Below are 144,179 nucleotides of genomic sequence, written 5' to 3' on the forward strand. Positions count from 1 at the left end.
AGATGACTACAACGAATCCAGAACGCCTCCGCACGAATGATCCTCGACGTCCCCCGACACAGCCACATCACACCCCACCTGAGAGGCCTGCACTGGCTCCCCGTCAACAAGAGGATCACCTTCAAACTCCTCATCCACACACACAAAGCCCTACACAACACCGGACCTACATACTTCAACAACCGACTCAGCTTCCACACCCCCACCCGAAGCCTCCGCTCAGCCAACCTCGCCCTCGCCACAGTGCCTCGTATCCGGAAAATCACCACCGGTGGCAGATCCTTCTCCTACCTTGCCGCCAAGACCTGGAACGTTCTACCCACCAGCCTATGACAGACTCAGGACCTGCTGGCCTTCAGGAGACTCCTCAAGACCTGGCTCTTCGATCAGTAGCGGACCCCCTCACCCCCCCAGCGTCTTGAGACCCTCACGGGTATGTAGCACGCTTTACAAATGCATTGATTGATTGATTGATTGATTGATTGATCTACTACTCACTCTCTACTACTCACTCTCTACTACTCTCTCTCTACTACTCACTCTCTACTACTCTCTACTATTCACTCTCTACTACTCAATCACTACTACTCTCTACTACTCACTCTACTACTCTCTACTACTCTCTACCACTCACTCTCTACTACTCACTCTCTACTACACTCTACTACTCTCTCTCTACTACTCACTCTATACTACTCATTCTCTACTGCTCACTCTCTACTGCTCACTCTCTACTACTCTACTACTCTCTACTACTCACTCTACTACTCACTCTCTACTACTCTCTCTGCTACTCACTCTCTACTACTCTCTACTACTCACCCTCTACTACTCACTCTCTACTACTCACTCTCTATGACTCTACTACTCACTCTCTACTACTCTCTAGTACTCTCTACTACTCAGTCTACTACTAACTCTCTACTACTCTCTACTACTCACTCTCTACTACTCACTCTCGACTACTCACTCTCGACTACTCACTCTCTAATACTCTCTACTACTCACTCTCTACTACTCACTATCTACTACTCACTCTCTACTACTCACTCTACTACTCTCTACTACTCACTCTCTGCTACTCTCTCCACTACTCTCTACTACTCTCTACTACTCACTCTCTACTCTCTATTACTAACTCTCTACTCTCTACCTCTCTCTACCTCTCTCTCTACTACTCTCTACCTCTCTACCTCTCTACCTCTACCTCTCTACCTCTACACCTCAACCTCTCTACCTCTCTCTACATGCACCCATATGCACATATATATATGCATATGCATTTATATATATGTATTGACTGAAAAAAACATAGATTTCAGGCCTGATATAGTTAGGAATTAGCATTTAAAAAACCTTAGAAATTCACTGAAAAAACAATAGGTTTTAGGGGTGTTATAGTTAGCTGGACATTTCACTCGAACAAAATCATTGGAATTCCTCCGATATAGTTAGTTGTACTAACTACATCTCGCGTGCCCGCAATCCTCTGCTGATGATGTCACATATTACATCATTCATGACATGGTCAGTTACATCACTGTTGACATCTCAAATGACATCACTGATGACATCACTGATGACATCATCCAGTGAATGTTGCTTGGTTCGTTATTTAAATATGTATTATATATATATCAATTTGCATTGAAGAATGAGTGGATATATAAATATAAATATCTGGATGGAGGATTTAGTAGCAGTGTGATTGACTGTTTACTTGAATAATTTATAGTGTTGATTGACTAGGTGTATAGGGTTAAGAGTGCATATGGAAACAGTTGTTTGGGTGACTGAGTGTATTTATTTGTGTGTTGGTGAGCGAATATATGTTTTAGTTGTACATCTTCAACAAAGTTAAAAAAATAAAAGGCATTGTATGTGAGAGTTGGTGTATAGAAATAAGTATGTGTAAGAGTCAGTGATTGTGAGAATAACTATATGAATGAGTGTATAATTGTAATGTTTTTTTTAACATATTAACTATGAGTTACTATGTGTTTGAATAAATGAGGTGTTGTTTGATAATTGTGTAAGTGAGTAAATGTAATTGTGATTACATTTTTTCATGAGTGAATAGGATGACTGCATAACCAACTAAGATGACTGCTGATGTGTCAATGTATATATATATGTGTATAAGTGCATTTGATAGTGTTCTATTAATTAGTGACTGCATGTATAAATGATTCTGTTGTGGAATGGGTAGTTGTGTGTGTAGACTTAGGAATCAGTGACTGGGTATGTAGTAACTGGTATTGGTGTGTCAATGGTTTCAAATATGGTACTCTGTATTTTACAGTGAGTGATGAAAGGTTATACTAGTGTATGATGAGGTATATCAGATTGTCACATGGATGATGTCATCAGTGACGTCATTTGAGATGTCATCAGTGATGTCACTGACCATGTCATGAATGATGCAATATGTGACATCATCAGCAGTGCATTGCGGGCACGCAAGTTATAGTTAGCAGAATTAACTATAACGGAGGAATTTCTATGGTTTTGTACGAGTGAAATGGCCAGCTTACTATAACACCCCTGAAACCTATAGTTTTTTTCTGTGAATTTCTAAGGTTTTTTAAATGCTAATTTCTAACTATAAGGTCTCTGAAACCTATGTTTTTTTAAGTGAATTTCAAAGGTTTTTAAATGCAAATTTTTAAGTGTGATAGTAGTTATACCTATATTTTGTACTGATTTAAATGTTTATTTATAAATATTTTATTCATTAAATAACGTTATATATTTTTCTGAAAATTGCAAAAAAAATTACCCCAAAAAATTCAAACTGAAATATTGATTTATTGTCTTGTTTTCAATTTTATTTTGATATATTTATATTATTTTCTTTAAAAAAAAATCCAATTTATTTACGGAGTCGCACACTCAAAGCGTACACATCGCGGTGGGTGCACGCATTCTAGCCGCCATTTTAGAAAAGTCGTGAACGATCCGCGTACGGTGTGCGACGGCTGCGTATTTTTCAATTACATCATATACATTTAATATTACGTGATATGCGCAATTGGTATGCGACCAGTCCGCGACTCCTGTTCCCGCGCATTTGTTACACATGCGCATTACGGTACGAGATGCTTGTGCAGTTGCAGGTCCCGCGTGACATCATATATGTGCTGGGGCGCACTGTGTGCGTGACTCCCGCAAAAAAATGTATGTTCCAAAATGATATGTATGTGTCTTTAATATACATATTAGGGCAAGAGATTATCTAAGATATTTATACAAATAATATATTTGTACTTATAATAAACTTATATTATTTTTAAATATATTTTCGTGAAGTCGGGTGCGTGCATCGTGAGTGCAGAGAACCAGGTCAGCAGAGCTGCTCTAGAGCCAGAGAAACCAGTTCAGCAGAGCCATTGTGGAGCCAGAGAACCAGGTCAGCAGAGCTGCTCTAAAGCCTACGAAACAGGTCAGCAGAGCTGCTCTAGAACCAGAGACCCAGGTCAGCAGAGCTGCTCTAGACCCAGAGACTCAGGTCAGCAGAGCTGCTCTAGAGGCCAAGAACCAGGTCAGCAGAGCTGCTGTAGAGCCAGAGAAACCAGGTCAGCTGAGCTGCTTTAGATGAAGAGAACCAGGTCAGCAGAACTGCTTTAGCGTCAGAGAACCAGGTCAGCAGAGCTGCTCTAGAGCCAGAGAACCAGGTCAGCAGAGCTGTTTTAGAGCCATAGAACCAGGTCAGCATAGCTGCTCTAGAGGCAGAGAACCAGGTCAGGAGAACTGCTTTAGAGCCAGAGAACCAGGTCAGCAGAGCTCTTTAGAGGGTCAGAACAGGGTCAGCAGAGCTGATTTAGAGCCAGAGAACCAGGTCAGCAGAGCTGCTCTAGAGCCAGAGAACCAGGTCAGCAGAGCTGCTTTAAAGCCAGAGAACCAGGTCAGCAGAGCTGTGTTAGAGCCATAGAACCAGGTCAGCAGAGCTGCTTTACAGCCAGACAACCAGGGGGCATATTATCAACAAATGGCGTTAAAGTTATTGCCGCTTTAGTGGCAGAAAACTGCCGCTAAAGCGGCTATAATGGGCTTGATAATATGCCCTTGGGGATTCCAATAGAAGCCCATGTTCTGGTGTCAACATGGGCTTCTATTGGAATTCTCTGCGGCATATTATCAAGCCCATTATCGCCACTTAGCGGCAGTTTTCTGCCGCTAAAGCGGCGTTAATTTTATCGCCATGCTTGATAATATGCCACCAGGTCAGCAGAGCTGCTCTAGAGCCATAGAACCGGGTCAGCAGAACTGCTTTAGAGCCATAGAATCAGGTCAGCAGAGCTGCTTTAGAGCCAGAGAACCAGGTCAGCAGAGCTGCTCTAGAGCCAGAGAACCAGGTCAGCAGAGCTTCTTTAGAGCCATAGAACCAGGTCAGCAGAGCTGCTCTAGATCCTAAGAACCGGGTCAGCAGAGCTGCTCTAGAGCCAGAGAACCAGGTCAGCAGAGCTGCTCTAGAGCCAGAGAAACCAGGTTAGTAGAGCTGCTTTAGAGCAAGAGAACCAGGGCAGCACAGCTGCTTTAGAGGGAGAGAACCAGGTCAGCAGAGCTGCTTTAGAGCCAAGGGACCAAGTCAGCAGAGCTGCTCTAGAGCCAGAGAACTAGGTCAGCAGAACTGCTTTAGAGCCATAGAACCGGGTCAGCAGAGCTGCTTTAGAGCCAGAGAACCAGGTCAGCAGAGCTGTTGCAGAGCCAGAGAACCAGGTCGGCAGAGCTGCTCTAGAGCCTAAGAACTAGGTCAGCAGAGCTGCTCTAGAGCCTAAGAACCAGGTCAGCAGAGCCGCTGTAGAGCCAGAGAAACCAGGTCAGCAGAGGTGCTTTAGAGGAAGAGAACCAGGTCAGCAGAGCTGCTTTAGAGCCAGAGAAACCAGGTCAGTAGAGCTGCTTTAGAGCCAGAGAACCAGGTCAGCAGAGCTGCTTTAGAGCCAGAGAACCAGGTCAGCTAACCTGCTCTAGAGCCAGAGGACCAAGTCAGCAGAGCTGCTTTAGAGCCATAGAACCAGGTCAGCAGAGCTGCTTTAGAGCCAGAGAACCAGGTCAGCAGAGCTGCTCTAGAGCCAGAGAACCAGGTCAGCAGAGCTACTGTAGAGGCAGAGAAACCAGGTCAGTAGAGCCGCTTTAGTGGGAGAGAACCAGGTCAGCGGAGCTGCCCTAGAGGGAGAGAACCAGGTCAGCAGAGCTGCTCCAGAGCCATAGAACTGGGTCAGCAGAGCTGCTTTAGAGCCAGAGAACCAGGTCAGCAGAGCTGTTGTAGAGCCAGAGAACCAGATCAGCAGAGCTGCTCTGTAGCATAAGAACTAGGTCAGCAGAGCTGCTTTAGTGGGAGAGAACCAGGTCAGCAGAGATGCTTTAGAGCCAGAGATCCAGGTCAGCAGAGCTGCTCTAGCTGACACTGACTGACTGACACTGACTGACTGACACTGACTGATTGACACTGACTGACCCTGATTGACTGACACTGATTGACACCGATTGACTGACACTGACTGACTGACACTGACTGACACTGATTGACTGACACTGACTGACACTGATTGACTGACACTGACACTGACAGACACTGACTGACACTGATTGACTGAAACTGACTGACAATGACTGACACTGATTGACTGACACTTACTGACTGACACTGACTGACTGACAGTGACTGACACTGATTGACTGACACTGACTGACTACTCTCTACTACTCTACTACTCACTCTCTACTACTCTCTCTCTACTTCTCACTCTCTACTACTCTCTACTACTCACTCTCTACTACTCACTCTCTACTACTCACTCTCTACTACTCTCTACAATACCCTCCGCATGCTCTGCAGGATCTTCAAATGGATCCCTCCCGACACGAGGAAAACCATCACCCAGGCCCTCATCACTAGCAGACTCGACTACGGGAATGCCCTTTACTCAGGAACAACCACCAAACTCCTGAGATGACTACAACGAATCCAGAACGCCTCCGCACGAATGATCCTCGACGTCCCCCGACACAGCCACATCACACCCCACCTGAGAGGCCTGCACTGGCTCCCCGTCAACAAGAGGATCACCTTCAAACTCCTCATCCACACACACAAAGCCCTACACAACACCGGACCTACATACTTCAACAACCGACTCAGCTTCCACACCCCCACCCGAAGCCTCCGCTCAGCCAACCTCGCCCTCGCCACAGTGCCTCGTATCCGGAAAATCACCACCGGTGGCAGATCCTTCTCCTACCTTGCCGCCAAGACCTGGAACGTTCTACCCACCAGCCTATGACAGACTCAGGACCTGCTGGCCTTCAGGAGACTCCTCAAGACCTGGCTCTTCGATCAGTAGCGGACCCCCTCACCCCCCCAGCGTCTTGAGACCCTCACGGGTATGTAGCACGCTTTACAAATGCATTGATTGATTGATTGATTGATTGATTGATCTACTACTCACTCTCTACTACTCACTCTCTACTACTCTCTCTCTACTACTCACTCTCTACTACTCTCTACTATTCACTCTCTACTACTCAATCACTACTACTCTCTACTACTCACTCTACTACTCTCTACTACTCTCTACCACTCACTCTCTACTACTCACTCTCTACTACACTCTACTACTCTCTCTCTACTACTCACTCTATACTACTCATTCTCTACTGCTCACTCTCTACTGCTCACTCTCTACTACTCTACTACTCTCTACTACTCACTCTACTACTCACTCTCTACTACTCTCTCTGCTACTCACTCTCTACTACTCTCTACTACTCACCCTCTACTACTCACTCTCTACTACTCACTCTCTATGACTCTACTACTCACTCTCTACTACTCTCTAGTACTCTCTACTACTCAGTCTACTACTAACTCTCTACTACTCTCTACTACTCACTCTCTACTACTCACTCTCGACTACTCACTCTCGACTACTCACTCTCTAATACTCTCTACTACTCACTCTCTACTACTCACTATCTACTACTCACTCTCTACTACTCACTCTACTACTCTCTACTACTCACTCTCTGCTACTCTCTCTACTACTCTCTACTACTCTCTACTACTCACTCTCTACTCTCTATTACTAACTCTCTACTCTCTACCTCTCTCTACCTCTCTCTCTACTACTCTCTACCTCTCTACCTCTCTACCTCTACCTCTCTACCTCTACACCTCAACCTCTCTACCTCTCTCTACATGCACCCATATGCACATATATATATGCATATGCATTTATATATATGTATTGACTGAAAAAAACATAGATTTCAGGCCTGATATAGTTAGGAATTAGCATTTAAAAAACCTTAGAAATTCACTGAAAAAACAATAGGTTTTAGGGGTGTTATAGTTAGCTGGACATTTCACTCGAACAAAATCATTGGAATTCCTCCGATATAGTTAGTTGTACTAACTACATCTCGCGTGCCCGCAATCCTCTGCTGATGATGTCACATATTACATCATTCATGACATGGTCAGTTACATCACTGTTGACATCTCAAATGACATCACTGATGACATCACTGATGACATCATCCAGTGAATGTTGCTTGGTTCGTTATTTAAATATGTATTATATATATATCAATTTGCATTGAAGAATGAGTGGATATATAAATATAAATATCTGGATGGAGGATTTAGTAGCAGTGTGATTGACTGTTTACTTGAATAATTTATAGTGTCTCACTAAATATATTGGATAGTGACTAAACTGTGTGAATATCTGTATCACTTTTTCAGTTGTTGTGTAAACTGCTGCACTAGTTGGTTACTAGCTACGTGAAAGTCTATATTATTTATTGATTAGTTAACTGAGTATTTGTATGGGACAGTGAATGTGTGTGTGGTTCGGTGGAGGGTGTGTGACTGCCCACAGATGTGTGGTTAGTTGATTCAGTAGGTATAGGAAGTTAAAACTTTATGTTATAACAGTTGTTTGGGTGAGTGAATATCTTTATGGGTGTGGTGATAAGCAAATATATGTCTCAATAGTACATGTCCAACAAACTAGAAAAATAAAAGCCAGTGTATGTGTCAGTTGCTGTATATAAATAAGTATACATAAGACTCAGCGATTGTATGAGTGACTGTATGGATAACTGTATAGTTGTAATAGTGATTTTATAACACACTAAGTATGAGCTATTATCTATATGAATAGATGAAGTATTGTTTTTATAAGTGTTTAGCTAAGTAAAAGTAAGTATGATCCATTGTTTGCATAAGTGAGTAGGATGACTTCATAAGTGATTAGGATGTGTGCTGGTGTGTAATGTCGATATAGGTGTATAGTTATATTTACTAGTGTTCTATTGATCATTGACAGCATATGTGAGTGAATTTATAGATAAGTGATTAGATGTGTGTATAGGTCTAGGAATCACTGAGTGGGTGTTTAGAAACTTGTATTGGTGTATCAATGGTTTTAAATCTGGCACTCTGTATTTTACAGTGAGTGATGAAAGGTTATACTAGTGTATGATGAGGTGTATCTGATTGTCACGTGGATGATCTCATCAGTGATTTTTCCATAGGGACCTTTAGTCCAAGGTACAGCCCGAACGGCTGAACAGAATTATTTGAAATTTGGCAAAGAGAATGTCCTCAGGTCAGGGATGTGCCTTTTGAATATCTGGAGTCAATCTGTTCAGTAGTTCCTGAGAAAATTTCAGTTAAAAGTAAATATATATATCTATAGGCACGCACCGTGCGCGTACGGTAAGCATACCGGACCCCCAAGGTTGAAAAAAACTTTTTTTTTTCGAAAAAGCGTGGGGTGCGCGCACTGTGCGCGCACGGCACGCACAACACATCGTGGGTGCTCGGTGCGCTTCGCGCACCGAGTGCCCACAGCGAGCGCACGGTGCGCACACGGTGCGTGCGCGGTGAAGAACCTGTAAAAAAATATATTAATAAATACATAACTTAGCATTTAAAAAAAAGTACAAATTCACTTAAAAACCATAGGTTTCACACACGTTATAGTTAGGAATTAGCATTTAAAAAACCTTGCAAATTCAATTAAAAAACCATAGGTTTCACACATCTTATAGTTAGCTGGACATTTCCCTCGTAAAAAAACAATGAAATTCCCCCGTTATAGTTAGTGCAGGCAACTATAACTCACGCGACCGCAATCCTCTGCTGATGACGTCAGATATTACTTCACTGTATGTAGACACCTATTTACCCATGTCTTCTTCCATTAATCTTTAGCTATACATATATTACAAATATTTATTTTTCAGAAAGACACATATTTAATCAGTGATGCAATATCTGATGTCATCAGCAGAGGATTGCGGTCGCGTGAGTTATAGTTGCCTGCACTAACTATAACGGGGGAATTTCATTGGTTTTTTACGAGGGAAATGTCCAGCTAACTATAACGTGTGTGAAACCTATGGTTTTTTAAGTGAATATACATATATTCACTGTTAAAACCATAGGTTTCATGCACGTTATAGTTAGGAAATGGCATTTAAAAAACCTTTGAAATTCACTGAAAAAACATAGGTTTCAGGCAAGTTATAGTTAGGAATTGGCATTTAAAAAACCTTAGAAATTCACTTAAAAAACCATAGGTTTCAGGGGTGTTATAGTTAGCTGGACATTTCCCTCGTACAAAACCCTAGAAATTCCTCTGTTATAGTTAGTTCAGCTAACTATAACTCGCGCCCCCGCAATGCACTGCTGATGACGTCACATATTACATCAATCATGACATGGTCAGGGACATCACTCATGACATCACTGATGACATCTCAAATGACATCAGTGATGACATCACTGATGACGTCATCCAGTGACTGTGTGTTTCTGTAAAGTATAAATATATTTTATATATTTATAGTGAAAGGCCTGTGGAAGAATGAGTGGGTGTACATGTGTGTGAATGGATGATTTTCTAGGTGCGTAACTGACTCTATAAGTGAGTCATTAAATGTATCTTACTGTGGACTAGTGACTAAACTGTGTGAATGTCTGTATGTGTCTGTGTGTTGGTGTATAAGTAGCTGCATGGTTTTGTGAATAGCTATATGAGTGTCTATATGGGTTATTGATTGGTTGTCTGAGTATCTGTATGGGTGCCTGAGTGTTTGTGTGGGTAGGGTGTGTCTGACTCTATGCATAGATGTGTGAGTGGGTGATTCTATGGGTGCATGGTTTAGGAGTGCATCTGTGATCAACTGTATGGTTGGGTGAGTGTACGTATGGGTGTGTTAGGGATTGAATGTATATCTCAGTGGTACATGTGTGACTAAGTACATATGTGAAGGGCAGTATATATGCATGTAAGAGTATATAAATGGGTATATGTGAGAGTGGGTGATTGTGAGAGTGGCTGTATGGATGAGTGTGTGCTTGTATCAATGATTGTATAAGAGCGTAAGAATGTGGTACTATTTTTATGAGTAAGTGAACTTGAGTGTGTTTAACTGTATAGGTGAGTATATTGGACTGTGTTTAATTACTTGCACGATGGACTAGGTGTGTCAGTACCTCAATGGATGATTGGCGGTCTGTGAGTGTCTATATAGGTGTATAAATGCATATGATAGTCTTGTACGGAGTGACTGTAAGTATGAGTGACTGTACAGGTGAGTGAGTGGAGGTGTATGTAGACCTAAGAGTTAATGAGTGGGTATGTAGCTATTGGTATTGTAGTATCTATGGTTTTGAGAATGGACGTCTGAAATTTTGAGTGTGTGTATCAAAGGTTAAATTAGGGAGTGAGAAGATGCAGTAATTTATCACATGGATGATTTCATCAGTGATATCATCAGTTATGTCATTTGAGATGTCATGAGTGATGTCATGAGTGATGTCACTGACCATGTCATGAGTGATGTCATATGTGACGTCATCAGCAGTGCATTGCGGGGGACCGAGTTATAGTTAGCTGAACTAACTATAACAGGGGAATTTCTAGGGTTTTGTATGAGGGAAATGTCCAGCTAACTATAACACCCCTGAAACCTATGGTTTTGAAAGTGAATTTCTAAGGTTTTTTAAATGCCACTTCCTATCTATAACTTATCTCTGAAGATATCATGTTTAATGATTTTGATTGGATTTCTATATTTTTCAAATTCAGTGTGTCAATTTCATTAATTACATTTTTTTTAAAATACTTTTTTATCACCATTTTTTAAACGTATATTTTCAATTAATTCTTTTAAAAATTAAAAAATATTATTTGAACTTAATGGGTTTTTCAAACATATTTTTTATATTTTTAAATTTTTTTTCTAACTATATGTTCAAAACTTTATTTTATATATTTTTTCCATGTTTTTGGATCCGCACACCCTGCGCGCACCGTTCTCGATCCCTACGCGATAGCATCCGCGCATGGTATGCGTTGGGTACGTGTTTAGTGCGCGATTGCAATGCGACCGGTACGTGACTCCCAGCCTATACGCGACACGTTCGATGTAAGTAACGCGACATTTACGCGCTTCCGCAATACGTCATCTGCGTCTATGATGCGGTAGGTACGCGGATCCCGCGAAATATTTAACATTTAAAAAAACTTATATATGTATTTCATGTGAATATTAATTGAAGACAAACTCTAAACTAGTCTTAAAACTAATATATCTTTACATCTAATCCTATAATTTTTTTTAATTAAATTTCGCGGATGCGTGCTGGGTGCGTGCTGCCTATGCGCAGGGTGCACGGTTCCCATGTGACCTGCAAAAAAAGAGATTTGATTGGTTCATTACACTTCCTGTTCTAACTACTGAAAGACCCCACCCATTTCCATCATTCTTCTTTGAGCTTCTTTGGAGAACCATCTCTTTGGAGAGAAGAAGATTTTTTAGACTAAGTTTACACTTAGCTCTAACTTTTTTCAACCAAAAATGGCTTCAGGGCAGCAGGCATCACCTGCATCACCTCATAGTTCTGAGGATGAATTTTTGCCGGAGGCACCACTCAAAAAATGTTTTTCTTCAGTGGTGTGGACATTTTTTACTTTTCCCGAGGGGCAGAATAAGACCAATGCCACCTTGGTCACGTGCAAGATTTGTAAAAGAGTCCTATCGAGAGGGGATCCTAACAAGAAATACTCTTGCGGCACGGCAAGTATGATGAAGCACATGAGGACCCTTCATCCAACAATCTTGCAAAAGAAGAGTGCCGACGGATGAGATACACTCCTGCTTCTGCGCCATCCACCTCATCGCAGCCGAGCACATCAAGAGTGCAGCAATCAGCTCAAACCTTGGACATCCATCCTCAATTTCAATTTTTAAAAGTGCTCTGCACTAAGTGCAATGCGACTTTGTGCTATGGTGAGCAGTCGATCGATGTGATCTGCCGCCGCCAAGAAAGTCACATTTGCTAGTTTTTTTTTGTTTTATTATTGTTCCCTGAAGTTCATTGTTTGGTTTCTCCTGTTTTGTTTTTTGCAAAAACCAAAAAATGTTTTACATTGTTTAGAAAACCCAAAAAAAATTATAAAAGAAGAAAGAAGAAAAAAAAAGTTCTTGTAAGAACTAACTTTCCTGGTTTAAAAAAAGAGCTACATTTCTTTGTTAGTGTGTGAAAGTTTAGATGAATGTATGTGTAGTACGTAATTGACTGAATGAATGCATTAGTAGCGTATGGTGAATGTATAAGTGCAGAACGATAAGGACGTGCTGCAGCATCACACAGTAAACTCTTTAACTGCAGTGTGCTGTAGTACCTCCGAAGCACAGGGACGCAACATATGTACATAAATATGTTGCAAATCTATGCTTCTCTCTGCACGGCTGCTTAAACTGCAGCGATGTGGTGACACAGGCGGATGTATGACGTTACAACGCACACTTTTACAACGCATGCACTTACAACGCATAATCCATTACAACGCATGACATTACAACGCATGACACTACAACGCATTTTTAAAAAATACCTTTACAACGCATTTCCATTACAACGCATACTACCTTTACAACGCATACCATTACAACGCACAATATTAAATTACATTTAAGGTAAGTATTAGATATTATATGGGTAAAAGTTACTTTTCTAACTCCAGGGGGTGCAACAGTAGGGTAAGTGTTGGATAGTATAGGGGTAAAAATTACTATTCTAACTCCAGGGGGTGCAACAGTGGGGTAAGTGTTGGATAGTATAGGGGTAAAAATTACTATTCTAACTCCAGGGGGTGCAACAGTAGGGTAAGTGTTGGATAGTATAGGGGTAAAAATTACTATTCTAACTCCAGGGGGTGCAACAGTAGGGTAAGTGTTGGATAGAATAGGGGTAAAAATTACTATTCTAACTCCAGGGGGTGCAACAGTAGGGTAAGTGTTGGATAGTATAGGGGTAAAAATTACTATTCTAACTCCAGGGGGTGCAACAGTAGGGTAAGTGTTGGATAGTATAGGGGTAAAAATTACTATTCTAACTCCAGGGGGTGCAACAGTAGGGTAAGTGTTGGATAGTATAGGGGTAAAAATTACTATTCTAACTCCAGGGGGTGCAACAGTAGGGTAAGTGTTGGATAGTGTAGTGTAATATTATGCGTTGTAATGGTATGCGTTGTAATGGTAGTATGCGTTGTAATGGAATGCGTTGTAAAGGTAGTTTTTAAAAATGCGTTGTAGTGTCATGCGTTGTAATGTCATGCGTTGTAATGGATTATGCGTTGTAAAAAATGCGTTGTAAAGGTAGTGCGTTGTAAAAGTTGCGTTGTAAAGGTTGTTCCCCGACACAGGCACCCTTGCACCATAGTGCAAGGATATCTGTGCCATGTGCTGTTTGTTTTTCTGCAGGAAGACACACCTTCCTGCACAAAAACAATGAGAAAATGCATTTTTCTCCTTCAATGTATGCTGAACATTTTAGCATGCATTGAAGGTATAAAAATGTGGAGAAATGAATACAATTCTCCTTGTTGTGCTTTCCTACACCAATTTTAGAATAGTACAGAATTCACACACATATCGAGATTTATGATTTATGATAAATCTAGACATGTGTCTTGTTCTATGAGTATTCAGTGCAATCATGCACAACAACACTTATAGAACACCCTATCAACGCAAAGTGGTCTGCATGATGAGGTTGTATTTACATGGAGTATAAAAGGTGCACAGAGTGCCTTTTCCTCTCTTTCTAAATATGAAACAGTATCTTACACAATAACTATGTTACAAAAAGTGACATATTTCCATTTTTAAAATTCCTTGCGAATGATAAAAGTAAGCACAGAGTTTTGTCTGCAAACATGTTCAAAGAAGAATGATTGAAATGATTGCAGTCCTTCAACAGCTAAAAAGGTGAAATATTATGAACCCCTCAAATCTCTTTTTTTGCAGGTCACAGGATATCTGATTATAGTCAGATTTTAAAACTACATAAACAGAGTGTTTTTAGAAACGTGTTTCAACTTTGTAGCTTCTTGCAGGCCTCTACATTCTGCATATTGAGACTTAGTTAAACTTACCTTCACAGTAATAGGAATACAAAAGGGTATACATTTTTTTCTGTTTTTCATTCAAATATAAATTCTTAAAAATTGCTTATTTTATAATTTGGATCTGTGAAAGAAAATATATTTTTTTTTATAACATATAGGTGCCGATTCCGATCCTGTAAAACCCGGGTACAAATGGTCGTACGGAGCGTTTTCTCCGTATGACTCGTACCCGGGAAAAACACCTTACAAACTCGCAAGTACGATTCGCACAGAAATACCATTTCCGTACGAGTCGTACAAAACACCGACCGGCAAAAAAATACATACAAATCTGATTCTGGACGGCGCATACGCGTCGTCCGGACGGATTCAGGCAGCGTTTTACGGACCAGCAAGTATGATTCGTGCCTACGTCACTCCGCACGTAGCATTTTTTACGGGAGCCAAAAACTGCCGGGAAATTGAGGATGACGCGAACAAGGAGCACCGGTACGCGACAGACAGCGATGGACCCCAACCTACACGTCATCCCGGCCCTCATAGCCTACGACCTCGTGTTCAGACACCGACGCAGACACCGCAGAAGTTCAGAACAACCCCCAGGGGCAAAGGGGGGGGTGCAAGGGGCATGAAACATAACCCACACCCCACAAAAAACAAATATATCCTGCACATTAATTACCTCCATGGTCTGGTCACTTCGGGGGGCGTGTCCACCAATCCCACGTCCCGCCACAACGGAAGTGGACGTGGACGCGTACCCGTCACCACCACAATGTTGGTAGGGGACGTACCCACGCCCCTCAGAGCGTGGGTACGGTCCATGCCACCATTGCAGTGGTGATGTAGGGGTACACGTGTACGGACCGTGTGGGTACGGTCCGTACACGCGTACCCCTACATCACCACTACAATGGTGGTACGGACCGTACCCATGCCCCCAGAGCGTGGGTACGGGCCGTACCACGCGTACCCCTACGTCACCGCCACAATGGTGGTACGGCCCGTACCCATGCTCCCCAGAGCGTGGGTATGGGCCGTACCATGCGTACCCCTATGTCACCGCCACAATGGTGGTTCGGCCCGTACCCACGCTCTGGGGGGCGTGGGTACGGGCCGTACCACACGTACCCCTACATCACCGCCACAATGGTGGTACGGCCCGTACCCACACCCCCAGAGCATGGGTACGGGCCATACCACGCGTACCCCTACTGCCCCATTACATGATGGATACAAGGCGTACACACGCCACGGATGTAGGTGTACGGCTTGGTGCAGCACATCAGCTGTAAATTGGGGGTGGTGTATGCCCAGGACAGCAGTGTACCACAGCAAGGGCACAAGTGGGTGTGTGGGTGGGTGCAGAGGAATACCAGCAGTGGACAGAGACATGTGAAGGGTGGGTGCCCATCACTCCCAGCAGTGGACAGAGACATGGGGGTGGGTGCAGAGGACTCCCAGCAGTGGACAGAGACATGGGTGTGGGTGCAGAGGAATACCAGCAGTGGATAGGGACATGTGAGGGGTGGGTGCCCATCACTCCCAGCAGTGGACAGAGACATGGGGGTGGGTGCAGAGGACTCCCAGCAGTGGACAGAGACATGGGGGTGGGTGCAGAGGTATACCAGCAGTGGACAGGGACATGTGAGGGGTGGGTGCCCATCACTCCCAGCAGTGGACAGAGACATGGGCTGGGTGCAGAGGACTCCCAGCAGTGGACAGAGACATGGGGGTGGGTGCAGAGGACTCCCAGCAGTGGACAGAGACATGGGGTGGGTGCAGAGGAATACCAGCAGTGGACAGGGACATGTGAGGGGTGGGTGCCCATCACTCCCAGCAGTGGACAGAGACATGGGTGTGGGTGCAGAGGACTCCCAGCAGTGGACAGAGACATGGGGTGGGTGCAGTGGAATACCAGCAGTGGACAGGGACATGTGAGGGGTGGGTGCCCATTACTCCCAGCAGTGGACAGAGACATGGGGGTGGGTGCAGAGGACTCTCAGCAGTGGACAGAGACATGGGGGTGGGTGCAGAGGACTCCCAGCACTGGACAGGGACATGTGAGGGGTGGGTGCCCATCACTCCCAGCAGTGGACAGAGACATGGGGGTGGGTGCAGAGGACTCCCAGCAGTGGACAGAGACATGGGTGTTGGTGCAGAGGACTCCCAGCAGCGGACAGAGACATGGGGGTGGGTGCAGAGGACTCCCAGCAGTGGACAGGGACATGTGAGGGGTGGGTGCCCATTACTCCCAGCAGTGGACAAAGACATGGGGGTGGGTGCAGAGGAATATCAGCAGTGGACAGGGACATGTGAGGGGTGGGTGCCCATCACTCCCAGTAGTGGGCAGAGACATGGGGGTGGGTGCAGAGGACTCCCAGCAGTGGACAGAGACATGGGGGTGGGTGCAGAGGACTCCCAGCAGTGGACAGAGACATGGGGGGTGTACATCATTATCAGATGACCACAACTCCATGGGTGTATGTACGTATCCCTAACTTTGGACAATGATGATAGTGCCATAACAACACATCACTGACAGCAGTGTCCCACTCCCAGGAGGATGGATGCCTTTCCCCCACTGCATGACACACCACATGTGGGTGTGATGACAAATAACACATGCATACCCACCCCTGGCAGATGCAGCACAATACACACACTGAGATCATGCCACAAGACTGTATAGTCATGTCACTGCCTAATAAACTAAGAGAGCCAAAGAGAACACACACTGCCACGCACAACCCAGGACTGATAAGAATGTTCAGGTGCTGGGCCAGCCACCAAGATGTTGTCTGTCATGGAAGGAATAGGGTCGAGTTCCCACAGATACAATGCCCACAATTGTGAGTCAGGTGTTCAAATACCCAGCAGAACAAGTACCATATGTGTACTAGGCTGGGATTACACACATGCATTGTGCGAAAAAGGGACAATTTATCCATGAAGGCATGGCAAAATACTCTATACACAAGTACAGTGAGTACCAAGGATGGCAAAGACGATGCAGCCGGAGACATTGCTGAGCAGGCATGGCCAGAGTTGAAGGGATCCATCACCAACAAAGGAAATGTAGACACAGGGCAACACAACAATTGTGCAACCCTCTGCAGGGGAGATGTCAGGTGCCACAGAGGAAGGAACACTCCTAGGGACAATGTTTACAAACACAAAGAGCAGACACAACCAAAGATTCTTTGCAGAGACCTTGTGAGGGCACGCAGATACCAGGTTCCACCCCATGAGATGCAGACTACAACATGTCCATGAAACATAACACATTCCCACAACCCCAACTCCTGGAGCCTCAGCATCAACATCAATACATGAAATGCAATACTTTCAAAACGGAAAACAAAATGCTTTATTCAGCATGAAAAAATAAGATGTAGTAAAGAACACTATGTACAAAGGCCAATGGCCAGTCCAGATATGAAGTCCTTGGGGGCGACACATGGCCACGCATCTCCCCTAGCTTGCCTGCACATACTAAACCTCTGGTTCAGCGACTGGGGGGGCATCATGTGGGGAAGGACCAGGCACCGCAGGGAGAGGAGGCGGAAGGGTAGGTGTGGTAGGTGCAGGGACGGACGACTCCACCACAGGGGGTGGGGCAGCGCCAAAGGTGGAGGTGAGCTTGGCGCTGCACACTTCTGCCAGTTCTTCAAGCGTCTCCCCTGCACCCGGAGAAATAACAGGCCCCAAGGAGGGGGGGGGGTCGGAGGGATGGGTTGCAGCGCTACTGGGGGAGGTGATGGACAGGCTGGGGGACTTAACTCCCCTACCCGTGGAGTGCCTTGACCGTTTCCAGCCAGGTGAACTAGTGGGGCTGAGGCCCAGTCCAGCAAAGTAGGCCTCCTTCTCCGAATCTGGGGCAGGGGAGCCAAGGGGAGTGACATCGGAGGGACTGGGGAGTGAGTCATGTGGACGAGGACTGTGGCTGTGTGCCTGCCTGTGTGCCCCAGACCCAGTGGGTGTGCCTGCTTCCCCCTGAGTGTGTGTGTCAGGAGGTGTGCGCTTGCCCTTACGTGGTGGTGTGCTGCTTCTGTCCGGTGGGGTGCGTGTGTGTGGATGTCTTGGTGTGCTTGGGACAGGCAGGGGTTTGGGACTTGAGGATGGGGCAGGGGTAGGGGGGGAGGCAGCAATGCAGGTGACTCACTACTGCCGTCAGTGACGAGTCCAGGGACCTCAGCAACATCCATTGGTCAGACATCGCTGATGACATGCCCTCCATGTACGACACCATCTGGGTCAGCAGTCTGGTGTGGCCATGGAGGACAGTCAGGATCGATGTCTGCCCAACTTGCAACTGCCGCTGAATGTTCACAGACTCGGCAGTGAGGGCAGCAGGGGGGACAGGGGCAGGGGGTGCGGTGCCTGGCACGAAGGAGACACGGTGTGGCCTAGCACGGACAGAAGGGACCCGAGCAAGTGGGAGGGCAGTGATGGGAATGGAGGGGGCGGCGAGAGATATACTGCTGCTTTCAGCTGTGGGAGCAGCCTCCGCCCCCTCTGGGAGCTCAGCCTCGGACCCGTCTGCCTCGTAGTCAGTGTTGGTACTGGGCAGGTCCTCCGCCTCACTCCCCTCGCCCTCCATGCCACTAGATTCCACCGACTCCTCAGCAGTGGTGGCACCACTGCTCGATTCCTCCTCCACGTCCGTGCCGGTGTCTCCCTCGGTGTCCTCCGATGATGCTGTGGGCAAGGTGAAGAGACAGGAAAAAATCAGTCACCAGTATACATCTGACACATGAGTCCAAACAAAATAGGCAACAGTGCATATCAGGAAAGGCATCATGAGTAACATCTAGGATACTCCCCACATATGTAAGCCCTGCACTCCCCAGTTGGTTGACCCACCATGCCACTTGGAAACAATGAAAATTAGGACACAACAGCAATTAACTTGAAATCACAAGATCATGAGAAGCTAGTGTCTGGGATCAGTTGAGCACAGCAAGACTATGAAGGCATGCCACCTCTTGTTCACTGTGACCCAAACAGTATTGTCGCACCCAAGGCCAAATACCACATGCCAATGCAGAAGGTGTCCCCACACTCAGAGACCTGTGAGTACTTTTGACACCCCAAAGAAATACATTGTGACTCCTGGAGAATCACAACCCTTTACACAATGGACATGTCTAGCATGTGTGAATGTGGCACTCTATAAACACAACACACATGTGTCTGTATAGCAGAAGTCACACAAGGAGGTGCACACCAAACTTCATGTACACAGTCATTGTCTGAGCTGCCAGACTCATTCAAATCAGCCACTGTTAGGCAGAAATGGCGTATCAGTAAGTACATATACATGGCACCACGGTGGTCTGGATGACTTGACACTCGTAAGTTGGTATCAGCAACAACCAAGGACTAACCCAAATGCTACCACACTGTGGGAACATGTATATGTATGAACTCCAAACAAGTTTTGTTCAAACTGTGCCTTACTTTAAAATGTGCCAGCGTGTCCCTGGAAAGTGTAAAGGTGGTGTCTTGTGCACTTCCTTGGAAGACATCTGTCATGCAGGCACATCATTGTCCTTCACAACAAAACAACAAGGTCAAGCCTATGAAACATTGAGACATGTTGACAGGTGTAGTGAGTGCCAATGGACATTTTCTCTGAGTAACAACTTGAATAATGTAATTTGTCACATGGCTATCCGTCACCTCATCACACAGTTGGCTACACATATGACCTACTGACTGTCATCTGGAGTGGCACACATGTCCACACCCAGGACAATGCATAAGCTAATGGGCCTGCAATTGTTTAGCACAAAAGCCAAGCTGTACTGTGGGTTCCCCCTCATGGCAAGCCAGAATGTACCCACAGATGTCAGCACACAAAGTCACAACTGTGTAGCAACTGAACCACACACATGTGCCAAAAATGTACAAGCAGGATACATGATTGTCAAAAACTGACACAGGCAATGAAGCACGAACATTAAGCACTGGCCAACATCACGGGGGCACTGCACGATTACTTTCTGTACTGCGAATCATCACACACAAGTCAAAACTGCCAATGAAACATCAGGGTTGAACATGTACCTCCCTCCCGCACACACCCACCCACCCATACCTGAGTCAATGTGACTGATACCGATCAAGAAGTGACACCTCTTATTCAGGGTTACAATAACTGTGCTTGAAAACTAGCTTCATTAACACGACATAACCTTTTAGGGCTGCCAAAACATATTGGTCACAAACAAACATCAACAGATTGTTGTGAATAGCCACACAGGCACTGCCCAGTGTGAGTATGCACAAGCAAACTGGTGTATCCCTGTCCAGTGGGCAAATGTATCACACATGTGAAAACTACTACCTAGGCCAGGGAACAATGCCACAGAGGCAGAGCCATGCTGAACCCACAGTGAATGTGCACAGTGTTGCATGACACACATGAGTAGGAGGGCAGGCTGTGTCAGGGGACTGTAGTGGGCACACTGCTCCATGGTCCTGGAATGAGCTGACTGTTACAGGAGCAACCGTCCCGGCACTATGCATATATCCCACTCATGCACATCATGTCTGAGGCCACAACATTGGTAATGCATGCTGCAAGTCTGTTAATTTGAACCCTCACACTCCTATGTTGAGACTCAGAATCAGTGCCAACAATTATGCACCCCCAATTGACTGAACAGGACAGGGCACAGGCAGACCACCCCCACACATGATGCTGAAAGCAGTGTGCACCTTGATAAACTGGCATCCTAGATGACCATGTGCAATAGTGATAACACACAGACCAGGTAACACATGTCAAGGAGGGGAAGGGAGGAAGAACAGCACAGGTTGACTTGGGGGAACAGGATATGCACTGCACATATATAGCCTGGCAGTGTATCCAGGCGACTGAGCAGCTACAAAAGCTGGTGACACACAACAAACACACATGTACCTACCCCCTTCCTTCTGCTGTAACTCCTGTATCCGCCTATCCAGGTCAGGGAAGACCACCGCCAGGACACGCTTCATCAGGTGGATCAGGCGCCGGCGCCCGCCATGCTTGCGAGGAGCCTCCTCCTTCAGCATGACCCGGGCGATCCTCCGGGTCCAGCACCGGATGTCCTGCCATCTCTTCCTCATTTGTGGCAGGCACCGACTGCGACCCTCCACCGATTGCACGGCCTTGACGGCATCCTTCCAGATCTTCCCCTTCTGGTAGGCGGTTACCTGTGTGGATGACAAAGTGGGACAACATCACTACACCTGCACCATGTCACAGAGACACGCATTTGAACATCTTATATGTGTTGAGCAGGGCATAATATACCTTAGTCATAGGGACTTTTTCCACTGAGGACGCACCAATGCACTACATGGCATAGTAAGTACACAGGTGGCTTGAGGGGTACAAAACAATCCCTGATCATGGCACACACTGTGCATCCCAAGCAACACAAGGCTGATGGACAGCACCGCAAAGCAGTCACATGCCCCAGGCCACTGACGAAACCTCAGCAGAGTACACAGACACACACAGGCACACATCAATCACCTGCTATTGGCAACAGCGGATGCAAACCTCACTCTGCACATGTGCCACTTGCCAGGGGGGGTCACAGGTGTGGGGCTAGCTCAGCAAGTCAGACACACAGCACGGCTTACTTCACACATCAGATGGATTGAGCAGTTGCCTCCTCCATGCAGCTGTGGTGCAACACTCCACATAGACACTCACCCACATGACAAGAAACATTCACACACATCAATGTCCAGGGGGCGTACACATCATTTGGACACTCTCACCACTCTCACCACAGCTCCACTCAACTCTCACACACATCTGTGGGTGCAGTCACCTGTCACACCAGGGTGACCACTGACTCACCGCAGGACAATAGAACAAGAATGCCCAAGAGGATTAGGCTGGCTGAATGTGCTATGCACTATGCAGTGAATGTCACAGTAAGCACAATGCAAGTGAGGAGTGCACACATGAACTACATCAAGCCCTGCATGAGAGACATAAGCCATCCCCCCCCCCCTGGGACCCACTCCACCCAACATTGCATGTCTGTCACACCTGGCCACAATGCCAGAAGTGACAGACACAATAAAGGTGCACAGGCAAAGGTAGTGGAGTCAGCACTCACCTGCTCCCCTGGTCGACCATACAGCATGGGGTACCGTGGGAGGATCACATCCAGCAGGGCCTCGTTCTCCTCCTGGGTGAAAGGCTGGGTCCTCTCCACAGTCCTTGACATGGTGCCAGAGGGAGAAAATACAGCAGCAGTGGTATTGACTGACATGTTGTGCAGGCAAGTGCCCTCTCATGGGTTCTGCCTGCCTTATATCTGCCTTGCTGGCCTATTTCATTTACAGGAGTACAGAGTGATTGGTCAGACTCATTTGCATCCTACGTTTCCTCCAATCCCTTTAAACATACACCAGTGACAGCCTTCGCATCTTTCGATTTTGCAGCATCATGTCAAGTCAACAATCACTTTGCAACAATGTATAATGTGGCCAACTGCTTTTTCCAGACCACATGATGTTAAATTTTGAACTTGAAACTCGGTGTTCATGACAACCAGCATGCATTTAGGCCCTAATACTTGTCCCTCATGTGTCCCCATTGTAATTCTTAAATCCCCACACAGGTATGGCACGTTTCACACGTACCCCTAGGGCACCATCACTACAGTGATACGGTCCGTACTCACGCGTGTACGACACGTACATGCGTGAGTACGTGCCTATGACTATAGTTGTGTTACCGTAGGCCCTAGTGATACGGCACGTACTCACGCGTGTACAGGCCGTACATGCGTGAGTACGTGCCGATCACTATAGTTGGGGGTACCGTAGGGCCTTGTGATACGGCACGTACTCACGCGTGTACGGGCCGTACATGCGTGAGTACGTGCTGTATCACTCGGACCTACAGTAACACAACTATAGTGATAGGCACGTACTCACGCGTGTACGGCAGGTACTCATGCGTGAGTACGGGCCATACACATGCCCTCAGAGCGTGTGTACTGCGTTTCACAGCTTACACTGGTGATAGGAGGCGCACACGAAAGGAATGGAGGTGTCAGACTCGCACAAGGCTGGACATCAAGTCATTGTCAGTGCAGTCCTTCATGTGTAGGGCCTAGGTGTGTCAGGCAGTGATGTGGCACATGTCTCCTCATGTTGTGGCACAATGATGAGCTGTTTACACATGTCATTTGTGATGGAGCACTACGTGGCACACTTCCCCTTCACACTTTGCACATGTGTGCATGTACGACACACGTGTCAAGCACTGCATCACTGGTATGGCACAGTCAGCAACAACCGCAACTGTCCCCTGATGCCAGGTACATGGATAATTACACCTGACATGTGACTACCAGCGTGACTATGTCATGTGTGTGTCATGTGTTCCCATGAGCTTTCCGTTGCTGTTCCGTCAACTCCATCTGCTGTTGCAGCATCCATCATGTGTCTGTGTGCATATGTGCATGACACACATATACGCACACCATGCCACATGTGGACTCACACGTTACATGTGTCATGATGGTCCGATGATGACTTCCTGACATGAGGCAACATCTGCGTTCTCTCAATGTCTGTGTTATCAGTTTTTGACATGTACCCCTTCATGGAAATGTATGTTATCTGTCCTTTTTCTGATGACATGTGACCTGTGCGTCTAGATTCCCACCAGCTGTCTGTATGAGATGACATCCTTCAAATGCTGATATGTGGATGTCTGTCACTCATGTAATGTCTCTGGCTTGTCACTTACACTGGCCCACAGCTATATTAATGGCATGTCACGTCAACATTGCCATGCAACTATTGTGGCTGGCTCTTCGTAGGAGTATCACCTGGCTGGCCTACGTGTCCTGGATGTATTGCACAGCACAGACTCTGTATTAAGCAGATGTGTATTAGCTGTTGAACATGTGCTCACCTCAGTGACATTGGTGTGGTAATGTACTCACTCTTTGTTATTCCTTCCAAATCTCTGCAGGGCACCACCTCTCCCCAGACGAATGCCAGACCTGGATGCCATGCGTGAACATGACTGCATATTCAGATACTGCTTCTCGCAAGAGTTGATAGAGGACCCACCGGCTTGCACCACACCTTCAACCACAACACAGGTATCCTACAGCTCTGACCCCCAAGATGAAGGTGATGGCAGCCCTATATTTGTTTGCCACCGGCATGTTTCAATTGACCATAGCTGATGTCGGTGGCATGTCCCAGACAATGTTCAGCCGTGTCCTGCATGATGTTTTAGAAGCCAAGTTGGTGCACCTGGATGAATTCATCCATTTTCCCACTCATGAGCAGTTGACAGGTGTCAAGGGTGAGTTCTATGCCCTGGGAGGGATGCCTCATGTAATTGGGGCCATTGATGGGACACATGTGGCTTTGGTACCACCACAGGCACAGGAGGTAGCCTATAGAAACAGAAAACATTACCACTCCATTAATGCCCTTGTGGTGTGTCTTGCTAACATGCTCATTTCCCATGTCTGTTCCCGTTTTCCAGGGTCCGCACACGATGCATACATCATGAGACGTAGCAGGGTGCCAGAAATGATGCTGCAGCTGCACGCGGAACAAGCATGTCTTGTTGGTGGGTATACTCTGTTAGTCCAGTGTTTAGCGCTATCTTTGTATCTTACGGCATCTCCTGACCCACTTCTTCAAATTATGTTTCCATGTAGGGGACTCTGGCTATCCCAACATGCCATGGCTGATGACGCCTCTCCGCAACACCAGAACTGCCGCAGAACACCGGTACAACGACACCCATGGGCAGACGAGGCGCGTGATTGAGAGGACGTTTGGACTCCTGAAGAGCAGATTCCGGTGCCTCCACAAGACCGGCGGCGCCCTCCGATATGCCCCGGTGAAAGTCTGCAAAATCTTCATTGTGTACTGCATGCTGCACAACATGGCAGTGGGGAAGGCCGTGCCACTCATCCTTGATCTGGATGAGCAGGATCATCCACCCGTGGAGGATGAAGGGCTCGGGCACGGGACAAGTGAGGATGAGGACATCCAGAGTCAGCTTATCTGCAACTTCTTCTCATGATGGTGAGTCCCTGTGTCTGAGTGTGCACGCTTTGAGCCTTGTGTGGCATGTGTTGCAAGGTGTGTGTAGAGCTGACTGTGTGCTAAGTGACTTGGAGGTGTGTTCTAATGTGTCATTCAAGTGATGATGTCATTCCACAAATTTTAGCTGGGACACAAAATTTATTAAGGGCATGGTGACAACATCATTCCTGTAGAGTACATGTACATGTCTGCGGATTACTAGCTCTTAGCTGACTTGTTGTGTGTCTGTCCTCCCCAGGTTCTAGCGGCTGTCATCTGCTCATGTCATTATTGCACTCCTGCTATTCCTCATGAGTATTGCAACGTGTGCTGGATCAGAGTTACATGCACAGACATGGTAAAAAGTCATTTGGGGTAAGGAATACCGCAAGGCATTTTGTGGGTGGTACGTGTTTGTGATATGTGGGGACTGCTCCTGTGCATGTTGAGTTACCATGCATACATGTCGACTCACCATGGGCCACATGACGTGTTGCATGGCTTGCATGAATTGATCGTCACCCTTCCTGACAGTCATCTGTAATGGTTTGTGGATTCTGATGAAGGCATCAATGTGTGTATAACGTCCCTCAGGAACATACGGGATGCTAATGGTGGACATAGTGTGGGACATCCCCATATGAGGCTCAATGGGGAATTGTAGACTCTCCGTGTGCAGCAAGGGGTGTTAGGCTCAACCCCTTCACTTGTGTGTCAGCTCAGTAGGATTTACCACATCTGTGTGTTGAAGGGGGTGTCCAGTGTAGGTCACACATGGTCAGCCAAATGACCTGTGAGTCTGTTCCAATTGATGCATTTCCCTTAGTGTGAGGCTGAGTAATAAAGGTGTTCATCACACTCCAAGGTGCCTCATCTCTGTCAATGCAGGTCTCTTGCCACTTTGCATGCGGCATATCTGGCATAGTTGTGGAAGATTATGCATAAGAGTCCATGTGTCGTTTAGCAACATGCATGCAGTTGCTCATGGATTAGGCTCCCTATTGGGCAGGAAGTACATGGTCGTGTATATTTTTGGGCATGTTGGTCCACACAATGGGCCATCAGCAGCTGCTGAGGGTGTGTCTCCTGTGCGCAGGTCGGCCTTCAGTTTCCTGATCCGGTGTCATGCTTCTTTGGTGACTGTGCATGCATTGTCTCTGTGTGTGTGATGTGACACTGGACACTCCTTACTTTACACACGCCCCTGTTGCAGTTGTCCTTCTGACATCCTAGTCTTTGTGTGCCAATTCTGGCATTTTGCAAGGAGATGCCGCCTGCTGCTGCGGCCCCTGCAGCAAGGGCCCACAGAGTATCCAGATTTGGCTACACACACGCCTCCAAGATGCTCCTCACTTCCTCCCTCCACCCTTTCATTTGGCTGTCCTCAGCTTGTCTATGCCACTGTTGCCGCCACGCGGTGCCAAAGGCTGGACCATCAGCACATGCAAGGTGCACATTGCACCACCATCCTGTCCTTGCATAACCCACATCACACTACAGTCTGATGTAGCAGCCACACTCCGAGCAATGTCCATCCACACATCTAACACCTGCTGTCAGACATACCCTGGGCACACACACGACACCTTTGCATGCTGAGTGTGCAACTCCAACTGCCTGCACTGCGCTTCCCTGCCTTCCAGGCCCTGTCACACCAACCAGGTCATGTCCCTAATACTCCCCACCGGCTCTGTAGCCCAGCAAGGGCATGGGAGTGGGACTCAAGGCTTCAGCATGTAGTATGGTGTCATCGTCTGGGACATGGCACAGGTATCATCTCTCAGCATGTCAATCTACAGAGTGTCCAGGACTCCCCTCTCCACCATCACATGCGCACAGCACCTCATCATCAGCTCGTATGCCATTGACAGCCAGGTGCTCCTCACCCTCAACAAAGACACAGACATTGGCAGTTCCATCATTCAAGTATGCATGAGATCCATTGATGAATGGCTGAACACGAGCCACCTGAGGCTGGACTTGTACAGGACTGAGGTGATCATCTGAGGATTGTCCCCTTCCAGCTGGGTCAAGTGCTTGTGTCCCACCCGCAAGAGCCCTGCACAAGCACCCAGTGGTCACACACACAAGATGGTGTGCATCATGTTTGGCTCACTCACATTTGCCATGCTAGTCCACAGCATCTGTACCTCATGCTGCAACGCCCTCTGCATTATGCACATGATCCACAGATAGATCCACTCCAAGAAAAGACAGACCATCTCCCAGGTCCATGACAACATCCGTGTCAAATACTGCCCTGCCCTCTACGGAGCAAGTACATCCAAACTTCCAGGAAACTTGTCCACATCCAGGGTGCATCTGCACACCTCAGCTTCAACACCCTGCGCCCCAGCCACCTCACCGTCTACCATAGATAGCTGCAATGGATCACTGTCTGCTGCAGGATGACCTCCACACTCCCCACCCACACTCAGGAGGCAGTCCACAACCCCGACCCCAAACCAACCTTGTACGTCTGTCATCCTAGATCCCGTTGGGCCATCTCCGTGCATCCAACCTTGCCCTGGCCACCGTTCTTCACACCCACCGTACTCCAGCATACAGGACATTGTTCTCCCACCTGGCCACACATACCTGGGACTCGCTCCCCGGGAACCTCCACATGAGCCATGTCCTCTACGCCTTGATGATAATCTCCCAAATAGGTCTGTCCGCACAGTTTAGCAAGCCTCCCCTCAGCAGCCGGAGGCCATCACAGGTGAGTGTTGTGCTCCATGCCTACATTGAATGATACCTTGTGACCCATGTGTGTCCTGTACCAGACTCTGATCCCAGGGTATGGATGGCTGGAGTTAGTTCAACACTCAGGCATAGTTTGACATTTCCTTACACATATGTCGTTGAATAATGCAAAATGACAGGAACGTCTCATGACCAAAGTAATATATTTATTTGCGGTGGGTAACGTGTATTGGTAGATGAAATTAGGTGCTCTACCGGGGGAATAGAATCCAAAGTTCACAGGGGGAGATGGTATCCTTGGAAGTCCTCAGAGTCCAGGACACAGTGTTGGTCATCATTGGTCAGACTGTGACCAGCAAGTCCATGTGGCAGAGAATGTCATTGGATGAGGTGCTGCTGTTGCGCCAGAGGGCCAGGTGCCAGGCCAGGTGACCTGGGAGATGTGGATGGTCCACTGACTCTCACGGTCTTTTCCGTGGACGACCCACCTTCCTCCGGGGACCCTTAGATGCAGGCCTTGACGATGTTTGGGACGCTCCGTCAGACAAATCCTCCTCCTCCTCCCTCCCTGTGTCTGGTGCTGGTCTATGCCTGGTGGCACAGGGAGGGTTTGCCTGGCTTTGGGCAATCTGATGGAGTGATTAGCTCATGTCCCTGTGCACCGCCAGGAGCTCCGCCAGTCTTGCCTCCATCCGTCCTTGGTGTTGTTGATGACTGGCATGATGCTCGACCTGCAGGTTCTTTATCTCATCGAGGGTCCCCTGCATCTCTGAGAGTCTCGACACGACCTGGTTGATGCCTCTGGTGTCACGCCGGTATGAGTCCAAGATGTTGCGTATGTGTGACATACCGGTGTCCTGAGCTGGCTGGTCAGGTTCGTGCCTCCGCCTGCCTCCACTCCCACCACCCCTGCCCACTTGAGCCTGGCCTGCCCTTGTGGGCACATCGGGTCTACGGGACCCCTGAGGGATGGCATTTGCAGGCTTGCCTGCCTCCTCCTGGGTGCCCGGATATCCTTGTCCCTCCTGGTCAGACTGGCTCTGTTGTTCAGTGTGACCAGGGCTCCTGAGTGTTTCTTGGGATGTGGCAGGAATGGGGGGGGTGGTTGGCACAGATGTACCTGACGCAGGTGCTGCAGGGGCTTGGGCACCAGTGGGTCCAGGTTGGTCGGGGTCATCCACAGAGTGGTGAGAGTCGTCGCTGCCGGTGGGATCATCTTCACGTGGAGCCTGGGACTGTGATTCTTTCCCCCCCAGTGTTGGGGGGAGATCGTCGCTGTTGCCCTGTGTGTGAGAGAGAGACAATGTTAATGGTGTTTCATGCGACATCTATGTTTCATACATATTCAAGTTGACACAGTTCCTCCAGGTAGTTGGATGTGCCTAGCATTCCTCTCAATGTCCACTTGGGGATGGGTATGTTGCGGGGGACAGATTGGGATGTTCTCCTGAGTGTTTGACCTGTAGATTGTTGGCTCTGAAGCTTATTTGGCTATGGATTAGTCTTGTTGTGTCACATGTCCATTGTGGGAGTGTGTATATCCGTTGCCTGCCCCAGGGGTGTGTGCTTGTGTTAGGGGGGGTTGTGACCGGGCCTGCTGCTGTGTGTAGTATGAGTTGTCATTGGGTCTCCCAGGTGATGTGTCTGTCCCCTCATGGTGCATGCTGGCATGACAGTGAGTGTGAGTTCCTGTGCTAGATACCTGTGCTTGTGGAGTTGGTGTTTGAGTGTACAGTGGTCCCAGGAGGGCCTTGTGCTGCATACAGCAGGGCCAAGTGTCAGCTACCTTGTCAGTACTTTGCCAGTCCCTGTGCATTGTGCATTGGTATGTACCTATGAAATATGGGCTGAGGGCATTGGTGTCTGCTTCTCATTTTCACAATGTGTTGTGTGGGGCCCACCCTCCCAGCCTCCCGGACATCCAGTCTTGTGTTTGTGGTTATTGTAGCTTTGGACATGGCCTTGCCTTGATTAGTGAAGGGTGCATGGAGACGTTAGTGGCATGAGCGTGGTTTTTGAGTGTGGTTGTGTGCGGTGAGTGCTTGGGGGAAGTTGCGTGCATTTGGTGTATATGTGGTGTGGACCCAATTGCCCCCATGTTATGTAAGTTATTTGTGTACTCACCAGGCTCTGTGACTCCTTCGACTCCGTGTACTCCCACCGGCGGTAGCAGGGCCATCACCTTCTCCTCCCAGGGATGGTAGTGTACGGGTCTGCTGGCGGCCCACCTCCAGTGATGTTACTCTGGGCATATTCTTAGTTCATTTTCCTCTTGACCGCCCTGCGCAGATCGTACCACCTGGCTTGGCATTCTTGCCTGGTCCTTCGGATGGGCGCAACAGCATTCACCTTATCGACAATCCTCTGCCACATGGCAGATTTTTCAGCTATGCTGGTCTGTCTGACCAATGTTCCAAACAGCTGTGGTTGTGTGAAGGTGTGTGAGTGAAGGTGTAGTGAAGGTATGAGTACTGTGGAGTTGTTTCTCTTTGGGGTCTGGCAGCAGTGGGTCTGTTGCAAAGGCTCATGGTTTGTGTGTGTGGGCCCTTTTTATTGGTCCATTTTTGGGTGTGGCTGTGTTTGAATTTTGGTGGGTGTGTTATAAGAGGTGGTTGTGATTTGGGGCCTCTGTTTGCCTGTTTTGATGTGCCAGGTCAGTCATTGAGAGGTATTTTGTCATGTTGACATGTTTTGTGGTGTTGTGCGAGTCGAATTGACCCTCCTTGTGCTGTTTTACAGTGTCCAGGTTCTGTAAAAGTCTTTTTCGCGTAGGTACGATCCGTACATACGCGATGCTGGGTGAGGGTGCTGGGGTACGGTGTTGGAGTGCGGCGCGTACATGCGGTGGGGGTACGGTGCGTACACGCGGAGGTACGGCGCGTACATGGGGGGGTAAGGTGCGTACATGCGGTGGGGGTACGGTGCGTATACGTGCGGGCCTGGGGAACGGCGCATACATGTGGAGGTACGGCGCGTACATGGGGGGGTAAGGCGCGTTCATGGGGGAGGGGAGAACGCGTACATACAGTGGGGGTACGGTGCGTACACCTGCGGCCCTGGGGTACGGTGCATACATGCGGAGGTACGTCGCGTACATGCGGGGGTATGGCGCGTACATGGGGGAATGCGCGTACATGGGGGGGGTACGGCGCGTTCCGGTTGCGGGGATCGGGTACAGTGTGGACAGAGGGGGTAAGCCGCGTACATGGGGGGGTACACCACGTAGATGGGGAGGTACGGCGCATACAGTTGCGGGGCTGGGGTACAGTGCGGACAGGGTGGTGTACGGTGCTGACATATTTGGGGGTGGGGGGGCTGTCCGGCTCGTACACGGGCATGAGTTTACCCATGTACATGTGTGCTACTGCATTGGCTCCGTACGGGCCATTTTACGTGCGATTGCGTATTCGGACGGACGGTCGGGATCGTACTTGCGCGCTCGGACTTGTGTTTTACGATTTGTACATAAAAATGTCCGGCTCACTCTTGACACTTTTCCCGACGATATTCGGACGTAAAAACTTTCCGACGCACTCTCGTAGGGCCCTATTCACAGAACTAACTTAAGACAAAATCCTAAACTTACTACTTTTGGTATTCACAGAAGTTGGGATTTTGTCTTAAGTTTGTCTTAAGACAAACTTAAGACAGACTTAAGACAAACTTAAGACAGACTTAAGACAAACTTAAGACAGACTTAAGACAGACTTAAGACAGACTTAAGACAAACTTAAGACAGACTTAAGTTAGGATTTTGTCTTAAGTTTGTCTTAAGTCTGTCTTAAGTCTGTCTTAAATTTGTCTTAAGTTTGTCTTAAGTCTGTCTTAAGTCTATCTTAAGTTTGTCTTAAGTCTGTCTTAAGTCTGTCTTAAGTTTGTTTTAAGACAAACTTAAGACAAAATCCTAACTTCTGTGAATACCAAAAGTAGTAAGTTTAGGATTTTGTCTTAAGTTAGTTCTGTGAATCGGCCCCGTAGACTTTTCCCGACGCTATTCGTAGTTATTTTTCACGTACGATTCGTACTTGGCCGTTTGTACGGTACTTGTACGACTCGTACATAAAAAAATACGGATACGGGTCGTACGCAAATTATTTTTAACGGATCGGAATCGGCACCATAATACTACATTTTTTAGAACACAACATAATTTCCACAAAGTAATTTGTTTGCCTTTTTTGCCGTTCTCAGAATATATTGAATTTCACTAGAAATAGTGTTTTTAATGGTACTCATCACTTAACAGCGGGCAAAAAAAAAACAATCAGAAGGATTGTTAAAAAAAAAAAACATACTATTCTCAGTAAAATACCAGAAAATACAAATCATACATATATGAAATGCTTACAGATTACAACATTTTATAACTTTAACTTCTAAAAACTATAAATGTTGCCGCATTAAAATAATCAGCGAATAAATGACCACCAAAAAGTCCATAATTGAAAAATATACCTTTCCTTGAGGCCAAACGATATTTTTGCACTTCTTCTTTATGTAAATTGTCCAATGGTAGTCCTATTAAATTATAATAATAAATTCCTCAGAGAGTGAATTATCATCCTAAAACTTCGGCTTTAAAAATATTAGGTAGGAATTTGGTAATTCACTAGGCAAACGTTGTTTGAAAACCAACTGGGCATCATTACAAAGTGTCCAGCCTTTGTCACATTTTAGATAGGCAGTGTAATGTCCAGATGTGGTTGAAGGACCATCATGGAAAATTATTGCAATTGCTACAAAAGTCCTTCCTGATATTGATAGTTGTGCTGCTACAAATTGTTTTATTAAAGTATCCAATTTTCTTCCATCAGCTGTACAACGTTGCATCATTAAAATTATGTGTTTTCCATGTTTTGTTAAGAATAATGTGGATAACATTTCTGATTTACCTTGGCTACACTCCATGTTTTGATTTGCACATTTCACTAATTTATTGAAAGACACTGATTTACAGTCTGGTAATGTTAAATACAGAAATCTCTCAGTGTCTACATTGGTGCTACATGTATACATGCAATTTTCACAATAATGTTCCCATTTGTAAGAAAGGCCAAAAATATTTTCTATTTCTACACCTTCATTTTCAAAAATGGTAAGCATATACATTAAAAATTCCTGAGCATCTTGTTGGATATTTTGTGTAAATTGTGTAGAACCAGAACACACATCCAAAAGACTACGAACATCTGAAACAGATTGTATATTACTGCCGTCAATTTTTCATAATTCTCGATTCTGCATAATTTGTGCTTGCAAACCTTCCAGATGAAAAACAACATTTACCACTACATTAGCATAGCAGTTGACACCAGAACTATTTTCAAACTGATAATCAACAATCTCTTCAACAGTGTCCAATTTCTTTTTACCTGCAATCACAACATTATCTTGTTCTTTTCTTTTCTTGATACCTTCAGAACAGATATTCTCTAACCTTCTTTTTCAACCAACCATACGCTTTTCAAATACAGGATATTGACCTAAATTTGGAGCATACACCCTTCTTAACCTATTATACTCTTTTACACAGTTTGCATCTGCAGTAACCTTTGTCTCATCAAAATCAATCAAAAACAAACCAGATAATGTTCTGACTCGCGACAAAGCAACATATGCCATACCCTCTTTAAATACAGTAGATCCAATGTTCAGTTCACCAATGCACTGTCTACACTTAATCCTTGAGATTTATGAATAGTCACTGCATATGCCAGAGAAAAGGGAAATTGTTTACTACGGACATATAAATCTTTAACAAGCAAAAAACGAACTGAATAACAACCAATTTCTTTAACTTCATCAATATGATCAAAAATAATTTTTTAAAGTTCAATTCCTTCTTTTTTCTGATAATTCACAAAATCCACCACTTTGCCCATTGCACCATTAACTAAACCTTTCTCTACATCCAAATTACGCCTTAAAATTACCCAACAGTTTATACACGCATACAGTGCCTTTTCCAAACCAGCAGTTTTAGATATTTTTTTTTCTAAACAATCTAGTTTTGATCTCAACTTACCCGTCAAAATAATAGTGATTTCTTCATGTAGTATTTTATCGATGGCTTCCATTTTTACAATTTCTTAATTTTCCAATTTTAATAATTCTTCGTTGAATACTGAACTCTCATGCAGTGTTGGCATTAAGCAAATAACTGACTTATTTTTAGCAATTTCCACGTACACTTTTGCAGGAACTTCATTTTCATTTGGAAAGACATTGCAAAGTAATCGGCTCTCCAAAGCTTCTTTCCCTTTTTCTGAAAGAATTCCAATTCTTATATCTTGAAGAATACTTCCATATTCAGCATCATTTGCCTGTCGCATATTTGTTTTCAGTTCTTTGTATTCAAAATTACTCCAAATGTTCACATTACCAACACTGCCAAGAGACTTTTTGGCATCTTCATGGGCAAGTGTTTTAAATACCGGTTGTCCTTTTACCGGTGTCAGTTGCAGTAGATCTCCAAAAACTATGACGTGTTTTCCTCCAAATAACACTTCATACTCTGTTTTAAGAATTTGCTGCATTCTTAAATGCACAAAGGCAAGCATCAAGTTTGAAACCATGCTCACCTCATCAATAATGAGAAGTTTCATTTTCTTCAGCACTCTTGAAACTTCACAACAAGCTTCTCCAGATAGCTTGTGGTATTCCAATTTGTTCTCATGCTCTACTGGCAGCATTAGTAAACGATGTAAAGTAATTCCTTTAATGTTATGTGCTGCCAACCCAGTTGGAGCAGTGAAGAACACAAGACAAATGCGACTCAGTTGTTTTTTGCAGATAACTTGTAATTACTTTAATTAGGAAACTCTTTCCTGTTCCAGCTTGACCAGTCACATACATTCGGATAGGTTGAAATGATGTACATGAGCACACTCTCTTTTCATGAAGTAATCGATGGTCAATCTGCTCTTTCACTTGCTGATATATTTGTTTCTGTTCAACATTTAGTTGCTCTTCCAAGTTTCCTAACTGTTTTGCATCTTCTTGTGCTTGATACATTGCTGTTTCCACCTCATTCATTGTAATCACTGCTTCATTTTCAACAAGTGGTTGTCCTAATGGATCTTGACTCAGCAGCAGAACTTTGACTGTCTTGAGAACTGTCTCTAGCAATCTCAGCTGCAATTGTAGCTTCTTGATCAATTTCATCATTCAACATTTTGACATAATTTGCGAAAGCACTGCATTGTATGCTATCTTTACAAGCATTAACCCCTTCCCCGCTCATGACGGAACCACTCCGTCATGAGCCACGGTTGCGCTGTGCTCATGACGGAGTGGTTCCGTCATGCTGCAGCCATTGGCGGCCGCTCCTCCCATGCGGCGCTAATTCCCCGCCTGTGCGGGCGATTAGCGCAGTGGGTGGAGTCATGACGGAACCAGGCCGTCATGAGCACAGCTCGCCCGTGACTCATGACGGCGTGGCTCCGTCATGAGCACAGCGGCGCCATCAACCCCCCCAAACCCCCCCAGCGCTGCGGCGGAATTCGCGCCGCAGTGAAGGGGTTAAATGAATCTTCATAGCTGGAAAAATCTCCAAGTAATTCCAGTTCAGAACACCATGGTGAGGAAATATGAATTTTGTGATCAGTTATGTCCCCTATCGTAGACCCCAACGGCTCCATGTGCATGCTATAAGTACATGTATGTTCCCTCCAGTTCCAGTTATGAAGACGCAAATACATGTGCGTCCACCGTCAACATGTCCTCTTTCAGATCCATCATGAATGGGTCAGATATTCCATTCCTAAGTATGAAAGGCCACCGACTTTATGTGGTTCGCTTTCCACATTTTACAGATTCAGGCGAGTAGGCCCTGAATTCTGCCATCAAGCCTTTTCCTGCCTTCTGCCTCTGAAAGCTCCAGTCCGAGCCCGCATCTGTATCCATGAACTTTGTCCTACTCCCTGCGCGGCTAACGGTGCCTGATCCAGCCTGTTGCCTGCCAAAAACTGTATTTCACCTTCAAGATTATCTGCTCCGCTCCTCATCCGATGCATTCCTGTCTAGTAGTTTAGGTAAACATTCTTCCAGCTACCGAGCAAAGGGCCAGGCCTCACTGTCCTCATGCAAGTAATTCATAGCCCCTGTTACCATGGAAGATTCCTGCCCCCTCGCATCTCATGTAGACGCTTAGACGCTTGTACACGCACTAACAGTCAGTATAGAATAGATTCCGTCCGAGAGACCTTTCCTTTTGGATAATACAGTTCTTTAAACATAAGATATTAGATATGATTTGGGATTAGGTTGACATGACCCCTCAGACTTCTGTCTCCACATGTAGAGCTAAATGTCAAGTCCCCTTCACCCTCTAGTTGCACGTCAATCACACGTCATGCGGCTGCGCGCGCATCTCTGCCAAATATTTCTGCTGACATTGCAGGATTCTCTTATGGATCCACCCACTTGTGACATCATGTTTAATGACGTTTCTAGTTACGCCTATATGTACGCCTTTTTCTATTACGTATGTGTATCATTATCTGTATTATCAGCTGTTACGCCTCCTGCATCTGTCTTAATGTAATACTTTTCATATAAATATCTTTACTTGTCAATAATGTATTGCCTTCCCTTCCTGAACCTTCGTGGTGATGGAATTTGAAGCCTACGGTTCGAACCGTAATTCCTTCGTAGAGGAATAAAGCCTTTCAGAACCTCTAATACCACGGATTCTGCCTCTTATTTTTACTGAGTTATTCTTACTAGACTTTACCGCATAAAAAATAGTACCGGTAATGAAATATTTACCACATAAATTGGCGGCCGAATAGGGACACTTTCTCATCTCACGCGCCGGAGGTGCGTTGCAGGCCCGGTCTCCTGCCACAGCTGAACGGACAAAAACGCGTACCTGCAGGATGTCCTGTATCTCCCTCCGGCCAAGCGGGGGTGACTGAGGCTGCGATCAACACCCAGACGAGGCGGTGAGAAGTGCGAAGTATCCCGACCAGAGCCTAGCTGAGAGAGCAAGATCCGAGGTATACAGAGGCCCACCAGGTTCCGAAGTTCCGAGTCCAGTCGAGTCGAGTCCAGTCCGGTCCAGTCCAGTTCAGTTCCGAGGCCTTCCGTTCCGTGCTACCCGGTGAGTACCATTGCCGGGGAGGCATTTAAACGTGCACATAGGTTGTGCCGGTCAAGACGGGTTTGGGTACACAAATCCGGTCTGCACTGTTTCAGCAGTGTATCTGTACTGTTTAGCAGTATATCTAGTATGTCTTGCATATAATTCAGTATTATCTAGTGTTAGTATTATGTCAGTAACTAGTTTTCTATTAGTTATCATCGTTCGTTAAACTGTTAAATGTTAAATGTTTTAATACGTTCTACATATTGTGGTGTGAATGATTGTTCATTATTGTGCTTATTGTATTAAGTGTGTTCAAGTAATAAGGTCTAAAAATGCCGCTCTTTTCAAAATTAAGACAGATCAAAACCAGAAAAGGGGTACTCGAAGAAGCTGTTCCCATTCCACCTAGGGACACTCCAGGATACTTTATGTATCATAAGCATGGCCTAGATGCCGTATTATTTCTTGATTTATGGGTGGACTACACCAAGGATTTGCCAGAAAGTCAGAGGTGGCCCGCAGCTGGGACCTGGGATGCAGATTGCATCATGAGAGTAGAAGAAGTATTATGGAAAAAGAAAGCCAGACAGTCACAGAAAGATGCCATTGAATTATGGCGTAAAGAATCATAAAGACGTACAGAAAAAGCGCTCAGACAGGAAGAGAAAGGTAGGGAGAATTCGAATAAAACCCGAGAAAATTTATTAATTGAGGAAGGTACCCGAGTAAAAGCAGAACAAGTAGACAGACAACGAAACACTCTTATGAATGGTATGTATCCTCTTCTGGCCGAAGGGTTACCTCTGGCCACCCCGGAAATACCGAAAAACTTGACACCTCCATTACTCCCGATAAAAGCACATCCCAAAACAGCAAAGGATATTTTCCTTTCTTCCTATTTAGATGATGTAGCTCCTGAATATGCTAATGCTCCGCCACACACGCAGCCCACCGATGGTGCTCAACGCCAAGACCATCCATCTGTATCCCCGCAACAACAAACTCCTACGCACATTCCCACAGGTCCATCTGTTTCTACCGCTTTTCCTACATCTACAGTTTCTATCTTACATCCAACAAATCCTTTTGTGCCTAGCACCTCAGACGGTGCGACAGGAGGTACGACAGAAATTTTTGCCACGCCACCCCGCGGAAATAAATTATCCCTTAGAGATTTAGCATACGAACGTACACCCCAACTAGCAACTTCCGACTTGTTTAAAGAGCATCTAGTGGATTGTAGATATGATCCTGTGCCCGGGAGACGGGACGGTATGCTGCTGTCATCACTACGTATACGACGAGCTTCAAGGTATTTAGCGACGCTACCAGGAATGGTGACACATTTAGACAATATATATCACTTTGTCCAATCAGGGCGAGGCCCTGAAAGTATTGACGAAGCCATGGAATACCAGAAAGTGGATGTACAGAGACAACTGTTACGCTTCTTCATAAACTGTGTGATCAGAAACAGAGATAGGCCTGGGGTAGATCAGGAGGAAATGCAAGTACTTACCAGATGGGGTCAAAATATATCAGAAGGGAAACATGATAAACAGACATGTATAGTAGTTATGTGCCGTAAGATCTGCAAAGAAGTAGAACGAATACATACAGAAAGATTAGAGTCAGATCAACATGAATCAGAGGGAGAGGAGGACGAAATGCCTACAGGTCAATTAGAAACGATGGCTTATGTAGGTAAAGGAAGATCTTTTAATAATACCAGATGCTTTAATGATCCGATACGTCCGATACGTCCAGAATGTAATAGACATTTTCAAGCCCCTATGTTAAATACAAGGTCTCCTGAACACCTATTCCAAGCCGCTGATAAATTACTCCGAGATCGAAGGGGGTACCATATGCTCGATTCCATGGACGAGCAAGAATTAGCCAGGTCAGCAGTACAATGGGCTGACAGTCCCAGCAAATACAGTGATGATGCACTAGCACACACGTTTCTGAACCTTGCCCCATACGAACAGCGTTTAGCTAGTATATACCTGATTCAACACCTCCTTATATTATATAAAAGCCAACACTCCGATCCTGGACCCCTACCTGACATATTGACAGAATTACTCACGAATAAATGGAGAGGGTCAGGTACTGATTTAATTAAAGAAATTCTAGAATTTCGAAACAAGTATATAGTTTTCGTATGCCCAGAACACGTTCCAGTTCCCACTATGGGAAGAAAAATGTACCACATAGATAGACAGAATCCCTTACGCGAAGTACACCCAATCAGAGGTGAAGATAATAATTTTACACGCGTGTTTGTGTACACGCCTATAACTAAAATTGAATTATTAGAAATGAAGAAAGTAGTACCCAGCCATGACAAGGATCCAGCAGGTTTCCACTGTGAGATAAAAGACATGTTACTCATGGGAGAGTATACCTACCCCGATATTATGAAAATCTTAAAAGTGTTAATGCCTGCCGGTGTTTACGAGAAACTCAAAGAAAAGGAATGGGAGGTGGGAGACCAAAAGATAGATTGGACAGCATTAGAAAACGAAGAAAAGGCTCGAGCTGCAGGATCAGGGCTTGGGGAAAAAACTACAGCACTACCAGGATTACTAGTGCAGGTACTGCCACGTTTATTAACTACGAAAAAGGAGGACTGGGGTGCAATCTCAGCCTGTAAACAAAAGCAAGATGAAGACACTAGTGATTTCTATTCCCGATTTGAAAAATGTTTTGGTATTAATAGTGGCATAAAAGCAAGTAGCGAGTCATATCCACATCTGTTTGTGACAAAATTAGTTGAAAATTCCCTGCCGCAAGTTAAGAATAGAGTATTGAAATTTGAGAGTACCTGGCAAGGTAACACCCCGTCACAGATGTTACAGATGTTACAATATCACCACAATAGAATTAGAGAAGAACAAGAACATGAACAAAGACGTATGAAAGATACGAAAATGAAAATGCTTGTTGCCCAGTCAGTTCCAGCTGATGGTCATAAAAAGGGTGATTCCGCAGGTCCGGCGAAAGGGACATGCAACTATTGTAAACAACAAGGTCATTATATACACGATTGTCCAGTTCTGAAACATAATATCGCCACGGGTAGAACACAGGAAAGACCACGTCCACCCAGACAGGATCAGAATCAACAACAAATCCCTCAGCATGCACAATCTAGGCCAGCTCCGCAACAGACAGCTCCACAACAGACCGTAGCACCACCACAAGCGCAGCCTATTGCTGCAACACAAGCAACGACACAACAGATGTACCAGTATGCACAAAATGACTATCCCGATTATCAGCGATACACATGAAATAGCCTAGAGAGGGAAGTTGGCTTACCCCTTATCGAGGTTCCTGTAGATCAAGAGGGACCTTATGTGCATAGTAAACTATTAGGGGAAGACAGGAAGTTTTTACTTGATACAGGGGCAAGCAGAACAACTATACGACGCAGTGAAGTTCCAGGGGCACCCCTCTCAGGCTCACAGAATATTTCCCTTGGATTCTCAGGAAAGCCTATCATTAATGAAGTTACGCAACCCCTTCCACTTACGGTTGGTCCATTGACACGAACTACAGATTTATTGCTTACTAAATCATGTCCAGAAAACTTGTTAGGTATAAAAACATTGAAAGCTCTAGGAGCTATAATATGTTGTTCTCCGGAAGGAGTACGATTATTTTTACGTGACTTCAAAGGTCACTACGTGTCCAGAGACATGGATCACCGGCTGCAGAATTTACCTACACATTTATGGGCACAAGGCCCCACTGATGTTGGTTGCATGAACATTACACCATATCGAGTCACACTAAAAACAGGAGTGGTACTACCACGAATGCGACAATACAAGTTACCACCAGATGCTGTTATGGCTTTGCTGCAAATCATTGACGAGCTCATTGCACAAGGAGTGGTTGTAGAAACCGACTCCAATGTATGCAATTCCCCGATAATTTCGATTCTTAAAAGAACGGATCCAAACGCACCACCAGTATATCGATTAGTTATTGATCTGCGCGAATTAAATAAATGTATTGTACCACAATACCCTGTGGTCCCAGATATCTCTTCATTACTAACAGCTATTGACTCAGAAGCAACGTTCTTTACTGTAATTGATCTCAAGAATGCTTTCTTTAGCGTCCCAATAGATCCGGAAAGTCAATATTTGTTCGGATTCAGTTTAAATGGACGAAGTTTTAAATTCACACGCGCTCCTCAAGGATTCACAGACAGCCCCAGCATCTATAGCCAAGCACTGAAACGAGAACTTGACAGTATCCACATGCCAGTTAACACTGCCTTGCTTCAATATGTCGATGATCTGCTGATCACCGCCCGAAGCGAACCTGAATGTGAAACAGCGTCACTGACGGTTTTAAAATTTCTGGCCGACAAGGGGCATAAGGTGTCCCCTTCTAAGCTGCAATTCTGTGTCCAGCAAGTTATTTACCTTGGGCACTCGCTGTCCAAGGAGGGAAGACAGCTTACACCTGATCGCATCCAGTTAATTGCTAACATGCTACCACCCAAGACACAAAAGGAGGTGCGGGCTTTTATAGGTCTCACTTCATACTGTAGGCAGTGGATCCCTCAATATGCATTTCTAGCAAAACCACTCATTCAGTTGACAACACAGGAGGCAGCTACATCGACTGTCCTCCCTTGGACTCAAGAACATACACATGCCTTTGAAAGCTTAAAGAAAGCTTTATGCCAAGCACCTGTTTTAGCAACACCATGTTACAGTAAGCCTTTTACACTCTTTGTTACAGAACGCGAAGGTACTGCCTTGTCAGTACTCACTCAGGAACAAGCAGGATCACACAAACCATGTGCTTATTTCTCTAGTACATTAGATCCAGTAGCTCAGGCTCTTCCTGCGTGCCTGAAATCGGTGGCAGCAACAGCTTTAGCAATCAGACAAAGCGATGCCATAGTGTTAGGACATCAATTGACAGTACAAGTACCACACGCAGTAGAGGTTCTCTTGAACCGCACACAAACACAACACTTGACTATAGCAAGACTCACAGGTTATGAATTAACATTGTTTCAGCCACATATAGAAATCAGACGTTGTAATACGTTAAATCCTGCCACACTTTTGCCAGTAAATGGAACAGATCCATTAGCACATGATTGTATTGAAGTCATTACTATCACGACGAAACCCAGACAAGACTTGACAGATATCCCTTTATCAGATTCGGACCTGACATTGTATGTAGATGGTTCATGTATGAGAACAAGTACAGGAGAGTTAGTGGCCGCTTACGCAGTCACAACAGACACTGAAGTCATTGAAACAAATTGTATTAACACTTTGTCAGCTCAAGCAGCAGAGCTCATCTCTCTGACACAAGCCTGTATTCAAGCCAAAAATAAGAAAGTCAACATATACACAGATTCACGTTATGCATTCGGAGTCGTCCATGACTTCGGCGTACTGTGGCGAGAGAGAGGTTATTTAACTTCTCACGGTGCCCACATCCAACACGGACCCCTCATTCAAGCCCTATTAGACGCGATTCATCTACCTACTGCAATATCGATTATGAAATGCAAAGCCCATACAAAGGTTACCGATATCATTTCTCAGGGTAATGACCTAGCTGACAGAACAGCTAAACAGACTGCTCAGAATCAGACTCATACAACTGACACGACAAAGACAATAGTTCCGACACCAACACATTGCATGACAGTTAAGGATCCCGCCCTTGATGTAATTGACATACAGACACATGCTACACCAGAAGAAATAAAGAAATGGACTGAATTAGGAGGGATCCAAACGGATCAAGGATGGATGACGAAGGAAAAATCTATATGGTTTCTTCCCGACTCCATGGTTCAAGTCATCATTAACACAATACATAGTCCAGCGCACCTAGGAGAAAAAGCTATGCTAGACAGCATTCAACACATTTGGTCCAACAAACACTTGCGAGCAGCAGCCAAACAGAAAGTACGTACCTGTATGATATGTTGTCAGTTTAATCCAGGTAAAAGCATCCCCGTAGAGCAGGGTGGATTTCAACCTCCCGATCATGCTTTTGAAGTCCTCCAGATGGATTATATCCAGATGGAACGATGTCGAGGATTCAAATATGTTCTCGTAGTTGTCTGTGCTCTTTCCCGTTGGACAGAAGCCTACCCGGTTTCAGATTACACTGCCCCGACTACTGCCAAACAGCTAGTTCGAGAATTCTTCCCACGGTACGGTTTACCACGTGTTGTATACTCAGATAACGGCCAACCATTCTCATCCGAACTAATGAAACACGTTTCACTTCTGTTAGGTTACCAATGGAAATTCCACTGTGTCCGACATCCCGAGGCAGCAGGTCTCGTGGAACGCCATAATCAAACTCTGAAAATTAGATTGTCCAAAATATGTAGAGAAAAAGGTGTCGACTGGATAGTAGCCTTACCAGTTGCGCTCTTTTACATGAGAATGGTAGCACATTCTCGAACAGGGCTATCCCCGTACGAGGTGATCTTCGGTAGACCACCAAATATGTGGGGGACGCCTATACCTCGCAAAATCACTGATGTTGACTGTAATATGCTGACAGATTACCTGGCTTCCTTGATGTCTGCACTACAATCTTGTCGTTCACAGGTAGCTGCAGCTTTTCCCGATAACACTGATGTGAAGCCCCATGACGTGGTTCCAGGGGATCTGGTTCTTGTGAGGAATTTCGACCGGAAGACCCAGTTGGAGCCCAGGTGGAAGTCACCCAAACTCGTCTTGCTGACAACAAGGACAGCCGTGAAGGTTGAGGGACGTAAAGGGTGGTTGCACTCGAGTCATATCAAGAAATTCTACGGACTACCGTCCGATGTGAACACTCAGCCCTGCATCCCCTCACAGACAGACTCAAAGCTCCCCTTGGTTGAACAGACAAAACACGAACTCTATAAACTGAAACTAAGTTCTAGCAAGTCAGACAATTTGATTGTTTAAGTCCTCTCCAAGGTGAATCGGTTGAATTTGTCTCTGACATGTATCCCCTAGACCGAAATAGAGAGAAAAATAGACAGATACAGCTTAGAAAACATGCGTACTGTAAATCGCTTCGTAGTCATTGCATAGTGACATTATTAATTTTGTTTTTTCTAAGTCTTCCGATCATCATTTCTAGTGTATTGCTACATATGTATTACCCTATTTCTAAGCATGCTTACAATGTTACTGCTGAACATTCTTTTAGCGAATTACCTCCGCATGAGTTGTCTTATAGATTTGCGCTGCGCAACAACACTTTTATTAGTATGTTACATCATTCCCATCAGACCAGCAATGCTACAAATTGTTGGATATGTGGCCGACTCCCTCCCTATCAGAACTATGAGGGAGTTTTGCCCCTCTTTCCGTATCCGTTCACACACAATGGCTCCTGTGGAGCATGGTTTAGTTTGATTAATTCCCTAGAATCAAATTCAGTAGTTTATCAAGACAACTGGGTATGGGGAAACCTGAACCTAGTTTTGCTTAAAGTCTGCTACCCTAACAAGGAGGGACTTCCCAAAAGAACAGGAACTGATCTAGAAAATGAAGTATATGGATTAGGTAATTTTACACTTAACCTCATGATTCTGAATGTTGAATCCGAAGCTACGCCAATCTTGCCCGCTATGTCAGTATCCCCAGTTAAAGGGGAATTATGTGTAAGAAAGAATGGTTCCATACACATGGGCCATAGTAAATGCACCACTGTAATAAAATTCAGTGATCAAGGCAAGTCTACATTTAGAGCTTCCCGTCATTCCTACTTCATATGTGGCCAGACCGCATATATACGTCTACCTCTAGATTGGGATGTTACCTGTTACATAGCATTCCTTCTGCCACCTGTTTTCCTAGCCCCTCCTGACTATCACAGAAATACTCATTTAGTACACAATAGACAGCAGAGAGATCTCCCGATTGTCGATTACACTGAAACGGCATGGGAGCAATACACAGATTTCAATAAAGGTTTCTTTCCATATATAGGTACAGTCACTAATAGTAAGCTGATACGTAGATTAACTAGAACCCTTGAAGCAGTAGTGAACGAGACTACTTCCGCCCTAGGCAACTTAACAGAGGAGCAGTCTGCGATGCGGATTGTTGTGCTTCAAAATCGTCTTGTCCTTGACGTCATCCTGGCCGATAGGGGCGGAGCTTGTAGGGTCATCGGATCAAGTTGCTGTGTTTTCATACCAGAAAATTCGCCGTCAGTATATAAAGCCATAACTCGCCTTCATAAGATTATAAGCCAGATACACCAGAGTCCAGGCACCTGGACTTGGTCCGGTTGGTTCTGGAGCGTGTTGTCAGCCTGGGGATGGAGGATCCTATCCTACCTAGGTATTGGCTTTCTCATACTATTCAGTTGCTGCTTATGTCTACAATGTGGGCCAGCGATTTGTGGTCTGTGTGCCACATCGTGTATCCCGCATCCAAGTTTTCGTTCAAGATCCCGGAAGAAGAAAGAAGAACAAATGATGCTATATGAACCGATCGATGGATTGATGAAGATCGATATCTCCTGAGGGTCCGTAGGGGACAAGGAGGGAATGAGGAAATATGAATTTTGTGATCAGTTATGTCCCCTATCGTAGACCCCAACGGCTCCATGTGCATGCTATAAGTACATGTATGTTCCCTCCAGTTCCAGTTATGAAGACGCAAATACATGTGCGTCCACCGTCAACATGTCCTCTTTCAGATCCGTCATGAATGGGTCAGATATTCCATTCCTAAGTATGAAAGGCCACCGACTTTATGTGGTTCGCTTTCCACATTTTACAGATTCAGGCGAGTAGGCCCTGAATTCTGCCATCAAGCCTTTTCCTGCCTTCTGCCTCTGAAAGCTCCAGTCCGAGCCCGCATCTGTATCCATGAACTTTGTCCTACTCCCTGCGCGGCTAACGGTGCCTGATCCAGCCTGTTGCCTGCCAAAAACTGTATTTCACCTTCAAGATTATCTGCTCCGCTCCTCATCCGATGCATTCCTGTCTAGTAGTTTAGGTAAACATTCTTCCAGCTACCGAGCAAAGGGCCAGGCCTCACTGTCCTCATGCAAGTAATTCATAGCCCCTGTTACCATGGAAGATTCCTGCCCCCTCGCATCTCATGTAGACGCTTAGACGCTTGTACATGCACTAACAGTCAGTATAGAATAGATTCTGTCCGAGAGACCTTTCCTTTTGGATAATACAGTTCTTTAAACATAAGATATTAGATATGATTTGGGATTAGGTTGACATGACCCCTCAGACTTCTGTCTCCACATGTAGAGCTAAATGTCAAGTCCCCTTCACCCTCTAGTTGCACGTCAATCACACGTCATGCGGCTGCGCGCGCATCTCTGCCAAATATTTCTGCTGACATTGCAGGATTCTCTTATGGATCCACCCACTTGTGACATCATGTTTAATGACGTTTCTAGTTACGCCTATATGTACGCCTTTTTCTATTACGTATGTGTATCATTATCTGTATTATCAGCTGTTACGCCTCCTGCATCTGTCTTAATGTAATACTTTTCATATAAATATCTTTACTTGTCAATAATGTATTGCCTTCCCTTCCTGAACCTTCGTGGTGATGGAATTTGAAGCCTACGGTTCGAACCGTAATTCCTTCGTAGAGGAATAAAGCCTTTCAGAACCTCTAATACCACGGATTCTGCCTCTTATTTTTACTGAGTTATTCTTACTAGACTTTACCACATAAAAAATAGTACCGGTAATGAAATATTTACCACATTGCAAAATATTTACCACATTTGCAAAAGGGCTAAATAGTAAAATTCCCTTTTGTCACCAGTGTCGCAACTCTCCAAGAGGAGGATTCTTTTTATTGCAGATGAAAGACATCATAGCTTCAAATCTATGATTGAAATATCTGCATACATTGACAGGATCCAAAGAGCACAATTCTCCAGATGTCTTGTATTCAATATTTTTTAAATTGGAATTTGCCTCTCGAAGAAATTCAAGGAAATCATCCCAAGCATACTCAGCACAGCTTAGTGTAACAAACCATGTAGGAGTTCCCAAGTTCCGTAGCATACATTTCAGTTCTCAATGTCGACGGTACCAATATTCATTAGTCCCACGCTGACATGCCATCAGATTAATCAACTGAGATTCTAAATGATCATCTCTCTGATGCACTTTATCCATAAAATCCTTTGCAGTTACATTTTGCAGATGCATTCCAGTTTTTAAAATGTGATTTACTGCATATGAAAGTCCAGACAAGTCACTTTCAAACAGAAGATGAAACATATAAGGGATACATTGTCGAAATCTTGGATCTTCTGCATATAATCTTGTTGTCCGATATTCAGATGCAGGAATCTGCACAGGACATTCATCATATCGTCCACCTTTTCCTGTTGGAAACAACTGTGGGAAACAACGAGCTTCCAAGCTCTCTTCCCATACACTCATGGGACTTCCTGTTGCTTTTTTCATTTGAAACAACTCAATTGTATTCCCCATCACCTCTTTGGAGTGAAGTGGATGTACACTGTAATGTTCATAGATCTCTTCACATCTGGATATGTCCACTTTTTCAATTGGTCCACTTAATGTTTCACTATCTTCTGCTAAATCAATTTCTTCTTCTCCAACAAACACATTTCTATAGTACTCATTATTTTTTAACAGATACAATGATACCTTTTGCACTTTTCTAACATCCACTAACTCTTGCCAGATTTTCTTATTCTTAGGAGGAACACCATTAACTAGAATAACTAGTGGCTCATTTTCTGCATGATCGACACCAATAGTTTCAACATTTTTCCTTAAATCTAATGGTAAATACACAACTCTTTCTTTCAATCCTCTTTGCAACTCTAATGGAGGTAATTTACTTGTTTTGGGCTCCATACGAACAATAGCCTGAAACGGGTGAACACATTGTATCAGAATAGACTCATACGTATTTAAATCTATCAGCTCTGGAGGAATAGCAACCAACTCTAGATTATTATGAACAGCTCTAGCAGGCATTTTATTCTCATCTAATTTATTATAGCAATATTTGCAAATACGCTGCTCACATCCCAAATCAAAACAATCCTCTACCAACAAATAGGTTGCACATTCCATCCACTTATCATTATCTTCTATTTTACTTTTTAAATACAGATTGACACCCCTAGTCTGATTTTTATAGTGACTTCGCCGACAAGAAATACAAGAAACATTTGGTCTTTCACCTGAAATTCACTTAAACTTTGTGATTTCATCCTCAAATTTTTCTGTAATTACAGGTTCTACATTGTCTTCAACATTTTGTCCTACTAATGTGTCAGTTTCTTCACTCTCTTGCTGAGGCCCAAAGTAACAAAACACAATATCCTCACATACCTGCTTCACATCTGAAACTGACCCACGTAAAAGAGCACTGTTCAACTCACTTAACTTTAGTGCTGGACTTTTTGAATAATACAACCTTCTCACTAACTTCCGCATTAGAGTATGATGTACTGCCAGCATTCTGAAATGGTGAAAAACACTTTCACAAACTTTCCTAGAAAGACAAGCCAGAGAATGACCTTGCAAACCAGTATGTTTTCTCACTCTGCAAGGGTGTAGTCCTTGCAACAGCTTAATATTTTTTTTTACACTTTTTTTCAGTATAGACTCGTAAAAAACTACATAATTTTTCAATACATTCCTGTCGTACACTACAAACACTACTGCAATCCCAAGTGTACACAGGGTTTTTAGCACGTCTCCCTAAAACTTCATCAGCTATCACTTCTTCTGCATTTCTTTCAACCATTTTCTCTTTCTCCATTGGACAACCATCACTAACCTCATAACCTCTACCACTGGTGTCAACTGCATACAATAATTTTTCACTTAGTGAATAACTCTCTTCATTAAAAAAAGGCTCTGAACTAGAACTGCGTTTCCATTCTCCCAAAAAACATCACAATTTTGTTTTTATTAATAACTCTTTTCCTCCTACTTTTGGCCTTCATTACATATATTGGTTTATCTAGTGATCGAATTCTTTTTAACACTAAAATAAACAGTTTCCTTTTTACTTCAAAAGCCTTTTCCACAATGCTTTCAATATGCTTCTTCTTTTTATAAAATAAAGCTCTCTTTTTATATTTCTTCACATCTTTCAGGAAATTATGCACTACTCTCTTATAAAATATTTTTTTGCGTAATTCCTTATATTGATTTTGTCTTCTTTTACCATACTTTATCTCCTTTGACTGAACATTTGCTTTTATACTTTTCCTCTTATTTAGATGTTTTTTCTTACTTGAAAAATTCTCTGAAGTTGCAGCATTATCTACATTCTGTTTGCTCCTACAAACATTTTTAATAAATTGCTTCGTGATTTTACCAGAAGATTTTTTGCTTTTAGCCTCATTATCTTGTTCATTCAATACTTGTGGTTGATATTTCTTCAAATAATCCTCCTGTCTCTGTTCTTTTCTTTTTCTTTTTTTTTCTTGCATAATTTCTCTATTTTAATGTTGAAAAACAGTATCTGCAAAAAAGAATCAGAAATAAATGTATATTAATAACTTTCAAAATTTACAGTATTCCATTACTGTACAAACACATTTTATATAAAAACTGACTAAGAAACTATAGCCCTGAACCACAAGTGTGACGATGATTAAAACACTACATACATGGTGCATACTACTTTGAAGCAGTTCATGCCCTAAAGCCTACCTCACTAAAAGACTACATGCTAACTGACTGAATGATTACAGTACTAAAAGGAGACACACTGGGTGAGTAACAGGGTGTTTGCTAGAAGTGTATGAATACTAACTGGGGAATTGAAGTTGTGAAAGACAACTGTGTAGCTGATTAGAGGACTGAATGCATACTGGATAGGCATTTAAAGCAGTCCATGTGCTAAGGCCTGGCTCACTGCATGAGTACTTGGGTACTGACTGAATAATTAGACTACAGCAAGGAGACTGCCTGGATGAATTTATAGGTGGTAGGGATTTCGCACAGGGAATGGATTAGTACTTGGTACTGAATGGGTCACTAGAAGAGTGCAAAGGGAGTGACAGGATGTTTGCTGGACTATAAGAATACTGACTAGGAAATTGAAAGTGTAAAAGACAAGTGTCTAGGTGGTTAGAAGACTGCATGCATAGTGCATAGAGGTTTGAGGCAGTCCATGTGCTAAGGTCTGGCTCAGTGCATGAATACTTAGGCAGTGACTGAATCATTAGAGTACCGGAAAGACAGTGTCTTGGTGAATTTATAAGTGTTTGGGTATTGGCACAGTGAATGGATTACTACATGCTGCTGAATGTGTCACTAGAAGACTGCAAAGAGAGTGACAGGGTGTTTCCTGGAAGTGTATAGATACTGACTAGGGAGTTGAAGGTATGAAAAACAACTGTGTAGATGGTTAGAGAACTATATGCAAACTGCATAGACATTTGAAGCAGTCTATTTGGTAATGAATGGTTCACAACATAAGTACTTAGAAACTGACTAAATCATCAGACTACTTCTAGGGCAGTGCCTGGGTAACATTTTTAAATTTACAGTTCTGGTGCAGTGAAGACAATACTACATGGTACTGCACTTTAGTGTCAAAGCAAACACATGACAGGTTTTAAAACACTTATCTGCCACCAAATACACAATGTTACCAAATGCTTCTCTAACAGTGGTTCCCAAATGCACACAAACTCACAGTGTGATTCTAGAAAAGCACCATTATCCCTAGGAATTTACCAAAACTCATTCCCTACAGTGGAAGTGGTAAGGGAACTGCACACAATCTACATATTTCACAACTGCACTTTACTGTCAATGCCTGACTCATTTAATGAAAGCATAAGCCATAATTGTCTTCTAATGCTACTAAAACTTGACAACATGACATGTTTTCAAAACAGTTATCTGTCAGCAAATACACGATGTTACCAAACGCTTCTCTCACAGTGGTTCCCAAATGTACACAGACTCACAGTGTGATTCTAGACAAGCACCACTATCCCTAGGAGTTTACCAAAACTCATTCACTACAGTAGAAGAGGTAAGGGAACTGCACACAATCTACATATTTCACGACTACACTTTACTGTCAATACCGGACTCATTTAATGAAAGCATAAGCCATAACTGTCTTCTAATGCTACTAAAACTTGAGCACATGACATGTTTTAAAACAGTTATCTGTCAGCAATTACACGATGTTACCAAACGCTTCTCTCACAGTGGTTCCCAAATGCACACTGACTCACAGTGTGATTCTAGACAAGCACCACTATCCCTAGGAGTTTATCAAAACTCATTCACTACAGTGGAAGTGGTAAGGGAACTGCATACAATCTACATATTTCACAACTGCACTTTACTGTCAATGCCTGACTCATTTAATGAAAGCATAAGCCATAACTGTCTTCTAATGCTACTAAAACTTGACAACATGACATGTTTTAAAACAGTTATCTGTCAGCAAATACACGATGTTACCAAATGCTTCTCTCACAGTGGTTCCCAAATGCACCCAGAGTCACAGTGTGATTCTAGACAAGCACCACTATCCCTAGGAGTTTACCAAAACTCATTCACTACAGTGGAAGTGGTAAGGAAACTGCACACAATCTACATATTTCACGACTACACTTTACTGTCAATACCTAACTCATTTAATGAAAGCATACGCCATAACTGTCTTCTAATGCTAATAAAACTGCACAACATGACATGTTTTAAAACAGTTATCTGTCAGCAAATACACGATGTTACGAAACGCTTCTCTCACAGTGGTTCCCAAATATACACAGACTCACAGTGTGATTCAAGACAAACACCACTATCCCTAGGAGTTTACCAAAACTCATTCACTACAGTGGAAGAGGTAAGAGAATTGCACACAATCTACATATTTCACGACTGCACTTTAGTGTCAATGCCTGACTCATTTAATCAACGCATAAGCAAAGACTGGCTTCTAATGCTACTAAAACTTGACAACATGACAGGTTTTAAAACAGTTATCTGTCAGCAAATACACAATGTTACCAAACGCTTCTCTCACAGTGGTTCCCAAATGCACACAGACTCACAGTGTGATTCTAGACAAGCACCACTATCCCTAGGAGTTTACTAAAACTTGACAACATGACATGTTTTAAAAGAGTTATCTGTAAGCGAATAGAAGATGTTACTAAATGCTTCTCTCACAGTGGTTCCCAAATGCACACAGGCTCTCTGTGTGATTCTAGACAAACAACACTATCCTTTGCATTATACCAAAACACATTTCTTTATCTACAAGGAGTACTACATTTTACTGGAGAAACATAACTCATTTCACAAATTCATAAACAATGACTGGTTTCTAATTCTACCAAAATATAAAAACTGCATATTTATCTGTCAACAAACACATGAAAAAAACAAATCCTTATCACAAAATGGTTTCTACATGCACACACACTGTCAATAAGGTTGTAGAGAAAAAAAACTTTAGCAGAAGAAATACATTAGTCTGATAATAAAAAAAAGTCTACATACATCCCCCCACAATTAAATATCTCACCTTTCAAGATGTTTTGTAGATTAAGAAGTATATCAGTCACACACCAGATATCAGTCACACACCAGATTTTTTTATACAGAATCTCTGCACTGTGCACCTGTCAGCAGAACCAAAGAATGGCAAAGTTTCCCTCTCATTTTCCACACATATACATGTAAACATCAAATCACATTCCTTCCCACATAAATTCAAAAGCAAACACACATTTCTATTGGTTAAACATTTCAACCCTTTCCAAATGACATAAACTTCAACCCTTCCCCCAATCTGCCTTCTGCCCGTTACCATAGAAACAGGTCATGGAACACTGTACTGAGCACACAGGTCACAAGTTCAGCACACACAATGTTGCTAATCAAAACAGCAAGTGTGCTTGACTTCTCAACATATCAGCTTATCATATATAATGTTCCTTACAATCAGTTTTTGTTAACCAATAAGAATCATGCGTTTAAAAAACAGAAATATGCACCCTACCTTTCAGTGTAGAAGGTTGCAAAACAACCAATGATTTCTTGTCTTTTTTCAAAATTGCATCTTAGCCACCATTTTAGAAACATCTTACTTTCCAAACTGGCATTTCATTTACAGAGACCATCTGAGTGCATCCAGACCTCCTTACAAGATGCTTACAGTGTGGATTGTGGGACACAGCTACATTTTCTGGAGCCAAAGGTATGCAGAAAACAAAGGCATTCACAAAGACCTAGGTTTGCCAAATGTAGACATTAAATGGATTGGACAGAGAGGGTTAAAGTGGCACCAATTGATGCCATTGGTGAAATCCTTCATGCAAATCCAACACCCTGACCTCATAATTTTGCACTGTGGTGGCAATGACCTAGGCACGTTGACTGGGGTAGGTCTGGAAATGCTTATGAAGGACACCTTTGCAGAACTGATTTAACTTTTCCCTAAAACTGCCTTTGTGAATTCTAACATATGCCAAAGGCAGAAATGGAACTGGTCTGATCATTTTTGTCCACAGATTGAGAAAGCTAGGAAACATGTCAAGTGTCTCTCTACATTCGAAACCAGGAACTGTTGGCGGCCATTTTCTGCTTCGGTAGAAGCGAGGCTGAAGATGCAAGGGGAATAAGTGTGTAAAACATATAAAGGGGGCCGATTGGAAATACACTGACCCTCTAGAGGTGCTTAGGGGGTCCCAGAAGGACCCCCTGGGGCCCCCTTTTAAAAAAAATTGAAAAACCGCGAAATGCACGCACGGTGCGCGCATCCTATTGCGTTGGATTCTCACGTGTTGGGTGCGCGGATCCACGGCAATGTTTTTTGAAAGAAGACAAGAAATCATTGGTTGTATGACTACTTTCTACACTGAAAGGTAGGATGTATATTTCTGTTTTTTAAAGGTATGATTCTTATTGGTTAACAAAAACAGATTGTAAGGAACATTATATATGATATGCTCATATGTTGAAAAGTCAAGCACACTTCCTGTCTTGTTTAGTAACATTGTGTGCTGAACTTGTGACCTGTGAGCTCAGTACAGTGTTCCATGAGCTGTTTCTATGGTAACAGGCAGAAGGCAGATTGGGGGAAGGGTTGAAATGTATTTCAGTTGGAAAGGGTTGAAATGTTTAACCAATAGAAATGTGTGTTTGCTTTTGAGTTTATGTGTGAAGGATTGTGATTTGATGTTTACATGTATATGTGTGGAAAATGAAAGGGAAACGTTTCCATTCTTTGTTTTTCCTGAGAGGTGCACAGTGCAGAGATTCTGTAAAAGAAAATATGGTGAGTGACTGATATACTTCTTAATCTACAAAAGAACTTGAAAGATAAGTTATTTAATTGTGAGGGGATGTATGTAGACTATTTTGATTTTAATCAGACTAATGTCTTTCTCCTGCTAAAGTGTAGGGAGTACTTTTTTTCTCTACAATCTTATTGACAGTGTGTGTGCATGTAGAAACCATTTTGTGATAAGCATTTGTGTTTTTCATATGTTTGCAGACAGATAACTGTGTTGTTTTTATATTTTGGTAGAATTAGAAACCAGTCATTGTTTATGTATTTGTGAAATGAGTTATGTTATGTTTCTATACTAAAATGTAGTACTACTTCTAGATGAAGAAATGTGTTTTGGTATAGTGCATGGGATAGTGTTGTTTGTCTAGACTCACACTGTGAGTCTGTGTGCATTTGAGAACCACTGTGAGAGAAGCGTTTGGTAACATCGTGTGTTTGCTGACAGATAACTGTTTTAAAACATGTCATGTTGTCAAGTTTTAGTAGCATTAGAAGACAGTTATGGCTTATGATTTGATTAAATGAGTCAGGCTTTAACAGAAAAGTGTAGTCCTGAAATATGTAGATTGTGTGCAGTTCCGTTACCAGTTGCACTGTAGTGAATGAGTTTTGGTAAACTCCTAGGGATAGTGGTGCTTGTCTAGAATCACAGTGTGAGTTAGTGTGTATTTGGGATCAGTGTGAGAGAAGCATTTGGTGACATCATGTATTTGCTGACAGATAACTTTTTAAAAACCTGTCATGTTGTGAAGTTTTAGTAGCATTAGAATTCAGTCTTTGATTATGCGTTGATTAAATGAGTCATGCTTTGACACTGATGTACCCAAATATGTAGATTGTGTTCAGTACCATTAACTCTTCTAGACTAGTGAATGAGTTTTGGTAAACTCCCAGGATAGTGTTGATTGTCTAAAATCACACTGTGAGTCTGTGTGCATTTGGGTAAGGATTGTGAGAGAAGCATTTGATCACATTGGTGCCGATCACGATCCGGTAAAAAATTCCCCCGTGCGACTCGTATCCGGTCTTTTTACCGTACGAATCGTACAAGTGCCGTACGAACTGGCAATCACGATTCGCATGGTAAAAAGTCCATACGAACCGCATTGGGAATATTTCCCCACACGTCCTCGGGTCGGAAAATGTGTCCGACACGTCCTCGGACGATTTACCGTACAAACGTGAAAAGTCAAGTCCGACCGAGGAATCACGATCCATCCCGTGCGTCCGAGGTTACAACCGTATGGAAAAAACACCATCCGCACCGAACTCCTACGGCAACCATGGAGACATGTGCCCGCATACGCGCCCAACACTCCCCCCAGCCCCCGTACGTCCGACACGTACCCCCCGTGTATGTACACCCCCACCCGTCTAGGTACACCCCAGTACGTCCGAGTCCTACCCCCACACCTGTACGTGTCATACCCCCGTGTACCCACACCCCAGTACGTGTCGTACCACCGTCTATGTACACCCCAGTACGTTCCAGTCGTACCCCCACCCCAGTACGTGTCGTACCACCGTCTATGTACACCCCAGTACGTTCCAGTCCTACCCCCACCCCAGTACGTGTCGTACCACCGTCTATGTACACCCCAGTACGTTCCAGTCCTACCCCCACCCCAGTACGTGTCGTACCACCGTCTATGTACACCCCAGTACGGTCCAGTCCTACCCCCACCCCAGTACGTGTCGTACCCCCGTGTACCCACACCCCAGTACGTGTCGTGCCACCGTCTATGTACACCCCAGTACGTTCCAGTCCTACCCCCACCCCAGTACGTGTCGTACCACCGTCTATGTACACCCCAGTACGTTCCAGTCGTACCCCCACCCCAGTACGTGTCGTGCCACCGTCTATGTACACCCCAGTACGTTCCAGTCCTACCCCCACCCCAGTACGTGTCGTACCACCGTCTATGTACACCCCAGTACGTTCCAGTCCTACCCCCACCCCAGTACGTGTCGTACCACCGTCTATGTACACCCCAGTACGTTCCAGTCGTACCCCCACCCCAGTACGTGTCGTACCCCCGCGTACCCACACCCCAGTACGTGTCGTACCACCGTCTATGTACCCCCCAGTACGTTCCAGTCCTACCCCCACCCCAGTACGTGTCGTACCACCGTCTATGTACACCCCAGTATGTTCCAGTCCTACCCCCACCCCAGTACATGTCATACCACCGTCTATGTACACCCCAGTACGTTCCAGTCCTACCCCCACCCCAGTACGTGTCGTACCACCGTCTATGTACACCCCAGTACGTGTCGTACCACCGTCTATGTACACCCCAGTACGTTCCAGTCGTACCCCCACCCCAGTACGTGTCGTACCACCGTCTATGTACACCCCAGTACGTTCCAGTCGTACCCCCACCCCAGTACGTGTCGTGCCACCGTCTATGTACACCCCAGTACGTTCCAGTCCTAACCCACCCCAGTACGTGTCGTACCACCGTCTATGTACACCCCAGTACGTTCCAGTCCTACCCCCACCCCAGTACGTGTCGTACCACCGTCTATGTACACCCCAGTACGTTCCAGTCCTACCCCCACCCCAGTACGTGTCGTACCACCGTCTATGTACACCCCAGTACGTTCCAGTCGTACCCCCACCCCAGTACGTGTCGTACCCCCGTGTACCCACACCCCAGTACGTGTCGTACCACCGTCTATGTACACCCCAGTACGTTCCGGTCCTACCCCCAACACAACCTCCTAAGTACGGAGCGCACCCCAGGCCCCAACATCACCACCGCATGTACGAGTCGTACCAACCCACACACAAGGACAGCACCGTACAACCAAATGGCCCATGTACACACCGTACACACGCTCAAAACGCACGTACACAACCAGGACAAAACAAAACAACACAAGAATACACCATTCGAATGGCACAAAGCCACTAAACATGTCCAACAACCACTAAAACAACACATTCACTGACCTGCAACTGCCAAAAACAAACAGAGGCCAAATACACCACCACTCCTTATAACCAACCCACCCAAGATTCAAACACAGCCACACCCACCAATGGACCAATAAAAAGGGCCCACACACACAAACCATGAGCCTTTGCAACAGACTCACTGCTGCCAGACACCACAGAACCACACTACAAGCTACACCACACCTTACACTTGCACACCTTCACACAACCACCCTCACAAACACCCCCTCATCACATTCACACACACACACACACAACCATCCACACACCCCCCAACATCCACACACCCCCCCCCACCATCCCCACCCACACCCCTCACCATGCCCACCACCAAGAATCCAAAGTTCAGTAACCGAGAATTGGAGGTCCTTGTTGATCAAATCCTCAGAGTCGAGCCACAGATCTTTGGAACATTGGTCAGAAGCACCAGCCTGGCAGCAAAAACTGCCATGTGGCAGACCATCGTCGATGCTGTGAATGCTGTTGCGGACACCAGACGGACCAAGCAGGAATGCCAGAACAGGTGGTACGATCTGCGGAGGAGGGTCCGAGCCAAGAGGCAGGATGAACACGACCAGGCCAACGCCACCGGAGGAGGGCCCTCCCGCAGACCCGTACAGTACCATCCCTGGGAGGAGAGGGTGATGGCCATACTGCCGGTGAAGGCAGTCGAAGGATTAGAAGGACTCCGAGACCCGGGTGAGTACACAAACAACGCACCTCACAAGGGGGGAACGGCATCCACAACCAAAATCACCAACAGGCACGCAACCACCACAAGCCATCGCATGACTCAACCACACTCCATGAGCACGCACATGCCACTGCTGCCACCATGCCCCATGCACCCAGCTGGACAATGTCAAGTCACAGGCCACAGAAGACAACAACACATGACACGGTAACCCGGATGGCGGGAGGCTGGGCCCAAAAAAGCACATAGTGCAACTCAGAAGCAGACAACAATTCACTCTACCCATATGGCCTAGGTCACAGCCAGACAAACAGTGTGTCCCAACACAGGAATGACTTGCCAGCAAAAGGCGGACGCCTTGCATCAACACATGGGGGTGAAGGCACTGTTTTGCACATGACAGCAGCTAATGAACAGCCAACATTGTGAAAGAGTGGCAGCACACACCACCACAGCAGCAGCGCACAGACACAGACACTACACCCAATGGGTGCCTGGAGATCAGAAACAAACTCACATCAACAATCCAAGAGCCACTCAAAGATCTGCTAACAGTGTGTGCCCAGGAAGCTGGGCCGAGGTGACAGAGGGTGACACACGGAGGGAGGGAGAGGGGGACAGAGAGGGAGGGAGACGGACAGAGGGAGGAGGCTGACACACGGAGGGAGGGAGAGGGGGACTGAGAGGGAGGGAGAGGGGGACAGAGATGGAGGGAGAGGGGGACAGAGATGGAGGGAGAGGGGGACAGAGATGGAGGGAGAGGGGGACAGAGAGGGAGGGAGAGGGGGACAGAGATGGAGGGAGAGGGGGACAGAGATGGAGGGAGAGGGGGACAGAGAGGGAGGGAGACGGACAGAGGGAGGAGGCTGACACACGGAGGGAGGGAGAGGGGGACTGAGAGGGAGGGAGAGGGGGACAGAGATGGAGGGAGAGGGGGACAGAGATGGAGGGAGAGGGGGACAGAGAGGGAGGGTGACGGACAGAGGGAGGAGGCTGACACACGGAGGGAGGGAGAGGGGGACACAGAGGGAGGGAGAGGGGACACAGAGGGAGCGAGACACAGGGAGAGGCAATCAGCCGTGTTGCGTGTGTGAATGTCTGCTCGTCAGCAGGTAGACTGCGTGCATGTAGACAAGGGTGGCCAGTGCCAGAAGCCCCCCTCTTCACCATGGCAAAACACATGGCCATGTCACAACCTGTTCACGAGCACAAGGACAGCTACCTGGATCATATAAGTGTGTGGATCCACTCCATGTGCACATGTACAGTGCATGGCTCGCCACACCTGCCCACTCCACTGCTGACTGCAGTCACACTTGACGCAGCAAGTAAGACTGTGCCACACATAGTTAAAGGGGCCAAAGTGGTGCCCAAGGGACACACCCATGCACAAGTGCACTGTGAGTGGAATGCAAGACCAATCCTAATTCCAAGAGGAAATGTGCCAACTTTGAAAATGATGAAACATGGATGTTGCATGGACAAAAATTAACATTGTCTCTCTCACACACAGGTCAACGTCGTGGTGCACCCCCCAACACTGGGGGGGAACACTCACAGGACCTGGATCTGCAGGAGCCCGATCCCACCGGCAGCGACCACTCTCACCACTCTGCGGACGACCCCGACCAACCTGGCCCCTCTGGTGTCCAACCACCTGCAGCACCTGCGTCAGGTACAACTGTGCCAACCACCACCCCCACTCCTGCCACATCCCAGGAGACACCCAGGATCCCTGCCCCAACACCACAATGCAGCCAGGCTGGCCAGGAGGGACACGGTGTCCCGGGCACCCAGGAGGAGGCAGGCGACAACGCCAATGCCACCCCTCAGGGGTCCCGGAGACCCCATGTGCCCAGAAGGGCAGGCCAGGCACAAGTGGGCAGGGGTGGTGGGAGTGGAGGACGGCGGAGGCGCGAGCCTGACCAGTTTGCTGGGGATCCCGCATTTTCCCATGTCCGTAACATCCTGGACACATACCGGGAGGACACCACGGGCATGGCCCAGGTTGTGTCCACCCTCAATGAGATCAAGGGGAGCCTCGATGAGATAAAGACCCAGCAGGCCCAGCAACATGCCTGTCAACTGCAACACCAACGGAGGATGGAGGACAGACAGGCTGAGCAAGTGACGGCATTCCAGGGGATTCACGCTACACTCCGTCGGATGGCCGACACCATGGCCGACCCTCCCTGTGCCAGAAGGCGGAGAACATCACCACCCACAGGGAGGGATCAGGAGGAGGAGGAGGAAACATCCGACGGAGCATCCCAGACGTCGTCACAGCCTGCTGCTGAGGTTCCCCGCAGGAGGCCGGGTCGTCCACGGAAAGGACCGTGAGGGTGGCTGCTACATCACCATCTCCCAGGACACCTGGCCTGGCACCTGGCCCACTGGAGCAACAGCATCACAGCATCAAGAGACATTCTCTGCCACATGGCCCTGCTGGTCACTGGCTGACCAATGTTGACAAAGACTGTGGCATGGACTCTGAGGATTTCCAATGGCAAGGACCCCAACTCCCCTACTGAACTTTGGATTCAAACATCCCGGAAAGACCCTTACTTTGCCCCCCCCCCACTAATAAATCACACTATGATGAGTAGATGCCTGCTGGTAGCATTATTAACTAACATGTGTCTTGTAAAGTCTAAACATGCCTGAGTCATCTTTTGTCTTCAACCATCCACACCCTGGGGCCTGAGTCTGGCACAGGACACATGGGTCACAGTGTATTAGGCAAGACAGACATGGAGCACCATACACACCCGTGATGGGCCCAACCAGCTGAGGGGGTTGCCGAACAACCGTGCTGACACACACATTGAGTACAGCAACTATCATGCGCAGTGGTCAGGGATCCAGTCCAGTGTCCTGGGGGGCACCCAGGCATGTGTAGACAGGTGGCAGAACCATGTCCTGCAAGCCGGAGTCCGGTGGATGCCGAGAATGGGGGCCTGGCCAACGTTGGATGCATGGGGACGGCATATGTCACAATACCAACACAGTCATGGACATCATGCCCAATACACAGTCTCAGCCCACACACACAGCTTGCATCTTGCAACTCGACACATTGACACATAGCCACAATCAGGGAATACCATTCCAGACATGCAGGATGCACCGTGGCAACACACCAGCATTGACTGAGAAGAGGCACCTTGGAGGCATAGGGACACCTTTATTAGACATGTATTCGGGATTGCAGAGGCCACTCGAAGTACACATGAACACATCATGTGGAGTAACATGTGGGTCCAACACTGGCACCCCCCTTCTGCAGCACACATGCGTGTTTGCCATGGAAGTGGCACACAAGCGTCGGCTAACAGCTAAATACCCACAGCTGCACACGGAGAGCCTGCCATACACCATAGATCCGCTGATGTCGAAGTCCCACACCATGTCCAGCCAATGCTAACCGTATGTGGCCGAGGGCAGTGTCACACACATTGATGCCATCATCACAATCCCCTATCCCATCACTGATGCCTGTCAACCAGGCAGACCATCTATTCAGGTGTACACAGCTGCATGTCGTGTCCCATGGGGATGCGACATGGCTGCAGAGGAACAACACATCGACAGGGGCAGTGTGCATACATCGTGAACAACTGCCACACCCAATACACCCCAGATGCATCCCTTACCCCATGGAGACTTCCAAACGTGTCCGTGCCTGTAACGCTGAGTCAGCCCACGATGTCATGTCCATGATGAATAGCAGTGCCACAACAATGCAACCAGCAGACGGCATGTGCAGGTACCTTTTGAAGAGAGACACACAAGAAGTCAGCCACAAAAAGCACAGCCACTTGCATGTGCATTTACTCGACACATGTATGGATGACAACATGCTAGGTCACTATAATGACTGGGGAAATACTACCATCACTGGCACCATCACTCCAGTGACACACCCACACACACCTCTGAGTCACGTGCCATACATGCAGGTGGAGACACACATCACAACGCATGCCACACGGGGACCAATGCGTGCACACTCAGACACTGGTACTCACCACTAAGCAAAGAAGTCGCGTATGAGCCGAGTCCGGATGTCCTCTTGCGGCTCCACATCCTCCACATCACTAGCCCCATTGCCAAGCCCTTCGTCCTCCACGGGTGGATGGTCCTCGTCATGTTGATTCAGGATGAGTGGCACAGCTCTTTCAACTGCCATGTTGTGCAGCATGCAGCAGACCATGAAGATCTTGCAGACCTTTGCCGGGGCATAAGGGAGTGCACCGCCGGTCTTGTGGAGGCACCGGAATCGGCTCTTCAGCATGCCAAACGTCCTCTCTATCACTCGCCTTGTCCGGCCATGGGCGGTGTTGTAGCGGAGCTGTGCCGGCGTGATGGGGTTGCGGAGAGGTGTGATCAGCCATGGCATGTTGGGATAGCCAGCGTCCCCTACATGGGAAGCACATGGTCATCGTTAGAAGTGGTGAAGCGGTCGTGCTGGTAGGCGATACAGAATAGAAGACAGACAGACTGTACCCACCTACAACACATGCCCCTTCGTTGCGCAGCTGCATCATCATATCAGGCATCCCGCTACGCCTCATGATGTAGGCATCGTGTGCTGATCCTGGAAAACGAGCACAGACATGTGAAATCACCATGTTGGAGAGACACACCACAAGGGCATTGATGGAGTGGTAGTGCTTCCGATTGCGGTACGCCACCTCCCGTGCGTGTGGTGGTACCAAAGCTACATGTGTCCCATCTATGGACCCAATGACATGGGGCATCCCTCCCAGGGCATAGAATCCACGCTTGACCTCAGTCATCTGTTCAGGGGTTGGGAACTTGATGAAGTCATCCAGGTGAATCAACATGGCCTCCAAGAAATCATGCAGCACACCGCTGAACATGCTCTGGGACATGCCACCAACATGAGCTATGGTATTTTGAAAGGTACCCGTGGCAAGAAAATGTAGGGCAGCCATTACCTTCAGCTGGGGTGTCAGTGCCGTAGGATACCTGTGCAGCGGTTGCAGGTGTGGTGCCAGTCTCGCCGTCAACTCCAGAATCAACGGTTGGGTGAAGCGGTAGAGCCGGATGCTGTCATTCTCCTGCATGGCAGCCAAGTCTGGAATTATTCGGGCAAGAGGCGGCGCTCTGCAGTAATTTGGAAGTGACAAGGAAGAGTGAGTGCACCACGACAACAACTCATGTCTACTGAGCACATGTTAATCTGGCAATACACACATGCTACATAGGGAGTCAGGTATGTGCTACATGGCCAGCACACGTATGGATGCAAGGTGGCACTCCTTCCAAGACCCAGCTACACACGGAGATTGAGAACCTCCCCATGCCACGCCATGGGAATAGCTGTGTCCCAGTGCAAGTGAACAGCCAGACGCAAGACAGGAGTGACATACACCCACACATCAGCAGAAGTAGGATGCTGATTGCAGAGACTGGTAGCGGAACACTGGAGCCACAGGTCACATGACATTACACTAGGACAGCCCACACACCTTGCCATGAAGGTGCACATGTCATGACTCACCACACATTCCTTGTGAGGATGCAGACATGGCCTTGTCACGCTACTCCGTGTCCCATGCATACATGTGCACCTCACATCCGATACCACATGTGGCATGGTGTGCGGAACAGTGTGCAATGACAATCTACACACAGACACATGTTGGTTGCTGCTACGGCTGCAGCTTATGAGGGTGCTACAACATCAGCCTGATGTAAATCCCCCACACATAAATGACATAGTCACATTGTGCACTGTGGGTAGTGACAAGTCAGGTGTCATAACCCCTGTACCGGGCATCATGGGACACTTCCGTGTGTTGGTGTCCGTGCCATGCCAGTGACACTTACCCCAAGTGTGCAGTACGACATGCACACATGTCAAAGGAGTCAAGGGCATGGCTGGCACACATTGCACCGTCACACAGTACACCTATACACATCTCATCATACATCTGGTGCCTTTTCCACTCAGGAGTCATGTTCCACATCACAGCCTGTCACACCTGTGCCCCACACATGTAGTAATGCACAGACGATGCCTTGATGTCCATTCCTGGACAAGTATGTCCATCCATGGACAAGTATGTCCATCCATGGACAAGTATGTCCGCCCTATTCCTACCTGTGTGTCGCCTATCACCACTGTGATGTGTAAAAACTGCCGTACTGCTGCTAAGAGGGCCTGTGTACGTTCCCAAATCACTGTGGGAGTGCTGCCGTATGTGTACCCATCGTGATGGCGTGCGTACAGGCATTTGTACGGTCCGTACCACTACAAGTACGCATACGCGTGCAGACCCATAGTGATAGTGAGCGTAGATGCGTGTGTACGGTCCGTACCACTACGAGTACGCATACGCGTGCAGACCCATAGTGATAGTGAGCATAGATGCGTGTGTACGGTCCGTACCACTACGAGTACGCATACGCGTGCAGACCCATAGTGATAGTGAGCGTAGATGCGTGTGTACGGCCCTATCACAATGTGTGTCCTCGCGTATGCGTACTCGTAGTGGTACGGGCCGTACACACGCATCTACGCTCACTATCACTATGGGTCTGCACGCGTATGCGTACTCGTAGTGATAGTGAGCGTACATGCGTGTGTACGGGCCGTACCACTACGAATACGCATACGCGAGGACACCCATACTGATAGTGAACGTAGGCATGCGTGTACGGGCCGTTGCAACACATTTGGGGTGCCCTAGGGCCCCGAAACGCACCGTACCTGTGTGTGATGCTCCAAATTACATAGGGGACAAGTATTAAGGCCTATATGCATGCTGGTTGTCATGGAGACCAAGTTCAAATTTCGAAATTGTTCTGGAAGGTGCACAGCAGAAGTCAGTTGGAATTCTTCTACATTGTTGCAATGTGTTTGTGGGTCTGACATCATGCAGGAGAATGAAACCGATAGAGAACCCACAGACTGCTAGGTTTGAAGGGATTGGTGGAAACATAGGATGCAAATGTGAGTGACCAATCACTCTGTACTCCTGTGCATGAGACAGGGCAGAAAGGCAGATATAAGGCAGCCAGGTCCCATGAGGGAGTACTTGCCTGCACATCTTTGCATTCGTCGACCCAGCTGCTGCTACTGATTCCCTGGAACCATGGCAAGGGCTGTGGAGAGGACACAGCCATTCACCCTGGAGGAGAACATGGCTCTGCTGGATGTGATCCTCCCACAGTACTCCATGCTGTATGGGCGACCAGGGTATCAGGTGAGTGCATAGGCCACTGGCACAGACTGTCCCTATGTTGTGACTGTGACTTCTGGCATTGTGTCCTGGTGTGACACACATGCCATGTACTGTAGGGGGAGTCCCAGGGGGGGGATGCCTGATGTCTCCCAGCAGTGCCCTGAGACAGGAGGGGTGGGTGTGGAGTCCTCCCAGCAGTGCCCTGAGACAGGAGGGGTGGGTGTGGAGTCCTCCCAGCAGTGCCCTGAGATAGGAGGGGTGGGTGCCTATCACTCCCAGCAGTGCCCTGAGACAGGAGGGGTGGGTGTGGAGTCCTCCCAGCAGTGCCCTGAGACAGGAGGGGTGTGGGCCTATCACTCCCAGCAGTGCCCTGAGACAGGAGGGGTGGGTGCCTATCACTCCCAGCAGTGCCCTGAGACAGGAGGGGTGGGTGCCTATCACTCCCAGCAGTGCCCTGAGACAGGAGGGGTGGGTGTGGAGTCCTCCCAGCAGTGCCATGAGACAGGAGGGGTGGGTGTGGAGTCCTCCCAGCAGTGCCCTGAGACAGGAGGGGTGTGTGCCTATCACTCCCAGCAGTGCCCTGAGCCAGGAGGGGTGGGTGTGGAGTCCTCCCAGCAGTGCCCTGAGACAGGAGGGGTGTGTGCCTATCACTCCCAGCAGTGCCCTCCCAGCAGTGCCCTGAGACAGGAGGGGTGTGTGCCTATCACTCCCAGCAGTGCCCTGAGACAGGAGGGGTGGGTGCCTATCACTCCCAGCAGTGCCCTGAGACAGGAGGGGTGGGTGCCTATCACTCCCAGCAGTGCCCTGAGACAGGAGGGGTGGGTGTGGAGTCCTCCCAGCAGTGCCCTGAGACAGGAGGGGTGGGTGTGGAGTCCTCCCAGCAGTGCCCTGAGACAGGAGGGGTGTGTGCCTATCACTCCCAGCAGTGCCCTGAGCCAGGAGGGGTGGGTGTGGAGTCCTCCCAGCAGTGCCCTGAGACAGGAGGGGTGGGTGCCTATCACTCCCAGCAGTGCCCTGAGACAGGAGGGGTGGGTGCCTATCACTCCCAGCAGTGCCCTGAGACAAGAGGGGTGGGTGTGGAGTCCTCCCAGCAGTGCCCTGAGACAGGAGGGGTGGGTGTGGAGTCCTCCCAGCAGTGCCCTGAGACAGGAGGGGTGTGTGCCTATCACTCCCAGCAGTGCCCTGAGACAGGAGGGGTGGGTGCCTATCACTCCCAGCAGTGCCCTGAGACAGGAGGGGTGGGTGCCTATCACTCCCAGCAGTGCCCTGAGACAGGAGGGGTGGGTGTGGAGTCCTCCCAGCAGTGCCCTGAGACAGGAGGGGTGGGTGTGGAGTCCTCCCAGCAGTGCCCTGAGACAGGAGGGGTGGGTGTGGAGTCCTCCCAGCAGTGCCCTGAGACAGGAGGGGTGGGTGTGGAGTCCTCCCAGCAGTGCCCTGAGACAGGAGGGGTGGGTGTGGATTCCTCCCAGCAGTGCCCTGAGACAGGAGGGGTGTGTGCCTATTACTCCCAGCAGTGTCCTGAGCCAGGAGGGGTGGGTGTGGAGTCCTCCCAGCAGTGCCCTGAGACAGGAGGGGTGGGTGCCTATCACTCCCAGCAGTGCCCTGAGACAGGAGGGGTGGGTGCCTATCACTCCCAGCAGTGCCCTGAGACAGGAGGGGTGGGTGTGGAGTCCTCCCAGCAGTGCCCTGAGACAGGAGGGGTGGGTGTGGAGTCCTCCCAGCAGTGCCCTGAGACAGGAGGGGTGGGTGTGGAGTCCTCCCAGCAGTGCCCTGAGACAGGAGGGGTGGGTGTGATGCACAGTGTGAGCCTTGATCACTGATTGTGACATTGCCATCATTCCACCTGTGTACCCACTATGGCACGTACAGCTTTTTCCCTCACCAGGGGATGATGTCCCTATGACAAAGGTGCAATGCGTTGGCTGCATGACATGCCTTGTTGTAACCAGCTAATTTGTTCTCATATGTCTCTCTGTGACATGTGGCTGGTATATTGATGTGGTGTCACTTGTTCTTCCTCACAGGTAGGCGCCACTGCCAAGGAGCAGATCTGGCTGACCGCCGTCAGTGCCGTGAGGGGTGTGGATGGTCGGAGGCGGAGCCTGCCCCAGGTGAGGAAACGCTGGCAGGATATCCGGTGCTGGACGCGGAGGATTGCACGGCTCCTGCTGGGGGACTCACCTGAGAGCCACAAGAACCGCGGCCGCCGCCGTCTGAGCCACCTCCACAGGCGTGTGCTGCCGGTGGTCTTTCCAGACCTGGAGAGGCGCTTACAGGCGATGCAGCAGCCGGAAGGGGGTAGGTACATGTGCGTTTGTTGTGTGTCACCGGCATTTGTAAGGGCACGGTAGCATTAATTCACTGGCAGGGTTTAAAGGGGCTGTGCAGATCCTGTTTGCCCCAGTATAGCGCTGCGCCCCTGCCACCCTTCCCCTCCTTGCAATGTGTTCCCTGGTCTGTGTGTGGTCACTCCTTCACAAGGTAATGTAGGCTGGTGCTTTGTCCACGAGAACAATGCCTGTAGCATCATGTGTGGGGGTGGTGTGTAACAGCTTTTTGGACCTTGGCTGTGCCCTGTCAAGTTCACTGCATGTGGGTTCCATGTCAGTTGGCACTGATGCTGACTCCAGACATGGGAGTTGGTCTCTCATGTGTCATGCCTTACAGCGCGCATGTCCTATGTAGTGGCCTGTGACATGATGTGCATGAGTGTGCGATACGCATAGTGCAGGGATGGTGGCGTGTGTTGCAGTCATTACCATTCAGTAGCATGTAGTTGCGTGCCCACTACTGTCCCCTGGAGCACCTTTTCCTCAGTGGTGTGTGTCATCATAAACGTGGACACTCTCAGTGTCTACAGCGTAGGTTGTGCTCTGTGCCATTGTCCCCTGGCACCATGTATATAGACGTGCTATTTTGTACAGGTGTCCACTGTGCAGCCTGACCTGATTGTCCTTCTTCATACTCACAGTTGCCAGTGCCTGTGTGTCTTTTTATACTCATCTGAGGATGGGCACTGGTACCTCATTATTTGTACAGGTGCACCTTGGCTGTTTGGCGTCCAATCTTGCATTTTGCCTGCCCCTGTGTTTATCACCCAGACTATGAGATGTTGGTGCCACCTGTGTCTCAACAATTTGCCTCGTGTAGGGGTTGGTTGGGGCGGGCAATGCCTATATGTAAAATCCTGATTTCTACTTGCTGGGTCTGGGCAGTGTGTGATGTTTGTCTGGACACACACGCAAGGTGCAGTGACCGAGTCATGTTGGGCATGTTTCCAGCATTACCTATGCAGCATGTGTCTCAAGTTCGTGGATATGGTCCCTGGTCATCGGTATTTTCACCGACGCTGTGTGGTGCAGATGCAGTGCTGGATTGTCCCCAGGGCCTGGGTGCTATGTCAGACTACGTTTCCTGTCTTGAGCTATTGTCTCATGCTCTCCATGGTGTTTCAGTGGCATGGTGGCTCAACCAACTGTGTGTTTCATGCCCTACATCGGTACCTTGTTTAGTAGATGTTAGGGATCTTCCTTTTCAGGCTATGCAATGTTACCTATGTAGATTGGACTCATGTGACTGATGTGTACAGCTGTCTGATTAATTTCTGTCTCTCCACCCTGCCCACAGCATCGTCGGGGGACACAGAGGGAGACATGGACACAGGCAAGGCGGAGGGACCGAGCACCAGTGCCAGCCGTGACATCGGGGCTGGCACATCGAGTGGGACAGAGGTGGAGGATAGTGCGGCCGAGGACCTGTCGACTGGCACGTCAGAATACGAAGCTGACAGGTCCGAGGAGGAGGTCTCCGAGTGGGCGGTGGCTGCACCAGCAGCTGACAGCGGAACAACACCTCGCACCGCCCCCTCAGTTCCCATCAGCCGCCTCCCACTTGCTCATGTCCCTTCCCAGCGTGCCCGGTCACAGCATGTCTCCTTCCTGCCAGGCACCGCACCCCCTGCCCCTGTCTCCACTGCCGCCGCCAATGCAGAGTCTGTGGACATCCAGCGGCAACTGCAGGTTGGTCAGGCTGCGATCCTTAATGTCCTCCATGCCCACGGCAAAACCCTCACCAACATCAAGGCATTCTTGGAGGGCATTCATTCATCGCAGGCTGACCAACGCAACTTGCTGAGGTCCATAGACTCCACACTGACTGCAGCAGTGGGTCTCCTGCAGCGCGACCTCCCCCCACCTACCCCTGCCCCATCCACACTTCCCACTCCCATGCCTGTCCCACGTACACCCAGACGTCGGCATGCACCCCCATCAACAGACACAGGCACCACACCAGCAGGGAAGGTCCACCGCACTCCTCCTGACACGCACACACAGGGTGAGGTAGGCACACCCACTGGGTCGGGGGGCAAACGTGTGACACGCAGCCATAGTGGGAGTCCGCATTCCACCCAGTCCACTCCCTCCAAATCCCCTCCCCTCAGCTCTCCTGGCCACATCTCCCCCAAGGACTCCTTCATGGCCGCTCTGTCCCTGAGCCCCACAGTGACACCACCACGCAAGCGGTCAAGGAAGTCCTCGGTCAGGGTGGTTGAGTCTCCCCCCCTGTCTCCACCCTCCCCCGGTGGCGCTGCGACCCATCCCTCTGACCCCCCCCCTCCTTGGGGCCTGAGGTCCCTTCGGGTGCAGGGGACTCCCTGGAGGACCTTGCAAAGGTGTGTAGTGCCATCCTGGCCTCCGCCTTTGGCACTGACCCACCCCCTGTGGTGGAGTCCTCCATCCCTGCACCCACAATGCCGCCCCTTTGCCCTGATGTCCCTGCGGTGCCTGGTGCTTCCCCCCACCCCTGATGCCCTCACCAGTGTGGAAGACGATGCCATTTGACTGTGCAGGCAAGGTAGGGGACACGCATCCCACTGTGTCCCCCATCCAGCTGGGAATCATTGACTTCCCTATGGGCTTTGTGAATATTGAACTGCCTGCGATCCACGGACATTGTGCTCATGCTGAATAAAGCTTAATTTTGTTTTCATTATCACACTACTGCTATGCTGGTATTGGTGTTGGTGGGGCTGCTACATGGTTCTGGGTGGTGTTTAAGGGTTTGGGTTTGTGGGATATGTAGTAGTGTGCTGCTCATTGGGGGGACCCTGGGATCTGTGTGCCATCACAAGGTGTTGGCTAACTTTCTTTGTTCATGTAAGCAGTTACTGCATGGTGCACTTGTCCCAGGGTTTATTCCTTCCTCTGTGTACCCAGCTTTCTTCCCTGCAGGGTGTTCCCAATGTTTAGCGCAGAGCTGTGTCTACATGAGCTGTGTGTGTGACGGAGCCATTCTACTTTGGCCATGCATGCAGGGCCATGTCTCCACCTGCAACAATCGTGGCATCCTTGGTGATCACTGTACTTGTGTGTGGAGTCTGTTGACATGAGTTCATGGGGACATGTTCCCTTGTAGGCAGTATGCATGTGGATAATTCTGGCCTCACACACATGTGTTACACCCCTCCTGTCTCAGGGCACTGCTGGGAGGACTCCACACCCACCCCTCCTGTCTCAGGGCACTGCTGTTAGTGATAGGCACCCACCCCTCCTGTCTCAGGGCACTGCTGGGAGGACTCCACACCCACCCCTCCTGGCTCAGGGCACTGCTGGGAGTGATAGGCACCCACCCCTCCTGTCTCAGGGCACGGCTGGGAGTGATAGGCACACACACCTCCTGTCTCAGGGCACTGCTGGGAGTGATAGGCACACACCCCTCCTGTCTCAGGGCACTGCTGGGAGGACTCCACACCCACCCCTCCTGGCTCAGGGCACTGCTGTTAGTGATAGGCACCCACCCCTCCTGTCTCAGAGCACTGCTGGGAGGACTCCACACCCACCCCTCCTGTCTCAGGGCACTGCTGGGTGGACTCTGCACACACACCTCCTATTTCAGGATATGTACGCTTGGAACATACACGGTGGGGGTACGCTCCATGCATTGGAGGTGAGGGTTCGAGTCGTACTTACACTGTTGGGGTGTGGGGTACGCTCCTTGCATACGCGGGTGAGGGTACGGGTCGTACTTACACTGTTGGGGTGGGGGGTACGCTCCTTGCATACGCGGGTGAGGGTACGGGTCGTACTTACACTGTTGGGGTGGGGGGTACGCTCCTTGCATATGCGGGTGAGGGTACGGGTCGTACTTACACTGTTGGGGTGGGGGGTAGGCTCCTTGCATACGCGGGTGAGGGTACGGGTCGTACTTACACTGTTGGGGTGGGGGGTACGCTCCTTGCATACGCGGGTGAGGGTACGGGTCGTACTTACACTGTTGGGGTGGGGGTACGGTCCGTGAGTCTGCGGGTGGGGGTAGGAGTCGTACTTACACTGGTGGGGGTGGGGGTACGGTCCGTACGTCTGCGTGTGAGGGTTCGAGTCGTACTTACACTGTTGGCATGGGGGGTACGCTCCATGCATATGCGGGTGGGGGTACGGGTCATACTTACACTGTTGGCATGGGGGGTACGCTCCATGCATACGTGGGTGGGGGTACGGGTCGTACTTACACTGTTGGGGTGGGGGGTACGCTCCTTGCATACGCGGGTGAGGGTACGGGTTGTTCTTACACTGTTGGGGTGGGGGGTACGCTCCTTGCATACGTGGGTGGGGGTACGGGTCGTACTTACACTGTTGGGGTGTGGGGTACGCTCCTTGCATACGTGGGTGAGGGTACGGGTCATACTTACACTGTTGGGGTGTGGGGTACGCTCCTTGCATACGCGGGTGAGGGTACGGATCGTACTTACACTGTTGGGGTGGGGGGTACGCTCCTTGCATACGCGGGTGAGGGTACGGGTCGTACTTACACTGTTGGGGTGTGGGGTACGCTCCTTGCATACGCGAGTGAGGGTACGGATCGTACTTACACTGTTGGGGTGGGGGTACGCTCCATGCATACGCGGGTGGGGGTACGGGTCGTACTTACACTGTTGGCATGGGGGGTATGCTCCATGCATACGCGGGTGGGGGTACGGGTCGTACTTACACTGTTGGGGTGGGGGGTACGCTCCTTGCATACGCGGGTGAGGGTACGGGTCGTACTTACACTGTTGGGGTGGGGGGTACGCTCCTTGCATACGCGGGCGGGGGTACGGGTCGTACTTACACTGTTGGGGTGGGTGGTACGCTCCTTGCATACGCGGGTGAGGGTACGGGTCGTACTTACACTGTTGGGGTGGGGGTACGCTCCATGCATACGCGGGTGGGGGTACGGGTCGTACTTTCACTGTTGGGGTGGGGGGTACGCTCCTTGCATACGGGGTGGGGGTAGGGTCCGTACATATCCGTCCCCACGCTATGTGATGCTTGTGCGGCCCGTACCCAGGCCTTTGCCACGTGGGTACGATCCGTCCCGCCATTGTTGGGGTGACGTGTGTGTGGGCGTAGTACGACTCGTACCCACGCTCTTCAGGCGTGGGTACGGGACGTACCTGTCTGGTTGTGTTGCCGGTTCGCGTGGTGACGGACTTCCGTTGTGGCGGTCGCTGGCTTATCAGGACACGCCCCCACCCCCTCGTGGTGACCAGGGCATGGGAGTCAGGTATGTCCAGGCCATGTGTGGTGTGTGACTTATGTGGTTGTTTTGTGGCCTGCCCTGGTCCTGCCACCCCCACCCCACCCCACTTTCCCCCCTCCCTTAGTTATTCTGACCTTCTGCGGCGTCTGCGTCGTAACCTGTAGAGGAGGTGGACTGCTATGAGGGCAGGGATGACTCGTAGGTTCGGGTCCATGTCTGTCCGTCGCGTACTGGTACTCCTTGATCGCGTCGTCCTGTCGCGTACGGGTCCTCCTTGATCGCGTCGTCCTGTCGCGTACGGGTCCTCCTTGGTCGCGTCGTCCTGTGTGTCCGTCGCATACTGGTCCTCCTTGTTCGCGTCATCCTGTCTGTCCGACGCGTACTGGTGGTCCTTGTTCGCGTCGTCCTGATTTCCCGGCAGTTTTTGGGTGCCGGAAAATATTCACCGTGCGGGATGACGTCGGTGCGAATCGTAATTCCTGGGTCGTGAATGGCTGGCTGCGAGCATCCCGACGTCAGGTCGGCGCTTTCCCGGATGGCATTGGTAGGGTTTTTTTGTTCGGTCGGGCTTTTTTACGAATCGTACGGTGATGGTGTACCCGTGCGAATCGTAATTCCTTGTTTGTATAAATTGACGACCGGGTACGCGTCGGACGGAGATTATGCTCCGTGCGACGGTTCGTACCCGGTTTTTACCGGATCGTGATCGGCACCTCAGTGTATTTGCTGAGAGATAACTGTTTTAAAACTGGTCATGTTGTCAAGTTTTAGTAGCATTAGAAGCCAGTCTTTGCTTATGCTTTGATTAAATGAGTCAGGCTTTGACACAAAAGTGCAGTCCTGAAATATGAAGATTGTGTGCAGTTCCCTTATCACTTTCACAGTAGTGAATGATTTTTGGTAAACTCCTAGGTATAGTGGTTGTTGTCTAGAATCACACTGTGAGTCTGTGTGCATTTGGGAACCACTGTGAGAGAAGCATTTGGTAACATCGTGTATTTGCTGACAGATAACTATTTTAAAACCTGTCATGTTGTCAAGTTTTAGTAGCATTAGAAGCCAGTCATTGCTTATGCATTGATTAAATGAGTCAGGCATTAACACAAAAGTGCAGTCCTAAAATATGAAGATTGTGTGCAGTTCCCTTACCACTTTCACAGTAGTGAATGATTTTTGGTGAACTCCTAGGGATAATGGTGCTTGTCTATAATCACACTGTGAGTCTGTGTGCATTTGGGAACCACTGTGAGAGAAGTGTTTGGTAACATCGTGTATTTGCTGACAGATAACTGTTTTAAAACATGTCATGTTGTCAAGTTTTAGTAGCATTAGAAGACAGTTATGGCTTATGCTTTCATTAAATGAGTCAGGCAATGACAGTAAATTGCAGTCGTGAAATATGTAGATTGTGTGCAGTTCCGTTACCAGTTGCACTGTAGTGAATGAGTTTTGCTAAACTCCTAGGGATAGTGGTGCTTGTCTAGAATCACAGTGTGAGTTAGTGTGTATTTGGGATCAGTGTGAGAGAAGCATTTGGTGACATCATGTATTTGCTGACAGATAACTTTTTTAAAACCTGTCATGTTGTGAAGTTTTAGTAGTATTAGAATCCAGTCTTTGCTTATGCGTTGATTAAATGAGTCATGCTTTGACACTGATGTACTTAAGTATGTAGATTGTGTTCAGTACCATTAACTCTTCTAGACTTGTGAATGAGTTTTGGTAAACTCCTAGGATAGTGTTGATTGTCTAAAATCACACTGTGAGTCTGTGTGCATTTGGGTAAGGATTGTGAGAGAAGCATTTGATAACATCGTGACTGTTTTAAAACCGGTCATGTTGTCAAGTTTTAGTAGCATTAGAAGCCAGTCTTTGCTTATGCTTTGATTAAATTAGTGAGGCTTTGACACAAAAGTGCAGTCCTGAAATATGAAGATTGTGTGCAGTTCCCTTACCGCTTCTACAGTAGTGAATGATTTTTGGTAAACTCCTAGGTATAGTAGTTGTTGTCTAGAATCACACTGTGAGTCTGTGTGCATTTGGGAACCACTGTGAGAGAAGCATTTGGTACCATTGTGTATTTGCTGACAGATAACTATTTTAAAACCTGTCATGTTGTCAAGTTTTAGTAGCATTAGAAGCCAGTCATTGCTTATGCGTTGATTAAATGAGTCAGGCATTGACACTAAAGTGCAGTCGTGAAATATGTAGATTGTGTGCAGTTCCCTTATCACTTCCACTGTAGTGAATGAGTTTTGGTAAGCTGCCAGGGATAGTGTTGTTTGTCTAGAATCACACTGTGAGTCTGTGTGCATTTGGGAACCACTGTGAGAGAAGTGTTTGGAAAATCTTGTATTTGCTGACAGATAACTGTTTTAGAACATGTCATGTTGTCAAGTTTTAGTAGCATTAGAAGACAGTTATGGCTGATGCTTTCATTAAATGAGCCAGGCATTGACAGTAAATTGAAGTTGTGAAATATGTAGATTGTGTGCAGTTCTCTTACCACTTGCACTGTAGTGAATGAGTTTTGGTAAACTCCTAGGGATAGTGGTGATTGTCTAGAATCACACTGTGAGTTAGTGTGTATTTGGGATAACTGTGAGAGAAGCATTTGGTAACATTATGTATTTGCAGACAGATAACTGTTTTAAAACCTGTCATATTGTGAAGTTTTAGTAGCATTAGAATCCAGTCTTTGCTTATGCGTTGATTAAATGAGTCATGCTTTGACACTGATGTGCTGTACTTAAATATGTAGATTGTGTGCAGTACCATTAACTCTTCTAGACTAGTGAATGAGTTTTGGTAAACTCCTAGGATAGTGTTGCTTGTCTAAAATCTCACTGTGAGTCTGTGTGCATTTGGGTAAGGATTGTGAGAGAAGCTTTGGTAACATCGTGTATTTGCTGACAGATAACTGTTTTAAAACTGGTCATTTTGTCAAGTTTTAGTAGTATTAGAAGCCAGTCTTTGCTTATGCTTTGATTAAATGAGTCAGGCTTTGACATAAAAGTGCAGTCCTGAAATATGAAGATTGTGTGCAGTTTCCTTACCACTTCCACGGTAGTGAATGATTTTTGGTAAACTCCTAGGTATAGTGGTTGTTGTCTAGAATCACACTGTGAGTCTGTGTGCATTTGGGAAGCACTGTGAGAGAAGCATTTGGTAACATTGTGTATTTTTTAGCAGATAACTCTTTTAAAGCCTGTCATGTTGTCAAGTTTTAGTAGCATTAGAAGGTAGTCTTTGCTTATGCATTGATAAAATGAGTCAGGGTTTGACACTAAGGTGCAGTGCCATGTACTATTCTGTTCACTGCGCCAGAACTGAACATTTAAATGTTTTACCTAAGCACTGTCCTAGAAGTAGTCTGATTATTTAGTCAGTTTCTAAGTACCAAATACATTGCTTCAAATAAAAGTGTCCTGACATACTATACACTTGTCTTTTACACCTTCAATTCCCTAGTCAGTATCCATACACTTCCAGGAAACACCCTGTCACTTCCTTTGCAGTCCTCTGGAGACCCATTCAACAGCATGTACTAATCCATTCACTGTGCCAAAACCCAAACACTTATAAATTCACAAATACACTCTCTTTCCAGTACTCTAATGATGCCGTCACTGCCTAAGTATTCATGCACTGAGCCAGGTCTTAGCACATGGACTTCTTCAAACCCCTATCCACTATGCATGCAGTCCTCTAACCACCTACACACTTGTCTTTCACACCTTCAATTCCCCAGTCAGTATCCATTCACTTCCAGCAAACACCCTGTCACTCCCGTTGCACTCCTCTAGTGACCCATTCAACATCATGTACTAATTCATTCACTGCGCCAAAACCCAACCACTTATAAAGTCATCCAGGCACACTCCTTGTAGTACTCTAATCATTCAGTCAGTCAGTTAGTCAGTCAGTCAGAAAACAGTTTATTCAATTAATTACAATCCTAAAAGTACAGATTTCATACAATCAATAGAAACAGTCAAGGACATAAAATAAACAAGCAATACTAAAAAAATATCCACAGAATTAAAAATATCATGCCTAAAAACCTTAAGTCGAAAATCGCTCAAGAATTGCACAAATTAGAGGAGAATTTTGATTTACAACGCACAGCTGCTGCCAGAAAATTTGCCACACTAAATATAATGTGAATCCTGCTCAACTGCTGTAGAAATAATAGGGCAGGTCTAACTTGTACAAAACCAGCTTCCTTCAGAATTGGCAGCAGATATTTTTTCCGGCTTGCAGAATAGAGGTCGCAAAACATAATAAAGTGCAATGTGTCTTGAATAGAAAAATGATCACAATGGCATGGCCTACTACATTCAGTTTTGCCCCAGGATGGATAAAAGCCAAGTGAGTGCTGAATCAAATTAAAACGAAATCTCAACAAAAGAAATCTATGATGTTGATTAGATACAATACTTAGATAGGGTTCCAGCGAAGGAGATAAAAGAAGCAAAAAATGCATTCTAACACATGGTTTTAAAAGTTCCCTCTCTTCGCGATCCAGTTTGACCCTATCTATAAAGGACTGCTTAATCCAAGCTAAATCAGCCTTAACAATGTTTGATGGGGATGAAAAGAGCTCTGGACGCCCAGACAGGAGAACGCCACTCTGACGTACTCCAGCCATGGTATTCTTTTAGCATGGTCCAGAGCTAAAATGTCATCAAGAATCAAGTGATTGAGAGTGATTTCCTGATTTAGCCAGGTTTTCACCCAGCACAACAGTGGGGCCATCTTCAGCTTATCCGAAACGTAGCCCAGGCCCACCTCCGCATGAATGGAAAAGACAGGGGTCGATTGCGGGACTGAGAGCAAGTGTCTCAAGAATCTATTTTCGACAGCTTGGATTGTGTCCTGTGAAACATAGCCCCACAGTGCCGCGCCATAGGTGGCGATAGCCAGACATTTTGCAGTATAAACTTTTAGTAGGGCCTCCATTGGTCTTGCCCCCAATCTTTTAGCAAAGTTCAAAAGCGCAGAGGTAGATCTGGCTACGGAGTTGCATTTGAGCTTCATTTGCGGGCCCCAGGTACCACTCTCGTCAAAAAGGACCCCCAAATAGCAGAAAACCTTAACTCTCGTAATCTCCTCCCCATTACAATAAAAGGATCGATATTTAGGTTTTCTGCCCTGTTTTCCCACCACTATAAAATGAGATTTCTTAATATTCACCTTGAGGTCTAAAGCAGCCATAAAGGCGCCAAAGGAATCCAGCAGTCTCTGAAGCCCCACCCCAGTGCGGGCCAGTAAGACCGCATCATCAGCGTATAGGAGAACCGGTATAACTAGGTCCCTTACACGCGGCGCATCTGCCCTCGGGGTCCCCAGAGACCTTTCCAGGCCATTGATATAGATAGTAAAGAGGAGTGGGGCAAGGATACACCCCTGTCTCACCCCTCTCTCTGACCTAAAGTGCTTAGTGCATTTCCCATCCTGGGTGACCCTCACTGAAGCAGAGAGATCCTGGTGGAGTGCTTCTAAAAAAACAACCAGGGGAGGGTCAATACCCTGATCCAACATAATAGACCATAGCTTTGACCGATTTACTAAACGAAAGCGGAGGACAGGTCCATAAAGGCCATAAAAAGGACCCATCCTTAGCCACTGTGTATTTACTGATTAAAAGCTGAAAATTTAGACATTGATCAAGGGTCCCCCTATTCGCTCTAAACCCATATTGTAAAATAGACAGAATACCCCGGCTATCCAGAGCATCCCTAAGTTTAAGAAGTAATACCCTGCCCAAAATCTTCACTGCAGAGTCAAGCAGGGAGATGGATCTATAGCAGGAGGTGTCTCCCCGTATACCGTTTTTGAAGATTGGAATGATTACCGCCGTAGCCCATGAATCCGGGAACCTATGACCAGACACAGCATTAAAAACGTTTGTTAAGACCCTTGCCCAAAGGATAGTGGAGGAGCCATATAGGTCTGCCTGCACACCATCAGGACCTGGCGCCTTGCTACTTGCAGAATCCTTTATGGCTTTCTCCACATCCACACAATCAAAGGACAAACAGGGCAGCGAAAGGGGTTCTAAACTAATGCTGCTACTGGGAGGACTTGAGTCGCCCGCTCCATACATATTACTAAAATAGTCAAACCATTGCTCATCCGGAATTACACAATCCAAATCAGAGCCCGCGGTGCCCGAAAAAAAAGGATGGTTAATTGTTGCCCAGAACTTACCGCTGTCCCGAAGGACATCGATAGATAAAAGCTTATTCCAGGCCTCTGATTCAATTTCCTTTTTCCGTTTGGCAATAGCCAATTTATAGGCCCCTCTCGCTGCTACAATTGCCCCCCTATCCCTAGGGCAACTATTTAGTGCCTTATGTAAATTACTATGGGCCTTAGAACAACTTCCGTCAAACCATCTTGAAGGATTGCTGCTACTGCGGGTTTTAGTGGAAGTCAAGTCCCTGGAGATCTGGGCGCAGATAGCCTCAAAGGCACTAACCACCTCCGCCGCCATCATTAAGGCAAGTGGCCCAGTGCCGATTAACTTTAATGCACAGCTCCTCCATAAAAGTTTCGGGTACCACCTTGGCCCATTTGACTCTACGACCCTGATCCTTCGTACTCAGGGGAAGATCGCCCCGGCCAACATGAGGCGACTCGCCCGAGCTTTCGGGCATGACCAACTCCAAAAAAAACGGATTGTGATCACTAAGGGCAGACGGGATAACCTTATAAGCTCTTACCCATGCTAAAGCACCAGAGGACATAAAAATATAGTCTATCACTGACCCCGAGGTCGTACCTTTGTACGTAATAGCCCTACCTCCAACCTCTATAATATTAGACTCAAAGATATTGGAGGTGGCCAAGAATTCCTCTAGGGCCTCCCCCTGCTTAGAGTGCTCAAAGTGAGAGGCTACAGCACCTAATGGACCCTCCTGGACTTCATGAGCCCTCACGTGGCATACGCCCTCGCAGGGATGAACATTAAAATCACCCATAAGGACGATCTCGAAACCAGTGTTTTGTTTCTGACTGTACTCTAGAATAAAACATTGTAAGGCGGCTATGTGTTGATTAAAAACTACACAGTCCCTAGAATTATAAAAATAAATCAGTAAAATTTTCAGGGAATGGGAGACGAGCCATTCGACACAGAGAAAATTATTCGAACCAGAGGCCAGGCAGGTAAATATGCCCTTCAAATGAAGTGCACAAAGAAATATTAGGCCCCCTTTCGCTCGTCCCACCCCACCCACAACTGCCGGTACCACATAGCTGGAGTAGCCATCCAGATGGAAATTAATTGAGGAGTCCCAAGATTCCTGTATGGCAATAATATATGGTTCTCAAATAAAGTGCAGCCAAGATACATCCGCTCTCTTGGATCTAATCCCAGCAACATTCCAGCTAATTAATTTACAGCTATCCCTGATACCCGGGGTTACCTGACTGGGTACAGGGGGGTAAGCCGAGGTTATCAGTCAATCATTTTTCCGCCAGATTTGACAGTGGGGTATAATGATTATTCAGGGTCAAATTGGTAGAATGGGACACAAAAACATTATTAGGTACCTGACAAACTCTGGGCCTGGATATCCCCCCCGAACTGTAACACCCCACCCTGGGGGACTGTCTATCAGAGGGTAGTTGTCTATAAGAGGGTAGTTGCCTGGGAGGTGTAGGGAGGGAGTATTTAGCGACACGGGGTTTGCCTGAGTGACTGTATATGCCACCTGATAGTTTTGCTGTGGGTGGGTAGAAAATCCCTAGGGGCACTGGTCTAATGCCCCTTTGCCCAACCTCAGACCCATCCCAAAACAATCTATCTGCAATGTCCGGGCTATTAAAATTAACTATGACACAGTCACCCAAGACCCGCTTCGGCCGCCGCCCAACTCACCCCACCCTTCTTGCCATGATGATATTGGGGGCAATGTCCAGACCCCCACAACTGGAGGCTATACACCAAGATCTGGATGCCTTCAGTAAATCAGAAGTGGATTCCTGCACTCCATCACGGAGCGGTAGTTCCCCAACAAAAACAGCCACAAAGGGGGCCGCTTCCGGGGGAAGGTCAAGGGTAACCAGACTACCCCTTGTCTGCCACGCACATCGGTCCGGGGACTGGGGTGCCATATGGCTCGCCACATGAGGCATATTTACAGGAGTGTGCTTCACTAATAGCGGCTGAGCAATAGAAGAGGATGGGCCCACGTTCAATGCCATACCTGAGGTACTACTGCTTCCCTGTGGACAAAATGGAATCATAGACTCAGAGGATACTACTGTTCCCCCCTCAGGGCTATGTGGGCTGCGCGTGACCTGACCAGGCCCCCCTTGTTGTAAACTAAACTCTTTAATGGAGGCTACAAATTTAGAACATTTCTTAAGCAGGTCAGCAACACAGGCATGTAAAGTCTCAACAATGTCTTTTGCGATGCCCACTAGTAGAGGTTCTAAGCGTGAGGTGATTATGTCTTCTAGTAGGTCCGCCGTGAGATACCCCAATGCCCCTTCAGTAGATTGCGGGGCTTTGGGGGTTTTAGGGCGTTTCACGGTCTTCTTCTTACTAGGCCTTATAGTTCCTACATTACCATGGCCCAAATGCCCCTGTTGAACAGCCACAGCCTGGGTAAAATCACCAGGGTAACTCACTGAAGCAGGATTAGACACCACCACCACTGGTTCCAAGGGTATACTAGAAACTACCACACAATCCATAGTTACGCTGGACAATGTAGGGGGTAGCAAGCCAAGTTCCTGTTCGGCATTTGCAATTTCTTTCGTTAAAACCCCGACAGCAGATGACAAATAGGAAATAATACAATCCGATTTTCTAGCAACCTTGGCTTTGTTCCCATTCTTCTCCACATTCACAACTTGTTTGCGCTTACCCATAATGGAAAAAGTTAGGGGGGTTGCCCGGCCTCTTGCGGCCTCTGACGGCTGTGGACGGCCCGCCCTTTGCCCGGGCTTAGCCCGGCGCTCGCCCGTGTGCGTCCCGCGTGGCGGGATACGCGAGTTGCTGATATGCGTGCCCCTCTGGCTCCTGGGGCATGTAGTCTGCTCGCGGTAAGTTCACTGTGCCCCCCGGTGCTCGCGTTGCGTCTCCCGCGAAGCGGGAGGCGCGAGTTGCTGATATGCGTCGCCCGGTTCTGTGGGTGGGACCTCCACTGCTACTGCTGCCCCTCTGGCTCCTGGGGCATGTAGTCTGCTCACGGTAAGTTCACTGTGCCCCCCGGTGCTCGCGCTGCATCTCCCGCGAAGCGGGAGGCGTGAGTTGCTGATATGCGTCGCCCGGTTCTGTGGGCGGGACCTCTGCTGCTACTGCTGCCCCTCTGGCTCCTGGGGCATGTAGTCTGCTCACGGTAAGTTCACTGTGCCACCCGGTGCTCGCGCTGCATCTCCCGCGAAGCGGGAGGCGCGAGTTGCTGATATGCGTCACCCGGTTCTGTGGGCAGGACCTCCGCTGCTACTGCTGCCCCTCTGGCTCCTGGGGCATGTAGTCTGCTCACGGTAAGTTCACTGTGCCCCCGGTGCTCGCGCTGCATCTCCCGCGAAGCGGCAGGCGCGAGTTGCTGATATGCATCGCCCGGTTCTGTGGGCGGGATCTCCGCTGCTACTGCTGCCCCTCTGGCTCCTGGGGCATGTAGTCTGCTCACGGTAAGTTCACTGTGCCCCCCGGTGCTCGCGCTGCGTCTCCCGCGAAGCGGGAGGCGCGAGTTGCTGATATGCGTCACCCGGTTCTGTGGGCGGGACCTCCGCTGCTACTACTGCCCCTCTGGCTCCTGGGGCATGTAGTCTGCTCACGGTAAGTTCACTGTGCCCCCCGGTGCTCGCGCTGCGTCATTCAGTCAGTTCCCAAGTACTGATCCAGTGACCCAGGCCTTAGTATATCGACTGCTTCAAACCCCTATCCACTATGCATGCAGTCCTCTAACCAACTACACAATTGTCTTTCACACCTTCAATTCCCTAGTCAGTATCCATACACTTCCAGGAAACACCCTGTCACTCCCTTTGCAGTCCTCTAGTGACCCATTCAGCACCATGTACTAATCCATTCACTGTGCTAAAATCCAAACACTTATAAATTCAGCAAGATACTATCTTTGCAGTACTCTAACCATTCACTCAGTGCCTAAGTATTCATGCACTGAGCCAGGCCTTAGCACATGGACTGCTTCAAACCCCTATGCACTATGCATGCAGTCTTCTTACCACCTAGACACTTGTCTTTCACACTTTCAATTTCCTAGTCAGTATCCATACAGTCCAGCACTTGTCCCTGCCTTTGCACTCCTCTAGTGACCCATTCAGTACCAAGTACTAATCTATTCCCTGTGCGAAAAGCCTAGCACTTATAAATTCACCTAGGCACTCTCCTTGCTGTACTCTAATCATTCAGTCAGTACCCAAGTAGTCATGCAGTGAGCCAGGCCTTAGCACATGGACTGCTTTAAATGCCTATGCGGTATGGATGCAGTCCTCTAATCACCTACACAGTTGTGTTTCACACCTTCAATTCCCTAGTTAGTATTCATACTCTTCTAGCAAACACCCTGTCACTCACCCAGTGTGTCTCCTTATAGTACTGTAATCATTTAGTCAGCTAGCATGTAAAGTTTTAGTGAGGTAGGCTTTAGGGCATGAACTGCTTCAAAGTAGTATGCACTATGCATGTAGTGTTTTAACCATCGTCACACTTGTAGTTCAGGGACATAGTTTCTTAGTCAGTATTTAAATAAAATGTCTTTGTACAGTAATGGAATAGTATAATTTTGAAAGTTATTAATATACATTTATTTGTGATTCTTTTTTACAGATACAGAATAGGAGTGTTTCTCATCTGTTTGCACTCTTCTCGTGCAAGATTGTTCGGATGAAGGGTCCTTAGGTGTTTCATCATACTTGCCGTGCCGCATGAGTATTTTTTGTTAGGATCCCCTCGTAACAGAACTCTTTTGAAAATCTTGTGCATGATCAAGGTGGCATTGGTCTTTGTTTGCCCCTTGGGAAAAGTAAAAAATGTCCTCACCACTGAAGAAAAACGTTGTGGGCATGGTGCCTTCTGCAAAAAATTTTCCTCAGATTCGGTAAATAATTTAAAGCGGCAACAGTTACAGTTTTTGAAAGTTAAACTTATAAAATTTTGTTAGCTGTATGCATTTCATATATCTGTGATTTGTTTCTTGTGGTATTTTGTTGAGAATACCATGTTGTTTTTTTTTTAACAATCTTTCTGATTTTCCAGGTCTGTCGTCGACATCCATGGACTCTCCACAGGAGTGTTCCGCCTTGTTGTTTTGTATTATTGTTGTTACATTTTGTTTATTACTTTATCGTTCATAATTATGTTAATAAAAAAATAAAGTTAGAAAATAGTTTATCGTTTACATATTTATGATTATAAAAAATAAAGTTTGAAAAAAAAATTAATAACGTTTTTGGTTGTTCTCTTAACTGCTGTGTGACTCTTTCTTGTTCTTATTACTGTTATTTGATGGAGTCAACCATGGTGTTAAATTTTGGGGCACTTATCGCTGGAATACTGGTGATATCTGCAGTTTGCACCAACTTCTGAATAGTGTGTTAGATTTAGCTCAACTTTACTTCCGTTAAAGTGCTGATTTTGAAATGGAGACTAGCCGTTCTCGTGCAAAAAGACACAAGGTGCACCTTTCCAATTTATTCTAAATACTAAAATCCTGTATTGAATTGCACTGAGGTATTGGCTGCACTTACAGTGTACACACAAAATCTATTAAGAAATCTCATTGTATTTATATTCATTGGGAATAGTGCATCAGGTGCTGGATCTTGACGAGATACACTGCTCAGTTCGTATATTGTTCTGCACACGAAAAAAATCACATCACAACTTTCACACCAATTGCAATGCGAAACAAATTCTGGCGATAAGACACGTTAGCACCAGGGATTTTACACCTGCTTTCTGCTGGTGTTAAGCAGGACAACTACCTGCACTATGAAAGGGAACACAGCCAAGAGCCACACCACAGGTGCCATAGAGTCAATGAGCATGATACAGGGATACCCATGAGGGCCAGAAGACTCATCTCAACAACTCCAGGACCGCCAATGCCCTCCAAACCCACATCTTAGTAAGTGTGTCCCTGTGGTCATTGTCTTAGCATGATAGGCACGAGCCCTGCAACATCACAGTGTGCTGTCACCTCAGCGTTGGCAGTGAGCCTGGACGTGTAGCTACGCACGCATCCTCCTGCATGCACAACTGGCGTGTGCTGGTCTGGGGTTCACAGGTCAGTGCAGGGGTGTGCCTATCCGGCAAGGGGAATGGGGTGTCTCGGACATGTCCGTGTACAGGAAGTGCGGTAAGTGTGTCTCTGTGTTCTGGTGTGGCCTGCTACAAGAGCCGCAGCAGTCGATGTTGTAAAGTGGCATGCACCACCTCCAAATGGAACTGTGATGGTGTAGTTGGAATGTAGCAGGACATGCGCAAATAGGCATTACAATGGTGTGCTGTACGAGTGCACGAGATACAAAAGCGCACCGTACTAAAGTGTGGGGGCTCGTGCGAGGGAGGAGCAGCCGTTCGGCAACATAACACACAGTGAACTTGACCATGTGCCACATGTTGGGCATCTCACCCATGATGACCACGGTTGCAGACATCCCACAACACCAACGACTGGCCTTTGTACACATCCTGTATGAATGCAGCGTGGTTTTCACTTCTATGCTCGCTTAGTGGTGTGATGTTGGTGGGTTGTGTGACTTGTGCTCCTTGTTGGTGTGTTTAATTTTGGCCATTGTTAGTCTATATGTGTGTTGTACTTAATTGTGCATGTGTGCCATTCTGCCTATCTCCCCACTCCCCCCACTCCCTGCTTCTTCCTCTTCCTAGTGCTGTTGTGTCTATAATTTTGTTGCTGCACACATAAATACATGTAAAGAATACATTAGAATAGTGCCTTGATTCTTTTAGGTTTCAAAACTTCTCTATTGGTTTCTTTTTAATTTTCCATATGAACCGTTTTTTTTAATATTCAACAACACATAGAAGTCAGAAGTGCAACGTATTCTATCAACACACTTTCCAGAGCATTCTACAACACGTGTAGGTTAAAAGTTCATCAATTTTTTAACACTTAACGATATTTTTTTGCAACATTTTCTTGAACATTTAACGACACGTGCAGGTTAAAAGTTCAAGATTGTTTTAAGTTCTAACAGTGCCTTACAAATACAAGTAGCAGGTGTGGTTGAGCTGAGCAAATTGTATCCTTTGATATGTACTCCATGTTGAAACTGCTTTTTCTTAACCAATCACAAAGATGCTTTTCCACAAAACTAATGTGCACCCTACTTTTAAAAAAGAATGCTTTTCATGATATCTTTAGAAATAAGTTATAGATCGGAATTAGCATTTAAAAAACCTTTGAAATTCACTGAAAAAACCATAGGTTTCATGCACGTTATAGTTAGGAATTGGCATTTAAAAACCTTTGAAATTCACTGAAAAAACCATAGGTTTCAGGCACGTTATAGTTAGGAATTAGAATTTAAAAAACCTTAGAAATTCACTGAAAAAACCATAGGTTTCAGGGGCGTTATAGTTAGCTGGACATTTCCCTCGTACAAAACCCTAGAAATTCCCCTGTTATAGTTAGTTCAGCTAACTATAACTCGCGCCCCCTCAATGCACTGCTGATGACGTCACATATTACATCACTCATGACATGGTCAGTGACATCACTGATGACATCACTGATGACATCTCAAATGACATCACTGATGACATCACTGATGACATCATCCATTGAGTATGTGTTTCTGAACAGTTTTAATACGCTTAATATATATAGGGAAAGGCCTGTTGAAAAATAAGTGGGTGTACAAGTGTGTGAATGGATGATTTTCTAGGTGTGTAACTGACTCTAGAAGTGAGTCATTAAATGTATCTTACTGCAGACTAGTGACTAAACTGTGTGAATGTCTGTATGTGTCTGTGTGTTGCTGTATAAGTGGCTGCATGGTTTTGTGAACAGCTATATGTGTGTCTGTATGGGTTATTGATTGGTTGTCTGAGTATCTGTATGGGTGCCTGAGTGTTTGTGTGGGTAGGGTGTGTGTGACTCTGTGACTAGATGTGTGAGTGGGTGATTCAGTGGGTGCATGGTTTTAAGAGTGCATCTGTGATGGACTATATGGTTGGGTGAGTGTATGTATAGGTGTGTTAGTGATTGAATGTATATCTCAGTTGTACATGTGTCAGTAACTACATTTGTGAAACGCAGTGTATATGTGTGTAAGAGTATATAACTATCTGCATGTGAGAGTGTGTGATTTTGGGAGTGGCTGTATGCGCCATAGTGCAAGGATATCTGTGTCATGTGCTGTTTGTTTTTCTGCAGGAAGACACAGAATTTATAATATTTTTATGAGTAAGTGAACTTGAGTGTGTTTAACTGTATAGGTGAGTAAATTGGACTGTGATTAATTATTTGCATGACTGACTAGATGTGTCAGTACCTCAATGGATGATTGGCGGTGTGTTAGTGACTATATAGGTGTATAAATGCACAGAGTGACTGTAAGTATGAGTGACTGTACAGGTGAGTGAGTAGACATGTATGTAGACCTAACAGTCAATGAGTGGGTGTGTAGTTATTGGTATTGGAGTATCTATGGTTGTCAAAATGGCCATTTGAAATTTTGAGTTGGTGCATCAAAGGCTTTATTAGGGTGTGAGAAGATGCACTAATTTATCAGATGGATGACGTCATCATTGATGTCATCAGTGATGTCATTTGAGATGTCATCAGTGATGTCATCAGTGATGTCACTGACCATGTCATCAGTGATGTAATATGTGACGTCATCAGCAGTGCATTGCAGGGGCATGAGTTATAGTTAGCTGAACTAACTATAACAGGGGAATTTCTAGGGTTTTGTATGAGGGAAATGTCCAGCTAACTATAACGCCCCTGAAACCTATGGTTTTTTCAGTGAATATATATATATACATACAAATATAAACATATATATAATCTGCATATCTATATAAACGCAGATATAAATGCATGCATACATATACATATATGCATACATATGCATGTTATGTACATGAAAGTCTGAAAAACACTAATACAAGCAAAGCTAAAAAGCCACCTAATTACAAACAGAATTGCTTTAACTTAAACGAGGGCGAGACCTATTGCATTTTCAATGCTTGTTTACTTTGGTTCCACAAGAAGGCATTCAGATGTGTCACACATTTGTCATAAATTCAGAAATTTAGCACTCGAGTTGCCTATTAGATCACTGTAGTAAAGCTACTGCTCACCAGGGAAGTCGGCTGCTGGTATTGAAAGTGCATGTTTCAGTCTGCATGTCAGAATTTTTTAATGAAATAGAAGAGGATTTGAGAAGTCACTCAAAATGTGCCCTAATTTTTCTTTCTGCAGCACTAATCATACTTTCTATGGCAAAATTAAATGTTTTAAGAGTTACCACTTTATTCCAATCAAGATGGCTTCAGGTGTGCCATACATTTGTCATAAGTAGGACTGTTAGCACTTCTTGTTCTTTGGATTTTACTTTTGATTTTCTCAGGAACTACTGAATGGATTTACACCATTTAAGCAAAAGGCACGAGTCTGAACTGAGGATTACCTTTTTGCCAAATTTGGTGTCATTCCGTTCAGCAGTTCGGGCTGTAGCTGCGGCTAAATGTCCTATGGGATATTGCATGGGGAAAACACGTTTTGGGACCCCCCTTTTTTCTCAGCCCCTGCTACACGAATCATCCCGAGACTTTCAGGATAGGAGCAGACCGGAGCTGGCCACAAGTTTTGAAAATTTGGCCAAGATTCATCAACGGGCGCTAAAGTTATTCCAAATACAACATTGCGGATTTCCTATGGAAAATAGGTTCTAACTATAACTACCTACTGGCGACTGCCAGTAGGTAATATATATATACATATATATATTCACTTAAAAAACCATAGGTTTCACACAGGTTATAGTTAGGTGGACATTTCACTCATAAAAAAAAACAATGAAATTCCCCCGTTATAGTTAGTGCAGGCAACTATAACTCACGCGACCGCAATCCTCTGCTGATGACGTCAGATATTAAATCACTGTATTTAGACACTTATTTACCCATGTCTTCTTCCATTAATCTTTAGCTATACATATATTACAAATATTTATTTTTCAGAAAGACACATATGTCATCAGTGATGTAATATCTGACGTCATCAGCAGAGGATTGCGGTCGCGTGAGTTATAGTTGCCTGCACTAACTATAACGGGGGAATTTCATTGGTTTTTTATGAGTGAAATGTCCACCTAACTATAACCTGTGTGAAACCTATGGTTTTTGAAGTGAATTTGCAAGGTTTTTTAAATGCTAATTCCTAACTATAACGTGTGTGAAACCTATGGTTTTTTAAGTGAATTTGTACGGTTTTTTAAATGCTAAGTTATGTTTTGATTTTTTTTATTTTTTTTTCAGGTTTTACACCGTCCCCCAAGGGAAAAAAATCAAATATTTTTTTTTTTAAATCGCGAGGTGCGCGCACCCAGCGTGCACTGCGAACCGTGCGAGCACGGTGCGCTTTGCGCACCGTGCGTGCTCTGTGGGCACTCGGTGCGCTTCGCGCACCGAGCGCCGACGGTTCGCAGTGCGCGCACCTCGCGATTTAAAAAAACAAAAATGTTTTTTTTCCCTTGGGGTCCTTCTGTGACCCCCTGACCAAGGCTAGGGGGTCAGGAACTGTCCGCTGTGCCCCATTTTCACGTTCTCCATCTTTGATTTTCACCCCCTCAGACTGCGAGAGACAAAATGGCGGCCGACACTTCCTGGTTTCGACCGATTCGAATGTTTACCGACAACTAACAACCAATCAGAATTGCGCTCGCGCACGGCAGGGTGCGCGCACCCAGCGCGCACGGTGCGCGCGTATAGATATTGATATGCTTTTAAATGCTAATTTCTCAGGAAATACTGAACAGATTTACACCAGACCTGCGAAAGGCACTTCCTTGACCTTATGGCTACCTCTCTGCCAAATTTCAAGTAATTGTGTTCAGCCGTTCGGGCTGTAGCTGTGTCTAAAGGTCCTATGGAAAAATGCATGGGGAAAACGCGTTTTGGGACCCCCCTTTTTTCTCGGCCCCCGCTTGACGAATCACCCCGAGACTTTCAGGGTAGGAGCTGAACGGAGCGCCCCATTAGTTTTGAAAATTTCGCGAGGATTCATCAACCGGCGCCAAAGTTATTCAAAATAGAATTTTGAGATTTCCTATGGAAACACGGTCCTAACTATAACTATCTACTGGCGACCGCCAGTAGATAATATATACATTTACTTTAAAACAATTAATACAACAATAGGGAAGTAATGGATAGCGGAGGGGTAAAAATTACTATTCCCACTCCAGTCAATACAACAGTAGGGAAAGTGTTGGATAGCAAAAGGTTAAAAATATCTATTCCCACTCCAAAGAGTGCAACAGTAGGGAAAGTGTTGGATAGCGGAGGGGTAAAACTTACTATATTTCCACTCCAGTCAGTACAACAGTAGTGAAAGTGTTTGATAGCAGAAGGTTAAAAATTACTTTTCCCACTCCAAGGGGGCAACAGTAGGGAAAGTGTTGGATAGCGAAGGGGTAAAACTTACCATATTTCCACTCCAATGAGTGCAACAGTAGGGAAAGTGTTGGATAGCGGATGGGTAAAATTTACTATTCCCACTCCAATGAGTGCAACAGTAGCGAAAGTGTTGGATAGCGGAGGGGTACAAATTACTATTCCCACTCCAATGATTGTAACAGTAGGAAAAGTGTTGGATAGCGGAGAAGTAAAAATTACTATTCCCACTCCAATGAGTGCAACAGTAGGGAAAGTGTTGGATAGCAGAGGGATACAATTGACTATTCCCACTCCAGTCAGTGAAAAAGTAGGAAAAGTGCTGGATTGCGGAGTAGTAAAAATTTGTATTCCCTCTCCAGTCAGATTTAAATTAAAAACAAAAAATACTTAAACAAAATAAATAAATATATAAATATGTAAAGAATTAACATATAAATATATTTAATATTAAAAATTAAAAAATAAAAACATATTATAATGTTAACTATATATGACAAATACCTACAAATATTATGTTACATAAATTAAAAAAATTATTTTCAAACAAATAAAGATTTTTAATTAGAAATTAGTTAGAAACAAAAACTAATTATTACATGTTTTTTTTAATTCCTACCCTATAACACAACACAATTCACAACCCACATCTAAATTAGAAAGCAATCTACTTACATAATTAACATAATTAATCAATTAAAGAAATGCTATAATTAGAAAACAAGTTAAAACATAGAAAAATGTATTAACTTCCCACCCTTTACCCCTATAATCCCCACAACCCACAGCTAAAATTAAACTGCTCCTCACCCCAGGTGGCTGTCTTTTCTCTTCCCAATAAAAACTTATAATCAAATCAAGAGTGAAATGGCTTAATTAAAGTGGTAAATGAATACAAAATGGAATAACAGTCTTTTTCAGTAAAACTTTCGGTAATAAGGATTCATCCTTGCTGATCAACTATCTGCTTGAAAGGAAGGAACATAGGCTCTATATATAACCCTCCTTACCCCAGGTGGCACTTATCAATTCATCAAAGCAGCCTGGCTAATCCACTTAACTCTCACCAATCAGGGCAGACCACTGGAAGGCTGAATTTTAGGTTATAGACAAGAAAGCCTTACAATTTCTTTTCTGTACATTTTAGGATAAATTCAACAACAACATACTGTTGTATTTATGAATACCATTCTTCTAATTTCTTGAATTATATTTTTCGGTTGTCCAGTGCCGTAGTTATTAATTCAAACACCTATGGCAATGTTAACCTCTGTGGCTCGGGATCTACAATAGGGAAAATGAAATGTCCAATTTCTCCAGCACCAGGGTCCATATAAATGCCTTTATAAGAACCCTGCTTATAGCTACAGGACCCCCCACTCCTCTGACACCTAGGGGAGAGTTTAGGGGTTCTGCACACACAAAAATAATGTAGATCCTCACTCCACAGTGCTCCTAGCCCAAAGTCAACTTTGGGAAGCACTACAAAGAGGGAAGTGAAATGTACAATTCCTCTATCCCCAAGGAATATAAAACCTCTTTTATTAGGGCCTCTTTATATGTACCTTACCCCCCACTCGTGAGACACCTAGGGGAGGCCCTGGGGGTACCTAATATGGCAAAATATTGTTGTTTTTTAATTTCTAAGCGCCCCAAACACCAAAGTCGAGTTTAAGCACAATTTACATCTTAAAAGCAGTCCTGCAACACAGCGCTGCTTTGAAACTGACCTCCGGTTCTCAGCAGTGCACACATGCAACTGCCATGCCCTATTAAATACTAGGGACTTAAAGGTAGTTTTAATCCCCCTGTGCTATAATGTACTAGCGCCTTATAGGAGAGGTGTTAGACCTGGCATCCTTGGCGTGGTTCTCCGCCTGTCGTTTTGCCTCTGTCTCCTGTTTTTTTGCAGTATGCTGGATTTAGTTTCCACTGGTCTAGATGCTTTGGGCACTTTGCCACTGCTGAACAGAGCCAATGTGCCATTGCTCCCTCTGCAAATTTTGAATATGGATTGGTGTTTCCATGATTAGCTTGTTTTCTTACTACTAAGTCCCCAGTACAGTGCACTGTGTGTGCCCATGGCCTGTAATGAACATTCTCTATCATCAAGGCATTCGGGGTGGAGCTGATTAACTATGCAGACAACACACAACTGGCCTTCTCCCTGGAAGGTAAACAGGCAGTCTCTCTGGAGTGGTTCCAAAGCTGCATGAAGCAGACTACGGACTGGCTACAGAGAACTGCCTGCAATTCAACGGAGACAAAACCGAGCTGCTGTACTTTGCGTCAACAAGACGGACTCAACATCTACCAGTGGATTTTAGGCTTGCTCCGGATGCGGCCCCACTGGTTCCAGCTGGCACAGTACAGAATCTCGGGGTGCTATTCGATGATAACCTCCAGTTGGACTCACAGGCAAATAAAACATCCAGCACCTGCTATGGATTGCTGCGACTTTTATGTCGGATTCTTCCGTTGCTGCCTGCCGAATCTCGTAGCACGGTCGTTAGGAGCACAATACTTAGCAGATTGGACTACTGTAACTCGCTGTATCTCGGAGCCCCCCAATACATTCTGCAGGGGCTGCAGAGAGTACAGTCAGCCACTGCTAAGCTGGCACTGAGCCGTAGGTTTAACTCTTCCTCTACTCAGGCACTTAGAGACCTTCACTGGTTGCCTGTTAGAGAGAGGGTCCTCTTTAAGTCCCTCTGCCTGGTTCATAAGGCAATCCATGGAACAGGCCCGATCCCACTCCAGGAGAGATTCTCAAGGTACTCCCCTGCAAGGCAGCTGCGGTCATCCAATGCCAGTTTGCTGGCCCAGCCCAGGTTTAAACGGGCAAGATTGGGGGGGAGGGCCTTTAGCGTGGTCGGAGCCCGAAGCTGGAACGAGCTCCCACCTGAACTCAGACAGACGCAATCATTGATGGAATTCAGAAGGAGCCTTAAGACCTGGCTCTTTCCAGTAGCATGATGCCCCCGACTCTGCCCCGCTCAGTATTAAAACATCTCGTTTGGTCAAAGCGCCTGGATACCCGAAGGGTCACAGTTTTTATGCGCTATATAAATATTTATACATTACATTACATACATTACCTGCTGCTAGTGGGCCTGCAGCACTAATTGTGCCACCCACACATGCAGCCTTTTAAAAGGGTCTCAGACCTGCCACTGCAGTGTTTGCACTCAGGTTCTACTACCATGTCAACCTGGCATGTACACCTACTTACCAGGCCATAACCTTCCCTTTTCTTACATGTAAGACACACCTAATATAGGCCCAAGATACTCCTGTGGGCAGGGTGCAGTGTATGTGAAAGGTAGGACATGTCCTGGTGTTTGTGACATGTCCTGATAGTGAACTACAGTGTATTTTGTTTTTCACTATTGAAAGGCTATCTGTCCCATAGGATAGAATAGGGAGTTTATTTATAACATCTTATAAGTATAACTTCCCATTGGGGCAAGTTAGGAAGAGGGAGTTTAGTATGCCTGTACTCAGAATATAAAAAAAACATCTTTTAGTAAAGACGATTTTTATGTTGTATGCTTGAAAATACCACATTTAGAATATGTGCACATTTTCTTGCCTAGCCATCCTGCTTGCCTCTGCTGGTTTGTGGATTGACTGCCTGGCTGTGGAGTGATAGGGGCTGGGGTTGTGTATTCTCTTCAGATAGCCTCTGGGGATGTTGAAGTGTGTCCTACCTTTCCTGGATGAGTCAGGGTTGGACTGAATATACATGGGCTGCATTTAGAGAAGGGGAGAGCAGATTTCCTTTAACCTGAATGGGCCTGGTCTGCCTTACAAAATGCTGTCTCCATCTCCTGCCAGGAAGCTGGACCAGGGAGGTCAGAACTAATTTTCACTGAGCACAGAGCCTCTCTGCCACAAGAGAACAAAGAGAAATTGAATATAAATATTGGGCCCAGACCCCAGAAATTTAGAATACTTCTGGACTGAAGAGGAACCTCTGCCAAGGAGAAGAGCTGTGAAAGCTGAAGGAGAAGTACTGCCCATTTGCTGTGTGTTGTCTGGGGTTGGCATGCAGTGTCTGTTTCTGCCAAGAAAAGGACAAAGACTTTGCTGTGTGCTGTGTATCCTGCTTGAATAGGATCTCCAAGGGCTGGAAGTAGAGCTTGCCTCCTGTTCTGAAGTCTCAGGGACACAAAGACTTCACCACCAGTTCCACTGAACTTCCTTGCTGTGAATTCTGACCTGTCAAGTGGTGCCTATTTCTGTGCTGGGCCTCTGGAGGTTGTTCCTGCTGCTCTGGGAGCTGGGAAAAGAGAAGCAACTAAAGAAGATGATGAATCCGCAACCATTTCGATGCAACAGCAGTGTGGCAAGAATTCCCACTCATCGCCATCGTGCCGCTGAAGAGCCCGATGCAGCGCCTACCCGAGACTGGAGAAATCACCGCACACGAGTCTCGTGCACCGATCTCTCAAGTCAAAGATTACCACACTGATTCCGAGGCAGGCCCTGCTGTGTAACTGCAAGAACCGACACATCGTGGGACTGCGGCTGAAGAGGTCAACGCAGCGCCGTTGCCGCCGCATCAAGTACTAATGAATCCCCAAATTCCCACACACCGCACCAGGGTGCCAAGTCTAAAACAACGTCGGGCAGCAGTAAAAAACCGACGCATCACCTACCCGCACAGTAAGAAACCAACACATCACCTCCTCTTTAGAGAGGAACCAATAACTCACCTCCCCGCCGTGGCAGTGAGGAACCAACACATCACCTCCCCTGGAGCAAAGAACCGATGCATCACCTTCCCTGCATGTAAGGAACCAATGTATCACCTTTGGTTCTCTGACCACTATCACCTCGTTAGACTGCTGTCATTTTACAGTAAGGACTTACCCGTTATTGCAATATCACTGGTTTTGGCAAGCCGCTTGGTTTATCCTCTTATGACCCTCCATTCTGAGTCAGTGATCTTGTACTCCATAATCATCATCTCCAGAGTGGAATAGGTTGTAATAGGGCTGACACCCGACTGGTGTCTGCTTACCGGGTGACGCTGAGCAATAGCGCCTCTTCTCAGGCATAATTTTTCCGTCCTGATTATGATCCCACTATACCAGTGGGGATCGAAACGTCATCAACACACAGCATCTTGACTCCAATTGCTTTTGCCTTGATTTATGTGGAGCACAGGATGTGCTTTATAATGTGACTAATGTAAATATGTAAATGTTGCCAAGTCATTGCATTAGTAAATTAATGCCTGAGGACTGGAAATATGTATATTTCCAACCCCGTGTTTAAGCCTACTGCACTTTGTTGAATTAATTGTCCTTTTGATTGCTTGTTTCAAATAAATCATTATCTTTTTGATTGCATAGTTTCACAGATCATTATGTTGTTCTGTACAACATTGCCTATTTTTACGTGATAGGGACCATTGTTTCTTAAAATAGATTGTATACCATAGTTCCCTTCAGACTCAATGGGTCCCCTTGTTTCTTTACAACCTTCTTTCTAAAAGTGGCAGTTTCAAACACACAATTTAAAAACCATCTTTCCTAAAAGACGTGTTATTAAATTCTGAGTTCAGAGATCTAAACTTTATTTCTCTAACTTGTTCCAATGGGAAGTTATATTTTTAAGATGTTATAAATAGACTCCCATCCTGTCCTATGGGGCAAGATAGCCTATTAATAGTGAAAAACGAAATTGGCAGTATTTCAGTATCAGGACATGTCACACAGACCAGTACATGTCCTACCTTTCACATACACTGCACCCTGCCCAGGGGGTACCTTGGGCCTACCATAGGGGAGGCTTATATGTAAGAAAAGAGAAGGTTAGGGCCTGGCAAGTGGATGCACTTCCCAAGTTGACATGGCAGTTAACAACTGTGCACAAGCACTGCAGTGGCAGGCCTGAGTTACCTTTTCAGAGCTACTCATATGAGTGGCACAATCACTGCTGGCTGCAGGCCCACTAGTAGCATTTGATTTACAGGCCCTGGCACACTTTAGTGCAATTTACTAGGGGCTTACCAGTAAATCAAATATGCCAATCAGGGATAACCAATTGTAACAACAATTTACACAGGGAGCACTTGCACTTAGACACTAATCAGCAGTGGCAAAGTGTCCAAAGCATCTTAAACCAGCAAAAACAAAATCCAGCACAGCATCAAATACAGGAGGTAGAGGCAAAAAGTCAGGGGAAACCACACCAATGATGCCAAGTCAAACACGTGTCCCTTCCAGCTGACAGATGGGGAGCACTACCCACCGTCTTGGAAGTTCACCTCACTAAGGCGGAAGAATCTGGACAGACCATCAGCATTGGCGTGTTCTGTAGCAGGCCGGTGTTCCACTGTAAAGTCCATTCCCTGTAGGGAGACAAACCACCTCAACTGTTTTGGGTTCTCTCCCCTCATTTGAATCAAGAATCAACCATCTGAGGGGCCTGTGGTCTGTCTGAACCCGGAAGTGAATCCCAAACAAGAAAGGTCTTAGCTTCTTCAGCACCCAGACCACAGCAAAAGCTCCTCTCTCAATTGCACTCCACCTCTGTTCCCTGGGAAGTAGCCTCCTACTAATGAAAGCTACGGGTTGGTTCAAGCCCTCGTTGTTCAATTGTGAGAGTACCGCTCCCACACCATGCTCTTAAGCATCTGTGTGCATAACAAATTCTTGGGAGAAGTTGGGTGCCTTGAGTACGGGCGCTGTGCACCTGACAGGTTTCAGGGTGTCAAAAGCGGACTGACAGGCATCGGTAAACATCACTTTCCTTGGGTGCTTCCTTGAAGTCAGCTCTGTTAAGGGGGCGACAAGGGTGCCATATCCCTTGACAAACAATCTGTAGTACCCGGTGAGTCCAAAAAAGGCGCTCACCTCTGTATGGGTTTTGGGGGGGCTCCCAAGGCAGAATGGTGTCAATATTAGGTTGTAGGGGTGCCACATGGCTGCTCCCTACTTGGTGGCCTAAGTACACCACAGTACCCTGCCCTATCTGGAACTTACTGGCGTTGATAGTCAGGCTTGCCCTCTGCAGAGCCTTCAACACTTCACAGAGGTGTTGCAAATGTTCCTCCCAGCTGGAGCTGAAAACAGCAATGTCATACAGATAAGCGGCGCTGAATTCCTCTAGCCTGGACAGTACCTGGTTGACCAGTCTCTGGAATGTGGCAGGGGCATTCTTCAACCCAAAGGGCATGACACTGAACTGGTAGTGCCACTCTGACATTGAGAAGGCAGACCTCTCTCTAGCCCCATCAGTAGAGGCAATCTACTACTACCCAGACATTAGATCAAACGTGCTAAGGTACCAGGCAGCTCCAAGCCGATCAATGAGCTGATCAGCTCTGGGCACGGGGTGCACATCAGTCCTGGTAACGGCTTTGAGCCCACGGTAGTCCATGCAGAACTGGAGTTCAGGAGTGGCACCAGGTGCAGCAGCTTTGAGAACCAAGACCACTGGGCTAACCCAGGGGCTGCTGGAGGGTTCTATCATGCCTAACCCCAGCATTTTGGAAATGTCTTCCTTAATGCTGGTCCTGACTCTGTCAGTTACTCTGTAAATGTTATTCTTCACAGGTGAACTGTCCCCATTGGCCACCTTATGGACGCACCAATTGGTGAGTCCTGGAGTCGGGTAGAATAGGGAGGCGACCAGTCCCAGCACCTGGCAATAGTCCCTTTGCTGCTCTGGGGTCAGGGTAAGGCCCACTGACCCATCATGTTCCTTGGCTGACAGAACGTCAGGTAAAGGCTCACTCTCCTCTTCCATTCCATCATCTGTAGCCAGGAGCATTGTCACTTTAGACCTCTCAAAGTGAGGTTTGAGGCGGTTCACGTGCAGGACCCTCCAAAGGTTCCTGGGAGTCTGCAAGTAACCAGTTAGGTTACATCACTCTTGCACTCCACCCTCTCAAAGGGACTAATCTAAGTGTCTTGGAGTGCACAAGGCTCTACTGGTGCCATTACCCACACTTTTCGGCCAGGTTGAAACTCAACCAAAGTGTCTTTCTGGTCGTACCATCGTTTTATCTACTCCTGGTTGGCTTCCAGGTTTGCATGAGCGATTTTCCTGAAGCGTTGAGTCTGGTTCCTGTCCTCTCTGGGGAACCCCACTCAGCAAAACATCCCCATCAATACACGGCTCACCACAGGGGCTGTGATTGTCCTGAGAGGGACAGCTTCTGGGTACCGGGTGGCATGGTCCACCAAAAGCAAGATAAACTTGTTGCCTAAGGCTGTCTTGGGTTTCAGTGTCCCCACACTGTCAATGCCCACCCTCTTGAAAGGGTTGATCACTACAGGAAAGGGTTGGAGGGGAGCCTTACACTTCCCTCCTGTCTTGCCACTTGCCTGGCAAGTCTGACAAGAGCTACAATGTGTGCCAACATGCCTCTGCATTTGGGGCCAGAAAAAGTGGGTGACAAGCCTGTGGTAGGTCTTGTCATACCCTAAATGTCCTACCAAAGGCAAGTCATGAGCCTGGCCCTTTAGGAAGGTCCTGTGGCACGCGGCTACCACCAGCACACGGGCTGCCCCGGGCTCAGCAACCTTAGGCTCACTGTAAAGGAGACCATTCTCCCAATTAATCAAATGTGATCTGAACGGACCACCTGCTGCCAGCTCTGCAGCCTGCTGCCGCAAACCAACAACAGTAGGGCATTTCATCTGCGCCTTGCAGAACTCCTCCCTGGAGGGACCTCCTTTCTGCTGCCAATGGGTCAGCCCAGGCAGGTCTCCCAGTTCAGCCACTTGCTCCCCTGTAGGTTCCAGGGCTTCCCCCTCAGGGTCTACCTCCTCCTTGGCTGTGGTAACTTCGGGGGCTGGTTTCCCACGCTCCCTCCAATTCCTATTTCTGGCAGGCACCTAGGCCACTGTCTCAGGCTCCATGTCCTCTTGATCACCCCTACTGGCTGCCATTGACCGAGTGGTCACACAGGCTCACTCACGCAATCCCAACACCTTTAAATGAGCCTGGTGCTCCACCTCCCTCCAAGGTGAGTTCTCCAGGTCATTGCCAAGCAGACAGTCAACAGACATGGATGGAGTAACAACAACCTTCAAGGAACCTGAGACCCCCCTCAAAGGGAACCTACACCACCTTACTCAGCGTGGGCGAAGTACCACTATGCGGAATTCCGTAGAGTTGAACAAAAACTCGGTGAAACTCCATTCTGTCTGATCCCAATTAATAAAGCTCAAACCTCACATACCTTTGGTAAACCAACAAGTAACTCTATCTTTACATGTTAAAATGCATATAGTCATTTCACAAAAGTAAAAATGAAAATATAGCAAGCAGTGAGAGAGGTGATGATTTTGGGGTCCTGCCTAACCTAGGGAGAGAACCAAGCAGATGCCTTGAACAAAAAGAGCACATCATGTTGAACGATTCGGTGGTGGTCCCATCCTCCTAGGACCACCCCAAGCACAGTTATGGGCAAAAATACAATCCCAACCAAAGGCCCAGCAAAGCATTATGGGAGGAGATTCAAGAGTGCAGTGAATATTATAGTATCCAATATCAAAACATTCCTCAAGCACCAGTGGATCTCCTGGCTCAGCTGAGAGCTAATACTATAATATTAACAGCACTCTAGAATCTCGCCCCATAATGCTTTGCTGGGCCTTTGGTTGGCATTGTATTTTTGCCCATAACTTTGCTTGGGTTGGTCCTAGGAGGACGGGACCACCACCAAATCATTCAGCATGATATGCTCTGTGTGTTAAAGGCTTGGTCATCCCCCCAGGTTAGGGGGTACCCCAAAATCATCACCTCTCTCATTGCCTGATATTTTTCAAAGATCACTTTTGTGAATTGGTAATATGCTTTTTAGCATATACGGGTAAAGTCGTTTTATCAAAGGGTTGTTTGTGGGTGCAGTAGCAAACTCGTTATTGCATGAAATCCAGTTTTCAATGTAATGCATCTCGCAACCCATGAAACATTGTGAAGCTCATCTCATCCCAATCAACAAAATAGAAATCTCTCATACCTTTAGTAAAACAACTAGTAACTCGATCTTTACATGCTAAAATGCATATAGTCATCTAACAAAAGTGAAAATGAAAATATAGCAAGCAGTGCAGGTATTTTCCTCCTTCAATGCGTGCTGTAAAATGCAGCACGCATTGAAAGAGAAAAAAACAAGAAGAAATTAAAACTTTTCTCCTCGTTGCGCCTCGGGCGTAGCATTCAGACGGATTTCCAGATTTACGATTCCTCGTAAATCTGGAAATGTGTCATGTTCCATGGGTGTTACGTGCCCCACGAGCACCCACAGCAACACCCATGGAATGCCCTTTTCACGCAAAGTGCTGCATTTAAAGGGGCCATATTTACAAGGACAAGAAAAGCCACGCAGGTTGGCTTTTCCTGTGTTTGTAAATATGGAGCAGTAACATGCGCCACAAGTACGTCACAAAAAGTGACGCGCTGGTGGTGCAGAGGGCTTGTAAATCTGCCCTCATGTGTGCAAGGGTGTATCATAGATATATCCCAGCAGCCAGCTTGAGCTGGACAACAGAATACCTCTTAATGCTCGATTAATATCCATCAGAAGGTAGTGCACAGCTGCAACACAATGTGGCTGAGAATCCCAAGAAGCAATAGCCTGTAGCACAACACATCATAGACATCCTTACACTTGGCGTACACACCAAGAACTGCAGGCACAGAACCAATAACATCATTGGCCAACCCTGTCTCTGGGTGGTCTGCTTCAGAAACATAATGCCAATGAGGACATCTGACCCACAGCCAAAGAATGACACGTTTGAAGTTATCAAAGATACATATAATACACCACTTGCTCCTTGCAGCGGTTCACTTAAAACACCCTTGCAATATTACTGCATCAATTAGATTCAAATTTCATTATTTCAGAATTGTGCTACAGATGACTATGATTATGTACACAATTTTTGCATTTCTCGTAAATCTGCCTAGCTATACGTTTGCACTAACAGCAAGTAACATTAGTTATATGTGTTATTTTATAGATTCAAATTTGTTTCAATCAAAGTCACCTTCAACCACAACCCAAGGGTCCAAAGTAGAGCAGGCAAAGAGTCCTCTTATTCAACTAGTGAAAATAATCCAACGGATGTTTTAAACCTGATCAGACGACATGTGTTTCGCTTGCGCAATTAGCACAAATGTGCCATCTGCAGCTTACAGAGGTAAACTGTTAAAAGAAAAGGTCTAAGTCATGCTTTAAGTTACTGTATTGTGTTATTCAGAACCCAGTGCCAACACCAAGCAGTATGTGAAGGCAAGCCATTGTGAAACCTTCAGCGTGTTATTGAGGCAAAAAAAACAATTGCGGTTTCATCTCACCCACCACCCATCAGTCACTGTTTCCATGCTACAGTCTCTTTGCTTCCATTCTCCCACTCCTTGTTCTGTTGGTGATTGTGTAATCACATTCAATTTCTTTATTAAAGTTCCGGTCACTATCCTTTGGAGACTCAATGCCCTAATTAGAATTAGGCAGGCCAGATATTGTAAGTGACATAGACTATATATAGAATTATAGATGGGTAACAGTGAATTACTGGGGTGTTTTTCATTCAGGTCTGAGTGGTATCAAATAGACAAGGAGAGTGAAGCTTGAGTTGTCCATGATGTCTTTCAGAACCCAGAGGTGAAAAACATCCCGTGCTTCACAGTTTATCCATCTATAATCTTGTGTTATGTGTTTGACCCTCCTTTCCACTGTCACAGAGGGTAAGAAGAGTAGTGGAGAGCCATACATAACTTGTTATCTCATATCTGTCCCAAATGTGAAAATCTATACCTTCCCTGCCATTCTGGACCAACTGCCACCCCCTTCCCTGCCTGCCTCCCCTCTACTGCAGCTGTGTTCTCTACATTCAGCAGCGCTGCACTGAAATGCTCTCAGAGAGCCCTGGCAGTCTAGCCTGGAAGGCTTTTATGATGTAGCAACATTTGAGTAATGAGATTTGTTATCAACTGTTGCTATGTTAAATCACTACGGGCCGATTACGATGCCAGTGGGACGTCACCTGTGGTAGTCCCATCACCATCGCCTCCTGTAGGACCGCCTGCCACATTAGGATGCAGCAGGCGGAGGCGTGTGGTGGAAGGACTATCTGCCTCGCTTCCGACGGGGGCCATCGGAGGGACTGCAATCCCTACAATGATGGCATTACAATGTCCCTTTTCATTGGCCGTATCATGGTGGTTTACTCACCATGAAAAGGCAGGTGGAAAGTGATTTGGGGGACTCCTAGCAGACCCCCTTCCCACCTCCGCTATGGGCCCTGTGCTCCCCCAAAACCTCCCTGCACCATGAGGCAGGTACCGCATGAAGCCTGCCACATGGTGCCTGCGAAAGAGATGATGTCAGCATTCTGATATTTCTGGTGAGGATTTGGATTGCCGGACGCTGTTCTCTGCTTGCCAGTGGTGGCATTAGGGTTGTGAGAAATTTGGTTGTTGGTTGATTGGGGTGTGTGCCCTGGTCAATCAACAGCCACAATCCGTTGAGGGGGAACCACAAAAAGTCACTAAATGTACCTGTGCTTAACCCTGAGTAGCTTGGCACAAAAAGCAGTCAGGCTTAACTTAGAGACAATGTGTAAGGTATGTATGTAGCACACAAACAGTAATAAAGCGAAAACACAACACAAGATTAATCCCAAATCCATTTAGAAAAATAGAAGTAAATTTTTATATATTATTTGACACCAAACTGGTAAACCTCCAATACGTAGAAGCGCAAGACCGGGTCAAAGTCGAAAGTTAAGGCTGATCGCAATGGAGCATGGTTTGGATGCAAGAAGTGGATTGGGCCCAGTCAGCGCTTACCTTTTCCAAGAAAAATGTCTGAGTTGGTAGAAGTTCAGTGGGGCAAGGCTGCAGGATTGTGTGAAAAGGGAGCTTCATCATGGGATAGCCGTTGATCGAATTTGCAGTGTAGATTTTACCTTTGGGCTTAGTCGTCGAAATGGTAGTTGAAAATCTCCAGCTGGGTGAGCTAGAGGACTCTAGCTGAAGACAGTTGCATGAGGTTTAAAATTGTAGAGCGAGAAGCCGTCATATCAATCCGAACGGTAATGGACCTCAGGTGGATAGGTTGGTCCTGGTCTTCTTCTGGTTCTCAGAGCACATTTTGACCACATTTTTAGTCCTCAGTTTTGGAAATAAGCAATCTGGGCAACTTTAGCACCACAACCAAGGGCCCAGGCCTGGTGGGACACCTCTTGAGGTTTCAGGACTCACTCAGGTTGGGTCCGGGTGCAGGTTCAAGATGGTGGGAGTTTCCTATTTCCTTGTGTCTCTGAACAGGAGGACAGCAAACTAGCCCTTGAAGTCACTTCTGGTAGTCCTTGGTGCATATTGGGGCACACCTAATCCCTCTATTGTGTGAATGTCTGGGAGGCATTCACAAAGCCTAACTGTCAGCTACACTGAGTCATGTGACCCAAGACAGGCTGCAGGCACAAAAGGGCTAAGGGCAGGAAAGTGCCAACTTTCAAACAGTATCTAGTTGCCTTATTTCTCAATTTTTTTCAAAAATAAATGAACCAATGCTCATAGTTCATTAGCCCTTGTGATTTATTTCACTTTTCTTAATCTTTTTTTAGCAAAATGTTTGTTGCATTTAAAGTATGTCAACATAAAGGGCAACAGTTGATTTGTGAAAACACTTAGTAAAAACATACATGGACCACAGTTGTGTTTACATAAATAACATGTACAAACTTAATGACATACTTTTACCATGACATATTTGACCAGCCCTTTACTGACACATAAGATACTTGGCGGAAATATCATTTTTAGAATGTATAATGCATTCTGGTTATGCCACCATTGTAAATTGAGGGCAGTGTCAAAATCAATGGCTTTTGCTGTAGAACACCCACCACAACACCTATTGCCCTCCCCTTTCACGTTAAGTGTAGCGTGAAAGAGTGCCTTATTTACACTGCAGCATTAAGTGGCTTAACGCTACAGTGGTAAATAATGCGAAGCCCCTATAGCCACCACAACGTCTGAAAAAGTGACGATAAGATGGTGAAAGGGGCTTGTAAATAAATATGCCCCAAAGTACCTTGGATGTGTCAAAATCATAATCAAAAGGAGCCGCAGGGAAGGGGATGCGTCCATTCCTTATGCACAGAGAAGGTGATGCGTTGGTTCCTTGCTGCAGCAGAGGTGATGCATCCATTTCTTACTGCCACGCAAGGGAGGTGATGTATCGGTTCCTTCCTGAAGAGGAGGTGATGTGTTGGTTTCTTACTGTATGGGGAGGTGATGCATTGGTTTATTACTGCGGCCCGGCGTTGTTGTGGACTTGACACCCCAGTGCGATGCGTGGGGATTTGGGGATGCTTTGGCTCTCGATGCAGCATCGGCAATGGTGTTTTGTCGATCTCTCCAGCCGCTGTCCTCCAGTGCGTCAGTTCTTGCAGTCGCACAGCAGGGCCTGCGTCGGAGTCAGTGTGGTGATCCTAGATTTCGCAGCTCAGTGTATGAGACTCAGCGTGCGACGATTTCTCCAGCAGTAGGCAGGTCCTGTGTTGGTTTCTTCAGTGGCATGGCGGCAATGCCTAGAAGTTCTTCCCTCGTGGCAGTGTTGCGTCAGAAAATGGGTGCGTATGCATCACGCTTCTTTAGTTGCTTCTCTTTCCCCTGATCCCAGCAGCAGGAACAACTTCCAGAGGGCCAACACAGGAACAGGTACCTCTTAGCAGGTCAGAATTCCCAGGAAGAGAGTTCAGGGAAGCTGGTGGTGAAGTCTTTGTGTCCCTGAGACTTCAGAACATGATGCAAGGTCTACTTCAAGCCCTTGGAGATCTTCTTCAAGCAGGATACACAGTATGCAACAACGTCTTTGTCCTCTCCTTGGCATAAACAGCCACTGCAGGCCATCCCCAGATAACACACAGTAAAGGGGAAGTACTTCTCCTTTAGTTTTCCCAGCTCTTCTCCTTGGCGGCGGTTTCTCTTGAGTCCAGAAGTAGTCTAAAGTTCTGGGGTCTGGGCCACCATATTTATAATCAATTTATCTTTGTTCTCTGTTGGCAGAGAGGCTCTGTGCTCAGTCCAAACCAGTTCTGTACTCTCTGGCCCAGCTTCCTGGTAGGAGGTGGAGACAGCATAGTGTAAGGCAGACCAGGCCTATTCAGGTGCAGGGTATTCTCCTCCCCCTACTCTAAATGCAGCCCAGGTCTATTCAGCCCAGCCTGACTCATCCAGGAAAGGCAGGACACACCTCTACCCTCCCAGTGGCTGTCCTAAGAGAATGTACATCCCCAGCCCCTGTTACTCCAAAGCCAGACAGTCAATCCAGAAAACAGAAGAGGCACACAGGATGGCTAAAAAGTAATATTTCCAAACACACAATATATAAAATCATGCATTTTATATTCTGAGTTCAGGCATACTAAACTCATTCTTACGACCTTGTCCCAATGGGAAGTCATACTTATAAGATATTATAAATAAACTCCCATTCTATCCTATAGGACAGATGGCCTTTCCATAGTGAAACATTAATTACACTGGAGTTCACTATCATGCCATGTCACACACACCAGAACATGTCCTACCTCTCACATACACTGCACCTTGGGGTACCTTGGGCCTGCCTTAGGGGTAACTCACATGTAATAACAGAGAAGGTTAGAGCCAGGTCGACATGGCAGGAGAGACTGCACGCTCACACTACAGTGGCAGGTCTGAGACCCCTTTGAAAGGCTGCTTCTGTGGGTGGCACAATCAGTTCTGCAGGCCCACAAGAAGCATTTGACCTACAGCCCCATGGCACACACACTGCACAGTACTAGGGACTTAGTAGTAAGTCAAACAAGCCGATTATACATAGGGAGCACTTGCACTCTGTCACTGATCAAGTGCCCAAAGCATCTAGACCAGCAAAAACGTTAGCTAACACACAACTAAAAGACAGGAGGCAGAGGCAAAAAGATAAGGGAAAACCACACCACGGATGTCAGGTCTAACAAACTCTATCTGCCACATAACGATTTTTGCGCTGGAACATTATTTTACTTGCACCAAAATCAGAGTGGGACCCCTGAGACTCGGACTGCTTGTTAAACCTGGAAGTCACCAATAGTGAATGGGCACTAACCACTATTGCTAGTGAGATGGAAATGGGCTCAGGAACTTGCCAACTGAACACCAAAGCTCTGCCCTTTTGAGATAAAAGTAAGTATTTAACTAGACAATTATTTAATGCTGCTATTGAACGTATGTTGAGTTGTGAGCCTGTGTTCACTCCCCTGCATCTACCTCCCACCGAGAAGCCTTGGACTGTTCTAACCATTCTACCAGTTACAGTCAAATGCTGAAGGGTTACTTAGCCACGCTATTCAGAACCAATAGTAGTTTAGGCCTCAGGGCATCTGGAGTAAAAGGCCTCAACCCCCAAGGTTGGTCCCTGTTGCTCCTGCTTTCCCTGTCTCCCCCTGAAAAGGTTTGTGACACAGAAGCTTACCATGATTCCCTTGTTTCAGCTAGGCAAGCAACAGGCATGGATTTAGTAGATGTAGCCCCTACTTCTTCATGGTTGGCCTCAATGCTTAGGTCTAGCCTTTCCAATTCCTGGGCACTTGGCCCCATTTCCTGACCCTTAACATTGCAGCTCTATCACCCACAACCTGGCCTTATCAGCATTGACAGATGGAGTATGTTGTGCCCAGCCACTACTAACTTTGCACACTCAACTTTGATAAGAGTGCCTTGGTGGATATGGAGTTAGTGCAGTGTTGTTGACACTGAAGCTCGAATTTGCCTTAAAAGAGTGGTGCTTTTGCACCCCTTTGCTCATCAAACAATTCTGGCTATGGAGAAACCAAACAACCCCTTCTTCTTCGCGGCTGTGGCATTGCAGCTTCCCAAGGGGCACTCTCAAAGAAACATTGATAGTACCAAGATCCCGCCCTGGGAAGCTTGACCACCTGACCAAGCACCCTCACCGGGACATGAAGAGTTATACAAAAAACTGCAAATAACTACTTACGAAGTGCTTAATTTCTCAGTTTTGTGTTAAGTGTAAAAAGAATACAGAAATAACAGTTAGTCAATAGAAACCACAATCAATAAAAATGTGAATATTCATAGAACATAGAATATACAAAATATAGTTAGAACAGAAGGGCACTATACACAATATGCAAAAAGGAGAGCGCTCTAGATAAACATGAAATTATACACAAATATGCCCAGAACTGTGCAGAAATCGACATGGTAGAATTTGAGTAGCAAACAGTTGGGGATCGGGCACATAATGTTACACTCTAAAGAGACACAAAAGAGTTGATTATGATGAAGTCTGTGCCAAGGGGCAGCACAAACAAAAACAGAGTGATAAGGAAAAGCAACTCCGCTAAGTGTGGGTACAGGAAGAAAAATAAGAGAGGGCAACTGTGTCAAAGTGCAAACACAGAGGCAGAGAAAGACCACAGAAAACTCGTTAACGTAGAAACGATATTTTATACAATAAAAAAAAGAAAAACATAATTTCACGGGATAGTAAAATGGCAAAATGAGCATGCATTTAGAAGCTCGAGATGTAAAAGTTAATTTACAATAATGCATTTTATACTGTAAGTAGATATCAAGCAATGTAGGAGCGTCCGCTTTTTCAACCACCGGAGAGTGAAGGGTGAGTAAGCCATGCCACTATTATTTTCAAATTGTGGTCTGCAATTCACACACATGTGCCAGAGACTGAATCGTTTTTTCTACTAGAAACGCCAGAAAAGCATTTACAGTTCCTCTTTCAGTTTGTTTCATGGGAGCAATATTGACGAACTGATGATCTGTCTGACTGACTGTTGGAGGTAGAGAAGCTGATGTTCTGCTGCACATTCCCACCTAACTGTGATCCGCACCAGGGCTGGCTTTAGTGTTAGGTGTCAGAGCACTTTACATCACACACGCATTATACAGAGCCAATGTAACGTATATATGAAATGTTACATAAAACAATGAGGAATACAAGGTGTAGGAATCACATGTAATCTGTACTGGTAGGTAATATTTTTGAAGAGTATTTGGCCTGGAAAAGAACATACTCAAGAATTAAAAAATAAATATACCACAATGGGTAGTTTGACTAATAAAAATGTATTATTACCCAAATTAAACGTTTTTAGAAACATTAGGATAATGAAAGACTGAGGAGAAAAACAGAACGTTCTAAGCTATACCATGCAGTTTGCACACAGCTCCTTGATGGCAGCTGCTCACTGTGCGTTTTTTAGGGTTGTAACTTAGAAACTGCAAGTACAAAAGTATCTCTGTGACAAAAGCAGCAATCCACTGGGCGATCCACATAAAATACAGTTTGGCATTTTGGCATTAACCCTCCGCGCTACTTTATCGTGAGTGGAAACTGCCAGACAAACGATTTCTCTCCTGTAGAAACATTAATCACCAGAGTTGTCTTAACATTTTTATTGCTACTTGAAAAATGCTGGACACACAAGGAACTCTGCAGCAGGTGCTTTTTAAACCTGTGTGATTTACAAACGTGGTGCCCCCAAAGATCAGCATCATCAGGTGCGGGTGCACCGGTCGCACCGCACTAGAGCCATCTCTGATTCAGGCTTCAAATTCATCACAGTTCTGAAATCCAGACAGAATCACTACTCTGTCCTGCTGCAGAGGATCCTATTGAAAAAACACTAGCAGACATTAATGGTCTGATGTAAATTCTGGCAGAATGAGTGCACCCCTATAAGTTAGGGGAGCTTTTGCCCAGCCAAACTCTCAGTTCCCCTACTACATCTAGAGGTGGGACACTGCTGGGTTTCCAACAGCAGAACCTCATCTGGCTCCCTCAATGACAAAACTTGATTCTCAACACTTCTGCCACGGGACCACTTGGTCGCCCTGCCCGTTGCCTTGCCCCGTTTAGGGTAGGGCAGCTGCCACTGACTTTCTCTGGCTGTGTCCACCATGCAGTGCATGATAAGCAAATAACTGCCACCAAGAGCATATCACTGGGTATTTATTTGTATTTTTTTTCTCATATAAACTTCTGTTTTGGGACTTGGGGGCATTTTTACAAACCCATACTGCCACAGGAACGACATTTTTGGTGACGTTCCTGTGGCGATAGAAGCTTTGCCTTATTTGTAAGGTGGCGTTAAGCCACTAAACGTGGCTTAACTCCACTTTGTAAATAAGGCATCCTTTCACGCTATACTTTGCGTGAAAGGTGGGCAAGGGGTGTTTTTGATGCTGTCCCCTATTTACAAGGGTGGCATAAATAGGAGGCAGCGCCAAAAGTAAGACCAGGGAAAACATGGTCCAACCATGGCGAAACGAGGAGAAATGCTTTATTTCTCCTTGTTTTTGCTGTTTCTATGTGTGCTACATTGAGCAGCACACAAAGAAACAGCAACAGGCCATGAATGATGTGAAGGAAAGCGTCCCTTCCTGCACATAAACAATCATTTAAAAAAATACGATTTGCAACATCTATATGTGCTGCACAAAGCAGTACACATAGAAGTTACAAATCACCATTTAAGATTGTTAAGAAGGGGCACCTTACTGCAAATAAACAATCATTTACAGAATGACGATTTCCATCTTCTATGTGTGCTGAACAAATCACTATACATAGAAGTTACAAATCACCATTATGGATTGTTTATGTGCAGGAAGGGACACCTTCAGGCACATAAACAAACATTCCCTCATCCCAGGCACCCCTGCTCTATGGTGCAAGGGTGCCTGCATTAGCGCTAGGAGGGTGAGTTCAGCGCCAGAGCTAGGAAAATGCAGGGATGCATCATATTGTTGTAAATACGGTTCATTCCTGCATTTCAGCATGGTGGAGTGCAGCATTAGCTATTTTGGCTTACTGCCGCACCCTGCCATTCTTTTATAAATATGCCACTTGGTTTGCAAAAAAAAGAATGTTGTGCAGACCAACAATCATGGTATTCAGCTATCCGACAGCGCACCAGGCACAGAGAACCATGTCAGACAGCTGGAAATCTCTAAATATACAGGGTGGTTTTCTTCGTCTGGAAAAAGACAGAGGCCTTTGCCAGCCAGGCAAGCTAGAGGCCACCACTCAAGGTCTAAAAGACCCCCTCGCTACACAAGCCCTGCCAGATTTTGTTCTTAACTCAGTTTATATATCATGCCAAAATCGCAAACACATTTAGGAGTACATATTCTCCCCATGTCATCATCAGAACTCTGGGGGATATGTACAAGAACTGCTGCTAACTAATGCTAACGCCAATTAGTGGCAGTTTTCTTAACACAGCCTAACACCAAAAACTATCGCCCTGTTAGCGATGTATTTACAATGTGTCGCTACAAGGCGATAGTTCCAGATAGCTGCGGTGAAAACTACCATTAACACTAGTGTGAAGGCGATACAAATTCTGGTGTTAGCAGGCAAAAACTGATGAAAGGCCAATTTGCAGGCAAAAAACGCACGTTAGTCAGCCCAAAATTAGTTTTTTAGACTCTCGAGGCAAAAATAGCCTATAAGTCCACCCCCAATGAAAAATAGGATATAAAACCAATGGAATGTAGATTGGAGCAGCCAGGGTCAAGTGCAGCACAGATCAACAACCCCCCCCCCAAGCGCCCCAAAAGCCAGGATGACCAGCCAGAGTCCCAGGGGAAAAGGAAATCCAGGGCTACAATCATGAAAAGAGGCGCATCACTGGACAAAACCAGTGATGCATCACTCATCATTGCGCATTCCTTGCAATACCATGGCATCCAAAATCTTGAAAGCGCGGACAGTCCCTGGGGCCCAAAGGCCTCGCTGGGCCTTTGGGCCCGGAGTGGGATGCAGAGGTGCTGTGGAGTTGCTGACCTGTGGTGGTAGACATTGAGACGTTGGCGATCACCCTTACCTGGTGGTGAAGTCTGCCAGGTTGCATGGAGACACGTTTCTGACCTGTATGAGAAGACCACCTGGTGCCCCTTGGAGCTGTGAATGGAAGAGACGCTCCTGCGCACCAACATTGGGAGGTCTGCATCACATACCACTCACCACCCCTTCATCGGGGTGCACGGAGGAGATAACCAATGGTGGGCCATGCCTCTCCGCATCACAGGCGGTAGGATGTTGTGCTGGCCAGACGCTGTAGAGGGTGAGGCCCCTGAGCTGCGCCGAACTTGTGTGGCAGGAGCTCTGCAACTTCACACCTAAGGGGGCCCTGTTGCATCACCTGCATCCGGAGGTTCCCCAGCGGACTTGCTGTCGACTGCTGTACCCTGTCTTGTGACCTGGCTGAGGCTCCTGCTGGCTGAGTCACAGATTTGGAGAGAGTGCAGTGGATTGCGCCATGGTGTCAATGCCCAGGTGAGGAGAAGGTGGGACGTGTAGCGGAGGAGGTCCGGGGGTTGAGTCGGGCCCAGGCCTAGCACCTGTGGGTGACGCACCCCCAGTGGCGGCTCCTCCGCTGTGGCGAAAAGCATCGCCCCACTGTTTCATGCAGTGCAAGAAGAGGAAACATAACATGATGAATGCTTACTGACGTACACATGCTATATTTCCTTTGCGGGCGGGAGGGTGGGTGGGGCTGCACTACCCTAGGAGCAGGGCAGGGGCAGAGTGGTATGCCCACTCAAGTGTGCAATGACTGGTCAGCCCTCTCTGGACACCCAAAGCAGTTATGGGCACATCCCTGTTCACAATGAAGGCTGCATTACAGCCTGCATCGAGAACATGCCCACCCCACCAGCCCCTGGCTGAACGCCTCGGTACAGCGCTCAAGAACAATCATAACGCCACATTGCAGCATTTTGATTTGCTTCGGAGAGGGAGCCTGGTTGCCTGCTTCCTGTTCCGGGAAGCTGACTCAGGAGAGCAGGAGCACAGAGGACTTGAGACCCGGCCTCCAGGTAAGAATTAAAAAAATATATATTTACAATCCCCGCTCCCCCCCACATCCCCGTCCTGTCCAGGGTCCTTACCCATGTTTCCTGCCTCCCAGCTGTCCAGTACCCCATGCAGCACTACGTAATGGCAGCCGCTGGGCGGACATGCGCAGCAGGCGTACCACTGGGGCGCCAAAGGCAAGCCCGCCTGCATCTGTCTGCCCCTGGACCGCGCCCAGCTTCACGGACCTTTCCTCTCGGACACTCCACCTCTACAACGCCAGCACCCTCCTCACCTTCAACCCTGGACGCCACACCACCTGCCGTCCAGCAACACTGTAGAATTCTCTTGCACCTACCGAAACTGCAAACGCACCTTCTGCGACATCAGTACACCAGTGACTCCTGCCTCCCAGCCGAACAACAGCGCAACCGAATAGCTCAACTGCATCCTCCTCAATGTGCGGTCTGTCCAAAAACACGGAACAGAAATCTGGGACCTCCTCTATGCCACCTCTTCAGACACTGTCTTCTTCACGGAAACCTGGACCAACCTCTGCTCCGGACTGGGCATCGCCATCACCATCCACGACGGCTACAAATTCACTCGCACGGACCACCCCGAGCGGCCGGGAGGAGGCATTGCCATTGTCTGGAAAATGCAAAAACAACAGTTGATGGACAGAATGCAGAACAATGTCATACATTCACCCCAGTACAGAGATCTGGGCCTAAATCCATCGTGTTTTTGCTCACCATGCCACTGTGTGCCATTGTGTGTCTTTTGCTTTCTCGCCCTAAGTGCGCCAGGTATGCCCAGACGTGGGTCCTGGGCTCACTGTGCCACTGGAATCAAGCTACCCTGGCTGAAGAGGGGTGAAACCCCGAAACCGGTCCTAGGATGCTTGTTTCCGGTCCAGGGAGGACCTGGCTTGGCAGTTCGGGCTGGACTGTTCCCATGATGCACAGGGTCAAGACTGATGTGCATAGGGCCAGGTCTAAACTGGGGTGGCATGGTGAGCAAAAGAATGATGGATTTAACCCAGATCTCTTGACTGGGGGTGAATGTTTTGATTTGTTCTGCATTCCGTCCATCAATTGTGTGTCTTTTTATTGTCTGGAAAAGGCACACTCCGACTGACCACGCATTCTAATGACCCGCGGGTGACCATGGAACACCTCCACTTCCAGATCTGGAGCAAACCCAACACCACCCTCATCTACAGGCCCCCCAGGCCATGAACCCCCATTCACTGATGCCATTGTGAACCTCATCGCACCGCAGGCTCTCCTATCCAGTGACTACATCCTACTCGGAGACATCAAGATCCACCTGGACAACCCCAGTGACCAGAACACCACCCCCCTCCTGGGGAACCTTGCCAACATCAGACTCAAGCAGCTAGTCACTTCAGCAACCCACATAGCCTTAAACACGTTCAAGCCTGGCTTCTCCACTAGGGGGAACTTCAACTACAGCCTCACCACAGGACTCTCTTGTACCGACCATCATTGTTTACATCATGCCTTCACCACGCCCACCATACACCATTGCCATCATTGCCCCCTCACCCCCGTTGCGGCTGGATCAAGACCTCCAAATAACTTGCCGTCATCTCCCTCAGCATCACCACTCCAGCAACGCTTACAGACACCAACACCACAGCCTGCAACCTCCACCGATGGATCTCCAACTGCGCCAACACCCTGGCACCCCTCCAGAAAAGACCATGCAAACAACACTCCAAGAAGACCAACTGGTTCACTCCCGCCCTCCACTAGTCCAGCCCCACCTGCAGACGTCACAAGAAGGGTTGGAGCCACAACATCAATGAACTCCGCAACACAGTCCGCTGTGCACCATGGCATAAGGGTGGCTGCGTTGGGGCATGCCAGCCATTGTGCGCCAACTTGGGGGAAAAAGACAGGGGGCTTATTCATGAACCCCTTCTGACAGTTTCACCCCACCGGTGTGTTATTTCTTTGACGTACATGCAGCATGATTCTTGCACCACATTGCGCCGTATTTGCAAAGTGACGCATCTAGACATATGAGTGACCTTGTGAAGCCCTGTGCCATATTATACTTGCATCGGGTGCCCACGCAACAAAGTCTCATAGGAGTGGCGCAGTGAAATCTATCAGATTTCACTGCAACAATTGTAGGACGCCACTGTGCAAAATGTAAATGTAAATTGATACTTGTATAGCGCACTACTCACCCGCAAGGGTCTCAAGGCGCTTGTACGAATACCGCTGTGGAACCCATCCTGGCTTTCCCTGTGAGGTGTCAACTCCTGGGCACCCCCAAGGTGGAGGCCAGGCATCCTTAGCATTGTGGGGGCCGTAGTGGAGATTAAGCAAGCTATTTCCCAGAGTTGCAGAGTGGGACTTCATGATTGGAATAGGCACCAAGGCGAGAATAGTCAGGTCCGTGGAATTTTGAGCCTAAAACCCGCCGAGGCGGGGAATTGAACCCTGGTCCCGGGCCAGACCTCTGCATCAGGGTCTGCCGCTCTAACCATTGAGCCACACTTCTCCACAGTACCTTATGCCACAGTAACTTATGCCTTATGCCTGCTTCATGGCAGGCATTAGGGTGACGCAGTGCCACAGGGATAGGCTGGCCCCTTGCATTGCTGGAGTTGCGTCATGCTTGTGACACAACTGCAGCAATGCGTGACTTTTGCGCTGACAGATACGTCAGGATTCCAGACGTATCTGTCATTAATTGAGACATGGAGCGCTGTACAGTTATACAGCGCATCCATGCTGTCGCAAGAAGGGCATAGTATAAAGTTTTGTCGCAGCTATGCAATACGTTTCACAGGGCAGCGCAGCAACATTCCTTGCGGCGCTGTCCAGTACCTAAACCTTTTGAAATGAGACCTCAGTGCTTGCACCACTTTTAAGACCATCTATTTTTTTGGTTTTGCACCATACAAGGAATTGCTTGTAAATATTGCAAAGTGGAGTTAGCGTCAGTTTTTGCAGGGGAACGACTACCTTGCATCTCATTTTCGTTAACTCCAGCTAACAGAAGTGGCGGTCTTGAAAATGCACGTTTTCCCCAGAAAACTGCCACTAACTCAGGTTAGAGACAACTTGTATATTAGGCAATAAAAAAATACCCGCCATAACCTCAAAAAATGTACACTATAGCGGCATTAAGTCCTTGGACATATGCACCCCTGTGTTAAAAAGCCTTCCCGGATTGCAATACGAAAATAATAAATATTTTTACTCATAACACACATGCAGTCAGATTACGCATTCAATTGAGATCACATTTTCAATTGAGATATCAAATCCTTCTCAGATCGTTGAAACATTTTAAATCAAATCCGACCATATCACAAGCACGTGTGCCTAAATCACCAGATGTGAGCACTAAGATCTCTCACTAAAGCTGAAAATCCAACAATAGAAATTGACATCCAAACTCCATTCCAGGTCATTTGTGAATTCGTTCAAGGACTCAAACACATAAACTAATCTTGAAATCAAATCAATTTGTCCCGAAAGGCACATTTAGAACGTTACAAGGTAGCAGATCTTATCATTAATTCATCATCTCCCTAAATCTGTTACTGTTGATCCCAGAGATCTTGCAGAGAAGAGGGCTTTGGAGAAATAGCAGGGGCTCTGAGGAATTCGTTTGTGGTATCCAGAAGAGAAAGTTGCCGTTCGGTCGATTCCTAAAATTATTCTACTGACCTTATTTTCTTTCTAAAATCGTTTTCGATTTCATGAGTAATTAGTGGATGTTTAGACATGAACTGGCATTATATGTCTGAAATGTAATTCTGCTGGTCCCATGTGATAATTTATTTATTAATTTAATTTATTTAAAGAAATGTTAATGTTACAAATGGAGGTCTAGTTGGCTGTGGCTTGCATCATGTCCTAGTAGGGACACTAGCTTCTCATCAGGATAAGGGAGTTACACACCGAAGATAGCCCCTTCTCATCCCCTTGGTAGCTTGGCACGAGCAGTCAGGCCTATCTTAGAGACAATGTGTAAAGTATTTGTACATAACACACACAGTAGCACAGTGAAAACACTACAAATGGAGACCACACCAGTTTAGAAAAATAACCAATCTTTATCTAAACAAAACAAGACCAAAAAAACTAAATTATAACATACAGAACTTAAGATATCACTTTTTAAAGGTTTTAGGCAATTCTTTCCATAGAACTCTATGGGTGTGGTGTTTTTGCACAAGTTACCTTAGGTGCATCAAAATTCACAAGGAAAAACAGCTTCAAAGGAGGGAAGCATTGGAAAACCCAGAAATGCGTTGGTTTCTGAGTCCCAGGGTAAGCGATGCTCCAGTTCTGCTGCACGCAGAAGTGTTGTGTTGGTTCTGGACTGAAAGGAGAAGCGAGGCACCAAAATACAAGATGGTTCTGGTCTGCGGGTGATGCTGTGGAAAATTTGGTGCACAGGTACGATGCGTGGAAATCCTGAAGCAATGGAGGTTAATGAGGCAGGGCTAAACAGACACTGCATCGATTCCTTCAATTGCGGTCCAACTATGCGTCGGTACTTTCAGCCACACAGCAGGGCCTGGTCGGAGTCAGTGTGGTGATCTCAGACTTTGGAGACAGAGTGCACTGAACTCGGGCTGCAGCAATTTCTTCTTCTGGAGGCAGGTGATGCGGTGATTTCTTTGTACGCGGAGGAGAGAGGGAAGAGAGATGCAGTGATCGGATAAGTTTATTTTTCTTTTTTTACGCACCTAGCCACTGCCTCCCAACCCCCACCCCTGATCCACACTGGCCACCACTGGTAATCCTTCTCTTTCCATCCATCCATTAATTCTCTCAATATCCTTCTCTCCATTCTTTCTTCTCCCCCTCCCTCTCTGTCTCTCTCTCCCTCTTGAAACCTTCCCTTGTCTACTCCAATTATCCTTGGAGAGCTGGGGACAGAGATAGAGGCACCAGAACCATCCCATGGCTTTCAAATCTGGCCTCTAATGACTTCAGCTCACCAGAGTAATGCCAGGTGGAATAAAAGGCATTTCCGGCCCTGGGTGCAGGAACCAAAAGTATAAGTGACCTTGCGATCAACAGGAAGGGTACCGAGTATGAGAGTTTTACAAACTTTTAGTAAATATGACATTTTATTTTTATGAAACAACCCAATGTTTAATAATCTTTTTAAACATAGTGATTTATAGAAGTAGTTTTTAAAAGAATATTTATATAGACTATGGCCCGCATCTAAGAACCATGCTTTGTTTTGGTTTTTGAAACTATAACTAAATCACACACACATTGATGACCTTCACTGCTTGTCTAACACTGTTTAAGCCTCGTTCTGTAGTAGACAGAGCTCTACCTAGCAGCACCCAAGGGTGCCGAGGAGATGCAATGGCAGCTCAGATGGGTTACACTATGCCCTATGCCATTCACAATGTGAGATGAAACTGGTAAACTTTTCCTGACTACCTGAAGGACAAAGTTGGATAAATTCACACCAGAAAGCTAACATTTTGCAAACCCTACTGCTAGGCTCAACCAACCTGAAATCATTCCATGGCCTGTAAAACCTGAACCATACTGTTTGAAATTTAAAACATCATTGTTTATCACTGCCAAAGGGTCACACAATTTTCCAAAACATTTTTTTTTCTTCAAAATGTATGATATATCTTATGCAGACATTTGTGACAGTCATTACACATTGGAATACAATCAAATTCTTTCACGTTTCTCTATCTCACATCCCCCATGCTATCAAATTATATTAGTCTAATTTATGAATCATATCCTGACTATACCAGCTTTTTTGAGTACTTGAAGTGTTACATTGAACAGAGAAGCAATTTAAACTACCCCCCACCACTTTGTCGATGCTAGGAGAAAAACCCACCTCAACTCCTATTCCAGGCTATTTATTGATCTGATCTTGAAGCTCAGCCAATTATTAGGCCTATTGTCTAGTTACTGTACAGCAATAAATGGAAAAAGGGCAATGGGTTTTGAGAGGATCAGGGAGTTGTGGTTGGTTCAGCACACTTCATATGATGGACATTTTCGGTGCTGTAAGTTCTTCCATTGTTGTCATTGGTACGTGGCTGAAGGAGGCTCATTATCAACTTTCTCTGTCTCCTTGTGGATCCGGAATAGGTTGCCCACTCTTCCGCATTTGGGCATTTAAGAGGTCCCCCTTTTCTATGCAGAGCTTAAACATTTGTTGTGTTCCTTGAACATAAGAAATTAGAGCACTTAAAATATAGCACACCACAGAAAGCCTGCAAATAAAAGCTAATGTCTTGATGTATTAAACCCCTTGCACTTCTCATTTGAGACCTGGATGAAAGTTTCTGGAGATTCTTAATGAATGCCAGTAAGACAAAAGTGCCTGTCCAAATGCTAGAAAATTCTCTCTAAAATTGCCTCATTGCCCTAGTTATCATCGTCTATTCTTTAAAATATGGAGATGCTCAGAGGATCTGAGCCCAGTTTGTTGAAAATATGAAAAATGTCCAAAAGTAAATTCACTGAGCAACCCAGAATGAATAGGCAATTCTATAAAGATAAAAAGGATTGATTAGAGTACCCAAGGACTGGCAGTTTAAAATCTCATTGTCAGCTTGAATGGGGTCACTCGGGCCCCTATGGATGGTGTTTGGAATACCACACAGATTTCAGAAGAAAACATGTATGCTCTCAACGGATCTCAGAAGAGATACGAGTCCCCGAGTTGAAACAGTTCCCAAAAGTAAGCCAGAGGTCTAAAAATATTCAAGGGTCCATTTCAAGATATCAGATGTTGCAGTGTGGACGTTTTAGGAAATTGGTGTAGTACCGATATTCAAATAATTTGGAAGTTCTCTCCAGTAAGGGGAATCCCATTAATAGGATCTTTACATTATAGTATATTTGGCACCTGCGGGGGGCACATGTTGTGCCCCCTGGAATTGCACCCCCGCTCCTGCACGGTGTGGCATGAATGACATGATGCATGCCACACCATGCAGTAATGTACCTCTTGGTGCTGTCACAGCAATGTAGGGAACCAGAGATATGAATTTTTAAAGAATAAACAATTTTTAGGACTTAGTCACCTTACGGAGTTGTTTTCTAAAGTTGCTCCAAACTTCTCCACACTTCTCCAAACTTCTGGAACTTCTTGAAGTTCCTCTTGATGGTCCAAAAAGTCCAAAACACAATCCAAGCGTCTGGAAGCACCAAGATGATCCTGGAATGTTTGGGACCACATTTCTCACAGTGCACCTGGCCAAACTGCTTAAAGGTCCTCTAGTTGCACTCAAGAAAGGGGACTCTTGGTGGAGTTGATGTAGGTGAGCTCTGTTAACCTGTAGCTTGTAGGGAGCCCACTCTTTATTCCTCTTGAAGCAAAGTACATTCAAAGGGCTTTAGTTCCAGATAATGCAGCAGGCAAAGTCAGTCAAAATGCAGGACCTGGTTGTGTAAATCAAGTTTTCAGCTTGGCAATCATTCTTCTTCTCTTAGTTTCAATCAGCAGAGCTGAAAGGCTTTGCACCTCTCACATATTTATTCAATGTTCCCTGGAGTCAAGCAGGAGAGCACTCCTGTCCAATGAGGTGAAGGGCAACACCCCAGAACATGACCACTTCCTGCAAAGTGTAGCATAATCTTCTCCCAGAAAGCACTAGTCCTCCAAAATTCAGTATGGCTGAAATCAGCAGAGGAGCAAGAACTAGTTAAACCAACCTCCAGTATGGATCACTGACATAGCTCCCCCCGTTTCATCTGCAAATTCCTGCCTTAAGCCTGCCATCTGGCTAGATCAGGGAGGCTGGTGGGGAGATTGACCATGCCTTCCCTGCCCGTCCTATTTTTACTTTGAAGCTCATGCTTTACGACCCCACTCTCCTGTTCTGGCATTCCTGTGTAGCAGAGCTCTCTTCAATAGATAGCTTCTCTCTGGGTGAGTCACTTTTCTCTTCATCAAAGCAGCCTGGCTAATCCTGTTAACTCCGACCAATAAGTGAAGACCACAGGAAGGCTGAAGTTTGGCTTACAGACAAGAAAGTCTGAGAACTTATTTTCTGTATGCTTTAAGATAAATTCAACAATAGCATATTGTTGGATTTATCAAAACTATGCCCCTAAGCCTTTGAATGATTTCTAGCAATAGTTAGGTGTTTACAAACTATTGCAATGTTATCCTATGTGACTGGGGATCAACAATTGGGAAAATTAAATGTGCAAATTCTCCAACACTGGAACATATAAAACATCTTTTATAAGGACCCTGCTTATAGCTACATGACCCCCTACCCCCCCACTCCTAAGACACCTGGAGGAAACTTTAGGAGTCCTGAAGATGCAAAACATAGGGGTATATTCTCAAGAACATGTGATAACTACCGCAAGAGTAGCTTATCGCAACTCACCACATCGCAGGAAAATAACTCCGTGTCAACGTGGTATTCCCAAGCCGGCGGCAACATGCATTAGTCCCACACAAAACATCAAACCAACGTGTTAAAACCAACGTGATGCTACAAAAATGCGAAACACCAACGCCAAAAAAACTGCGATGACGCCAATGGCAATACAAAAATCAGCGAAAACCAGCCAAAGGCCTACAATCCCCACGCGACATGTGGGAAAATGCACTACAAAAGGTGAAAACGCACATACAAAAGCCAAACAACAGCGAAGCCCAATGGAGGCAGCCGGAGCAAGGTCAGAGGACAACCAGAACCCCACAAGCCCCCTGGAGGACCAACCTGGGACTTCGGGGTCACAGAAGGCCGAGGAGAAGAAGAGTAGGAAGAAAAGGTTCAGTCCGCAGGAAAACAGGCTCCTGATAATGGAGGTGATAGAACACCATCAACTACTGTTCGTCACCTCCACTGTGTCACTGGCAACTAAAAATGGAATATGGCATTGTGGCATTGTGGACAAGGTGAATGCAGTCGGAGTACTGAAGGGGACAATGGATGAGGTCAAGATGCGCTGGAATGATGTCAAGCGAAAAAGCAAGCAGAATCTCGCAAACAACTGGAAGGCAGCAATGCAGACTGGAGGTGGCAGTCCAGCGCCACAGGAGGAGCTGGACGAGATGGAGGAAATGGTGTCCACAGTCATCAGTGGAAGACGGTGGCAGGAGTTGGGGGTCCGGCACTGCTCAACAGGACAGGGCACAACAGCAACAAGGTGAGTAACGACCAGGGACTGGGGGGATGGGGGAGATGGGCACAATGGCACACATGCACAAGTAAGCACAGCACATCATCAGACAAACCATGCCCCAGACCCCCAACTGCTACCAAGATACCAATGCACCCACGAATGCCACATACCAGCACTGTATAAGCACAGAAGGCAGAGGCACACCGCATGTAAGGGATTAGGGGCAGCCAACTCAGAGCTGCAGGGGTGACTCCCCCAAAATGGGGCACACACATCACATGCAGAGCACCACAACATAGACAACGATGTGGCAAAATCCGCAACACATCCACAACAGGACAGGGGACACAACTGGTCCCGCTTGTGAGCAGTAAATGGCCAATCACATATGGCATCGCAGGGAAATGTGAGTTGACAACGCACAAGTACAAACACACATCCGTGAAGTGGTCGAAATGTCCACTGTACCACATCATGAAGGCACTTCCCAACAGACAGTCACAATGTACACTGTCATTCAGTGTGCTTGTAAACCTATTCATTGCGTCAACATACATGTGAACACAATGTTAAACTGCATCTCCCCTTCACATTGCAGAGGGAAGTACAACACCTCCTGCAGAGCAGTCCCAACCTCTCTTCTCTTATGACAAAGAGGACAACCAGTTCTTTGACCCCGATGCCCTCCAACAGCTCGTGGACAGCCTCCGCACCCCACCTCCAGGAGCAGGTCAGCCCAGCTGCTACGAGGAGAACCTACCCCCTGCACAGTACACACAGCAGGTAGCACCCACTACCACAGCCGACTCCCAGGACCCCCACGACCAACACATGGCCTTCCAACTCCGTGTGTTGTGGTGCCGGAGAAGCTGGCTGAACAGGTGCAGGTGGGGTTCGACCGCATGGCAGACAAACTAGACGCCAAATGTGGGTGTCTAAGTGCCATCAGGGACCACTCACAGTCCTTAATGGACACCGACAGTCTGCTCCATGCTCTCCAACGAGCCATGTCCGACACCGCCAGGGTCCTGACTCAGAGGCAAAAACAACTGTCCAGTCATAGTGGCTCCAGCGAGCTCGCCCGGGAGTTGGGACTCATGCGGGGGCTCATGGAGGACAGAGAGCATCAGCGTGTGGAAATAGCGGCTGACACGGCTGCACACCAGTGAAAGTTGGCTGGGTACCTCAATGCCATAAAGACCATCCTCATGGCATTGCTGCCACAAGGCCTGGCGCCGATGAATGCTGCTGCTACCTCTCCATCGACATCTCTGGCCACTGATGTGTTAGTGCCACACAGTGTGGCACACATTCCACCTCCGGCCCCTGCGGTATCAATGCCACACAGTGCTGGAGACAGAACACCACCACCCACATGTGAGACACCTGAAACAGTAGAGGATGAAGATGCAGATGAATCTGGCCTCGTGGTCATAAGGAAGCGGTAGCAGCCATGTCCACCATATGACCTCTTAATGCTTGGTTCTGCCCTCAGCATCATCCCCTTCCTTTGTCCCCCGATACATTCTGCAACACTCACCTTGACATGGAGTGCCATATTCTGTCTGGTCACCCATGACACAGAAATCAGACTGCGGACTGAACTTCTCCACTACTGAGGAACATGTCATTCACAGAAGGATTCTGGATGGCCCGCGACGGGCCGACGCTGCAAGGTGGGCTTTGCATGGCCCTGTAATGCTCTGCATACAACACTCCATTGAATGTGCATTAAACATTCATTTTCACAACGATGTGTCATGTCTATGATCTTGCAAGTGTGGAGGCATGATTGCACCTTATGTTCATGTTGCTTATGTTGTGGGACTTAGGTCGCAGGATGACACATTGCCGATTGCGTGCCGGGTGGCGCCGACACTAGAACGGGGAAACACGCATTCGTTACTTCCTTATCCAGGAAAGAATGGAAGCACGCACACAGCCCCGGGGTCATTGTTCACACACCTATGCTGGACTGGCATGCCCCAGTCCAGTCCACTCAGCTCACGCTCACGAGGGGGGGGACAATGCTACATGTCCCAGGTCTTCCCTGTAGGGATCTGCTGCTCACAGATCTAGTTGTCCGCATGCCAGGGCCACTCCCTCACGGCTGGTTCACACCCGCACCACACCCATTACACACCGGCATCACAGGACATGTGTCCGTGCCAATAAAAAGGGCCCGGCACACGTGCTGGATGCCATTTCCACTCTACAAATGGGTGTTTCCATGTGGATATCCTTCATGCATGAGGGCCTAGGACCCTGCCACGTCACATTGCCCAGTGCCGGTGGTGACATGATGGTGTCCGCACCACGGGACTCAATCATAAAGGGCCCATGGCTAGTGGTGCACAGACTTGGTGGCACCGGATGCACTGTGGCAGGCACAGGCACACTGCCACGGGACGGTGTCTTTCGGTGCACTGAGGTAGGGGCACCTAAAGTGCTGAGCGGGGATGCAGCCTGCGATGATGCACCATCCGGGCGTTCCGGAATGGTGGCATTGGTGTGAGCCCTGATGGACCACAGTGTAGGCCTGAGCCAGCAGGCTGTGCGTGCCTCCCACCACGTGTCGTCGCCTCACAGTTCACAGAGTTAGTGGCCTACAGTCCCCACGCGACATGCGGGAAAATGCACTACAAAAGGTGAAAACGCACATACAAAAGCCAAACAACAGCGAAGCCCAATGGAGGCAGCCGGAGCAAGGTCAGAGGACAACCAGAACCCCACAAGCCCCCTGGAGGACCAGCCTGGGACTTCGGGGTCACAGAAGGCCGAGGCGAAGAAGAGTAGGAAGAAAAGGTTCAGTCCGCAGGAAAACAGGCTCCTGATAACGGAGGTGATAGAACACCATCAACTACTGTTCGTCACCTCCACTGTGTCACTGGCAACTAAAAATGGAATATGGCAGACCATTGTGGACAAGGTGAATGCAGTCGGAGTACTGAAGGGGACTATGGATGAGGTCAAGATGCGCTGGAATGATGTCAAGCGAAAAAGCAAGCAGAATCTCGCAAACAACCGGAAGGCAGCAATGCAGACCGGAGGTGGCAGTCCAGCGCCACAGGAGGAGCTGGACGAGATGGAGGAAATGGTGTCCACAGTCATCAGTGGAAGACGGTGGCAGGAGTTGGGGGCCCGGACACTGCTCAACAGGACAGGGCACAACAGCAACAAGGTGAGTAACGACCAGGGACTGGGGGGAAGGGGGAGATGGGCACAATGGCACACATGCACAAGTAAGCACAGCACATCATCAGACAAACCATGCCCCAGACCCCCAACTGCTACCAAGATACCAATGCACCCACGAATGCCACATACCAGCACTGTATGAGCACAGAAGGCAGAGGCACACCGCATGTAAGGGATGAGGGGCAGCCAACTCAGAGCTGCAGGGGTGACTCCCCCAAAATGGGGCACACGCATCACATGCAGAGCACCACAACATAGACAACGACGTGGCAAAATCCGCAACACATCCACAACAGGACAGGGGACACAACTGGTCCCGCTTGTGAGCAGTAAATGGCCAATCACATATGGCATCGCAGGGAAATGTGAGTTGACAATGTACAAGTACAAACACACATCCGTGAAGTGGTCGAAATGTCCACTGTACCACATCATGAAGGCACTTCCACAGAGTTAGTGGCACCTATTGGGATGAGCGGGTGTGCAGCCTGCGATGATGCCCTGTGCACTGCTGTGTTCTTTGCCATTGCGAAATCAAGACCCAGAATCATGTGTGTGACCTGGTGGCCCGCGGTGCGTGGCTGCATGATGTGAAGGGTGCCATGGTCGCGGCCCATGGGCTTGGAGATTCCACAGGCACGTAGTGTGCCCTCTTGGAGACACGCCGGTGGCAGAAGGTGAGCAGTGAGGCCTGGTTGCGCAGGGGCAGGCAGTCTCCGCTGGGTGGCGGGAGGGGCTGGGGTACAGAGTGTGTGTGCGCAGGGGCGGGCAAGCGGTTATGGCGTGTACTACTGTATGGACTCTGCCATTCTTGTCTCTGTCAACTGTTTCAGATGAGTGACCTGTGGGACTGCAGTGTGTGCCGGCACGTGGTTGGAGACACACCGGTGGCTGCAGGTGAGCAGTGGGGCCTGGGTCCGCAGTGTCGGCACTCTCTCTTTCTATCTCCCTCTCTCCCTCTCTCTTTCTCTCTCCCTCTCTCTCCCTCTCTCTCCCTGTCTCCCTCTCTCTCCCTCTCTCTCCCTCTCTCCCTCTCTTCCTCTCTCTCCCTCTATCCCCCTCTATCCCTCTCTCTCCCTCTATCCCTCTCTCTCCCTCTCTTCCTCTCTCTCCTTCTCTCTCGCTCTCTCTTGCTCTCTCTCGCTCTCCCTCTCTGTCCTTTGATGGGCGATAACACCTTCTTACCTGTCTTTCTGTCTTGCAGGCTGTGACTTACGGAATGCCCGGAGAAGACACGCAGTGCCTCTTCATGATTGTTTTTGTTTCATCTGTAATACAGGTTTTGTTTTGGTTATATGATGTGGATGTGTGTTTCAACTTTTGTGGCCACACCTGTCTGTGGGGTGTTTTGTTTGTGCAACTTCAGGCGATTTGTTGGGGTCATGGTTTCGTGGGGTTGATGTGCATTCTCCGTGTCAGGAGGGAGGTGGGGCTGGTGGGTTCAGGGGTAGGGGTGAGGGTATGTATTGTTGCCTTCTTGGTGCTCCAGGCTGCATGTTCAGTTGCTCGGGGGCATCTGCTGTTCTTCATGCTTGGCTATGGGCTGTGCTCCCATGGCTGCAGCCGGTTGTCGTCCGACTTTGCACCAGGTCAGAGCAGGTGTTAATTTCCAACTGCTAACGTGCCTTATCGCATGTTTTGTGTTCTTATCGCAGATCAGGCAAGTCGTTGAGAATGTTGTAGAATGGTATTGTTGAGGCTTTTTGCTCGGGAACGCCTACTCTGCATCTCACTAGCGATAGTTTTTTTATTTTTATGAATTTGTTTTTATTTCAAATTAGAGACATTACATACACCAACATTGCAGGGTATTTGCAACATCACAGAACAGTACAGATGCAATTAGGCACTTCAATTTTACATTCCATAACCAAAATATACATCGACTAAACAGTGTCTTCTAGTTTGTGTGAAGCGCTCTGCCATTCTCCTTATATCAAAAACCCCTGGAGTAACTTGGCATCGGGCTCGGGGGAACAGCAAGTCAAAATGCATATCGCTGAACTTATATATGCTCCGAAATCCCCCCAAATCTGTCCAGTGTCCTCCTAATCTGTGCTACCAGTGTGGTGTTTATGTTCGTTATCAGTTTAGCATTCCCTCTCTGTGTGTACTTCTTGGCCATCTTTGCTAGCAATGTATGTGCTGTACAGGGCCCAGAAGTTTTTGGGACTATTGCGGGGGGTGCGGGGGGGGGAGGGTAAGAGCTCACTGTAGGCTTCTGTTCGGGTGCAGCAGTATAGCATGTCACTTGCCCACTGCGCAACCGTAGGAAGCAGGCCATGCATCAACATTTCGCTACATTATGCTTGCCCATCAGCAGCCCCATGTCTACTAGTCTGCGGAGACCCTTAGGGACCGGCTTAGAATAGCCGAGGAGCGCCAAGATCGGAACCGGATCCAGTGCCTGTCCTATTATCGCTGTCAACTCTGAGAAGATTTTTCCCCAGAACCGGGCTACACCTGGGCAGCGCCATGCCAGATGCATAAAATCTGCTGTTGGTTCATTACAGCGCTCACACTTGGGGTCCGTTTTCAGACCGTAGTGGAAAAAACATTCCAGGGTATAATAAACCCTATTTAGGAATTTAAAGTGAGTCAGCCGGTGTCTACCATTCAGGGATATTCGCTTTATGCTAGTGCATCAGTAAGTCCAAGTCTTGTCATCGATTTCTTTAGCTAGGTCTCGTTGCCAAGCCAGGCAAGCTTTAGTAAAATAATTCTCTCTGTAGCTCCTAGTAAGATTGTAGATTTTGGAGACAAGTTTTGTGGGTTCCTTAGCTTTTATTTTTAATGTAAGGGCTGTTAGCTCCGGAGACTCAGCCAGGTCCTCTCCGAGCAGTCGGACTAGCGATTGTCTGGTCCTGTGAAATTGAAATCTAGTGAGAAGAGTAGGCCTGACATCTTCCCCAATCAAGTCATCCTAATCTTTAGCCGTACCGTCCAGGAACAGGTCTCCTATGGTGCAGACTTCAATAGAGTTGAGCGCTCTAACCACGCCCATCTCTCTACATGGAGGCAACCAGCTGCACCATTCCAGCGGCGCTTGAGGGGAATACAGAATAGCCCCAGATTGCAGCTTTAAAAGGTGGTGCCAAGCATGCACAGTCGTATTGACGGAATCAAGTATAGGGTCCTCCTATCCGGCATGGAGAACAGCAGCTCGGGCAGTGGACGAGGGGAGGTGACTGCTCTCTCAATATGCAAATGGGGAATGTCGACCGCACCATGTATCCACTGATATGCATGTGCAGATTGCGCGGCCCTATAGTATAGATCAAAGTCAGGCGCCCCCAGAGCCCCCATATAATAAGGCAACGTGAGTATCTGCCATTTAACCCTGGGTTGTTTGCCTGCACAAGCGAGCCTGTTCATCAGAGTCTTGAGTTTCGCGAGGAACACACTAGAGAGGACCATCGGGATATTAGTAAAGAGGAACAAAAGGCGAGGTAAAACAACCATTTTCATTATAGAGATTCTACCTAGAAGAGACAATGGAAGAAGGATCCAGTTTTCCACCTCATCCTCCAACCTACTGTACAAGACACCATAGTTTTCTTTCAAGACTACGTCAGCATCTGAATGTATTTGAATCCCTAGATATCTCACCGATCCCGTCTTCCACTGTAGCGGGTAATCGGGGTGACACTGCGTATTGGCCGGAGTGAGGGGAAAAATGATTTTGCCCAATTGACCCGCAGGCCGGACACTCCTCCGAAACGCACTATCTCACTGAAGAGAGATGGCGTTCGGGTTCACGCATGTATAGGAGGGTGTTGTCAGCGTAAGTTGATACAATAAGTTCGTAGCCAGGAATACGAATACCCTTGTACCTGTGGTTATCTCGGAGCGCACAGGCCAGGGGCTCAGCGACTAAGGTATACAAGATCGGGGAAAATGGGCATCCCTGCCTCGTGCCTCTAGTGATATGGATTGAGTCGGTCACCAAGTTACCAATTTTTATCCTAGCAGTGGGTTTGTAGTACAGCACACTCAGTAACTGCAGGAAAACCTCACCCAGGCCCATCCTTGACAAGACCTGCCTCATGAAGGACCATTCGACCGAGTCGAAGGCTTTCTCCATGTCGAGAAAGACCGCAGCACCCGGCACGTCCGGCTTAGTATGCTGGAGCGCTCCGAACACCACGTGTAGATTATCGGTGAGGTTGCGGTCCGGGACAAAACCTGCTTGTTCCTGTGCAATCAGCGTCGGCACCAATGGTAGTAATCTGTTTGCCAAAATCTTTGCGTAAATTTTAGTGTCGACGTTGAGCAGGGAGAGGGGGCGATATGACGAACATTCCTCCGGGGGCTTGTTCGGTTTCAGTATGGCAACAATAATAGCCTCTCTCACTGAGGGCGGCATTGTACCTGAGATACACATATCCTCAAACAAAGTCATTATGTGTGGTGAGAGCAAGCCTAAGTAGGTTTTATAAAAGGAAACAGTCAGGCCGTCCGCCCCCGGAGTGCTACCTGGCTTCATACTGGCAAGCGCTAAAGTCATTTCTTCTTTTTCCAGAGGACGCATCATAAACTCACGGTGATTATTAGTTAGCCTGGGGAGTTTAATATGAGATAAGAGTCTAATATGTTTCCCTCCACGGCTGTACTACGACCAGTGTATAAACTCGAGTAAAATTGTCTGAAACTCTGTGCTATACCGGTGCTAGTGGTGAGCATCTCCCCCTCTTCCGACTTAATTTTACATACTGCCGTGTAGTCCCGCCGTTTTTTTAACAAACGAGCCAGTACACTCCCCGGTCGCTCACTCTCGCCATAGGAACGGGCCGTCGCATATTTACCCAGGTGCTTGACCTTGGCGTCAGCGGTCTCGTAATATTCCTCTAGTAGGGTCTTAAACAGCTCCAGGACCTTCTCATCCCTACCTACCAACAGGCGCATCTCTAGGTCAGCTAACTCTGCCTCCAAAGCCGAGAGCCTTGCCCGCAGTGATTTAAGGACCCCAGAGTGCTTAGCCATAGCCACCCCCATATATAAACCTTAAAGGCTTCCCACACTACCTGGAAGCTTTCAACAGAACCAACATTTTTGTCAAAGTATATTTCGATCGCCTCTGCTAGCTCTTCCTTAAAAACTGGGTCTAAGAGGGAATACGGAGGGAGTCGCCATGTGAACGGAGGGATTACATTTGGGGGCACGTCTAAGACCAGCAAGACAGGGTAATGATCCAAAAATGTACGGGGCAGGACTTCACATGTTCTAGTGCAGCTGTACATTCGGCTAGACGCCAGCCAGTGGTCTATACGTGTGTGGAGATCATGGAATGCTGAGTAATGTGTGAACCCCCCTTTGTCAGGGAATTTCTGTCTCCATATATCATATAGGTCCGCTTGAGTCATTATATCCATAATTTCCCTGGCTGATGCAGTAAGTCGCCTGTCAGGATCTCCCGAGTGGTCACTGTTAGGGTCCAGTGCTAGGTTAAAATTGCCACCCCAGAACTGGTGTTCCGCCCCGCAGTCAGTCACCTTTTTATATAGTGTAGTGAAAAAGTCAGGGTTGTCGTAATTAGGGCCATATACATTAACTATCAGCGCATCTAGGCCCTGCCCCCGGCACTTGGAAATGGTGTATCGGCCACCTGAATCAGTAAGCAAAGGTTGAAGGGAGACGGACGATCTTGGTCAAACCCAGGTAAGCACACCGCGTGCATGTGTAGTGAAACCGGCAGCATAGCCCTGTAAACCCATTGTTCAGAGCATGGGGCTGTCAAGGGGGAGGTGTGTCTCCTGGAGGAGGGCAATGTCTATCTTATGTCTTGTTAGATACACCAGTACTTTCCGCAGCTTTCTATAGTTGTTAAGACCTCTCACGTTCCACGTGAGGGCACGTATCACCATTGGCGTAGCTGAGCCGTGCAAAGGCCCGCTATCAGGGACAGAGGCAGGCGCGGCCATTCTATTCATTTCAGCCATAGGGTCTGTCTGTGTGTGGGTGCATCATGTGAGGTGGGTAAAGTCTCCAATATACAACAGTCAAAACAGAATGCCAAACCAACTGTCCCCCACCCAGGCCAGGCTGAGCACAACCTTGCCCGGTCGATGCACTAACTGCCCCCCAATAACCCCAAGAGACATTGCAGTCAAAAACAATGCCCCATAGTGTAGATTCTCACTCCGCACTGCTTCTAGCATCACATTTGATTTTGGGAGCCACTTTACTACAATGGGGAATGTGAAATGAGCAATGTCGCTATCCCCAGGGCATACAAAACATCTTTTATAAGGTCCCTCCTTATAATGACATGAACCCCACTCCTGGGACACCTAGTGGTACCTAAAATGCCACATTATTGTAGTTTATCACTTTTTAAGTGCTCCTACTACCAAAGTCGAGCTTGGGCACAATTTACATTTAAAAGCAGTGCTGTAGCAGTGAGCTGCCTTTAAAATGACCTCAGGCTCTCAGCAGTGGACACATGCAAGTGCAGAAAGAATGCCATGCCATGGCCTATTAAAAAGGTAATTTTAATTACCCTGTCCTATTTTCTACTAGGGAATTATAGGGCAGGCCATGTCAATCATAGGTGTACACCTAACTCATAGTGTACTGTAATACATGTGTGCGTTTTTACAGGGTGTTAACAGCATAGGACATGGCCTGGACCTGCCTAGAGCAGAGCACAGGGCATTCTCAGAGGCAGAAACCTGCATCCAGGGGTCTCAAATGGGGCAAAAAGTGAGTGGACACTGCAATCAAATCCTTATTTACAACAGGGGGAAAGGTATTTTTGAATAATCTTTTTTATTTTTTCTTGTAGATTTAATAGATTTTGTAAAAAAAAAAAATGAATCACACAGATAAAATTTTATTTGTATTTGAAAAAACATTACCTTTCCAAACTGCGATTAGGTATCCAGTCTCATTCCCATTTTAGGAGTCAGTCAGGTATGCCCAGAAACACTAAATAGTACCAGGATGAGGGAAACGTTGGCAGTGGAGAGATTTGAGACAGACCTATTGAGGAACTAACAATATAATGATGACACCACACTAGTATAGTTTTTTGCTTATAATTTAGTAGGGGGTTGGAATGTTTCAATATATTTGCAAAGGTCTAAGAAATATTTTGCAAACCTTATGTTTTCACCTTGGAACGTTCACAAGAAAATCATGACTTTCACAACATTCGAATTTAATGCTTTCTTATTTACAGCTAAGGAAGAACCTATCTGCAAAGGATCTGTCTAACAAAACAGTAATATACTTTGCTCAAAACAGAAACAGAATAAAAGCAAATGGCATTTGCACCGCTAAAAAAAACTTGTGCATGGCATTATAAGATAGGCGAAATGGATGAATAATCACACCACATCACTACTTGTGCTGCACTGTTTCTGCATCTGCTATTAAAGTGGATGTGTGTAAATGAGCTTCTCTTGTGCTCTTGAGTGTAGAAAACCTGCAAAGTGTAAACTTGAGAATTTACAATTTGGATTTATTTGTGGAATTGTGACACAAATACTCCAGTAGTGTGAATCATGCTGCACTAGACATCCTAGAATTTTTTTAGTTTTTTGTATTACTATATTTAAACAATTCACAGTAAAACATTACAGACTGACAGTGTGTATTACTATCTGCAAGAGTAGTGTCAAAACACCATACAGAAATACATCTGAAGTGAGCAATTCTATACAGGCGGAAGGAACAGTGTTAATGCTTAATGTTGTACATCCAATTAAATACATGATTCCTTGCAGATTCGGGAGAGGCATTACTAGTGGCAAAATGCCTGCTCCACTCTCTCAGCAGAGTGGCAGGATTAAAAGTGAATTGGTCCAAATCATGCCTATTCCTGGCGCGCAGAGATAAAATGGGCCCAAAGTGCACAGAGGGAGGGAATTGAGAGGACAAATGCTTGCCCTATCTGGGCACTCTTATCTATCACGGATAGGAGGATATTCTTGGAGGTAATAATGGGAAGGCCATCGGGGGGCAAAGGCTAACTTTGAATTCTGTGGGTCCCTACCGCTCTCAGTAGCAGGCCGGGTGGCGCTGCTCAAAATGGTGACCCTTCCGCGGCTCCTATATCTTTTTTGGACCCTGCTGATCTTGATCCCAGCGCCCTACTTCAAGCAGCTCCGTGCAATGGTCACTGCTTTCCTGTGGGGGAAGGGTGGGTGCAGGATAGCCCTCAGTACACTTATGTGCCCTCGAGCGGAGGGAGGTCTAGCGGTCCCATACTATGAGACTTATTATTTAGCAGGCCAATTCCAATGACTCACACAATGGGTAGCGAGGGCCACTAGAGGAGAGGAGGAACTCGGAGCAGTTTTGGGGCCCCTGATGGTGCTGTCTCGCATAGTACTTTGGCTCCCAATCGGTCCTATGTCCCTCACCCTAGAATTTGCCACAGCGCGGAAATACTGGAACAGGAATTTCCGGGGGGCTTCTATTAAGAACCCCTGTGCGCCCGAAATACCATTACAGATGTGCAGGGCCCTACCACACTGGGGCAATTGGCAGAGGTTGGAGACTTCGGCGCAGCAGGGACTGACCAACATGGGAGACCTTTATGAGGAGGGAGCCATGATCCCCGCTTGACAATCTACGGGCTCGCTACAACTTGCCTGTGGGGGGATTTCTTACAATACATGGCACTCACGAAGGCCATCAGGAAACATTGGGGTGGAGGATTAACAGAACCACCCACTTCTATGGGGTGTCAGTATGTGGTGATGGCAGTGGGCACTTTTAAAGCGGTGACGTGTCTCTATAGACGCATGACACTGGAATCCCTATCCCCCCAACTGCCCTAAATCTCAAGTGGAAAACGGATATAGAGGCAGCCATTCCGGACAAGACGTGGAGTGAACTTGTAGAGAGAGCCTGGAAGAGCATGAGGAATGTGAGGTTCCAGTTAGTACACTTTCACATTCTACACAGAGTATATCTTACCCCAGCAAAGATGCACGCATATTTCCCGGCCCAGCCAGCGTCCTGTCCGAGATGTAATGCAGACAGTGCAGATTTTAAACATATGCTGTGGGACTGCCCGCTCCTTGATACTTTTTGGGAGGAGGTAACAGCTTTACTAACAGACCTCACTGGCAGGGACTTAGACCCATCCATGGCTCATTGTATCCTACATTAGTTTCCCCATACCTCAAAGCACAAAATCACTAGTAAATTTATAGATTTGGGCTTCCTACTAGCCAAGAGAACCATCACCACTCATTGGAAAGCGCAGCAGGGCCCTAGTGTTGCTAAGTGGAAAGTGGACTTCCTGAAATGGGCTGAGTGTGAGGGAGGGATTAGGTTACAAATTGCTAATCGCATGGGGAGTGAAAAGAAATGGAGAGGGCGAGAGCCTGGGAAATGCTGGTCGTTGCTCTCAAATCTCCTGAAGATGATGCGGAGAATGCAACTGTGAATGACCCGGTAGCAGTCATAGGTTAACGCATAGTCAGCTTGCTCTGTCTCCTCACGAATAGTAGTGGCATTTGACATGCACGCCTGCTTTCACTTAGCTCCTCTCATTCCAATGCATCACCCTATTGTGACATTAGCTCTCCTGATCTTTTGTAGCCAGCACTTAAGTGGCACGCCTGGGAGGGTGGGGAGGGAGGTGGGGTGGGGTGGGAGTGTAGTTGGGGTTTGAATTTTCAAAGGTTGGACAATGACTTCTGCAAAAGAACTCACACATGGGTTTTGCTTGGGCAGTAGATAGGGACAGTTTACGGAGCCATGGACATGTCCTCAATACAAAATACAAGTAAAAACTGGAGGTCTAGAAATTAATATAACCCACAACAACACAATGACCATTACAAATGTAAGAAAAGGAGTCCTAAAGAAAAGTGAATGAGATCCCATCACCCACCGAAGTGGCTTGCTTCATCATCTGGGAACTCTTAATGAACCTAACCCTCATTAGAAAATTGAGAGATATGGTTCAGTGAAAAAAGCAGCAAAGGCTTCACTTGTGTGGTAAAAGCCAGTATGTGCTTTCGGGGTGATGGTTGCAGTGCTAGTGTAGAAATGTGCAAAAATTGGTGATTTTAAAATTGACTAACAAGACACAAAAATCTTTATTCAGCGCTGTCTTGGTGTCAGAGTAAAAGCAGTGTCTATACAGTTTTAACAAATAACTGTAGGATGTATTGGTCTACATGTTTCAGCCCTTGGATATTGAAATCCCGGCTTTCATCAGGACCTTTGTTTAATTAGCTACTGCGAGAAAGTAAGTGCTTCAATGTGCAAAAAATAAATCAAACAATAAAATCAAGGTTGATGAACCATACAACCTGCGTATATCTGTGGATCCAATTTGGAAAAATACAGACAGTAGTACTGGTATAGTACCTAGTGAAAAATAGAAAGACTCACATTAACTTAATATATAGATTTCAAAACATTCACAATGATCATTGTAACAGTGGGTTAAATGGTTCAAAAGTGATACTCGAAATGTATCAAGACACCACCTAGTGTGTCAGGAACAAAAATTAATTTAAAAACCAAAAGTTTTATGCATTAGTCCAAAGCACTTACCCGGCTTTGTGCGGGTGCGCGCCTCATCTCACCTGGCATCCACTCAGGACGTGAGGCACCGTTCTATATGTAAAAAGGGATGACAAAACAACCCAGATCAGAATTGGCATCTTCTGATCATAGTGGTTGTCCTCTCTCAATCAATGTTATATCTTAACGTCACACCGTTAAAAACCAATGGCGAAAAATAAGTAAGTCACGTCACATAGGCCCTTCAAAACCATATCAGAATAGCTCGAGAGATGGGCTTTAAAACAGACCATAAGAAGTGCTAGTTGAAATATGCAGTGCTAGTTGAAATATGCAAACGGGATCGGGGATTTCAACTAGCACTGCATATTTCAACTAGCACTTCTTAGAACCATTTAACCCACTGTTACAATCACCAATTTTTGCACATTTCTACACTAGCACTGCAACCATCACCCCGAAAGCAGATACTGGCTTTTTCCACACAAGTGAAGCCTTTGCTGCTTTTTTCACTGAATCATATCTCTCAATTTTCTAATGAGGCTTAGGTTCATTAAGAGTTCCCAGATGATGAAGCAAGCCACTTCGGTGGGTGAAGGAATCTCATTCACTTTTCATTAAGACTCCTTTTCTTACATTTGTAATGGTCATTTTTTGTGTTGTTGTGGGTTATATTCATTTCTAGACCTCCAGTTTTTACTTGTATTTTGTATTAGTGTGGGGATTTAAAACTGTTGAGGTCTTTAAAAATTATCCCTAGGACCCCCCTCTTTTTTGAAGGAATTTTTGATGCATGTCCTCAATAACCTGTTTGGCCATGTATTTCTGACGCACAACTGGGGCCTGGAACTGAAACCCCCTTTGTCTTTTTGTTTGTCATCTCGGTTTCCGTCCTAGATCAATTGAAATTTAATAAACATTGTTTAAAAAAAAAAATCCAATTGAATACATAATCTGTATAATGTATGATTTGCCACAAGAATATACATCGTCCCCATGCAGCAAAACACTCACCATTAGGGACAGGGCCCCACCCAAGTTTATATGCATGTGAAATCTTAATTATCCCCTTTCGACTCCACCGATTCTTTCTCGATAAAGCACTGTTTATACAGTCCCCAGAAACTCTTTGGATGACTTTGGGGGGAGGGGGTGGGGGTAATAATTCATTATATAGCTCGGACTGTGTGTTACAATATCTCTTTAGTCCATTCTGTTATCATAGGAACAGGCCCGCGAGCCCATCGCATTGCTATTCTACGTTTAGCGAGGAGCAACCCCATCGCCATTAATTTTCTGACATCCTTCTGTAGCTCCCCAGTATAGCCCAACAATGCCAGCAGGGGTTCTGGAAGCCGAGAGAGACCTGAGATTTCGTTTAACACCTGAAAGACTTGACACCAGAGTTCCGCTACCCGAGGGCAGAGCCAGGAAACATGCAGGAAGCCTGCCGAGTCCTCCCCACACTGGTCACAGCAAACTGTATCTCTCAGGCCATAACGAAGCAGTCTCTCAGGCATATAATACACTCTGTTGAGATATTTAAAGAGTATAAGTCTGTGCCTACCATTTAATGAGACCTTCCGAGTTACCTCGCAACAATACCTCTATTTAACATCATCTATAGCTGCCCCCAAGTCGCTTTGCCAATCTAGCCTGGCTTTGCTATACTGTGTTCTCCTGAATTCTTGTGACATATCGTATATATTAGATATTAGCTTCTTGGGATATTTGGAGTGCAGCAGATAAGAGAGGGAAGGTAACTCAGGAGGTTCCTGGAGGTTGTCACCTAGTAAAGTCCACAGCGCGTGCCACACCCTGAAAAAATGGAACTCTGAGAGTGGGGATAAATCTGGTCTCTCTACTGTTACTTTGGCCCACACACGGGCCCTACCCTCAGAAAATAAATCTCCCATGGTAGAGATGTTAAGTAATCGTAAGGCCTGCACCAGCTCTCTATGCGCATTGGCAGCCAGTGGCACCATTCCACTGGCAACAGGGGGGAAAATAATAGTGCGCCAGCTTGCCTCTTCAATAAGTCGTGCCACGCATGTACTGTCGAGTTGACAGAGTCTAGTACACCATTTTGTCTGATAGGATTACGTAATAGTCGCTGAGGGAGAGGGTCCGGTTCGACTGCCACTTTGTTCAATATGCAGATGAGGAAGACTCTACGGCCCATGCATCCAATAATAAGCATTGAGCATTGAGCTGCTCTATAATACAACTCTAAGTCCGGAGCTCCCTGTCCCCCCATAGAAGAGGGAAGTGTTAAAATGTCCCATTTAACACGCGCCTGCTTGCCTGCCCATGCCAAATTCACCACTAGAGAGCGTAACACCTGGAAAGTGTGTTTTGGAAGAACCATAGGAATATGTAGAAAGAGGAATACAAATTTAGGCAGGACCACCATCTTCATCACGGAGATACAACCCATGGACAACGGCAGGCGAATGCATCAGTCAATATACTCCTCCAGTCTAACAATAGCCCTGCCATAATTCTCGCTGATCACTAGCTCTGAGTCTGTATGGATCTGTATGCCTAAATAGCGCACTGGGTCAGTAGACCACTGCAGAGGGAAGTCCAGTGCTACCGGTGTCATGGCCGTAGTCAAGGGAAATAAAATAGATTTAGTCCAATTAATGCTGAGACCAGAGACCCCCCGAACTTCATCACTTTGTTAATCATCGGAGTTAGGTTATGCCCCGGTTCTCTAACATTTAACAGCATATCGTCAGCATGTGCAGACACAATAAGATTGTAGTTCGGGAAGCGAATCCCTCTGTGCCCTTGGTATTCACATAATGCACATGTCAATGGCTCCGCAGCAATTGCATACAATAGGGGGGACAAAGAGCAGCCCTGTCGCGTCCCCTCGATATCTTAATAGGTTTTGTGACCACGTCACCCACTCGCACCCTGGCTACTGGTCTATTAAGGAGTATTGACACCAGCTTAAGAAACATCCTACATTGCGCTCTGCAATGCTGATTTGGCGTTGCAGCACGTGCAATGTAATTAATTTTATTTATTTATTTACTCAACTTCGGTCGGCCGTATGCTGGAGTTTACTTCCCCAGCCCCTCCCCCTCCCCCGCCTCACCGCCCCGTAGCACTCCCTCGAGGAGCCGCTGCTGTTCATCATAACTCTTAATTTGGCTGGGTATAACATGGCGTATTCCAGATTCTGCTCTCTCAGCTTCCGTTTTCTGGGTGCAAACTGACATCACGCTTCCTGCACCTTTATAGTGAAATCTGGGAACATTGAGAGTGCTGATTCCTCATACTGGAGGACCCCCAGCTCCCTAGTCTTTTTCGGAGCAGAGCCCCTGTCCCTATAGTTTAGCAATTTGGCTTTCACAGGTCTAGGGTGGGCTCTGGGAGGAGGCTTAGGGCCCAATGAGCAGTGTGCACGCTCTACGATAAACATTGCAGTGAAGGTATCTGGCCCAATCAATGTCACTAGAAGCTGCTCCACGAACGCCTCCATGTTACCTGTAGGTGTAGATTCAGGCAGGCCGTCAATGCATATGTTACCTCGCCTGAACTTAGCTTCTAGGTCCTCAGCTTGATCCTGGAGTACTGTCAGGAGCCTCCCCATTTGCCACTGTCTATTTCTGTTTGGGCTTCCTCCACCTCAGCAACGTGATTTTCTGTCATGTCCAGGCATTCTGCGTGCTTGTTGAGCTGCTCTGACATGCAGTCCATTCTGAAGGATAGTGAATCAATCTTACCGTCAATTGTGGTGAGGCTCTTCTGCATGGCTGACAATATTTGCCGTATATCTCTGCCTGAATCCTCGGTGTCCTCCCCCCTGTCCTAATGCCGCTGCATCGATACTCTCCTCCCTGTGCCTTGACTTGCGCTGCTCGAGCTACAGCTTGAGTTGAGTTTTGTCCACTTTACCCATTGTGACGTGGGCCCCCACCGTCATCCTATCAACAATATGATATAGGTACTTTGCAGATTTCACTTGTGGCAGCAGCTACACGTTTCCGTTCGTGACTTTGCCACTAGGTAGGACTGAGCACACTGTCTCACAGAGTGCTCACTTCACTCAGTGCAACATTGGTGTTGTCACAAGATATTACTTCGACACGCAGCGATGCGGACGAATGTCCTTCCAGTGGAGCCCTAAGTATGGCTCTTGGCACGTGCACAATTATCAAACATACAGTGGCTACGCTAGTACTTCAGGGTATTGCTGGCTTTGTCGTCCCTTGTAATGAGAGGGAAGGACGCAGTAGGTCGCGCACAATTTTGATCACAGGCCTTTACTATCAGTCCAAGCAGTAATTATTGAATTTGTAGCCCAAATGCCCCTACGAGCCAGTCCCTCTAGTGCTTCCTCACGCTGGTGTAGCCGATGTCCGAGCAGCTCACCTCGGTTAAGGTCACCTTGTTTGCCCACTACCACAGCAAGGCGCACAGCCTCTGTGCAGATCTTCCAATGTGGGGACCTCGCCGCACTCTGCCTTGCAGCAGCGTCCCCCGATAGCCCGCCAGCTCGCCTGGGGGGTCCAGGTCAGACCGTTCAGGAGCGCACGCCGTGCTGTGCCGCCGAGTCAGAGCTCCTTCACCGCAGGGCTCACCGCCGTCTCACCGACTCCAAAAGTCCGGGCGCTCCGATAGGCCTATCCGCCCAACACCACAGCACCCGGCTGGGAGCAGCGTCAACTAAAATCGGAGCGCTGAAGGCTCCACCGGGGTCACCAAGCAAATCTATGGGAAGTGCTTTTCATGTGCTTTGTATGGCAATATAGTAGAGCGACATTCCCCTCCAAATGTCGCGGATTCATGTTGGATAGATCAGGTGGCTGCCAGACCGCTCTCAAGGAGCAGCCATCTTTAGGCCAGGCAAGCTCCGCCCCCCTAGACATTCTAAAGTTCTGTGTTTCCTGAAAGTTCCCATAATTGGAAATACAGAAAAAATAACTTTGCTGGGGTAAAGCCAGAAGAAAACTGCGAGGCGCTGCCTCGTTCACAAAGGGGCGACAGGTGAGATAATGAAATGTGAAATTTAAACTCAGTGGTGCACATAAGCACTAATACCAAACCAAAAGGATGCGAAAATAATATCAGGGAACACGTATTAGGTCACTGGAAGAAAAAGGTGCGATATGTAAATGTTAGACCTGGCATCATTGGCATGAGTCTCTCCTCCATTTTTTCTGTTTGCCTCCTCTGTTTACAATGTTTTTGCTGGTTTATTGCTTTGGGCACTGTGCCACTGCTGATCAGTGCCACAGTGCAAGTGCTCCCTATGTTAAATTGTTACATTGATTGGTGTTACCATGATTGGCTTGGTTGACTTACTGTTCAGACCCTAGTCTAGTGCACTGCGTGTGCCAAGGGCGTGTAAGTTAACTGCTGCTGGTGGTCTTGCAGCACTGGTTGTGCCACCCACAGAAGCAGCGTGCAAAATGGGTCTCAGGCCTGCCACCGCGGCGCCTGCGTGCAGTCCCTGACTGCCATGTCGACTTGGTAAGGAAACCTACTTACCAGTCTCTAAACCTTCACTTTGCCACATTTCAGACACCTCTATGGTAGGCCCTAGGGCAGGGTGCATTGTTGGTAAAAGGTAGGTCATGCCCTGATGTGTGTGGCATGACCTAATAGTGAATCACAGCCATTTTCGTTTTTCACTATTGAAGGGCTACCTGCCTCCAATAGGCCAGACTGGGCAGACTGATTATTAACTCCATTATAATCTATCTGACTCAGGGAGCATGGTAGCAAGTCGAGTTTAGTATCCCTGAACTCAGAATTTAATAACACACCCTTTAGGATGGATGGTTTTTAAATTCTATGTTTGAAAATAGCACTTTTAGAAAGTGGCTATTTTCTTGTCCAACTATCTACCGGTCTCTGCTGGTTTGGTGTGTGTGTCAGGGGCTGGGTGGCTCCAGAGGTCTGAGTGAGTCAGTGTGGGGTGAATGGGGCGTTTACACGTAGAGTGAGGGAAGAGTAGCCTGCCCTGCCTGACACAATACTGGCTCCGCCTCCTGCTGGGCGACTGATAGCCCTGCTCCTGCCAGTGACAATACTGGCTCCGCCTCCTGCTGGGCGGCTGAGGACTCTGCCCTGCTCAGTGAATAGGCCAGGTGCCTCTGCCTGGCAACACCCACAACAAACCTGAGATGGTGGGAATTTCCCTGCTTGGACAAAGGGAACAAAGGAGAAAAGGGGTATAAGAGAAGGACCCCTGAACCAAGAACTCAGATCACTTCTGACAAGGAAACCTGTACCAAGGACAAGAAGCCTGCTGATCTAAGGACTTGCCTCCCCTTTCTGCCAGAGTGCTGTTTTGCTGTGGAGGAACCTGAAAGCTGCTTCTTTATTTTTGCCAAGGAACAAGGAGAGAGGAACTTGGTGTGTACTCTCTGAACACTTGCTAGGAAATCTCCAAGGACTGGAAGAGTGCCAGTCTCCTGCTGAAGTCACAGGGCCAAAGGACTTCACCATTTGCTGAATTGCTGGAAAGTGTTGTTTCCAGTACACAAGGGAAAATCTGCAGTCTCGACGCCAGCAGCAACACCAGTGAGCAGTGGGTATCGGCCCCGGCTCCAAGTGACCCCGTCTCGACGCCGGTATCGACGCCAGTGAGGAGTGAGTATCGGCTCTACCTCCAAGCGACCCCGTCCCGACGCCGCTGCTGATCGCATCGACTCGACGCCCTTCTCGACGCCGTGAGCGCTGCTCCGGCCCGACATCCCTCGACGCCGCTGCGGATTGACCCGACTCCGAGGCACGATCGACGCCGACCTCGACGCCGACATCTCGACGCCGTGGATCATCGTTTCTTCGTTTCTCAAGGTACTGTACTTGTGGGGTCTGTTGCGACTCCAGGCTCGACGTAGCGCTCCTCGCGGTCGACGCCGAACCTTGGGAATCTTGTAGACTCGACGTCGTGTGACTCCTGTGGGGGTTACATTGTGGCCAAAGAACTGTGCTCAGAAGAATACTTTGCTAAAGAACTATTTGCCAAGAAGAAACCTTACTTGAACTATTATTTTTCCTTCCAAAGAGTATTTATTAAGACTGTGGTATATTTTTGTCGTTATTTGGTCTTGTACTAAGCCTTATATAAAAATACTATTTTTATAATAACTTCTGTGTCGTGTCCATCTGTAGGGTATTCACTTTATTACTGTATGTGGTCATAAATGCTTAACACACTGCCTCTGAGATAAGCCTGTCTGCTCTGCCAAGCTACCAAGGGGGTAGCAGGGGTTATCTGAGTGTGTAATCCCCTTTCCCTGACTAGAGTTGGTTGGTCCCTATTTGTCAGAAGTGTATACCTCTGCCAACTAGAGACTGCCGGTTCTAACATTGGTGGTCAGCGGTGAGGATTTGAACTTTGCATTTATGACTCATGTGCAGTGATTAGTGTACGCTACATAGTGAAAGCAGACCATAACGCAGCCACAGTCTGTTTGGTAGGATTGCCTATTTTTGTTCTCCGCTTTCCTGGATCTGATTTTTTTTAAACACTGCCAGTTTTGACCATGGAGAATGCCAGAGCTGCTACACCTGTGGAGATTGTTGTGGGGGAATTTGATAAGGAGAAGATAGATTCCTACGTGCTAAAGGATCTAAAAGGATTTTGCAAGCAGTTTAAAGTTCCTACCACAGGTCTCACAAGGAAAGACGACTTCCTCAAAGCGCTGAAGGCCTGGTTAGAGGCCAGAAATCCCTCTGATCCGGTGGTGGTACCGGAAGAGGAAGAAGAAGAGGAAGAGGAAGAGCCCACCGGTGGGCCAGTGTCATCTCCAGGCAGTAGTGCGTCCTCTAGGAGCCTTTCCCCCGAAGAATTAGAAGACAGGGAGAAGGAGAGAGGGTACAAGCTAGAAATGGCAAAACTTAAATTAGGAGGGCAGTTGGAATTAGAGAATGCGAGAAGCAAGAGAGAAGCTGAAATGGAGAGCAAAAGATTAGATTTTGAGAGAGAGAAATTAGCGTTTGAACGTGAGAAGATGGTGAGGGAGATGGAGCTTAAAACTAAGAGTTTAGAATTGAATCCCTCTGGTGGCAGCACTCCATCCGTGCCTGCAGAAAGTAGGTTTTATTTTCCTAAAGATGTGATCAAGGATTACAGTAAGAATGAAGATATTAGCCAATGGTTTAAAGCGTATGAGTTAGCATTGTTGGCCCACCGGGTCCCTGAGAAGGATTGGGGAACGGGGTTGTGGAGCCGCTTTACAAACGAGGGGAGAGATACCTTGTTGAGCCTTCCTGCTGAGGATAGGATGTCTTATACTCATATGAAAGATGCTTTAATGCTGAGATATGGCTTAACCCCAGAAAAGTACAGACAAACCTTTAGAGAATGTAAGAAGTTGCCTGGTACTACGTGGGTTGAATATGTGTCTTTTTTCTGCAGAACCATGGATGGTTGGATAAAGGGTAGCAAGGTTGATAGTTATGATGCTCTTTATGATTTGTTTGCTTGGGAGCACTTGTCTAATAACTGTTTTCCAGAGCTACGCCAGCACCTTGTTGACAGCAAGCTATCTAACCCTAGAAAACTTGCTGAGGAGGCGGACCGCTGGGTCAGTACCAGGGTCCACAAGGGTCCAGTGGGAGACTCAGCCAAAGGTGGGCAGGGTCCCCAGCAGAAGAGTGGGGGGGACAGGGGTAAACAGAGGGAGTTTCAGAAAGGGCCCCAAAGTAGTCCCCAAGGGAACCAAGGGAAGGGTTCCCAGCCTCCCCCTGTAAAGAAGCCAGAGGCCCCGACAGGTAAACCTGTTCACAGGGGCCCCATGACCTGCTATGCCTGTAAGCAGGTGGGACACCGTTATTATGATCCCCAGTGTCCCATGAAGGATTCGAATGC

The sequence above is a fragment of the Triturus cristatus genome, chromosome 8 (genome assembly GCF_964204655.1).
Source record: "Triturus cristatus chromosome 8, aTriCri1.1, whole genome shotgun sequence".
Taxonomy (NCBI): domain Eukaryota; kingdom Metazoa; phylum Chordata; class Amphibia; order Caudata; family Salamandridae; genus Triturus; species Triturus cristatus.